At 38.9% G+C, this 121,896-nt stretch overlaps 9 protein-coding genes across 31 annotated transcripts in view; 3 read left to right on the top strand and 6 right to left on the bottom strand.

Moving 5' to 3' along the window:
- Positions 1 to 2,498: 2,498 nt before the first annotated feature.
- Positions 2,499 to 29,691, top strand: c2cd5 (C2 calcium dependent domain containing 5). Of its 20 annotated transcripts, none has more exons than XM_030135834.1 (32): positions 2,499 to 2,819; positions 3,287 to 3,394; positions 3,542 to 3,628; positions 3,785 to 3,956; positions 4,051 to 4,146; positions 4,521 to 4,676; positions 4,774 to 5,011; positions 7,247 to 7,407; positions 10,421 to 10,509; positions 11,729 to 11,764; positions 13,027 to 13,135; positions 15,846 to 15,899; positions 17,667 to 17,781; positions 17,876 to 17,974; positions 19,288 to 19,399; positions 19,517 to 19,596; positions 19,957 to 20,143; positions 20,239 to 20,403; positions 21,247 to 21,291; positions 21,771 to 21,911; positions 21,999 to 22,062; positions 22,206 to 22,267; positions 22,489 to 22,587; positions 22,704 to 22,793; positions 22,887 to 22,965; positions 23,200 to 23,292; positions 23,389 to 23,457; positions 24,060 to 24,092; positions 24,404 to 24,475; positions 26,307 to 26,500; positions 26,593 to 26,739; positions 27,981 to 29,691. In XM_030135834.1, exons 2-32 carry the CDS (start codon positions 3,305 to 3,307, stop codon positions 28,107 to 28,109), a joined length of 3,363 nt encoding a protein of 1,120 aa, XP_029991694.1. In that variant the 5' UTR covers positions 2,499 to 2,819; positions 3,287 to 3,304; the 3' UTR covers positions 28,110 to 29,691. The 20 variants fall into 20 exon arrangements, with proteins under 20 accessions (XP_029991694.1, XP_029991689.1, XP_029991688.1 ...); XM_030135829.1 differs by having other exon boundaries at positions 24,404 to 24,505; XM_030135828.1 differs by having other exon boundaries at positions 24,374 to 24,475.
- A 3,130-nt stretch (positions 29,692 to 32,821) lies between these two features.
- lmf2a (lipase maturation factor 2a) lies at positions 32,822 to 44,523 on the top strand. Of its 2 annotated transcripts, none has more exons than XM_030137198.1 (14): positions 32,822 to 33,005; positions 34,226 to 34,479; positions 34,566 to 34,594; positions 36,142 to 36,335; positions 36,885 to 37,063; positions 37,914 to 38,073; positions 38,160 to 38,288; positions 38,373 to 38,478; positions 38,844 to 38,940; positions 39,936 to 40,118; positions 41,489 to 41,657; positions 42,165 to 42,276; positions 43,310 to 43,418; positions 43,510 to 44,523. In XM_030137198.1, exons 1-14 carry the CDS (start codon positions 32,912 to 32,914, stop codon positions 43,948 to 43,950), a joined length of 2,256 nt encoding a protein of 751 aa, XP_029993058.1. In that variant the 5' UTR covers positions 32,822 to 32,911; the 3' UTR covers positions 43,951 to 44,523. The 2 variants fall into 2 exon arrangements, with proteins under 2 accessions (XP_029993058.1, XP_029993059.1); XM_030137199.1 differs by having other exon boundaries at positions 32,826 to 33,005; positions 37,914 to 38,052.
- On the bottom strand, positions 44,326 to 51,257 carry miox (myo-inositol oxygenase). Its single transcript, XM_030136690.1, has 10 exons — positions 51,240 to 51,257; positions 51,073 to 51,153; positions 50,015 to 50,095; positions 48,386 to 48,548; positions 48,233 to 48,300; positions 47,783 to 47,892; positions 46,585 to 46,652; positions 46,357 to 46,406; positions 44,860 to 44,972; positions 44,326 to 44,769 (listed from the first exon to the last, which is right to left on the bottom strand). Exons 1-10 carry the CDS (start codon positions 51,255 to 51,257, stop codon positions 44,661 to 44,663), a joined length of 861 nt encoding a protein of 286 aa, XP_029992550.1. The 3' UTR covers positions 44,326 to 44,660.
- Positions 51,258 to 55,045: 3,788 nt separating this feature from the next.
- On the bottom strand, positions 55,046 to 62,459 carry adm2b (adrenomedullin 2b). Its single transcript, XM_030137414.1, has 2 exons — positions 62,125 to 62,459; positions 55,046 to 56,968 (listed from the first exon to the last, which is right to left on the bottom strand). Exons 1-2 carry the CDS (start codon positions 62,226 to 62,228, stop codon positions 56,560 to 56,562), a joined length of 513 nt encoding a protein of 170 aa, XP_029993274.1. The 5' UTR covers positions 62,229 to 62,459; the 3' UTR covers positions 55,046 to 56,559.
- A 5,651-nt stretch (positions 62,460 to 68,110) lies between these two features.
- Positions 68,111 to 73,925, bottom strand: LOC115421540 (MOB kinase activator 2). Its single transcript, XM_030137465.1, has 5 exons — positions 72,892 to 73,925; positions 71,138 to 71,277; positions 70,938 to 71,034; positions 68,755 to 68,879; positions 68,111 to 68,667 (listed from the first exon to the last, which is right to left on the bottom strand). Exons 1-5 carry the CDS (start codon positions 72,972 to 72,974, stop codon positions 68,423 to 68,425), a joined length of 690 nt encoding a protein of 229 aa, XP_029993325.1. The 5' UTR covers positions 72,975 to 73,925; the 3' UTR covers positions 68,111 to 68,422.
- A 984-nt stretch (positions 73,926 to 74,909) lies between these two features.
- Positions 74,910 to 89,560, bottom strand: ppp6r2b (protein phosphatase 6, regulatory subunit 2b). The gene is given in 25 exon segments (XM_030137463.1): positions 74,910 to 77,639; positions 78,233 to 78,382; positions 80,101 to 80,299; positions 80,855 to 80,934; positions 81,062 to 81,218; positions 81,307 to 81,473; positions 81,599 to 81,720; positions 82,465 to 82,522; positions 82,606 to 82,703; positions 82,792 to 82,869; positions 82,968 to 83,053; positions 83,172 to 83,287; positions 83,378 to 83,442; positions 83,520 to 83,753; positions 83,843 to 84,004; positions 84,517 to 84,637; positions 84,775 to 84,888; positions 84,973 to 85,085; positions 85,189 to 85,254; positions 85,336 to 85,473; positions 86,566 to 86,752; positions 87,066 to 87,164; positions 87,254 to 87,263; positions 87,266 to 87,408; positions 89,096 to 89,560. Coding segments are annotated over 24 exon segments (2,769 nt in total). The 5' UTR covers positions 87,381 to 87,408; positions 89,096 to 89,560; the 3' UTR covers positions 74,910 to 77,605.
- Positions 89,561 to 90,459: 899 nt separating this feature from the next.
- On the top strand, positions 90,460 to 96,855 carry dnaja2b (DnaJ heat shock protein family (Hsp40) member A2b). Its single transcript, XM_030137464.1, has 9 exons — positions 90,460 to 90,619; positions 91,711 to 91,770; positions 92,186 to 92,412; positions 92,511 to 92,591; positions 92,745 to 92,878; positions 93,011 to 93,207; positions 93,667 to 93,811; positions 94,956 to 95,083; positions 95,171 to 96,855. Exons 1-9 carry the CDS (start codon positions 90,542 to 90,544, stop codon positions 95,357 to 95,359), a joined length of 1,239 nt encoding a protein of 412 aa, XP_029993324.1. The 5' UTR covers positions 90,460 to 90,541; the 3' UTR covers positions 95,360 to 96,855.
- Positions 96,856 to 97,106: 251 nt separating this feature from the next.
- Positions 97,107 to 105,614, bottom strand: LOC115421035 (uncharacterized). Its single transcript, XM_030136689.1, has 18 exons — positions 105,606 to 105,614; positions 105,379 to 105,516; positions 105,192 to 105,284; positions 104,894 to 105,079; positions 104,710 to 104,798; positions 103,349 to 103,518; positions 103,089 to 103,227; positions 101,628 to 101,747; positions 99,682 to 99,781; positions 99,378 to 99,498; positions 99,081 to 99,271; positions 98,685 to 98,982; positions 98,229 to 98,611; positions 97,897 to 98,142; positions 97,641 to 97,811; positions 97,450 to 97,554; positions 97,287 to 97,378; positions 97,107 to 97,206 (listed from the first exon to the last, which is right to left on the bottom strand). The coding sequence occupies exons 1-18, from the start codon at positions 105,612 to 105,614 to the stop codon at positions 97,107 to 97,109; spliced, it is 2,751 nt and encodes a 916-aa protein (XP_029992549.1).
- Positions 105,615 to 107,661: 2,047 nt separating this feature from the next.
- Positions 107,662 to 121,896, bottom strand: part of kcp (kielin cysteine rich BMP regulator) — a 35,586-nt gene continuing 21,351 nt past the window's right edge. For 2 of the 3 annotated variants that reach the window (XM_030136167.1, XM_030136169.1), the window contains 24 exons: positions 121,781 to 121,896; positions 120,760 to 120,933; positions 120,601 to 120,683; positions 120,419 to 120,509; positions 120,263 to 120,345; positions 120,011 to 120,184; positions 118,552 to 118,731; positions 118,168 to 118,429; positions 117,410 to 117,492; positions 116,622 to 116,715; positions 116,376 to 116,549; positions 116,188 to 116,270; positions 114,845 to 114,965; positions 114,675 to 114,757; positions 114,278 to 114,377; positions 113,957 to 114,048; positions 113,433 to 113,535; positions 113,194 to 113,336; positions 112,793 to 112,965; positions 111,403 to 111,514; positions 110,735 to 110,836; positions 110,487 to 110,651; positions 110,096 to 110,396; positions 107,662 to 108,372 (listed from right to left, as the gene is read on the bottom strand). The exon at positions 121,781 to 121,896 is cut by the window's right edge and continues 55 nt beyond it. In XM_030136167.1, the coding sequence (XP_029992027.1) occupies positions 108,152 to 108,372; positions 110,096 to 110,396; positions 110,487 to 110,651; positions 110,735 to 110,836; positions 111,403 to 111,514; positions 112,793 to 112,965; positions 113,194 to 113,336; positions 113,433 to 113,535; positions 113,957 to 114,048; positions 114,278 to 114,377; positions 114,675 to 114,757; positions 114,845 to 114,965; positions 116,188 to 116,270; positions 116,376 to 116,549; positions 116,622 to 116,715; positions 117,410 to 117,492; positions 118,168 to 118,429; positions 118,552 to 118,731; positions 120,011 to 120,184; positions 120,263 to 120,345; positions 120,419 to 120,509; positions 120,601 to 120,683; positions 120,760 to 120,933; positions 121,781 to 121,896 (3,313 nt within the window). In that variant the 3' untranslated portion in view covers positions 107,662 to 108,151. The remainder of the gene's footprint in view (positions 108,373 to 110,095; positions 110,397 to 110,486; positions 110,652 to 110,734; positions 110,837 to 111,402; positions 111,515 to 112,792; positions 112,966 to 113,193; positions 113,337 to 113,432; positions 113,536 to 113,956; positions 114,049 to 114,277; positions 114,378 to 114,674; positions 114,758 to 114,844; positions 114,966 to 116,187; positions 116,271 to 116,375; positions 116,550 to 116,621; positions 116,716 to 117,409; positions 117,493 to 118,167; positions 118,430 to 118,551; positions 118,732 to 120,010; positions 120,185 to 120,262; positions 120,346 to 120,418; positions 120,510 to 120,600; positions 120,684 to 120,759; positions 120,934 to 121,780) is intronic. The other variant, XM_030136170.1, reaches the window with a different exon arrangement.

Here is a 121,896-nt window from a genome sequence, read left to right as displayed (position 1 = left end):
ATGCTGAAGATAAGTTCATCTGAGTCACCAGCCTCAGAAATCGCAAATTAACAGCAGCTCAGATTAGAGACCAGATGAATACCACACAGAGCTCTAGCAGCAGACACATCTCTACAACAACTGTTAAGAGGAGACTGCGTGAATCAGGCCTTCATGGTCAGATAGCTGCTAGGAAACCACTGCTCAGGAGAGGCAACAAACAGAAGAGATTTATTTGGGCCAAGAAACCCAAGGAATGGACATTAGACCAGTGGAAATCTGTGCTTTGGTCTGATGAGTCCAAATTTGAGATCTTTGGATCCAACCGCCGTGTCTTTGTGCGACGCAGAAAAGGTGAACGGATGGATGCTACATGCCTGGTTCCCACCGTGAAGCATGGAGGGGGAGGTGTGATGGTGTGGGGGTGCTTTGCTGGTGACGCTGTTGGGGATTTATTCAAGATTGAAGGCAACCTGAATCAGCATGGCTACCACAGCATCCTGAAGTGACATGCCATTCCATCCGGTTTGGGTTTAGTTGGACCATCATTTATGTTTCAACAGGACAATGACCCCAAACACACCTCCAGGCTGTGTGAGGGATATTTGACCAAGAAGGAGAGTGATGGAGTGCTGCGCCAGATGACCTGGCCTCCACAGTCACCGGACCTGAACCCAATCGAGACGGTTTGGGGTGAGCTGGACCGCAGAGTGAAGGCAAAAGGGCCAACAAGTGCTAAGCATCTCTGGGAACTTCTTCAAGACTGTTAGGAAACCATTTCAGGTGACTACCTCTTGAAGCTCATCAAGAGAATGCCAAGAGTGTGCAAAACAGTCATCAGAGCTAAGGGTGGCTACTTTGAAGAAACTAGAATATAAGAGATGTTTTCAGTTATTTCACACTTTTTTGTTAAAGCTATACCTACCGATGTGGCATTTCTCACAGCACTTAGTAAAAGTTTGAACATGAACAACCCGCCTCCCTCCAAAGCCCCGCCCCCTTCCCTCTGCCTGAGCTCTGAGGCTCCTCCTCCTCCTCATACGCGATGGAAACGGAGGAGGAAGCAGAGGTGGAGATCCGGTCCGTTTTGGTGTGTCCGCGGACCCCTCCCTCAGTAATCAGATGCATCATCCACCTGCCGCGGGCCCGCGGCTCCTGTTCCATCAGTAGACCTGGTCTGTGCAGTACTGGGTCAGTGTCTTCACTGCAGTGCCCAGGGGATGGGCGCGCGCACTGTGAACGCGCAGCCTCCGCAAATTTTCCGTGGACATTTGAGGTTTCATAGTCCATACAATTATCATCCTACATCATCTTACATGTGTGACACCATGTACATGTACCTGTATGAGTCCCACCGTCATAAAAGCTGAGCTTTATGCAGACCTGTTCAGTCCAGTACAGCTGACTTCCGGACTTTTATCTCCATCCTTCATTCATCAGACTCCCGTTTGTGCCCCTCAGTTGTTGTTTCTGTTGATAAATCCGTTTTTTCCCTTCCACATGTGCATGTCAGTTCTATCCAAACACATCCTAGACAGCAGACTGTGGTCAGTGACAGGAGGAGCAGCGCCAGTGAAGCGTCAGATTCAGAGGTACATATATCAGATGTGAGACGGCGATAATGGATCGGATGCTGGACGGCCGTAATGGATGATTGACAGGAGGCTCAGTCAGGTTCCGCCAATTATTTTATTCGGACCGACTAAAATGATTGGTCAGACTTTTATCAGAAATATATGAGAATTAAACATTTTTGAGTTTCAATACCTGGCGGATTTCTTTTATATTTTAGTTTGACACACACTTATTAGGAGCATTTTAAGATGACAAAAGAAAAGTGTAAAAATGCCACATCATACGGTATAGCTTTAAGTACATAATTCCACATGTGTTCATTCATAGTTTTGATGCCTTCAGTGAGAATCTACAATGTAAATAGTCATGAAAATAAAGAAAATGCGAAGAATGAGAAGGTGTGTCCAAACTTTTGGCCTGTACTGTAGATCCAAAATACCACTCATCTGACTCCCCCCATTGTATAAATATGACAACCTTTAAGCTCTTTCATTTAATTCAGGCTCAGCTGGAGCCTATTATCAGAATAAATGGGTCTTTATTCTTGTTTCTTACCACTTCATCGCATAAATGTGACTGTGATCGGATTTGCTAATCACAGAGAGAATTGTTTTAATCAATCGGAGTGACTTCCTCTACCTGCGGGTCGCATCAGATTATTGCGCATGTCCTTGGCAAACCCTGACGTTGCATTTAAGTACTGTGGGAATAAGGTACATACGCACGTAGTTTACATCTTAATTTTCCAAAATAGGGAGCAATAAAACGTATCAAAATATTTTAGGTATTTGGTATATAATTTTTTAAATATTACTTTTTCTGAAGAGCAAGTTTTAATAAAATCTAGTTAGTTTATATTATTTCAAGCCTGTGGGTAATTAGGTGACGGTACTAAACTTAAACACAAATTTCCGTGGTGTCCCGGAAGCTATCACAGTATAACCTATGAAAACTCATTCATCACGAGCTGTGTCTTGAACGTGCTAGCCGTTGACTTTAGGCGCTAACGTGTCCTGTGTGTCATGATTTGATTATTCGGTCGTAGCGGTGCCCATACGGGTACCTTACTCTCCATTTACTCGTAATATTAGCTGGTGAATATATCAAATTTAAACGACACACTCTTGCTTGCTGAACTGGGAACTAAGGTCTCGTGTTATGGGAGAGACACGGAGGTCAGACGAGCGGTGGGCTGTGAACTGTAATGTCCGAGTCCAACAAGCCTGCGATCGCTTTAACAGCTCTCTGTTGATATTGTAGCACTGGTAAGAACGATACTATTTGCAATGGGTGTAGCAAGATAATACTGATGTTACATAGGAGGTGCCATTGCGGTATGATTGTAAAAACATGGCCGATCAGGTAGAGCTTTGGAGACAGACTGCAATGCAGTTAAGTTAACCTAGCCTTAAGTGGCTTTTCTTGCTAGCTTTGCTAACCTAATCTAGCTAACTAACAACGTCACTTGTTCGTCTTGCAGACCACCAACAAGTCGTTAAGTTAATTGTTGCAAATCTAAATACGCTAACGCGCAATTCTTGTTAGTTATTACTCTTAGTTATTTGGTGGGGTATGTTGACGGGAGGGGGCTCTCCACACTGTCAACAACACATGTCGTGTAATTAGGTGACCCCCACTTGACCATTCATGACTATAATGCAGATTGCAGCTGGTGTCGGTTAAAAAGCCAGTCTGTTAAAGAATGAACTGTATGATTGTTACTTATCCACAGATCATTTAAGACTGAATCATGCCTGGAAAGCTTAAGGCCAAAATAGTGGCCGGGCGCCACTTACCCGTGATGGACAGAGCCAGTGACCTCACTGATGCTTTTGTAGAGGTGGGTAAAGATATTTTCAGGATTTGTTGTTGAAATGAACGATTATTCTACATTGTTGATAAGATTTTACCATGGAAGGTACATTGTTTTTAATCAAAACAGTAAATGAAAGCTTTAGGGATGTGACTTTTGCTCTGAATTTTCCAGGTCAAGTTTGGCAACACAACTTTTAAAACGGATGTGTATCACAAATCCCTCAATCCACAGTGGAACTCTGAATGGTTCAAATTTGAGGTAAAACACTTGTGTTTATACATCCCAAGAAGTGGCTGTATAAAATGTATTTATTTCACTTGGATACAATTTGTTAAGCAGCATATTCCCTAATCTCAGCTAAAATCTTATTTTTGCATCCTTTTTTTCCTTCCTTTGTCCTGGCTGGATACCTAGGTTGACGATGAGGACTTGCAGGATGAGCCATTACAGATTACAGTGCTGGACCATGACACTTACAGTGCTAATGATGCCATAGGAAAAGTTTACATTGATATTGACCCGTTGTTGTGCAGTGAGGCTGCCTCTGTCATCTCTGGCTGGTTTCCCATCTATGATACTATTCACGGTAAAATAATGCACTAATGTGATAATGGTAGGCAGACCATTTATGTTATGTTTATGACCATTTTCTAAAAGATTTCTGTAATATTTACTCTTAGGTATCAGAGGAGAGATCAATGTCCTTGTCAAAGTGGAGCTCTTCAATGATTTGAACCGCTTCAGGCAGTCATCCTGCGGGGTCAAGTTCTTCTGCAGTGTGTCCAAGTTTACATTTCTCTTTCAATTTTTTGTTTACACTATAAAATGCATAATGTGATTGCTATGTTTAATGTGCACATTGCCATTTGATTTTTGATAGAGTATAGATTGTCTTTTGTATACAGCAGTAATCTATGACGCAAAGATGTCCTGTATATTTAATTATATTTATATGATAGAAAGAAAAAAATAATTTTTCAAACTTATACTGAATGTGCCAAGTTTATTAATTACAGCATCAACAAAATTACACACAGAACAAATATATATGTATAAACAAGGAATATCACCTAAAATCTTTACAGGATCAGTATACAAAATGAAAAATAATGTTCTTTGTTGTTTTTTCTTTATTTTTTCTGCATGGCAGCCACATCCATTCCGCGGTGCTACCGAGCAGCAATGGTGCATGGCTTTGTGGAGGAACTTGTGGTGAATGAAGATCCAGAGTACCAGTGGATCGACCGTATTAGAACTCCTCGAGCGTCAAATGAGGCTCGGCAGAGGCTCATCTCCCTCATGTCTGGTGAGAAGATGCATACTATTCCACTGTTCTTGTTGGTTATAGAGGGAATTCTTCCCTTTTGCCTTTCTGTCTAACATAGCTGTGTGTTAATGTGTAGGAGAGCTGCAAAGAAAAATTGGTCTTAAAGTACTGGAGATGGGTGGGAATGCAGTGGTGGGCTACTTGCAGTGTTTCGACCTGGAAGGAGAGTCGGGCCTGGTGGTGCGGGCCATAGGTACCGCCTGCACACTGGACAAACTCAGTTCTGGAAGTGCCCCCAGTACCAACACACACATCCACCCTAATACAGCCCCTGCTTCCAATGCCTGCAATTCTCCTTCTAAGGATGGAAAGGAGTGAGTATGACCCCAAAAACACAAGCATGGACCCTTTTACTTCTATGTGCAAGTTTTGATTGACTATGTGTGAGAATGGGGGTAAATGCTTTATGTGTGTATGGACAATGACTGTATGTTAGTCTGTGTATAGTCTTGCAGTTACTCCTGTGTGTGTCTCAGTATCTTTGACTCCCTTTTGTAGCTTGTGTGTCTATTATGTCATGTGTTTTGCTTCATGAAACTAACAACACACAACAAATCCTGAGACACACACATGCACAGTACACACACAGCCACCCCACCCCCCCCCTTTGCTCTTTTAGACTGCTCTTGCATGGCTTTCTGCTCTACCTCTGCGTGTTCTAGTGCTGCATCTTTTAGTATCTAGCACATGTGTGTTCTGAATGTCATCAGCTACAGATGGTTTACTCCCTCTCTTTGTCACCCTATTACTTTGTAAGTTACCCACTTAATGTGAGCATAATCTCAGTTGAATGCATGTATGCCCCATATTACATTTATACAATCTATTTATGCATCAGACCTTGTAGCATTGTCTCTGTCAGGGTTGTATACACCCTTTAAGACTTCAAGGGTGAAACTATGAGAATACTTGGGTTTTATGGTGTTAAATATAGTATTAGGGGTCGACAGATGTGCTTTTTTTAATATGTAATGAGACCAATGACCAAAATGTATTTGCAATAAATATATTTTCTGTAAAAATTTAAATCCTTTTGAATAACATAATCTCCCCAAAAAATCTTTGTTGAAATTAAAGAAAACTTTTCATATTATCAAACGTCCAAGGAGTTCACAGCTACATTTCTTATAAAGAAGAGGGATCAGAGTCAAAGTACTGTTTTTTTAATTAAATGGATATTGGGTCTGATAAAAGTTATACTAATATTTGCAAAAAAAAATGCTGAATGAGATACCCTCATTGACCGTGCTGAGAAATGGTCGACCCCTGATATTATACATTTAATTTTATTTGTAAAAGAGACTCATGAATAAGAAAGAAGATTGCATCCTTCTCTTCCCCATATAATTTTCTCTCTTATTTGTCCTATAAACGTTTTATTCTCATTTTTGAAATGTTATTTATAAACCATTACTGCAAGATGTAATTTAATGGGGCTTGGGGCATTTTTATGTTTTTTTGACATTTCTTGCTACGTGACATCCCTGGATGATATGTCTTTTGATCCCTGATATGTTTGCATCCCTGCTGTGTTTGTCTGTAAAAGACAGAAAGTGAAAGCATGAGTTTCCTGCTGCTTACATGGTACAGCCTTCTCTTTGCTCTTCTTTTTTGTTTGTCTCCCTTTTCCACTCTATTGCACTGTTGTGGTGTTGGTTTTGTGTGCATCTCTTTCTTCCTCTCTGGCTACATTCGGATTGGGACGTTTTTCACTGCGTGTGTCCAAATCGGTCCTCTCTCTTCCTCTCTGCGTGCTGATTGGCCCAGGTCTCCCCTAGCCCACGGATGCCGCTCCACCCACAACAGCCCAGTGCATTCGGCTTGCAGCTCGCAGAGGCTGTCCCAGAACTTCTCTGTCTCTGTTCCCACACTCATCTTCACCGGTACGCAGAAGCAGGGAAGGAAGTGCATACAGGATTATGATAGAGGATAGGTGAAGTAGGTGGGGAAAAGACATTTGCGTTAGTGAAGGGTAGAGTAAAACAATGATTTAGATCAAGACATCTGGGGAAAAAATGCCCTCCATCGACTCGGTTTGTTTATGTCTTTTGGAATAGGCCCCCATTTTCCTGCACTTTCATCACAGAAAGTCCTAATGCTCTCTACTTGCTCCGCAGTCAGGTCCCCACAAAAATGTTCGACATTTGGCTTTAACCCTGAGGAAGAGCCTAAGATCTCTCTACAGTCACCTGACCTTTGCTTTAAACTGCTGGGACACATGCTTCAGCTCGTCATCCTCTGTTGGACCCAACCTTTTGTGTTTGCCATGTTACTTTCTTTAGTTTTGTGTGTCTTTTGTGTTTATTAGTTTTTTAATTTTTGCTTTCCATGCTTGCATTTTGTTCTTCAGCCATCTGCAGCACCTCAAACACACTTCACCCAAAACAAACAATCCACAAATGAATAAGAAGTCACCTTCCCACTTACTGGGAACATTGACCCACTTCCTCATATGCACACAGACACACAGACACACCCTTTACACTCACACGCCGAGGGTGAGGTGGTGACTGACTTGGGTCTGTGTGTGTGTCATGTTCTCCTGGCAGGCCGGTATTTGGTGAGGACCTGCCCTCGTCCTCCGGCCCGCCTACCCCTTTCAGAGCCCTCCCCACCTCCTCTTCCTCTCCTCCCCCCTTCTCTCCCTCCAAGCCATGCAGCCGCCAGTCCTCATCATCAGACACAGACCTCAGTTTGACGCCCAAGACGGGTAAGAACAAATGGTCCCACCCTCCATTTCTTCCCTCTCCTCTCAGACACCTCATTGTGGTGCTATTCTGATGGTGTTTTTTTCCTTTTTCTCGTTGTACAATTTATTTTTCCACATTAATTTATTGTGAGTGGTTTGTCATTGCTGTTCCATTATCCCACTTTGCTCAAGAGCCTGGTGTGTCTTCATTAGGGGCACAGTTTTGTAAAAATGCTACTTTACACTGAAATTAATTTAGATTTTCATGTACAGTATGAAGACACAACAGATCTCTTCATGTTACTTTTGTTACTATAGTTGTTTTTGTCTTTAAGTAGAAGCATTGTGTCTCATGAGGGGCTGTTATGGATCTAAGGTAACTTCTTTATTAGCTACTGTTGAGGTTAATCAGTGAGTGAAAGGTAAGTTTGGTAAAACCGTATTTCAAAAAAGGACAAGTAGAGCACATTATAATACAGCTGATCTATAAACAACGTATAGGCTGAAAAGTCTTCTTAATAATGCTGCTCCTCTGACCCCTCAGGAATGGATGAACCATCTCCCAAGCCTACATCCCTCCTTTGTACCCACTTCACTATTTTTTACCTTGATTACTCTTTTGCTTAATGAGCTTTTTCTCATTTTCTTCCCTTTTTTTCTCCCCTGTCTGTACTTTTGTACCCAGCAACCCACTGTGGTCGTTGGTTTAACTTCACTTACCTTTCTACACATTACACATCCAGTATTGGGATACATCAGTAACAGGAGCATTCTGCAAATTTAAAGACGCATGTAATTTCAATTTGTTACAATTATTGAGAAAATTTTGTAATTAACATTTGCATTATAAATTGTAGTTATTAATCAAAATATTGATGATTACAAAGGGATTATGTTAATAGATTGTAGAATAGTATATATTTTTTGTAATACAAAAACACCATGCTTGTACAAAATAGAATTCACTCTATTCCTTTGCATTTTTTTTCAGTGCAGGAATCTATGCAGTGATTTCACTATCAAAAGTAGGAGGGCGCAACCTACATAGAAACAAGCATAAAAACTGAAGAGGTAAAAACAATATTGTGGGGAGAAAAATTATTATTGCGGACATAAAAAAAGTGAGGGTGCATACAATTTAAAATGCTCACTCACTTTTGCAAAATCACCTCTTACTTTCTGATTTCCACGCTCTTTTGTTCTCCTTGCTCTTGAGTCTTCACTGAGCTACACTTGCTTCCAATTTTACTGGGAATGACGACATGGATTAAAACTCAACTAGACGATCATCGATCACTACCTGGGAATTGGGTTCAACGGCGTGTCTTAGCAAAAATCTACATTTGGAGGATGAGCACTGTATGGAGCCATGGGATCTGGAGAAAACGTGAGGCTTTTAATCAGTCAACTCGCAAATATTGATGCTTATGTGCAACGAATGTGACATAAGGACCCCCTTTTTAACTGATTATTATTTAAATTGACTATCAATATTTGCTAGTTGACAGACTAAAAGCCAAACATTTTCTCAAGATGCCATGACTCCACGTAGTGCTCATCCTCCAAATGTAGATTTTGACTAAGACACGGCGTTGATCCCAGGTACTGATCATTGATCGTCTTATCAAGTCTTAATCTGTAATGTCATTCCAGTGAAATTGGAAGCAAGTGTAGCTCATTGAAGAATCGAGAGCGAGGGGAACAGAAGTGAGCATGGAAATCAGAAAGTGAGAGATGATTTTGGCAAAGTGAGCGAGCATTTTAATTGTGTGCGCCCTCTCAATTCTTTTTAGGTGTCCACAATAATAATTTCCTCCACACAATATTATTATTTTCACTTCTTCAGTTTAAGTTTTTACACTCGTTTCTATGTAAGTTGCGCCCTCTTACTTTTAATGGTGAAATCACTCCGTAGGAATCAGCACTGTTGTGAACAACACTGCTTGGGTTAAATTTATGTTTTTGGGTCTTTTCAGGTTTATTCTGCTGAAACATGCATATCTTAAAAAAGTAATCACAATCACTCTTTTAATAGGGTAATTAGTAGTTTGTAACCTACTGGATAATGATTTCAAATTAACCTTCCCAATACTGAACACATTTTATTTCTGTGCATTCCCATTCTCTTCCCATTTGTAACAGCTTTCTACTTGACCTTGGTTATTTTGCAGTTGCCCACATTCCTCATTACTCTACCTGCTATTTCTTTCTTTCATCATATCTCTGTTTTTCTCTATGCACCTTCCATCTGTGTTTCTGCTATACAGAGGACCCCCACTCAGTGAGACGCAGGCCTGGGATCTTCCTCTGCCCCAGCTCCCCTTCCCTCTCCACAGACATTCTGTCCATTCCTGGTCCTGCCTTACTGGGCAGTGGTCCTGGCTCTGCCCCAAGAGCTACCACCCCACCCCTTCCCTGTACCACCAACTCAGACTCTGCCTTGCTGAGAAAGAGCGTGTCCTTCACTGAGGACCTGCTGTTGGTAGCCTCTGGTATAGTAGGACTGCTGTGTGACATCAAGTAACAGAACCCTTTAACAGCACAGTAATGATATCTCTTGGGTGGATTTGTCACAAGAGATGTGTGTTCTTAGATTAATATAAATAATATAATTGGACCAACACAGATCATCTAACCTGGAGTTTCTGAAACTGCCAAATGCATGGTAAATGCTCGACCTCAGAACTGTGAACACTACTATTGACTGACAGTCCTGTTTGGCATTCTCCACCCACAGCATGCGTTTTAATGTGTTTATCAGACATACTCCTACTCCTACTCCTACTACTACTATCAGACATACCCAGTGATTTTATATGACGATATTGTCAAGAATAGGTTGATGGGGAAATGGTAGATGAAGTTATTGGTCTAAGACTTGTATGTGTTGCCCAGCAACCATTTACCCTTGATATGTCACAGTAACATTACTACTGCAATGTGATGATGATGATGATGATGATGATGACTTCTAGTCCACTTATGTGTCTATTTGAAGTCACAAGACTGAAGCTAGGCTCTCCTCTGTTATTAGGAATGGGCAGTGGGGGCAGCGCCGGGAAGGATGCAGGGCCCCTGAAGACTCTGCTCAGACAACAGACGCAAACAGCTCTTGAACAGAGGGTATGCACACACTCTCTCTTTCTCTCTCTCTCTCTCTCTCTGTCACACACACACACACACACACACACACACACACACACACACACACACACACACTAGGGGTGTAATGGTACAGAAAAATTTCGGTTTGGTATGTTTTCGGTACAGGGGTCTTTGGTTCAGTACAGTGAAGGAGACCAGTGTGTGTGTGTGTGTGTGTGTGTGTGTGTGTGGGGGGGGGGTGCGTTCCGTAACTACTGAACACCAAAAGTGAAAGTAAACATGCTTCGAACGTCCAATCCAGCTTCTGTGGCTGAGAATTCAGCAGTGGTGCGCGCCGCTGCAGAATGTATATAGGGGAAACCCTGCACATGGGTTCTGCTTGCGGCCACCCTGCTTCCCAAGTGTTTCTGTTCTTCACATAGGCTACATGTATTCGTTTGGTACACCTCCATATTGTATCAAAGGCCCCAAACCAAAACGGTTCGGTACAAACAAGTGCACCCTTACACCCCTAACACACCTCTTCATTCTCAAATACAGTACATGCAAACTGTTTGGAGACATTTATAGCTTAAGTGTGGTTTGTTTCCGTATGGGTATTGAAAGTTTGTTGATGTGTAACACAGGTAAAAATATTATTAGGTTTAGTATTGGAGTTTGTGCAGGTCCATGATTGGATTTAGTGCTTGGTTGAAAAGCTTGAAAATAATAAACGTGAAACCTCTGGACTTCATGTAGCAAAGGACTCTAGGAGGACCTTTGGCTGTGAAAGAATGTACAATCTTGTTTTAACATCAAAAGCAACAAAATACTAACATTTTCTATTTATTTAAATTGGCAGTCTAAACAATAGAATGTATTTATTCATAATGCATATCATTTCATTTGACAATAATTATTAACATTTTGTTGTCCTGCTGTTATCATTATTTCAGTTCACACTGACACATTGACTGTCTCTGGCTGTGAACAAGGTCTAGTATTTTTTGATAAGAGGTCTTTTAAAAGTCTGAAATTAAACTGAAACCTGCACAAACTCTCTTGTAAATTGGAAAAGCTAAACTTGTATTCCCTTAGTGTTCATTTTGTGACATCTACACAGTGTCACATGCTAGTTTTTAAACAGCTGCTTTCTTTGTTATACATAGCTGACATACACTGGTGAGGTGTTAAATGTTTTATGAGGATAGTGTTTAAGAACAAGTAATGTTCCTTTCTCTTCGCTTGTGCTACTCAGGGAGCGTCCTCCTCTGGGTTATTGTTAAACGCCCGGGTATGTCCCACAAGTGTGACCCCCTATCCTCTCTCTCTTTCTCCACATCTCCCTTTACAAACACCCTGACAAACTGATGGCCGCCACCCAGTCTGCATCAACTCCTAATGTATCCCTTCTCTGCTGTTTGTAGATCTCAAAGGAGCAGGCTGGGTTGAGCAAAATGTGTATCCGTAATGTTGTGTTTGCTTGGAACCCACTGCACTCTAAAAGATTCACAGACATGAGGAGACCGGGAGTTGAGTTCCCTTCAGCTATGAAGGGCTGTGTGACTGTGTGTGCCTTATTGGTACTTGTGTAAAACACCTCTCTCCTCTTTGACCTTACTTGGTTTTGGTTTCCGGTCTCAACAACTGAAATGAGCACGTTCACCTCATCACCTCATTCTGGCCTTTTTGCTCTAAGTTTAAGAAACTGTTAGATGTGTTTATTCTTGGAGCATTGGACAAGAAAGAAACTAATTGTAATCCCACTTGATTTTCTGGGGGCCTAAGACATTCATCCCATACACATGCATGGTTGGAGAATACGTTATTTTTGGCGGTGGCCATGTTCCGTTTTTTTTTTTTTTTTTTTTCACAAATATGATCATCACTTCCACTTCAAGAAATGCTTAAGGCAGTCCAAGTATATCTAGCTCTTCTTGTGATTAAATGCATGAATTTGCATTGCATCATTTAATTGGAGACAAAGGACCAACTGTCTTGTTAGTACACAAAGAGAAGCATGTAAAACGTTATCCTAATCTTGAACCAGGACCATCTGTGTCTGTCTCTGCCTTTCTTTGACTGTCACTGTCACCTCTAAATGTAACAGATGCATTTATATAGATTTGAAAGGATTGGATTTAGAATCAGAATGTTCTCAATCACTTCCAGATCTATTTAAAATGCTCTTGGGTTTGTGTCCACAAGAAAATCCTTGGTTATACACCTTGCATGGGTGGATCATCTTCCCACACAATCCTTGCTGCATGGTAAATTCTTGTGAAATGTCCAAATGATAAGATGTTAAGTGCACTTGACACATATTTAACATGCCTTGCTAGTGCTTTCTCCACTTATTTTTTTTAAATGGAGGCTCAAACATATATTTGTAGAGTTTAGTTGTATTCTGCAGTGCACATAGAAAATTAGCTAAACTTAAACTTTCATCCGAACACAGACAGAATAGATGGTCACAATACTATCGTTGTTTAAAATGTATTTAACAGAAATTCACTGGAAAAAGTGTGTTTTCATCTAAGGGTTTTGTATCGGCAGGAGTTCCCCTTCTTCACCTTGACATCTTTCCCACCTGGTTTTCTGGTTCATGCGGGTGGAGTGGTTAGTGCCCGCTCTGTCAAACTACTGGACAGAATACATAACCCTGGTGAGTTGACTGCACACAAACACATGATGTCCTAGTGTAACTTGTCCACTGTCCTGTGAAATGATATGAGTGATCTCCTCCACTGACCTATAGTGTGAAGTGTTTGGTCTTGTTGCTACTGGCTGTTAGTAAAATGCTTCCCACTTTACCCTTTTGACTGTCCCAGTCTGTTTGATTGTTTTGAGAAATTAAATACGTCAGTTACGTACACAGCACTGGTCCAAAAGCAGGTGAAAGCTGTTCCTGGTTACATACACGGGCTGCAGATTTGTAGCATTTGGATGGAAAAAGGTTAGGAAAGTCCACCATCATCTGGCCCAAACTGTTTTAAGGATAGGGGCAACTTTCACCTCGTGGTTTGACTGACTGGCTTTGTGTAATATCCAGTTTGTGCAGGTCATGTGATGGCTGTGTGTGTGTATGTGTGTGTGTCTGCTGTGCTGCGGTGCTGCCCCTGGAGGTGAGGTGCAGTAGTGGTGCATGGCTCCAACTTGTTGCCTGCTGCTTCTGTTGTGTGGTGTTGTTGGCTGCAGGTGCGGCTGTGGTGAGGTGTTGTGGTGTTAAATATGCTGTACTTGACTTGTCAAATAGGCCTTTCTCTATGATGATATCCAGATTCAGTAAAGTTCATATGCCTGCCAGCCCCAGAAATCATCTTTATTGCTTGGTATGATGATAGATGCTTACTTTAGCATGTCTGAGGTTTTAGAGAAAGGGAAGTGCTTCTGAATGTGGGCTCGGTTAGGATAAACACCGCTCTTTTCAGTAGTGGACCAGAGAACCTAAATTGGCTACTTTCATGTATAGCTGCTGCCATGATAATGAAATTTAGGGATGTGCCGATGCCAGCATCGGGTATCAGCTCAATACTGAGCGTGTGTACTTCTACTTGTACTAATAAAAGTGCTCCGTTACAACCATACCGATAACACTTTACAGCAGCGTGACATTCACCTCATTGTGCAGCAGGTACGCGGTGGAGGAGTAATGTCAGCTGTGTGGAGATTTTTCAAAAATAAACGGTGACAAAAGTAAAGCTGACTACATGTTATGTTCAGCCAGATTGTCTAGGGGAGGGGCAAAAACTAGCTCATTCAACACTAGCAATCTGATAGTGAAACTGACAGTGAAAGGCTGTTCAGCTCAGTGTGACACATTGTAGATGAAAACAGAAACAGACTCACAGCTGATACTGCAGAGAAGCTTCTTTTCATCAAAAAGAACCTGCCCCTGACTTTTTCAAAACAGACTTAGTCCTTACAGCCAGGCATGATGACATAATGCATCATTTCAGTTGTTCTGCCATGGTTTTATGTTGGCACTGAAATATCTTGTTACATTTAAGTAAAATGTGTGGCAATGCCATGTTTGTTTTTTCAGCTGAACTTTAAAATGTCAGTAATGACAATTTGTTCCGCTTGAGTGTGTTAATTTAGTGAAATGTATGGCAATGCCATGTTTAACGAAAACATATGGTTAAATGTCAGTAGCAGCACTTTGTTACAGTCAGACTGTAATAATGACAATAAAGCACATTTTCAAAAGTAACTAAGAACTGTAATGGTATGTAGTACTCATATCAGTACTCATTACTGGCAAGTAATCAAATAGAAGTACTTGTACTTGGTCTGGAAAAAAGTGTTATCCGTGCATCCCTAATGAAATTATCCTGGCTGTTGGTAGTTATGAGTATTTTAATGGCTTTTTTATTTGTTTTATCCAACTAGTGTAGTATAAGACTAAAAACAGTTCTAATACATACATAATGTGAAAGAAGAACCATTTTGTGTCTAATGTATACATAAAAATTACACTATTGCTTCTTTTTACCCTTTAGACCTTGCAATCAGAATTTGTACTAGCTAGATTCAACGGAAATACTTAATATTCAAAGCATGTTACAGAAATGTAGAAAGACCACTCAATTCAAGACATGGAAATAATGATGAAATATGTTTTCTGTTTTATACTGCCGAAGCAAAATAATTGCAGTTAGCCTAAATTATTTCATTAAGGTCTTTATGAAACAATAATGACAGACCTACATTCACGTTAATCCACTAAAAATGTGCGAGCACAGTTTGCACGTAATGCAACTAATAAGGTTCTCCGAAAGTGCATAATCGCACCATGTCTGGTAATTCGGCCAACCCTCATTTAAAAAATGTGAGTTGGCACAGAAAGTTTTGGATAAATCCAATTAACAGACAGACCAATAGCTGTGAATGATTACCGGAACTGAGCCATCCAGTGTAAATGTATTAATAAATGCTGGTTTTGGTGCAGTTCTAGTGCTTGGATTCAAAATGATGGTTCAACTTGGAAACCATTCTGAAAAGAGTCCTGTTCACAATCACTACACTATAATATCAACTGCAGAGCAACACTAAGTCGGGAGAGTTAGTCCACTTTTCTGCATGCTCCTTTTTCTACTTATAGCTTCTCTTTAATCCTTGTTATATTTGACTCAGGCTTCAGTTTTCTGTGCTCAGTTTTCTCTCATCTCTTGTCTCTCCTTTCTTTGTTATTCTTCTTTTAAAATTGTTTTAGTAGATCTAAATTTAGTGTGTCTTGGCGTGGTGACTGTGGAGTGTTGTCTGTAATTTGTATAGTGACTGTGGAGTGCTGCTATTGTGCTGTGCTTGTTTGTTAGACTGTCTCTTCTTTTCTTTTTCTCTCTTTTCTGTACTAACGGTGTGTTCTGGCCCAGCCTTGGGTAACACGCGCTCTTACAAACTGCTAGACTGGAATAGTGTCACTGCAGGTATTTTCCCCCTTTTACTGCTCTCACCCACAGGAGTGATGGCAGCTCAGTGAAGTGAAAGGCTTCTTTGTACCCTCTCACCATGCACCCAACATTAATATTTAACCAGCTTTGGCCAGCTAGCCCATATATTGACCAACAAATTCAGTTTTAGCCTAATACACATGGATGAATTCAGTGAGCTGCCATTCTCTTAATAATCTGTGTGAGTGTGTGCTGAGCTGAGTTGAGCATGCGCTGTTTCCCCACCCCACCCCATTCAGCCTGGCCTGGCTACCCCCTCCCCCTCACCCAGCTCATCCTGCTGCACAGAAGAACTGCAGCTCTTCCCTAACGTTGTCCCAGCGCTGTTCTTACGCTTCCTGAATCGGCATTGTGGTCAAACCTGTCTAGACCAGAGGAGGTTTAGGAGGTTTACTCTGTGACAAAGAGCCACTGACCGGGCATGTGCATCCCTAACTCACTGGGCCGTATTCATACTGAGAGAGCGAAGGAGGAATGGATGAATGGATGGAAAGCAGGCTGATCAGATGGATAGCATTTTAGGAAAATTACAAAATGGATCTGGCATGTATGATGGGGAAGGAAGGAACGAGGTGAATGTGGGGATTGGAGGAAGTATGACAGTTTTCCCCTATCTTAAAATCTAGACTACATTTGATGGACTCTGGTGAATGAATATGGCCCTTCTCTGCCCATGAGCGTGCACATGGTCATGAGCGTGCACGTTGGTGAGCCTGTGCCTGTGTGACATGCTGCTTCTGGTTTAAAGGAACCCATCTTGTGGGCCTGATGCCTGACCATCAGTCATTGTTATTCATCTCTTCAGTTGATGTCCCATTCTTCTCCCCATTGATCCCTGTCCCTTATTCCACCAAACAGCTGAGTTTCTCTCTCTTTCTTGGGCTCAGAAAGCATGTAGCCCTTCCAGAGAGTCATGAGGTGCGACTCAAATACTCTAATGACACCAACACACAGATTAGAAAAAGATTAAACTGAAAACTGGCAGGAAGATCTTTCGAACAATGTTAATTAAACAGATGGCATTAGATCAAAATTTCACAACACTATCGAAACACATCAGTGGTTTAGCCTAAGTATGATGAAGGCTTTAATTTATAATCTTACACCACCAGAGTTGAAAAACATTCTTCACCTATTGGATAGTGCCCTTTGTGATTTTTCTTTTTTTTTTGTTCAATTATTTTTTTATTTTTTACCAACCAACAAGGTTTTATTTTTTATTATAGACATACCACCACAGCTAAAACATAGCATCCTGGCTCCTTTTTGTCAGTGTTATTGATGAAAAGGAGATAAAACAAAGAGAGAGACAACCAATTTGATGTCGGATAATGTGCACCGAAGGAATGCCAATTAAGACATTAAATACATGGAACTAACCTAACCATTGACTTCACCTTCATCAACGTCAAATTGTAATTAATCATTTTCATTGTCACTTTGTTTTACAACAGTAGTTGGTTTTGGCTTGCTTTGATACACTACTTAACTCACCAATCATTCATCACATAATAAGAAGTGCAGTGTATTTTGTCTATTTTCTGGTAAGTCAAATTAGTCAGAGATACTTGACTAGATATCACTTTCTTGTCAGTGTGTTATCAGGGCAGACATATTTTAATCCAGTTTGAGAACAGCAAGTTGAGGTTAGTTAAGTATTACTCACTATTTTTTCTATAGATAATTGAGCCAATGAGACATCTTTTGTAAACGCTGTCTAATTTAGAATTTTGTGTTTTTCAGATGAACCAGAAACTCGTGATGCCTGGTGGGAAGAGATTCGCCAGGAAATTAAATCTCATGCCAAAGCTCTTGGTTGCCATGCAGTTGTGGGATACAGTGAAAGCACCAGCATCTGGTATGTGCATGGTCATAGTGATGTTTCTCTGACTAAAGTCAGTTTCCTAAATGATGTAAAATCACACTTTTGTTACCTTATTTCCTGTGAACAGTGAGGAGGTGTGTATCTTGTCAGCATCAGGCACAGCAGCTATCCTGAATCCTCGGTACATGCGTGAAGGCTGTCTAGACATCGGAAGCACCGACCACAGGTTGTTTTTGAAAACTGGGCAATAGGGCTGCACGATTAATCGATTTTAAATCGAAATCGGATTTTTTAATTAGGACAATTTTTAAAAAAGGGAAATCGTAAAATCGATTTCATCTCTCTCGTGCCTCCGGGCCGCGCGCCTCCGCGTGCCCGCGGGCTCCCGTAGGCTCTTCCTGTGACAGCGGTCTGTCACAGAAGTCTGTGTAATGACCGGACTTTAAATGTGTTCATGAACCCGCAGTACTTATACCAATATAAGCCGTGGCTTCACGCACGGATCCCGCAATTGAAATATAACTGCAAGCGGATCACTCATCTTCCGTTGTCCCGGATCCGTACCGTACTGTCTTCTTCTGAACCGGGTCCGGGTCTCGGGGTCATCAGCCTCAGCAGAGGAGCCCACACAGCCCTGTGCCCACACACATCCACCAGCTCCACACATAGAATCCCTCCAGCGTGTCCTGGGTCGGTCTGTTCCACGCACGGATCCCCCAGTTTAAACAGAACCACATGTGGATCACTCATATTAACCTGGTCCACATACACACGACTGATGCCTGTCACTGACTGACACTGGTATCACTGCTGTGGACCAGATACCCAGAAAAGAAAGAAAAAAAAACTTTTTTTTTTTTTAATAATTAATTTAGTCCTCTTACTTGCTAAATTTTTCATTCACAAATGTAAGTTCTGTAACACAAAACCAAATATTATTTATGTTTTGTAAGATGTTGAAATTTATTTAAAGCTGTTAGATAAATGTGGAAACAAAAAGGTTGTAACAACTATCAGTATTTGCTCTGATTTGGACATTTTCTTATAGTGTATTCCCCCTGACAAACTTATGTTATTTTCTTGTTGTATACATTGTTTGTATACTCTACTTCATTTTAAAGATTTAATGAAGAGAAAAAACAAACTGTAGGTTCATCACGTGATCCCATCACAGCTTTGAGGTCAGAGCAGTGGCTTGCATTGTGGGCTGCTCACGAAAACGACATGCTGACTGCTGTTGCCTTTTCTAGTTATACCCAAAAATCGAAATCGAAAATCGAGTTTTTAGAGGAAAAAATCGGGATTTTTTTTTTTGCCAAAATCGTGCAGCCCTACTGGGCAAGCTGCATGTTAATCCTCATCATTAAATAGTCTTGTTGGGTTTCTGTAAATTGGCTTAAAATTTGATTTGATTTGATCTATCTCTCCTTTATGTGAAGCACTTTGTAACATGTTGTTTTAAAAAGTGTTATATAAATAAAGCTTTACTTGCTTACTTGTGGAATGGGTTGTGATGAGATGGTGCGTGTTGTTTTCCAGGTTTGAGGAGCCGTCTCCCCCAAGCTGTGGCTTTTGTCACATCCCATATGACGAACTCAACATGCCTTTTCCTGCCCAGCTCACCTACTGTTACCACTGTAGAAGACAGAAGGTCTCAAATATTTTACTTACGATGACATTGATCCTTCAGTAAATAAAACCACTATGATAAAATAAGGATGACATGCTGCTTAAAATTGTTGTGCTCTTGTTTTTTTTGTTTTTTAAGGTTCCTGATGTGCTTTTCACTACAATTGACCTGCCACCAGAAGCTGCTGTCACAGGGAAAGGCTGCCTTATTCAGGCCAGGTACAATGAAGTTTATTAGCAACTGGGATATTTCAAATAAGAAATACTCAACGTTATAGAATAAGTATGATTTACTACAGTGTAATGTTATACATGTAGTCCTCTATATAGAAATCAGGTTACTCTGCCTACTGAGACACTTGTTTGGTGAAGTAACATAAACAAACATAAACATAACATAAACAAATGACCTCTCTGTACTAAACAGACTCCCAACACAATCTTCACCTGCATGCAAACACAAACTTCCATACCCAATTTTTAAGAGTTTGCTTAAGCAGAAATCTTTAACAACAACTGAGTATCACAGACACTTATAAGTAAATTCTGAGCTTTACGGTCCTTTTTGTTTTTGTCCAGGCTATGTCGTTTAAAAAAGAAAGCCCAGGGAGAGGTGAACGCAACAGCCATCTCTAACCTGCTGCCTTTTATGGAATATGAGCTGCACACCCAGCTGATGAACAAACTGAAGCTGCGGAGCATGAATGCTCTGTTCGGCCTTCGCATACAGATCAGTGTGGGCGAGAATATGCTCCTGGGTCTGGCTGTAGGTTAACATTTGACATTGAATGAATTAGACATACAGGCAATAGGTGCAACAATGCCTTTAAGATATATATATGTGTGTGTATGTGTGTTAAGTCTGCCACAGGAGTGTATCTGACAGCCTTGCCTGCATCAGGGGGCATCCAAATTGCAGGGAAGACTCCCGGTGACCTGAGCAATGAGCACCACATCTTGACCATCCAGAAAAGAATCAACGACACCATAGCCAAGAACAAAGAGCTCTATCAGATAAACCCTCCGGTGAGGCACACAACATGAGCATGTACAGTGTTTATGGCAAATAGGACCCCGCAATCATACTGTGACTTTTTATTTTTCCCCCAGCTTGTGACAAGGAAATAAAAAACATAGAATTAGAGATTTTTTATTAATTTTTTTTTTTAGCAAACAGTGAAAAACCATTTAGAATAAGGAACTGTATAACAATGGGGTTTGGTCCTCAAAACAACTTAAAAGTCTTCAAATTTTATCAAATCTTCATGTGTCTTAAAACACAATAAACATATTTGACCTATGATGTTAATGTTAGACTTATAAAATCACATTAATTTTAATCTTGCGCTTAAGCCTGTTTTTAGGGAAAAAATGTATTTCTCACACTATTCAGAAGTGAACAAATAACACCATTAATGCAAAGTGTAGCCTAATTAGAAATGATCAGAACACACCCAGTTAGTGTGTGTAGTTAAACATGATACCTCCTCTCTTCCAAAAATACTGTCTTCTAGAATTAATACTTTACAATTGTTTGAGTACATTCACCTAATTCAGGTAAACAAATTTTCAATTAAATCCAGCTTTACAACAGAAAAGTCTCATGTTGCATTTGTGACACACTTAAAAAGGTCTTAAATAGTCTTTAATTTTAACCTGCAAAAATCCTGAACAGAGAGGAATATCCACAGTATATGGTAGTTAAAGAATATAGATTTATACCTTCAATTTACATAAACAAATTAAATGGTTGTGGTTATTTATGGTAACTATGTTGCACTGTTAACAAGACATAATCTTACATTATACTTAGTCTAATGTACATGACTCATTAAGAACCTACCCCTCTTGTCTCTCTCGTCATTAAAGAAATTATTTACCCTGGACCCTGAGGTGTTCTGCAGCGTAAACATGGTACTGAGCACGCCAACTTTTAGCTGTGAGACACAGCAAAGCATGACAACTATTTCACTTTATTAATCGACACCACCTATACTCTGTTTAACAACTCTTAACCGGGGACGTTTGGGAGTGGGACAATGTATAACCCACTACAGAATCACTACTCAAGGGCAACCCACTGTAGACTCATTGTATCTCACACACACACACACAAACACTCACCTTTTGTATGTTTTTTTTTTTTATGATGTGTGTTTGCCCCACTCCTCACTCCTCCAAATCCATATTCAGATTAACAGCAGCCATGTGTGTTTGGGTATGACTGACTGGGTCCTTGAGTGAGTGTGAGCATGTGGTGTGTTATTAACATACTCAGTGTACTTGCTGTGCAGCTGGACAGATGTGAGACGCAGATGGGGGGGGTTGTTGTGTTGTTCAAGTGTTTATCTCATTGCCCAGTCTGCTTACACATTGCGTGTCTTTGTTTGTAGGAATTGACAGAGGAAGCAGTTGGCTCTCCGATTCCTGAACCTAGACAACGATCCAGACTTTTCCGCTCCCACTCAGAAAGCTCAGATGAACTGTCAGAGCTGGATCTCTCCCATGGCAAGAAGGATGCTTTTGTCCTAGAGGTGTGTATAAATTAAACTCGATGAGATATTCATGTGTAAGTTTTTCCTCCCCACACATATGCAATGGTTTGTTGTGATTTTGAATAGATTGATGACACCGATGCTGTGGAGGACATCCACTCCCTTCTCACTGACACCCCTCCCCCCACAGGTCTGTGCCATCCAATCACCCCACAGCAAGTTCAGCAGATTCACATAGTCATCATCACATATCCGCTCAAATTATGTCATTGCTCTGTTCAAGCTCTTTTTATTTTCTCTTTCTTGCTTTCCTTATCACATCAATTTCTCCAGGTTTCTACAGCTGCAACACAGAGATCATGCCTGGGATTTATAACTGGACTTCAGGAGTACAGGTAATTTTGCTTCCTTCAAAGATTAATACAAAAGCATTACTTTGAGGAATTAGTTATTTTCATACAGGCATTTAGTAGGAAGGAATTTAGCTTGGCAGGGTTATTTTCATCTGTGCACATTTTTGGTATTTTTTTTACCAGAATCTGAAGATTGACATGGCATTTCTAAAGGTATGGTAGTGTTTTGTTTATTTTTTTACACTCTGTTCCTGTTTTTACAGATGTTTACATCGGTGAGGGTCTTCAGGTTAAGTAATGCCAATCTTACTAACCAAGGCTTGAACAAGATCTTCACTGACCTATGTGAGAATCTACTAAAGGTAAGAATCCTCTGTTGTCAGTAAGTAATGACACAATGTATTGGGTGTCATGTTGATATTTGTGGCTTGTTTTGAATGATTAGTTATAAAACTGCAATTTATCCTGTCTGTTACAGAGTTTTTATTTCAAGTTGCGCTCTATGATTCCCTGCTGTCTTTGTCATCTCAACGTCACTGTAGCAGTGCCAGAAGAAGAACTCATTCAGGTGATAAGGAAATTTACATCTAGTAGTAATATAATTGACAAGTCCTGATTAAACGTTGCAGTTTCTCAACTTTTAGCTCCGTTTTCATGTTAGGTTGCAGTGACTGCAGTTGCCATGACGTTTGACAAGGACCAGACTCAGGAGAAGCCTGCAGAGAAAGTCATCCAAAAAGGTCTGTTTGTTTAAGGAGGTCGTTCAGTTTAGTTACTGGATTCTATCCTCATACAGTAACTGGGTTGAACATACTTTAATTCATGCAGAACACAAAAAAGCATTTCTTCTCAGTAGAAGGGAAGTAGCACAGCGAGTTTTCAAGACTATAGAACATGCTATTCAGTTTAAGCTATAGGGGAAACATCCTTTCTGTTGTGTTTGTTTGCTAAAGTGATTGTGTATATTGTTTCAGGGAGCGGTGAGATTGAAGAGCAGCTGCAGTTTCCCCTTGAGCTATGCGCAGACTCATCATCCACCAGCACTCAGCAATCGTCCAAAATCTCAGGTATCACCCATTGTTTATTATTCTTTTTTGCTCCCTGACCTGCTTCTGACCTCCTTCACTAACAGGCACTGCCACTCTCCTCCACTAACGCTTCAGGTACAGTCTCTTTACTCACCCCAGCTGCAAAACTCTGCCATAATCAGCTGGTTATGGTTCGTTCAGCAGGTAAATGCATAGCGGTGTCTCATAGCCTGGTGTGTTTGGTTTTGCTGTAAATTTAGAAGAGGTGTGGTGTTATCTAGATGGGATGCTGTGACTGTTGAGTAGAGTCTCCCCTTTCAGTAAACACAAAAGATGCTCTTGTTACAATAGTCATGGAAAATTAAAACTACTAGAATGAAATGTCTAGATATAGCAGTGAACTGAAATAATTTGAATACAAACTTCAATGGAAATGCAACACTAACTCTAAAAAAAAAACAAAAAACATTGCTGGTAAAAGTGTGTTCTTTTATGCTATCATATTCAGCTTCAGTAACTTAAGGCTTTCGTCATAATATTTGACAACTACATTAAATTCAGTTATGTGAAATAAAAATAGTTAAACCTACTACAAATTAAATAAAACTAAGCTGAAATTAAAAACTATTCTGAATGACTTGATAAAAATAAATGTCATATTATTATACCTCCAGTCCTTGGTAAATACAGATTAGAGATGGAGTATTAAAGTAGACTGAACCAAACTAAAAGCTCAGAAATGCATGCTGGGTTTGTCACACTGTACAAGAGATGGACATTGATACATGTGTGGATGTGTCCAACAGGTGTCCCAGAGACTTCCAACGTCTCATCCAGAGGTAAGCCCCCTTCGCTCATTCAACATCCTCCCTGCCCCACCTCCCTGCTACCAAAACTACAACACTGCTGTTTTGACTTCTCATCCTTTTGTCTCGGACAGAGTTATCTTGCACTGCTCCCAGACCTCATCCACTTTTGTTCTTTTCTGTTCTTCTGTTCGTTTGTTGGTTTTTTTGTGTCCTGTTTTTATTTTATTTTATTTTTTTCGTTTTGTTGTTGTTGTTATTGCGTATGTGTATGTTCGGGTGTGGGTGTGTGTGTTTGTGTGTGTTCTCTCCAGCTGCCTCCGTTGATTACGGTTCCTTTGCAGACAGATGCAGCACCTGGCTAGAGCTGCTTAGGCTGAAAGCTCACACCATAAGACGAGGATCAGTTAAGACAAGTAGGAGGACACAGTCTCTAGCACACTCTGGTGATCATATACACAAATGCAGAACACGGTTTCACAATGCAGTCCCACAAACACACATGAAAGAATGCTTGCATATGTGCACACACACCCCTCCATGCATGCCGCTGGGGGGCGGAGCATTTTTAATCAAGCACCAGCTTTTTAGCTAAAGTGTGGAAGTTGGTGCCCCGCCCCTCAGAGGGATCCACAATCAACAGCTTGGCTTTGAGATGCCTGTAGCCATGGTGACGAAGTAGCAAGAAGTGATTTTTATTTTCATTCCCAGAGGAACTGCTTTAATATGTTTGTTTTCTTTCTTATCTGCTTTTGCAATCTAAGCTGAGAAACACTGCATTTTTCAAAGAATGTACAGAATACTAAATCGTCTTGTATATGATTCCCACAAATCTGAAGATGTAATCATGTGGAAAAGACCAAGGCCGGTATGGATAACCAGCAGGGTCTAATCTGTAAATTATACAGGATTTCATTAAATGTTTTGTATTTATAAATTAAAAATCATAAATTGATAAATGATTTTACAAAAGATTTTTTTTTTAAAATCCATATGATATGCCATATGATAACCATCAGAAGCCCCTTTTACACAGGACTTCTGTTACGGGAGTATATCGCCTTTATTCCGGAATGATGTCTGTGTAAACAAAATGGTGGCATCATTTGGTCCCACCTTTATCGCGGCTTTGTAACACCTCTGGAGGTTGTAACAGCCGTGATAAAGGTAGTAAAGAAATGATAATGTGAAAGCGTTTATTAAAGCAGCAGGTAAATTAGTTCCCCCTTATATACTGTACTACACCTAAAAACATCTCAGTTTTTGAATCCACCTGTTATTTTCTCTATTTTAAACTTGGATTATTCAGTTTATTTTGAAATTCCACTATTTATTTAAGAATGTATTACTACATTTCTTTATTTATGTCTGCTTTCAGTCTTCTTTTCATTGGCCATTACAATATTTAAATTATATTTCATTTTATGGATGTGATAAACCAATTGTAAAATCATTCATTAATTTATTTTAAATTCTGAACTAAATTCTGTATAATTGTTTGTATGACCTCCATAGTCCTTCATAAGGTATTGGGTGGGGGGTGGGGCAATGCTGTTCTGCAAGATCTGGTAACATTTTCAGTCCTGTGCACAGTAAGTGAACTACAATCTAATGTGTGGCTCTAAAGGTTCCTGGTTTGATGGATGTAAGCCACAGGAGGTAAATCTGCAGTAAGATGTCGGAGCATCTCTCACACTCTGGCTCGTGTACATGTGCCCAGCTCAGTTCACAGCTGTTTCTGTCCATCTCCATTTCTCAAGCCTCTTTCACAAATGCAAACAGATATAAATATTCTTTTATTTACTTTACTGTACTGCAAATACTGTATTCACACATGTAAACATACACAGCTGTGCCCAGGTCTGTCCGTCTGTCTGCAGACACTGTCTAACTGTCTTTTGTCTGATTGTCTTAAATGCATGACGTGCATGGCAGCACCTGCTTTTCAAGTGAATGTCTTCACACCAAACCTCCACACACCTGCATGCCAGGTTACAAATATTTGACACAGACACATCAGTGTTGTGTGCACACACACTTTACTACTTCTGTGCACGTGTTCACAGGATTGCAGTTTTTGCACGTACATTCCACAAATACATTTCTGCTTCAGATATTCATATCCGCTTTAACTGGTTCCACTATTTTTGAATGTTTCTGGTGTCTCCATTTCCTTTGTCTTCCTCTACCCCACTTCTTGTTTATCTCCATCCTTTCGGACCTCTCCCTGCTCTCTGAAATGTGCAGTTTCATCTCTGGAGCGCGGCAGTCCGTTACCTGAGGGGCGTTCCCGCTCGCTGCGCTCCAACCGATCATTCGGAGGTAGTTCAGTCACCGTGGTGAAGATGACGCCGTTATCCTTCCTCCCTGGGACACGCATCATTAAATACCTTGGGATCATCAACATGTTCTTTATCAGAGAAACAACATCTCTACGTGAGGTACAAGTTGTGTGACTGCAACAAATGAAACATGCATAGATGATTTGTAGAAAGATGTCCACACGTAGAGCGCCTCTCTTCAATCTCTGCAGGAAGGCGGTGTTAGTGGCTTCCTCCATTCATTTATAGCGGAGGTGTTCGCTATGGTTCGAGCCCATGTAGCAGCCCTTGGTGGCAACGCGGTAGTGTCCTACAGCATGAAAGAGTGTGTGCTGATGGAAAATCCAAACAAGAACCAGGTACTTCACACACACCTGTGCACATTTTATTCCTCTCATGTAACGAAGACCCTGTTTACACTAAATGTGTGTTTATTATCACCAGGACACATTGTGATGCAGTCACTCAAACCACTTGCAGAGGTGGATCAGGATACGTTTAACAAATGTATTTTGTAGATTAAACACTAATTCATTATGATGTGAAAAGGAGGAATCAGTAAAGTTTATCAATATGGAAGATGGTTGTGGTGATGGTGCTTGAAAACACTGAAATGAGACAACAGAAGAAAACTACAATAACTATAAGTAAACAAGTTAAACTATTTCAGTGACCATTTTTCAGTTTTGGGACCTATTTTGTTTTTGCAGTAACATTTTTAAACATGGATATTTGACTACACATACGTTCTTCTTTTATTTTTACTGTATTCAGTGGGTAGATGACAAGACGACAATACACAGAGGTATTTTCATTTAATTATTTGTTCTATGAAATCAGAATGGAGAAAAACAAATACATGTATCTTAAGATTTATTGTGTGATTTTTATTGTCAATTCTATTTTTTGTTAACTTTGGTTTTATTTATACATCTGAATATTTGTTAAAATCAGTTTTCACTTTAGTCATATAGAAGTGTATGATCATCTGTAAACTAAACAACAAATGTACATACAATCAAGGACACAATATGACAGTTAAAGCCAACCCTTTGGATCAGTTCTAATATTATCGACATACAATCAAACACTAATTAGTTTTTGAATCTTTTAACCCTTTTAAATGCCAGAGTATTTGTCACAATGCCACTATGTTTTCAAATGAAAAAACAGAAAATAATCATTTTCAGTACTACATGCAAAGTAATTTTTTTGATGTTGAATTATTACAGCCTGGGATTTTTCAGTGATTTGTCAATGATTTCATGATTCAGTTCAGGACTGATTTTTCTGCATTATTATTTTTTGCATACTGTCAAATGCTCTGAGTTGGGATGGCTCATACTTGTCATACATATTATTTCCTGGTAACATTTTTGTTTTCTTGCCTAAATCTACTGCTTGTCTATGACGGTTATACCTTTGCAAGGCTCTTTGGGAGTAACATAGGCACTACCAGAATCTAAACATGAGAGGTCAGCTGGACACTCAAGATAACAAACATGACAACTGAAATGCTTTTTAAGATCAAGTGTAAACAGGGTCAAAGTGTATTTATTGGTTACAGCCAATTTATTGGTGTTGCTTTGTTGGTCTCTAGGCGCAGTGTCTCATAAATGTGAGTGGTGATGCCGTCATCTGTGTCAGAGAAACCGACCAGGAGCCCGTGTCCTCATCCACAAACATTGGACAATCCTGTAGCAGCGGAACAGACGGGGGGGCTACATGACACTGAAACACAAACCCTCACTCCATCTATAGGACACTTAATTTGAGGAAAGACACTTTTTGGGTCTAGCCGTCCAAATATGAGGTTTGTATATCTGCCTTATAACTTTGTAAAATATCCAAAGGTTTGAGTTGAAGTAATGAAGAACCAGTACTCACACATTTACAAGAACATACAGTCAGCATTAGCAGCAGTTCAGGATGGTGTTTTTGTGTTCAGAGAGCATTTGTGCAGAAGTTACTGACGTGGTTATATGGGAATAACATGAGTATTTTGTAATTTTTTTTTTGGTTAAAACAACAGCCAAATGACCCCTGTGTAACTTTGTCATGAATTACAGCCGTCCATATTGGCTTCAGTATGTTGGCCATCACAGTGTGTGTAGTCGTGGGTGACACTTTAGGCAGCTTCGTCCAGCCATAGTTCACAGGAGTCCTTAAATTGCCACGCCAAAAGGGACAGTTTTATACCAACATATGATTTTAAACAGTCAGATTCTCCCCCCAGTGTTAGGCTCTACTTCATGTAGTGTTGAGATTAAATTCCTACCTATCTCAGATGATCAGAGAATGAGTGTGCCAGTCACAACAAGTATTCGAACTTCGACTTGTCTTGTGCTCGAAATCCAAAAAACTAAAACTAACAGTATATGTTGATTTCTAGGCTTTTTTTTTTTTTTTTTTTTCTAAATATGATTTTCTGTTTATCTGTATGGATATGTTATGCTACTGTCATAGTACTGATCACAGTATCCTATAGATAATGCAGTTACTCAGAAAGTGTCAAATGGTGATTTCACTGATTACGTGGGGTTAATTACACAAATCTAATGTTGCGTACTTCTGTCATCACATTGCAGATATTATATGCACATACTGTTTTTCTAAGTTGAGTCAGGCATTAAAGTGATTTATTAATAAAAACTAACATTTTATATTAATTCATCCTAAAGTGATTAAATTAGAGCAACTTGCCTAAGTGTAAATTTATAAAAACATGCCATCAATCGTAAACTTTTTCACTTTGGGGCCTAGCACAGGGTGTATTTTCATAGGTTATTGTCTTTTTAGATTGTTTTGACTGACTTAAATCTAAGTGTGTTTCTTGTCGTTACTTCTTGCTCTCTGTGTCAAATTTCACATCCAGTTGCCAAGCTTCGTCACTGTCGCTCTGGCATAATAATAATAATGATCCATCTCCTGACCTGTTCTACTCCAAACACACCTGTCCACTGCTGGAAATGAGTATCTTGTGGTGTAGGTGCCACCTAACAAAAATATATATATAAATAAATGGTGTAAATGTTCTCTAGAAAGATATTTTTATAAACTTCAAAACTCATTTTGCCTGTGCAATGAATTCCTGATGTTTTGACTGTTGTCAGAAATGTAATGGTACTCTAATCAGTTTGTGTTATCAGCAGTTTGTACTCTGTTTCCTTTATATGTCTCTAAAACTTGAATGTACATACTTAGGGGCTTTTTTGCTTTCTGACTAGGAGCATGCAGACCCTGTTTTTATTGCCATGAATCTGTATGCTTGCCTGGAAAGTCAAGTTGCACAATAAATTCTGTCAAACCAAGATGTATTTATGTCATGATTAACAATAAGGAGAAGAGGACGTGCATGTCAGACACAATGGAAAAGTATATACACCTGAGTGGTGTTCTGTTTAGTCTATAAAATAGTTGGGGTGACTGTGCTTGAAAAAGTTGAAATGACAAGAAAAATGGGGGGGGAAATGAAAACTACAATTACAAAGTAAGAAGGAAAACTATGACAAATTAAGCAAGATTTCAGTGTTGAAAACTATTTGGTTTTGGTGTAAAGTGCTTTAACATGAATGGACATATACATTTTTTTTTTTTTTTTTTTGGGTTGGTGGACATCAAGAGAACGAGGTATTTTAATTTAAATACCTGTTGTATGAAATCAGAAGGGAGAAAAAGAAATAAATGTATCTTAAGTTTTGTCTGATAGAGGAGATATGTTGTGTGTTTTTTGGCAATTCTGTTTATTTTTGGATTTTAACAATATTATGCCTGTTACTAAATGGTTTGTGCCTTCGTAGATGCACTGCGATCTGTAAGTTGTAATGCACATTTTTAAGTAAGAGATGTAACATTGTTCAAATTGCTCTTATTTTCTTACATTTTTTTAAGGGTAGTTTGTAGATGTAAACATTTTTATGATGTAATTTAATTTTTTTCAATCTACAATATGGAGGAAAGTTTGGACTTGACATTATTTGTAAGTTATATAGGTTATTATTTTACTGGTCCCTCCTTGGTCTGCCCCTGAACTAAAATGACAGCTCTGATCTAATGTGATTGCGACAACAGTAAACTCCATTTCTTTCCTACGGACCTTGAACGCAGCATACTTTTCAAAGGAATAACACTGCCATCTTGAGGCTGTTCGGTAGTGATGGGAGGGTTGGCTTTTTTCAGAAAACAGGTGTAGTGACAAGGTACTTTTCCCCGCTAAGAATTGTATCCCGCGGCCAGGGGAGACAGGGGGAGGTGCGATACCGCATTATAATTCACCTAAATAAAAGGACAGTAATCACATTCGCATTGTTTGAGTCTTTGTTTTAGTGCTCTAGTTTTATCCACGAGGTTTTGCAGAATAAAACATGGTTCTTCAATCAAAGCAAGTGCTTTAAATTGTACGCGTTATTCAATGCGTTATTGACTAAACTACATTGAAATCATGCAGAGATCGGTCTAAAAGTTAGGTAACACACTTAGAATGTAGGGGATCGACGTCCGAATTCCACCGACTGGCCCTAATGTAGCGTTTTGAGTCACAGTAGTGTAAGAAAAAGTGCTATAAATCAGTCCCTCCAGGATTTCGCGGGATTTTTTTTTTAATTGTTGCGGCCTAAAATGCCTGATTTTACGCCAGCTTTTCCAAAAAAATTGCGGTGAAAGTTGCGATGATTTGAAGCTTCTCACAGGAACATGGGCGTTTGCAAATTACCTAGAACAGTCTTTGTTTTTTTTTCTTCAGTTTTTAGCCTTAAAAAGCACCAGGAAGCAATGATTTTAAACAAAACGGGCTTTTTTTCATTCACTCATTTATTTGTTTTGAGCAGCCAATGAGAGCAGAGTGTCACAGAACACCAGCCAATCAGAGCGGAGCATCACAGAACGTCAGCCAATGAGAACGCAGCGTCACAGAACATCAACCAATCAGAGCGGAGCGTCACAGAACGTCAGCCAATAAGAGTGTAGTGTCACAGAATGTCAGCCAATGAGAGCGCAGCGTCACGGAACGCCAGCCAATGACAGCTCAGCGTCACAGAACGCCAGCCAATCAGAGCGTAGCATCACAGAACGTCAGCCAATGAGAGCGCAGCATCACAGAACGCCAGCCAATGAGAGCACAGCGTCACAGAACATCAACCAATCAGAGCGGAGCGTCACAGAACGCCGGCCAGTGAGAGCGCAGCGTCACGGAACGCCAGCCAATAAGAGCGCAGCGTCACGGAACACCAGCCAATGAGAGCGCAGCGTCACAGAACATCAACCAATCAGAGCGGAGCGTCACAGAACGCCAGCCAATAAGAGTGTAGCGTCACAGAACACCAGCCAATAAGAGCACAGCATCACAGAACATCAACCAATGAGAGCACAGCGTCACAGAACATCAACCAATCAGAGCGCAGCGTCACAGAACATCAACCAATCAGAGCGGAGCGTCACAGAACACCAGCCAATGAGAGCGCAGCGTCACAGAACATCAGCTAATCAGAGCGGCGCATCACAGAACATCAGCCAATGAGAGCGGAGCGTCACAGAACACCAGCCAATGAGAGCGGAGCATCACAGAACACCAGCCAATGAGAGCGCAGCGTCACAGAACACCAGCCAATGAGAGCGCAGCGTCACAGAACATCAACCAATCAGAGCGGAGCGTCACAGAACACCAGCCAATGAGAGCGCAGCGTCACAGAACATCAGCCAATCAGAGCGGCTCGTCACAGAACATCAGCCAATGAGAGCGCAGCGTCACAGAACATCAGCCAATGAGAGCGGAGCATCACAGAACGTCAGCCACTGAGAACGCAGTGTCACAGAACATCAACCAATCAGAGCGAAGTGTCACAGAACATCAGGCAATGAGAGCAGAGCGTCATAGAACGCCGGCCAATGAGAGCGCAGCGTCACAGAACGCCAGCCAATGAGAGCTGGATCTACATGATTTCATGTGATGTGATGGACAGGTGAGGCCTGACCATCAAGTGGTTTAATTCTGTGTATAATTCAGACCATACCAAGTAACCACAGTGAATATGGACAACTTTCCTCTTTCATATACTTCGGTACATCGCGGTCACATATTATCTGACACACTCAGCATGATTTCAGTGTAATTTAATCAATAATGCATTGAATAACACGTACAAATTAAAGCATTTGCTTTGCTTTAAGAGCTTTGTTTTCCTCTGCCAAACCTTGTTGATAAAACTAGAGCACTAAAACGGAGACTCAACTATGCAAATGTGTCTAATTTCCTTTTCTTTAGGTGAATTCTAGGGCAGTGTCGAAGTCCCGCCTCCATTGAATGCATGCGCGCTCCCGCGGCCAGGGGAAACACTTCTGTGCTGGGATACGTATCTTTTCACTACACCGGCTCTTCTGATTCACTACAAAGCATCGACTCTCAGATCCGACTCTTACGAGCTCGACCCTGCACGTCAGCTGCATCCTCCCCGCGTCGCTACGTGTCCGCGGGTCAGTTCTGATCCCCAGGCGGCTACACAGAGGGGGCAGAGGCGGAGGCAGCTGGGCTTAGACATGGGGGAGATAGTTCTACCGCGGCGGATGTTCCTGTGGTGCATGGCGGTCATTTATTTGTCCGCTTTTGTTTCCCTTTACGTGCAGATTCCAGGTGAGACTCCACTCCAGGGTTTGTGTCGGAGCTAGCATAGCACTCCCATTTACTGCCTGTGTTTTCTTAGCTTGTAGCCATGAACTTCGCGCCTGCAGGTTTTTATGTGTTAACTTTTCATGTGGACGTTTTACCACCACGCTCGTCCACACCCATGTGCTAAAATAAATGTACTTAAATCAGTTTGGCCGCAATTTACTGAGCTCAGCTTTTCACAATGAAATCTCAGTCCACTGTAAACCACTAAGGCAATATGTTTGGAGTAATGTTGGACTAAATATTCATCTAAGAATACATTCTGATATACAGGCTTCTCACAGTAACTATTAAATAAAATACAAACATATTAACTAGATCATATGAAGATATAATGTTATGGATTTTTCTACCATCCTGCTGGTGAGAGGCATGATCCTGATATCTGATAACATCAAGATTTAAAAAATCCATAAACAATGAGCTGAGAAGCAGAATTGTTACGTATGCAAAAACTGATTTCTGGAACTATATTCTGAAAGATTGGAGTTTATACATCTCATAGAGCAACTTTTTCCAACTCCAGACTCGAAAGTTAGATGTTAAAACAACAAAAACACCCAAAGTTGCATCTTGAACTGAATTATCCACCATTAAAATAAGTACAAATAGGATGATTTTTTCTTTTACTCAATTTTGTTCTTCTTTACAATGTTTTCATGATGTTGTACCATTTACATCATCTTTGAGTGATTGCATTATTTATATAAATAAATAAATAAATGTATGTATGCATGTATGTGTTTTGACAAAAATTACTTTTTTGCCTAAATCCTAAAATTCTACATTTCTGGATAGGTTTTATGTGTTTCCTGAAAAAAATGACTGGCAATAATTTTAGGAAGGTGACGATATAAAAAATGCATGGAGCACCACTGTAAACAATGGCCAAACATGTCTTATTATTATTATTATTATTTTTTTTTTTTTTTAACCTTGCTCGATCTTGAAGCTTCTCCAGGTTGCTCCACATGGCTTTGGTGAGGTCAAAATTTAAGAAATGAACTTGTCACATTATCGTGTATTTTATTCTGATAAAAACAGCCCCATGACCCATTTGCTCAGAAATGCAGCTGTAGAGTGTTACTGAAGCTGTTCTGGAGGCTTGTACTGGCAGAGCACGTTACTAACTTAATTCTGTTTTCGGACATTTACTCATCTCTATGTTGCTGTGCTGTGTTTAGGTCTCTATGGAAACGAGGGCCTGCTGCCTGCCCGTTGGAGGCTCCGATACAGCGGTAAGTCTTTATGGGAACAGCTGGTGTCGTCTCCCACCCTGCTGTGGCTCGGACCTCGGTTCGGCCTGGACACACATACCGCCATGGAGCTGCTGTGTCTCATCGGCGCCGCTCTGAGCCTTGTCGCCACACTCGTAGAGGCATTCAGAGACAGCGTGGTGTTTTTCTGCCTCTGGGCCTTGTACCTGTCCTTGTATGAGGTATGTTTACACTGTTTTTTGTTTTATTCATAGGTTTCTTCTGTAACTGTCATGTCTCAGCTGTCATTTGTCTTTGTCTCCTTCAGGTCGGTCAGGTTTTCCTCTACTTCCAGTGGTGAGTGTTACTGACACACTGAGCCTGTTTATACACTAAAACTCTGGAGTTATCAGATTATTCAAGTGGTCGTGGAAACAGCATAATGTCATTTTCTTTATCACAAGGGTGTCAAACATGTGGCCCGCGGGCTAAAACCAGCCCCCCAAGGAGTCAAATCTGGCCTGTGGGAGGAACTTGTGAAATGCAAAAATTATACTGAAGGTATTAACAGTAAAGGGTGTCAAACTCATTTTAGTTTAGGGGCCACATTTAGCCCAATATGATTTTCAAGTGGATCGGACCAGTAAAATAATTGCATAATAACCTATAAATCAGGGGTGTCCAATCCTGGTCCTTGAGAGCCACTATCCTGCATGTTTCAGATGTGTCCCTCTTCCAGCACACCTGACGGTCGTTATCAGGTTTCTGCAGAGTTTGATGATAGGCTTATCATCTGAATCAGGTGTGTTGGAAGAGGGATACATCTAAAACATGCAGGATAGTAGCTCTGGTGGACCAGGATTGGACACCTCTACTATAAATGATGACAACTCCAAATTGTCCTTTTTTTGTTTTAGTGTGAAAAAAGTTAAATTAGATGATGAAAATGTTAATATTTACAAACTATCCTTTCACAAAAAATGTGAATAATCTGAACCTGAAATTTCTTAAGAGCAACAAGTGCAATTTTAGCAATATGTCTGTTACTAAATGTTTTATGCCTTTGTAGATCCACTGCGATCTCTAAGTTGTAATGAACATGTGTAAATGAGAAACTGAGACATAATATTGTTAAAATTGCATTTTTACTTTTTGCACCAAAAACAAAGAGAACAGTTGAAGTTATTATTTGTAGGTTATTATGCTGTTATTTTACTGGTCTGGCCTACCTGAGATCAAAATAAAAACACAAGCAATAAAACAATGTAATGACTTGATATTTTGCATGTTTTCCAAAGCACTCATCTCAGTTCACTGAACGTATCAGCATTTGCAGCATTTTACAATTATACAATTATACAGGTTGACAATCAGTACATTTATATGCACTTTTTCAGGTGCATGAAGGAACCAAAGATGAGGGCTGATGTTGACAGTGAAACATCTGCAACCAATGCAAAACTTTGAAAAACAGTATTTTTAATGTGGTTTACATGGCTGCATGTGAACAGGAATATTAGAGGAATAGTCAGTGTCACTGGCCGTTTAAAAACAGCTTATTTGGAATATTGTCTTTTTCAGAATTAGGGGGAAAGTAATACTAATGTTCATGTAATTGTAGTCAATGTAATCCAATCAATTGTGCAGCTCAAGGTGACAGTGTTGATCTGTTTATTGTTCTGTGTAATTTGCACACTAGTGTTGTGAATAGCAGGTGGTTGTAGGAGCCCCAGAGGTCGGTGGCAGTTTGCTGATGCGTGTATGTCATCGACAGCCCACTGTTTCTGTATTAGAGTGATGTTTGTCACTGCTGCTGTGCAACAACATTAAACACTGAAGTCATTAGACTGGCACTGACAGGTACCTCGTCACTTCTCTCCACCTCGCTCCTTCATGCTGTCCAGGGACAACCTGCTTCTAGAGACCGGGTTCCTTTGCATCCTCATTGCTCCGCTGACATTAATCCGAGGGTCACGAAGGGTCAGGGAGCATGATCGTGTGACATTCTGGCTCATCCGCTGGCTGCTCTTCAGGCTGATGTTTGCCTCTGGAGTTGTAAAACTCACATCACGTTGTCCTACTTGGTGGGGCCTTACTGGTATGTGTTTGTGTCACGGTCTCATTTACATAAATCTGCCTCATCGTCATCAGTCATGCCGTCTTTACACTCCAAAGCTTACCGTGATACCATTTTAAAAGATAGAAGACTTTCAAGTCACTGTAACTGCTGTTAATGCACTTGATAATCAGTACAGTCTGTTTATTAGTTAATATCAGTATCTCTTCTATTTTTACTGTTTGATGACATTTACAGTAGTGGAAAAAAGTTTTCGGACCCCTGTTAAATTTTACACAATCTTGGATATTATCATGAAATATTTGCAGCAATCTTTTGTGTGTTTCAGAAGGTGAGGATGCATCACATTTTTTGTTTATTGTTAACAAGAAAAAGTAACAAACCTAAAATGTTGACAGTTTCAACATGTCATGCCCTGGATGTGTTTCATTATATTACTGAAACATCCAGTTTTGACCTCGATCAAACAGAGCATGTGCAGAAGGGAGCATGTGGGTTTGGAGAACGGAACAATACTTGGCAAAGTTCAAAGACTTCCTCACCACTGTATTTCCTCTTTGTGTTGAACAGCACTGACCTATCACTATGAGACCCAGTGTATCCCCACCCCTCTGGCTTGGTTCGCCCACCAGCTGCCGGTGTGGTGGCAGAAGATGAGTGTAGCGGGGACCTTTGTCATAGAAATCGCTGTCCCATTCCTTTTCTTCAGTCCACTGCGCAGGCTCAGAATTGGTGCTTTTTATTTACAGGTTGGTAGATATTTCATTTTTGGAATTTTTCAGAATGTGTTTTCAATTTCTTTGAATTTATTCAGAATGTCAGGGTTTTAACTTATGCATAAGTCAGTATATAGCCACTTGCAGTGTCACACCAGTGTTTCAGTCCTTTTAATTCAAAGTGATCTCACTAGCGACCTCATTGGTGACCTGGAAGCTCAATTCTAGAACTGAACATCTTGGGACTCATTTGTGCAAGTGGTGCAGATTTTTCTGGGCAATCACAGAGCCCCAAATGATGCTGATTAATCTAAAATGCTAAAAGCAGATGGGTTGCAGATTGTCACTCAAAACTGATTTCTTCCTCTTGCATCTTGACTGTTTTCCTAATTTGGGTAATGTAAGTGATTATTCTGGTGAACAATTTCATCAAGATGTTTATGAAATGGAAACTAGGCTTTAACCCAAACATAATAGATGATTAATGTTGGTTGCTACTGCAACAAACTGTCACAATCCAAAAGAAGAAACATAATTATTTTAACAATTTTGATCCTAGCTGATTTTATACTTAGGTTAGTCGTAATTGGGCTTCATATTCCTGTCTATTAGTACATTTGACCAATTTATCACAAACACAGTAAAAAGAGTTGGCTCCAGAGTAGAAAACTTGGATTTTTTTTTTTTTTTACATTTTCACAACTCAAAATTCTGACGTACTGAAGAAATTTTGATTTCAGTGTTAAAGATTGGTTGTTGTTTTTTTGTTTTTTGTTTTTTTTTTTTCTTCCAGCAGCTGATAAAAACATGTGTCGCAGTGCTTTCATTCCTCTCAAAGTGTAACTCGGAGAAATAAATTATGTTTGTTTATTATTTTCCCTAGGTTCTTCTGCAGGTGCTTATCATTTTGTCTGGCAACTACAACTTCTTCAACCTGCTGACGCTGACCCTCTGTCTGTCTCTCCTGGATGATCAGCATGTACGATTCTGGCTGCGAAAGACAGACAACACCAGCAACAGCAGTAAAGTCAACCCTAATACATGTGTACATATGCAACAAATTAAGGACAATAAAATCATGGTAGTGGGTTTGCACATCATTAGAAGTTGATGTTTGTGTTGTGGTCAGACTCCAGGTTGTGGTCGTGGCTGTGTTACCATGTGGAGTTGGCTGTCTGGTCTCTCACCATCTTTGGAACTATAAACTGTTTCAACCTGCAGATTGATGCGAAAAAGAACGGCATCTCCTCCAGGACAGGTGTGTATGCTTACATCTGTATATGCCGTAAGGAATCTAAGTATCAACGTGCTGTTAAATATTTGTTATATCATGCCCCTCCAGCTTTCACGTATCACGAGTTTAACCAGTTCCTGAAGACCGTCACTATCCCCTGTATCTGGATTGGAGTCCTCTCTCTTACATGGGAGATGGTCATAGCCATGTTCAGGTAAGAGTCGCACTAGCTGTGTTTCCATAAAATGTCAAATAAATTTAAAGTGAAAAATGAAAATGTGCATAACTGGTTTGGAGCAAATACACTAGGTTGCATTATGTCATCAGCAGGTGGCGCTGAAGCAGAGCTTTCTATGGTTGTTTTTCATCTAAAACAGATGTGATGTCTTTTTTTCACTGGCTGTTGTATCGTCAGATGTTTCCGCATATTATCTGAATATATGGAGCAAACAGCTTTCGCGGTGTAAGGATTTGTTTGAAAAGGTGTTCCTGTGTATGAAAATAGGCAAAAACCACCCCAGATTTTTTTTAAACTTAGCTTTACCCAGTAGAAGTAATATGGATGTATTTTTTTTAAAGGTGTGCATGTGTTCATGGTTTCCTGAAGAGATTTTGGGGAACTCTCCAGTGGACTGTGTTTGGTGCTGCCACTGCTGCGATGTTCACGGTCAGCCTGGTGAGTGCTGTCGAATTTACAGTAGTAGTTAAAGTTCATATTTTAAACATAAACAATGGCAGGTAAATCAAAACCACAATCAAACTATGGATGTTTAATTTTTTTTTTTGCTAGACTTTGACCAAAATAAGTTCTCTTCTGTTGTGTTACTATGTTGATTTATTCAAATTTTTTTAGTTACAGATCATCAGACAAACCAAATCCACAAAAATCATAGATTCATAAGATATTTCTAGATGTTAATGATAGAAATGAGTTATTTATGACAATACAAGCATCTATTCCTGATGAGTCAAAATATTTCACCGAAAAGGAAACAAAATCAGTCTGTTACCCTACTCTATCACATGAAATATTACAATCTAGTCTTGTATGAAAGGTCACTCCACAACATGGCACCAGTATAATAAAAGTAACTTCTGGCTACATAATTCACTTGTGGGATTAAGCGTGAACACACACTAACCATGATCTTGTGTTAATGATTCAAGATTTTTATTTGTCACGTGTAGATGTACAGGTACACTCACAGTGAAGTGGAATTGCAACAAGCACCCCTGTGCAAACTATGCATGGCTTAGAAGATAAAATATACATAAAATGTAATATGAAATACAAAATGTACATATGAATATGTAGTGTAAACAGCAATATATGTGCAATATGTTACAAAATATGCAATATGTGCGTTTTTTTTGTTTGTTTGTGTGCCTGTGGGGGGGCTGAGTGTTATGTTGGGGGTTGAAAGTTCAGCGTCCTGATGGCCTAATGCTGAGTTATCAAGTAGCAAAGAACAAACCCCTCGATAAGTTTGTACATATTGTACTGGCAGCGGCTCAATCCTGATTTCATGAGTAGGGATGCATTTAATAAATGCTTATTATTGTTTTGCAGTTATTATTTTACCCTCACTTTGTACCTACATTTAGCTGTTAAACCCGTGTACCACCCATGACAAAAATGACATTACATCGCCGTCTTTTATTCTCTTCCAGGTGCCGTTCACTTACATAGAGTTTGACTCTAATGCCAGGTTGTGGCCAGCAGTGAGACAGGCCTATGATGTAGTTGATCGCTACCAGCTGGTCAACTCATACGGCCTGTTCAGAAGGATGACCGGTGTTGGCGGGCGGCCCGAGGTGGTCATCGAGGGGAGTAATGATGGAGTCACATGGACGGTGAGAGAAAAAATCAGTGTGACCGATGGATCAAAGATGAGGCAGTACAGGTGTCTCCAGTTATATAATACGTAATATCAAGGCAGGAAATTAACATGCATAATTTAGAGGGTATGTGTCATAGTCATCTATTAAAAAACTCATTCACTTCAGTGGAGGGCGGGGGTATCAAAATGTGAACCCACCTCCATTTAACAACTGTTCCATTATAACATTGGTAAGTTTCTGTTTGTTCTGTGTTTGTCTCTAATACCAATTTCTATCCCCACTTTTATTTAACTGTTTGTCACATCCTGATGAACAGTAACAGTATTCAACAGACAAACAAATAACACCCATTCAACCATAACGTCACCTTTTATTTGACTAAAACTAGCCATTTGTAAACTTAGCTCACAGAGACATTGTTCAGTGGTTTAGATGATGGGGTGCAGGCTTAGGCTCCAATGAACAGGTCGTTTGAAAAAGACCAATCAAGCGAAACTGTGCTTGGCAGATTGACCAAAAATCTGGCTTTAAATGGGGTATTGAAGGAGGTTAGCTGCCCAGAAAAAGATGACTGTTCCAGTTGTGGCTTTTTTTTATGCCTGATTATCAGTGTCTGTTTGTCTTTATCAAGAAATGGCCAATATTGTCAGAAAAAAGCAAGTTCAAGTGTAACTGGAAGTTGGAATTGAGGTATTACTAGCTGTGCACAGAGGCAGAATGTGGGGGTTCATATTTTGAAGGTACTTTCTGTACAGAAGTGACTGAAAAATGCACACAATCATTACCATGCATGTTGCTCTACTGCAGTTTTATTTTCTTAGTCTATAGTCTTTGCCTTGTATATATAACTTAGCGTAATTGTATATGGTTAATAAGGCAGTGATCCTGCATAAACATGAAACCATGTTATTCCTAAATAAATGTTAATGCGACAATAAAATACAACAAATAAAAATTATGATAAAACTATTATATCTACTCCCATCATACTTGCAGTAATCCTGGTTACAGGCTGAATGCACACTGAAAACAAATCATTTTCTATCTGTGAAAAACATTTCCTCAAAGCTTGTTACAAGATAGCAGCAGCTAAGCTTTGTTCCTCAGGCTGCCTTTTGTAGGTTACGCAAATGATCAACAAACCTGGATTAATATACATTTAATAAATACTATGTACTATATTTAATATAGTCTCATTAATGCCAACTAGATTAAATGTAATTTGCATGAGAAATAATAAAGACAAAAAATAATATATGGTAATCATCTGCTTATAAGGATTAATTTGACATTACTACAAACAATTTAATGTAAATTCTATGTAAACCATCTGTCTACTGTGTTAATATTGTTTTATCTGCATGTTTTTTTTCTTTTTGTAGGAGATCGAGTTTATGTACAAACCAGGCAACCTCAGTGCCTCCCCACCTGTAGTAACGCCCCACCAGCCCAGGCTGGACTGGCAGATGTGGTTTGCTGCTCTGGGTTCTCATACACATGCTCCATGGTTCACCAGCCTCATGTACAGACTACTACAGGGCAAAACAGATGGTACGGACCCGCAGAACTCTGCGTTTTTATTCTATACTGGCTGATCGGAATCACTTTATGGATAATGTGGCATAGAGTCGATGAAATATCAATGTAGGAGCTATGTTGAGTTTATGTTTGCACCTCCAACCACCAGGTGAGGCTGTTTTTGTTTTGTTTTATCAATTGAATGTATTTAAGGAAACAAGTGGCATTCTAACCAATGCAACAGCTTCTGTGTATATACTGTACTTGCAAGTGTATTTAATTTTGTTTGCTTTTGAAGAGCAATGTGGTTGGTGAGCTGAATGACTGAAAGTACTTTTATTTAAGAACAAACTGAGCTTTTATTCCACTTTATCAGTTTAAATATTCACCGTAATCACCAAAAACTAATTACACAAAGTTTTAGGTTTGCTGTGATGTCGTAAATTTCAACTCAATAAGAGCAGTAAATATAAAGGGCTCTAAAAATGGCGTCTGCCGAGTACAAGCTAATCTCTGTAAGTTTGATTTTGTGTCCTGCAGTGATAGAGCTGATCCAGACGGATATAAATCGATATCCGTTCCACCAGCAGCCTCCTACCTACCTCCGAGCCCATCGCTACAAATACTGGTTCACAGAACCAAAGGCCGACGGGTCAGTACTCCTCTCTGTTGCTACACGTAGAAATCCTCAACTGCTTTAGTTGTTTATGTATCAATCAACACAACTTGGAAACATATTAAAACTAAACAGATGTTTTTTTATTGGTTTAGGGTTCAAGTAGGTTGTACTTTGTGCAGTTTTATACGCTGTCTGCAATTTTCCAACTTGTCTAGATATTGACATCTGGGCTCATGTAAAGTAGTTTTCATATTTCATAATAATAGTAAATCACTCCTAGCCCACAGTATTCATTACATGACATGACTGGACACATATATACATACATAGCACACAATCTTATCTCTGCATCTCAGTTGGTGTCTGTTTTTGCCTGTTTATATGACCATAAAAATCCAATAACTGGGAGTTATTAGGTTATTGTAACAATCTGATCTGACACATACACATGCACTTCAGAAATGTGATAATCGAAAAACCCTGTTTTCGATGTCTGTCCATAATCAGATTTCTTTCAGATTATGCACTTGTATAGTGACAGCAAACTCAGAATTCCTGTTGCTGTCTTCTGCTCATGTTTTTTTTAATGTTTTTGTTTTATAGATTAGTTTTTTATTAGCAAGCTCTTACAGGATGTTTATGGTGTTTACCGCACATCTACAGTTTGTTACAGTGAGATAAGGCACATTTTACAGAAGGAACATGCATAAATGTATATAAACATACAGACACACCACGCAGGGAGGATTTTTGAAGTCTTTTGCTCATGTTTGTCTACATTATTTCTGTTTTGTGATTTTTATTATTTTTTTTTATTATTATTTTTTTTTTTTATATACATGCTCAGATGTAAAAGAAAAAAATAAATTGTATACATTTATGAAGATATCGGAATATCAGGGAGAAATCCAGGTGCGATTTCTTTTAATCAGATTACTGCAGTTAGCTGATAAATCATATCACATTATGCAGTTTACATGATCACTTGAGTAGTCTGATAGCTCCAGAAATCAGATAATGGAGTTTTGGTTTGTATGTAAATGGCTCTTTGTTTTTTGCTTGACAGATCATACCCACAGCGTTGGTGGAGGAGGGTCTATGATGAAGAATTTTATCCCACAGTGCATCTGGGTCATTCCTTCTTAGAAAACATGCTCAACCACCATGGACTCAAGGTAAATGTATCTTAAAAATGTCAAATACTTCCATGAAAATCTTGATAGAAAAGTTATTTTTCAGGGTGTTAATTGTTGGTGGTGTTTGTAGGACAAATCTGCTCCTCGCCGTATGTCCAACAACACCGTTTCTCGAGCCGTTCGATGGATGCGTTCCCAGGTCAGGGGTGTTCCTGCCCCTCTGCTCATCTGGACACTTATGGCCTGCAGCGCCATCTTCTGTCTGCTGCAGGGACTACGAGACAGAAACAAACAGAAGACGCCACAAGAATTCAAAGCTTCTGTGGTTGAGACTGATCACAAAGAAAACACACATGACATCTCTTCAGACCCTCTAGACAAGTCAGAGGAAAAGGAGGCAGAAGATGAGGAAGAGGAGGAAAAGGAGGAGGATGGAGAAGAGGAAGATGCAGTAGAGGACAGTGAAGGAGAAGAAAAAGGCAGTGATATTGAAGAAGAAATGACAGAGGAGACTGAGCAGGAAGAACAAATGAGAGAAAAAAATGAGATCCTTCGACAGAGGAAGTCTTAAAAAAAGATACTGTAATGTCATCTGATATCACCACCTGCCTTTACTGATTCCAGTGTGATCGAACTATCTGTTCTATGTGTTTATTTCCTGCCAAGATAGTTCTGAAAATAGTCCATTCACCTTGTTTCACCCAAATCTTACTGCCATGCATTTTGTATTTTTGCATCCACATTAGAAACCAGTTGTTGAACCACTCTGGACTTGCTTGAACTGAGCAGTCTTCACAAATGTACTGAATTCACTGAAATCGAAGCAGAAGTGTGGGTCATACTGGATAAAAGCTAAAGAGAAATGTAGGATGTTTACTCTTGTTACTTGATGTGTGTCTGTGCCAGTCTGTCAGTTCTGCATGTATGGCCTGTCCTGTTGTATTTGTTTATAAATACAGGTTTATATTGGTGTGTTTGCACTTGTTACTTTAATTCTGTCACTCTGGACACTTCCCTCTGCTGCTCTTTTGTATGAACAATCACTTGTTTCTGTCATTGTTGTCAGAAATGAGACAAAAATAAATGTACTTTTGAAAGATTTTTAATACATATAAAATAAAAGTTGCTCTTTATTTTAAAATTCCACACGTGTACATAGGTGTTTTTAATTGTCATATAAATGATTCAGTATACTGTACAATATATAAAGTTTTGTACTAAGTACGATCATGAACTTTATTTGATGATTTCTGATAATGTAGTGGTGCTAGTCCGTGCTCGTCACCATTTCAGTACTCCAGGACAGTACTTGTCAATCAGAGACTGATAGTAGGGCTTCAGCATTTCGACATCGGGTAATTCGGTGGTCTTGGTGTACAGGTCAAATTTGCTAGAAACAACAAAAGGTGCAACATCAGATCAGAGCTGCAGATATCATTAGTAGGTAATCGATCAGTGATAATGAGTAGAGGATACCCACTTGAACTCTCGAACCCACGGCAGCATCGTCAGGTCTTTGTCATTGCACAGATGCATGTAGTCTTCATGGGAGTGCCAGGGGTAGAAGGAATGGAAGCGGATCATGTACAGCCCCTAAAGAAAGATGTGTAGATTCATATTAACCCTGGAAACATTACAGGGGTCATATTTTTGCTAAACCCACTTTTATTAGTCTTTGGTACATTTATTTGTGTATATGGGGACCGTAATAGTTTGAATTTGAACCTCTAGGTGCTGCAAAGCTATCTTTATATTCATTTTGGCAAAAATCGAGTGGATTTCTACAACCCGTTTTAATTCCTGTTTAATTTGTTATGTCTGTAACTAGTTACGTCACAATATTTGCACATATATGGTCAACATTTCCGATGAACATTTCTCTGAGTACGGTGAAATGGGACAGAGCAGCATGGTCAACAACCTGGAGGGGGTGGGGTGTGAAGTGGCTTATTTGCATTTAAAGCGCCAGCGCTCAAAACCACCTTTCTGGTGTCATTACTCAGAAATAGGGTTGAAGATGGACCTGTGGAGTTGAATTAATGAAGAATTCAGACCCAAGCAGAGCATTTACAGTTTATGTAGACCACAGGGAAATGTTTTAAATGCATAATTCTGTTTAAAAAAACAAAATATGACCCCTTTAACTGAATCGGAGCAAGGGTAAAAATCTGTTTTTATTTCTATAAAGTTAATCCTTATGAAATGTAACATATGGAATAAATACCCCTATATCAATATAATGTCACATACATACACCATATCCTCTGGATATTTTAAGGTATGAAAAAATGTACAGTACAATGTCTGTATGTACTTATTCTGCATGGTAGATGCATCATTTTATTAAAATGCAAATTGTAGTGTTTCATGTATAGTTTGAAAGCATATGCAAATATTTCTTTTCTCTCCACATGTACAGTATATTGTATATATTTCCTGACCCAGCCCACTAAATGGTCCGATCCATAACAGTCTGGACTCCTCAGACCACATTTTTTCCCCATTGAAATGCATTAGTTAAGGTTAAATATTTTGAGATTTATATGATTGTAGCAGGGGTGTCAAGCAGGGGTTCAGCCCAATTTGATCTCAAATGGGTCAGAACAGTAAAATATTATCATAATAGTCTACAAATGATGACAACTCTTAATATTTCACCCTGTTTTAGAGTAAGAAAATGTATGAAAATATTTACATTTAAAACCTTAACAAATATGAACAACCTAAAATGTCTTGAGAAAAGTAATTACAATTTTAACTATATTATAATAATATAATATAAAGTCCAGACCTGAACCCCACTGAGGATCTTTTGTATGTACTGAAGAAGACTTTATCCAACAGTCTGAATCTCCCCACTTCAATCTTGAAAAATTTATGCAATTATGGACTGAAATAAATGTCCTAACATTTACTGTGACATTGCATAATCATCGTGTGGCATAAACAATGACAGAGCATGAGGCAGTTTACTCACTTCCTCTGGGATGGGGCAGTTGTTGTACTTCATTACACGGTAAAGGTATTCTGTAGAGAACAACGCAGGAGTTTAGTATAATATCATCGGTGAAGATGTCTGTTCACAATTGCTGATGTTTTTTTATTGGAGAATTGGAAACCAGCTTCTTTTATGGTCATATGGAGGTGTGCATGCAATGAGACAATAGAGAAAACTGTTTGTGAGTTGTTAAATGTACTGACTCACCATCATGGCCCCAGGACATGGTGACATTATCAAGACCACAGTTTGGCTCATATATCCCAAATTCAGTGCTAAAGATAGAAAAGGTAATATAGGCAAGGCAAGGCAGGTTTATTTATATAGCATATTTCATGTACAAGACAATTCAAAGTGCTTTACATAAAACATTAAAAGCATTATAGCAGAAGCAATAAAAAGTATAGGCATAAGAAAAACAAACAAATCAAAACAAAATTAGGTAAATAGATAAAACAGATAAAAACTTCAAGCTTAAAAGAATAAAAACTCTACTCAAATGCAGCTGAGAATAGGTGGGTCTTTAACCTGGATTTAAATGAGCTGTTTCAGGTGATCTGAGGTTTTCTGGGAGTTTGTTCCAGACATGTGGAGCATAGAAGCTGAACGCAGCTTCTCCATGTCTGGTTCTGACTCTGGTAACTGAACACAGACCGGCTCCAGATGACCTGACGGGTCTGGGGGGTTCATACTGAGTCAGGAGCTCACTGATGTATTTTGGTCCTAACCCATTCAGAGCTTTATAGACCAGCAACAGAACTTTAAAGTCTATCCTCTGATGGACGGACAGGCAGCCAGTGTAAGGACCTTAAATCTAAAAGGTAATATGCCTCAAAACCTATGGATATACACTACCAGTCAGAAGTTTGGACACACCTTCTCATTTAAATGACATGAGATGGACCGCAGATGGCCAACTAGTGCTCAGCATCACTGAAAACTCCTTCAGGACTGTTGGAAAACATTTCAGGTGACTACCTCATGAAGCTCATCAAGAGAATGCCAAGAATGTGTAAAGCAGCAATTAAAGCAAAGGGTGGCTATTTTGGGGAATCTAAAATACAAAACATGTTTTGAGTTATGTCACACTTTTTTTAACTACATAATTCCATATGTGTTCATTCATAGTTTTGATGTCTTCAGTGAGAATCTACGATGTAAATAGTCATGAAAATAAAGAAAAACATTTTGGTTCTGCCTGTGCCTTTTCAGTCATTAACCTGTTGGTAATGTTTGTAATGTTTGAAGTGTTGTTGTTGACACTGGTTGTATTATTATGTGATGACTGAATAAAGAATTTCATCATCATCATCAAAACCAGGTGTGTCCAAACTTTTGACTGGTAGTGTAATTTCTGATGCAAAAAATATCGTTAAATTAAGAAATGCCACATGAGAAAACCTACTTGTACTCAGGGTTTTTGTCGTCTGGGTTGTCTATGAAGGTGTTGCCTCTGAACACAATGGAGTTTTGAAACTTGCAGCCGACAGGGAAGGTGTCACCTACGACAGCCCACTACACACACACACACACACACACACACACACGCACACACACACACACACACACACACACACACACACACACACACACACACACACACACACACACTCCTATTAGATTCGATTATCTCCACATTTGCACAACTGTAAGTGTATTAGGGTTATTGTTGTTATGAAAGATCACTTATCAAAACAGTCTCATATAAAACTAAAGAATTTAATGCTGGTCATAAAAACAAGAGCAATAAACAAGGAAAGCATGTTTAAGAGATGAAGAAAATATCTGTTATGAATGTGAAGACTAGTACACTGTAAGATTTGTGTAATTGGAAATATGTGTCTTATCTGTTTACCTGAGGTTCGTCCCAAAGAGCCATGATCTTCCCCACATCATGGATCAGACCAACCAAGTGGAACCAGTCTAAGGAGGAATAAGGGAACGTTCACCAGATGTATGTTTGTAGTCAGCCTCTTTGTGTATTTCTGTCTTTGTCTATATGTGATACCTTTGTCTGGATGTTCTTTGCGGATGCCCTCGGCGGTCTGGAAGGCGTGGAATGAGTTAGGGAAGTCCACATCAGGATCAGACTCATCCACCAGCTGGTCCAGAGACATAATAGCGTCCATCATGGCCATCTGAATGTGATTGCAGTTGGTCCAATCAATGTGCTGCAGGAGGGGAAAAGTAAATGGGTGCTTCTATGAAACTAGGTACATTTTGGTACCTGGCACTTTGACAGCTTTTTAGACCCAATAATAAAAGAAAAATTTAGACATATTTTGCATGTAACCCATCGTGTCCACTTGAGTTACAGGGTGGGGAAGCAAAATTTACAATGAACATTTAGTTGTTTTTTCTCAGCGGGCACTACGTCAATTGTTTTGAAACCAAACATATATTGATGTCATAATCATACCTAACACTATTATCCATACCTTTTCAGAAACTTTTGCCCATATGAGTAATCAGGAAAGCAAACGTCAAAGAGTGTGTGATTTGCTGAATGCACTCGTCACACCAAAGGAGATTTCAAAAATAGTTGGAGTGTCCATAAAGACTGTTTATAATGTAAAGAAGAGAATGACTATGAGCAAAACTATTAAGAGAAAGTCTGGAAGATACTATTAAAGAAGAATGGGAGAAGTTGTCACCCGAATATTTGAGGAACACTTGCACAAGTTTCAGGAAGCGTGTGAAGGCAGTTATTGAGAAAGAAGGAGGACACATAGAATAAAAACATTTTCTATCATGTAAATTTTCTTGTAGCAAATAAATTCTCATGACTTTCAATAAACTAATTGGTCATACACTGTCTTTCAATCCCTGCCTCAAAATATTGTAAATTTTGCTTCCCCACCCTGTACATGCAGAACTCGCCAAGTTAAACGCATATAAATCGTAAATGATTTTGCAACAGCGGTCATTTTTGTGAAACACTCTGCCTTGCATAATTAGTTCAATTCTCAAAATGTACCTGTGAGAGAATAAAGAGATATTCAAAAAAATACTAGCATGCAATTTTCAAATCCTTTTGACCATGTTACATGCAGATTTTTGTATTAAGTATAATGTAAAATAATATAAAAATGTATTTTATCTGAAAAATAGTTTCTCTGAAATGTAAATGCAAATATTTATTTTTAAAATAGACCCAAAGTGCTTCCAAACTTGCTTCATAACATTAGTCTACATCCAGTTTGAATTTTTAGCCCCCATGTCCTGTTTTTAGGGACCAGTTTCATAGAAGCACCCAAATAGTTATTGTTTGTTCATCATGTTAATCATTTAAGGTTGTCTTCCTTTTTGTGAGAGAAAACGCAGTTTGGAGAGAAAATAAATGTTTGTTAAGTACTTTTTTTTAAAGTTTGCTCCAGGTCACTCATATAAAGGTCATTCAGACAGTATTTGGTCTGAACTGAACTTTTTCTTGGCTCTTCGCCCTGTGACTTTAACTTCAGAGGGGAAGAAGACATTTGTTTGCTCATTCCAAAATGCTCACACTAACGCAGTCAACCACAGTTCAGAACACGGATAAAGAAGGATCAGGGGGATTCAACCTAAAACATATGCAACATTTAAAAAAAATATGCATTGAATTGTGCAGAATTGTCTGATTTTCTGTAAATTCACCCACCTTCTGCTTTACAAAGTCCAGGGTTTGGTTGGTGTGCATCAGCTTATATGTGTTGAACACACGGTCAATTAAGCTTCCACTCTGAAAAAACACACAGAAACAACACAAATAGGTTTTTATGGTTTTCAGAATAAATTTCCATCTGACCAACCTTCAGTTTTCCTTCAAAAACACATTCAATGCTAATGCAGCACTAAAATGTTTTTATGTGGGGTAAGAAAAACACATATTACAACTGCTCTTTTAACTCTGTTCATTTTCTCTAACCAGTCAATTATATGTGTCGCTGGTGTAATGCATTGTGTTAAATGAGTGCATATAAAGCTAGATTAAACAGTATCAAGAGGCTGTATTTGTAAGACTATATAAGAATGAAGGACAATCAAAAATATGTCATAAAAATGTTGAAATACACAATGAAAAATGGGAAGAATTGTTAATTTCCTCTAAAATAAGTTCTTTCTAAGATTCAAATTTATATTTGCTGCATTTAATACCAGACTTTCAAGTAAATATGCTCTGAAGTTGTAAAAATTTAGTAGATCAGACACATTCAGGGACAGAAAAGGGATGATAATTCTAAGGCCGATGACTGTCAGGAGCCCTAGAAAATAGTAGAACACTTCTTGTTTTTTTGTTTTTTATTAAAACAAAAGTTATTAATGTATCAACATAAAAGAATGACACGCACAATATACTAATAAATATATTTGTTCTTTGCATTAGATTTGTTTTGTTTTTGGCAAAAAAAGAATCAAATCCAGTCATTCTCTTCCATCCAAAAAGTAAATCTATATTTTAATTGTATTTGTACATCAGTAAAATTCTAATACTGTTATCATTAAAAAATATAAAAACTTAAAAGATGGGTAGCATAATTCTCATTTATTTAGCAGAAAGCATTGTAAAATCTATTGTGAGCTGAACAGTGGTCCATGCCTGCACAGTGTTGTATTTTTCACTTGTTTCCCATTTCTCTACTTTTACTGTCTTAAATCACATTAGTCATTTCAATCACTTTTAGCACATATTATCTGTCTATGAAAGATGATGCTTACCTCAAAGTTTCTATATTCTTCCTTCTCCTTAACTTCATTTTTGTCCAAATTTGGACGATAACTCAGAGACGGGTCTGGGCCCTGTATATGGAGACATCAACAGTCAGATTTTACATGTATATAATGTATTATGTAACGCCTCAGAGGTTCAGTAAAACCACACATACCAGGTTGATGACCCTCATGGTTGATGACGAAGTTCTGTGGAGGTTGTGTTGTGTTATATTATGTTGTATGGGTTGAGTGTCCTGTATATATCCCACCCCTGCATCCTGGTAACACTTTAACTAAACCAGACCTAATGGGGTTCACTATAATGAACCTTGGCCTTGTCCACTTGTGTTTGTGTTCCATCCTAGGAAAAGTTTTTCAATAATCAGCAGGTTACGCATTTGGCCTTATGTAGAATGACTCAGTACTTAATTTAGTTGATTATTTCTCTGGCTGAAAAATGACACTTTCTCCTGCAGTTTAGTTTAGTTTAGTTTCCAACATCGACAAAATTGCACATCGCTATTATAACGTACCTGTGACTATACACTGATATTTTTGCAGTTCTATATATTAATCCCACTGTATTAAAGATGTATCAGAATCTGAAGTTTAAATTCTTGGTATCAAGTGCCCTCATTTTTTGGCAAGTCCTGCAAACTCAAATGGACACAAGCAAATGTCAGTCAAGTACCTAATATAGGTACAGCTCAAAAAATTAGAATATCATGAAAAAGTTCAATATTTTTTGTCACTCACTTCAGAAAGTGAAACCCATATATTATATAGACTCATTAGACATAGAGTGAAATATTTCAAGCCTTATTTCTTGAAATTTTGATGTTTATGGCTTACAGATAATGAAAACCCAAAATTCTGTGTCTCAGAAAAATAGAATATTGCACAAAATCAATTAAAAAAGGATATTTTAAACATAAATGTCAGGCTTCTGAAAAGTATGTTCATTTCTATGTACTCAATACTTGTTTGAGCTTCCTTTCACATGAATTACTGCATCGGTGTGTGGTGTCATGGAGGTGATCAGCCTGTGGCACTGCTCAGGTGGAATGGAAGCCCAGGTTGGTTTGATAGTGTCCTTCAGGTCATCTGCATTGGTGGATCTGGTGTCTCTCATCTTCCTCTTGACAATACTCCATAGATTCTTTATGGGGTTCAGGTCAGGTGAGTTTTCTGGCCAATCAAGCACAGAAACACCATGGGCATTGAACCAGCTTTTGGTACCTTTGGCAGTGTGGGCAGGTGCCAAGTCCTGCAGGAATGCAGATGACCTGAAGGACACTATCAAACCAAAGTGGGCTTCCATTCCACCTGAGCAGTGCCACAGGCTGATCACCTCCATGACACCACACACCGATACAGTAATTCATGTGAAAGGAGGCCCAACCAAGTATTGAGTACATAGAAATGAACATACTTTTCAGAAGCCTGACATTTATGTTTAAAATATCCTTTTTTAATTGATTTTATGCAATATTCTATTTTTCTGAGACACAGAATTTTGGGTTTTCATTATCTGTAAGCCATAAACATCAAAATTTCAAGAAATAAGGCTTGAAATATTTCACTCTATGTCTAATGAGTCCATATAATATATGGGTTTCACTTTCTGAAATGAGTGACAAAAAATATTGAACTTTTTCATGATATTCTAATTTTCTGAGCTGCACCTGTACATACAGTTCACGCTGATCCCTGGGACCCATTTGGTATCAGTTCCATCTGGTCACCGCTGTCCCTCTCACTGCCTTGGACTAAATGTCCTCTCTTCCTGCTGTAATGCAGAGCAGAGGATGAATGATGGCTGTCCAGGTGACAAGACATCGCCCATGTCGCTGTAGTTCTTGACAGATCTTTTGCCATACCAGCTGTCTGTTCCTTCTCAGAGAGGTCAATGACTGGATACACAAACATGCCCACAAAGAAACAAGCAAACATTCAGACGCTCTGAGCAATGTGCGTCATTTTGATGTTTAATAACAGCTCTATTTCTGCAGAAGTTGAGAGGCTGTGTAAAATGTAGATAAGAACAGAATGCAGTGATTTGCTAATATAATAAACACATAGTTTTATTGACAATAGAACATAACCAAAAAATGTGTTCTGTCAGACAACAGCACACAATCCAAACAAGCACTTAAATGGGCAAATATCTAAAACAAGCTAACAGTTTGAGACCAGCATATGTCATGAATAATTTAACCCTGTAAAGCCTGAACCATTAAATCATTGGCAAAAAATTCTAGTTCTTTGAAACTGGAGCCTTTATTGGTCCTTCTGAACAACCCCCCAGATGTTTTTTTCAAATATCGATTTCCAAGTTTGAGTTTGAGTTTTGTATCATATTTGATACATCGGAGCTCAGTGCTCTACTTTTATTATTTTTGAACAAACAAAAACATAATATAACACAAACATGTCCAACAAATTGGTAATTCCTTTTCCAAATTGGCAAAGTTCTGCCTCCTTCCTCATTAATGACAATCTTGTAGTGTCACTGGAAAGGCCTCTGGTGAATGAATTCCTCCCCCCTGGTGGATTATCTGTGTATTGCATGTATCTAATTATATATGTCAGGTGTTTCAAGAAAAAATATAACACTGATCATGTAGAGGGCTTCAAAACTCATGTATCAAATATGATACATTCGGCATTATAGGGTTAATAAAGCAACCGACCAGTGAGACAAACTTTGCAGCGCTAAGCTAACACTAAGCAGATCCAATAGTACAAGTTTTATTTCTCTACCGAAAAAACTCACTAAACAAGACAAAGAAGAGCAAATATAACGGTTGCATTATGAAGGAATGGTTATGTATTTCGTCTTACCTTTACTGTTTTCTTATCATAACTTGATTTTATATGAATGAAGCTTGTGCTATCAGCTAATGCATTGTTTTGTGTTATGTTGAAATGATTCCCACTGGAAACAAATGGCCTAGACAGTGACCTCTGGAGGTGTCCCTGAGAGCACACATCTATATCCATTAAACAATCATACCTGGTCTCAATGCAGAGCCACCTGTGCCCCCCCAAAAAACATTTTTGTGAAATTGTTCCATAAATTTTTAGATGCAATTCTTCAGATTGATGAAACTCTGCCTGAGACTCTGCCTCTGTAAGAAATTACTGACTTATTGCCAGTTAACTTAATTATTAGTCACCAGTTACCCCAATTAGTTGCAAAGTGTTCGTCCCACTTCACCTTCATTTTTGTACCACTTGTTCTTTCAATGTTTTGTTGCTCCCATCCTATGTTGCTGTCATCAAATACAAAATTACCTTATTTTTGTTGTATGGTGGTACCTTTTCTCATTTTAAGCAGATCATTTCAGTCTGTTTTATTTACACTGTACAATGTTCCAGCTTTTTTGGAACTGTACTGTTGTATGCCATGTATATGATGGGTCACTGCCCTAGATCCCTAAATAATAACTCAGTAAAGTTTATCTTAATTACATTCCTGAAACATTACAAAGAGAAATTATGCATCTGCAGAGAGTGTAAAATGTAAATTGTGTTAACAACATGAAATTCAAAACCGGTGGCTGACTGAAGTAAGGCACCAGTCAAGACTTGAAACTGGATTGAGACCTCAATTGGAATCTTTAGGTCTTGTTTCTTGACATGTCTAATGTGTAAATCAAATACAATGTCATAAAATGAACAAGGAATATAAAAGTATTATAAAATAAGGATGGTATGGACCTAAGCCTGACACACTATAAAGTGTTTTCATCACCATCTGGACTGGACCAGCTGCTTGATCTGTGATCTTATTCAGGACTTTTGTCTTCTATTATCATTTCAGCTCTGTGTTTGAGTTCAGTAGCTCAGATTTATAATTTGCTATCACAAAAATGACACACACCCTACTTTCCACTCATAAATTATATTGCCATTATTAGACCAAAGGTCACACCTGAGACACCTTATAGTGTTAGAGAGATGAACACAAAACGTGCAGGTTTGATTTGAGTTTTATTACAGAATGCTGCTATTGTAAAAACAATGTATTAGATCACTTACAAAAGGACACTTTAAAAGGGCATGGATATTTAGTAAAGTGATATATTTACAGAAATAACGCTTTCATTAATTTAAAGTTAAATAATACACTTTCTTAAAAATTCAAGTCATACTTAATATAAAGAACAATAAAGTGCTTTCATGCTTTCCTATGAACATTTGACCTGTAGGAACAACTAATGAAACCAGATGAAACAGCAAACACAGAAAAACAGTACACAACAGAGATTGAGATAATACTTTGATAGTGAATATTCACAGTGATACTGATTAATGAATGATCTGAGCAAGAAGAAATATCAGGCATAAGACTATAAGGCCTTAAAACTGAGTACACAAAATTAAGGCTCAATAATGATAAATGAAAGGAAGCATCGTACATGTACAGTTAACAGATAAGAGCACTCTTGGGTGTAGCTGTCTCCTCATAGGTTCACCTGACAGATGGGTACAAGATGTGAAGAACCATGTAGACTGATCATGCATGGATTAGGGTTAGTGGTTATTTTTGCAGAGTGCACACAGCAGGGTTTTGGGTGAAGGGTTAATGGGGTTTGGCTAGAGGTTATTTTTTTTGCACGGAAGTAAAGCTACTTGTTTGCAGAGAGGGGGACAGAGATGAGGGTGCGTTTAAGGAAGAGGATGGATTATCTCTGAGCTCAGACAAGTTCAGATCAGCAGGATCAAAACCAGCGATGACGACAGCAGTCATTAGTCAGGTAGGCCAAACTAAAAGAGGCTTTCTGTACAAATTCAGTGTCTAAATAGTTTAACAAGTATTAGATTAATACCAAATGCATGGAACAGGCTTGAGTAAGACATTTAACACTTTGATATTAAGTTGAAAGACAATTCTTACTCTTGTAGTTTTGTCCATATCTCCTGGAGTAATAGGCTTTTTCACAGCAGCCTTTTCGGCTTGTAAAGCTGTTAATAATGTCTCTATCCTTGTCTCTGATGTCTCAGGATCCCATTCCAGTGAACCAGCGTGCACAATTTCAAGGCTTGAAACTGATATACCTAAATGGGATGCAGCTATTTCACTGACATGAACTTCTACATGCATTTGCTTTAGAAAGTAAAAATCTCTGACATGTGGGAACTGCAGTGTAGGACAAGGCAACATGACTGGTTGTTATGTCATAGGGTTATGTAAAAGTAAAACTCTATTGATCTGTAAATCTACAGTAAGTGTAAACTTTGGTGGAAACCCAAGGTAAAACTTCAACCAAAGCCTCCTAGGATGTTTATATTGGGCTTCAATTTCTCCTCCCTTCTATTTCTACTTTTTATACAAACTTGAAAGATGGTCAAAACTACAACAATAAGACCCATGTTGTGATAAACTGCAATTATCATTTAATGACAAAGCAGATAAGATGAGAAGACACTGACATTCAATGACCTGGGACACTTCCTTGTCTATAAAGGCATCATGGTAGATGGACCTTAGCCGTAGCTGTGAGGACTGCGAGGGTTAATGGGGGAGGAGTCTTCCCTCCCACTCTGTCCAATAAGCTGGTAGAGACGGTGGCTGAGGTTCTGGACCTGACAGGTACCGAGGACACAGCCTACCCTCATCAGATGACCGTGGCCCCTACTGCCTCCATTGTTGGCATGACGACGACCCCGTGACCCACGCTGCCAGACTGGTGCTTCTTGTAGCTCTCCCCTGGTTTGGTCAGACAACGGGTCGGGCCATCGCTGTGGAGGCTCTTTGTGTATCAAAGCCCTCCAGATGATCTGTCTGTTCCCATGGGAGATGCGGTTTTCAAGGGTGAAGGACAGATCAGAGGCAGTAGGCATGATGGGAGTTAATGTAGACTTTGGGTATTTTGAGCTTTTGGGTAAGCTTGACCTGATGTGACAGAGAAACAGAAAAGGAAAGAAAAAAGTTAGGATGAGTTCCAGACACACACACCGCCTATTCACATATGATGCAGAGTGACGCCTGCTCGGGTTTCTGAATGAAACTGGATCGCTTAGACGAGATGAAATGCCTCACAGGAAGTCAGGCTTGTACTGCAAGAATGTCCAGTGCACTCAGTCTGTGGTCTCTTCTTTTTTCAGGAACAAAGAGGGAATGGTAGGATTGAAAGAGAAAGTGAGAAGGAAAGATAGAAGGAGATAGACAGAGGGATGTGAATAAGTATTAGACGATCTCTGTATCTGAGTGTGTCTGTGTGTGTTCACTGTAACACCAGCTTTATCTCATCATTATGTTTTTATCTGTTATTGATCCTTGAGGCAATTCCCTTATTAAGCATAAATACTCACATATCTGCAACTACAGCATAAAACTAGCATCAGTAATATGTAAGAGATAACTGTACTGTGTTCTTTGGCTCTACTTTATTTACAATTAACTGTTGGCATGGGTTCATCTAATTAAAAATGTGGCAATAAAAATCTACATCAGGAATGCTACAATGCAAAATATGCTCTTTAAAAAATGAATGACAACAACAACAACAACAACAACAATAATAATAATAATAATAATAATAATAATAATAATAATAATAATAATAATAATAATAATAATAAAAAGAAAATGCTGTCTAGTGCAATGGACATTCCATAACAAAAAAAAAAGTATCTGAAAAAACTGTTGCACCAGGTGAGGGGGTGCATTTCATCATCACATATATGAAGTTGAAAGACTATAAAATCAGAGCAACAGGCAATTTTCTCAGTTTTTTTGTCCTCAATCCTGATCCAGCCCTGTATAAGATCTTTGGATTCCCTTGAATAATTTAAATGATTATTTATCTAAGTTGAGAGTACTTGCACTGTCCTTTCATGTGGTATTGTCATGAATGATATTAATGTTATGTCTTTGTCTGATTGGTGTTTTGGTTGTTGATTTTCATCATGGTTTAGATCTGTGTTTATTGTTGTCATGTATAATTGGAAAAAATTAATAAAATGCAGGGGAAAAAAAACCAGTGTCAATCAAGACAATGATTTAATGTACAAAAGCCAAACCTTTACTTTCCTGGGTCTTAGGATGATACAGTGAGAAAGACATGAAAATGACCATGGAAAATTTCCTTATCCCTCTTACTCCATTATCCACTTATACTGTGAAGAGAGTTTTCATCTCTTCATGGTGTTAAGTCCATGTCCCCCAAGTGTCATTGCCAATTACAGTAACTGTTTCTGTTATGTCAGGCCTCGAAACAGTCCTTTTTACATGCTGCTTAGTCATCATCATGTGGACCTGCAGAGGGCAGTTAAATACTGAGGAGCTGTTTTTGGTCAATAATTAAAAAATGAAGATCGCAAGCCTTGAAAACCAGCTAGTGACCTCTACAGGTGTTTTCTTAACCAGACTGAAGTGGTTTGAACTGACAAAGTCAAACACCAGCTGACACAATCTCATGCATCTTCATCCTCACCAGCACAGATAAAAAAACAGTAGTCCAGTTCATCAACAACAGTATCTAAACTGGCAAATATTAAAAAAAATAGGAGACGCAGAGAGAAAAACACAGTGACGACTTCAGAGTAAGAGGTAGATGGGTAGTAAAAAGCTCTCAAGCTGCCACTTTTCCCTAAGTGCTTCCTTTCTCCCCTCTCTGCCGTCAAGTCTTAATTCTTTCTCACATCACAACAATGCATTTTTTCCCCTTCCTCATTCACCCCAGTTTTCACTCAGACGTTCAAAAGTTCAGTCGGCTTTGTTGGCTACGTGAATAGTCAGAAATGAGTATGGATAATGTAAAGTAGCAGCAGAATTTTGCCTGTACTTGGCTGACTTACCAGCCACATGACGTACAACTGTCACATAAGAGGACAAAACACTATATCTGTCATTGTATCTGTGTGCTCACACAACATTAAACTATGAATGCAGTACAAAACAAAGAATATAGGAAGAGGGATGTATGAAGAAAGATAATATTTGTGTTTGTTTGGTGTGAAATGTGGGCCAGAAAACCATATGATCTTTATCCTGTAAGTAATCCTGACTGGTATTCTGATCACTCCTCTGGCTGGACACCTTGGCCTCTACGTCTGCCAACACACATACACTACATTCATTCATTCGCTCATTCACTTAGTGTCTCACTCAAAATTGTAAGGCTGTCCCTATTCTATTAGTGCTACTTTTTAAATTGATTCTGAATTCTGGCAGCTCTGGATAAAACACACACATGTACACACACTCTGGAATAGCGATATTTGGCCGGACGTTAATAAGAAACGTGCAAGTGACATGTGAGTGCCTGGCAACAAGTGGTTTACCAACACAAGCACACACATACAGAATATGTTGAGACTTGTCTGCACATTAATGACTGTCAGAAGGAAACTAATAGTGCATTGTCATTACACATGCACATGTATTGAGATACACATGGTTAAAAGGCCACCAGTGGGGAGAGTTAGAACACAGTTGTCTCGGAGAAACAGAACCTGGCACTGAGGTACCTTCTGATAAAAAGGAAATGTAGGACACTGAATAGCTTTCCTGTCTCATTACATGCTGGTTTTATCAGTGACAATGTGCAGCGCTAAACTACTGATTCCTTTGATTTAATGCCAGCAATGATATGATTCACTCTCACTTTTATCAAGACAATTCGCTCTGTGTAAATTGATATAAAACACAAAGTCTCACTGATAGTACTGTCTCCTGAAAGGATAGTCTCATGTGAACAGACTCTACATTAGCAGCAGATACAGCTCTATTTTTTATGACACCATTCACACATTGGAGTTTGCTGTTTGTGGTTTAGACTAGGGCTGAAAGATATATCATCATCGTATCTTTATCTAGATATGAACATTGAAGATATTAATATCGAAAAAGCAAAGATATAAACGATATAGATTTCCCCCGCGCTCACCCTGCATGTACAGCTCTTTCAAAATGTTTGATTTGTAATTTATTTATTCATACTTTATGTTAATCTTGATGACTGGCAGTGAGTTCTTATAAATAAAACTGCACTTTCCACATTCTTTTGTATTATGATGTTTTCGTATTTTTCTGAAAAAATGCTTGGTTTTCACCGAACCCATAGTCATATCGTATCATGTTGATATCGACATATCTGGCATGAATATCGAGATATGAAATTTTGTCCATACCATTTAGCCCTAGTTGAGACAGACAGACAGACAGACAGACAGATGCAGGCAAGTGACAAATTAAAGGAAAAATGAATGGACATGGGCTCTAGAATGGAAAGGCTATAATCTACACATCCGCTGAATGGGGTCATGAGTATGAACTGATGTGAAATAGGAACCAAATAGGAAGGAAGGAATATTTACAGTGTTTCTCACTCTGAATCAGTGTATTAAAACTGTTCCGGCATAATAAGTGTTTTCTCCTTTAATTCATCACCCATATGTATCTATCTCTGTTATGCTACCCACATTTATACATTCCAACTCGAGTAACTTAATATTTTAGTGTTTGAGTTGAGATGAAAGCTCCATAATGTTTTGTACTTTCCATTAAAACTTCTCTCCCACACTTTCTCCCACTTGTGTGTACGTGTTGTATGAGAGTCCTGGTGGATTGGAGAGTTTGAGAACAAGGAGCTTCACCAGCATTCCTCCCAAGTTAGAGCTCAGCATGTGGTTCTTCATTGAAGAACACACACACACACACACACACACACACAGCAAAATCAAAGCTCTTCACAACTCTCTGGAGCAAAGAGAACTTCTGCCCCTATAGTCCCTCCGCTCTTTTTCTCTTTGTTTTGAATTAAACAGTTTGCCGCTTTCTTCTATTTTTTATTTTGTATCTTTTTTTTTTTTTTTGCAAAAGGCCTGAAATAATATAATTTTACATCCAGCAGAGTTGCATTACGCTGACATCCTCTGTCTTCTTTTATGTCTTTGAGCATCTCCTAAACCCTTTAAAAAGCTTCATTGGAATTTTAAAGACAACACAACATGAAACATTAGAAAATATGCTGCTGTGACTGTGTTATTGCAGGGTATGTTCTGTGATTTGTTTGCTGCTTGGCCCCTCATGCACATGTGTTCTCGTCTGTAATCTCTGTAAATCACCCTCACCTCTGTCACACCTCCTGCTGCTGAAACCAACCTCATTCTGCTCTTAGACCTCTTTCTCACATTAATGACTGCCAGGAGGCAACAAACAGGATTTTAATACTCCTTGAAACTGCCCTTTGATTGATCATACTTTAACTTTTTTTTTTTTTTTTTTTTTTTTAAATAAACTAATTAATAATGCAATGTTACTTTTCAGAAAGTAGTTCGCCTTTGGACTTGTCCCCATTATACTGTCCCCATTATACAGTTCTCAGAGTTCACTGTTACTGTCAAATATTTAGTTTTTGGGGTTTTTTTCTGAATTGGTCTAAAATACAAAGAATCCAACAGTAATAAGAAAATTCCTGAAACTTACAAAAAGAAATTATGCATCTGTAGAGAGTGTAAAATGTAAATTGTGTTATCAAGATGAAATTAAAACTGGTGGCTGGCTGAAATAAGGCACTGATCAAGACTTAATACTGAAATGAAACCTAGACTGGAATCTTAATGTCTAGTTTCTTGACATATCTAATGTGAAAATAAAATATAATGTCATAAAATGAACAAGGAATATAAAAGTATTACAAAATAAGGATGTTATAAACCTGAGCCTGACACACTATGTAAAGTTGTAGAATAGTATGACTTAATCAAATTATCTTTACAATTGTGAATGAGATATACTTAAGTTTGTCCTTCTATTTTGATATAAAATGTGTAAATATAGAATGATTTTGCACTTTTTTTTTTTGCATTTAGCTGCATATTTCCAAACTTACCTTAGATACCTACATTTCCTATATCACAAAATTTAGTAGTATAACTAACACTAGCTAATTTTTTTATTTGCACTTGGGAACATTTTTTGATAATAGCTGATTTACAGTATAAAAAGATCACAGATTTATTACAGCTAAAGCATCATTTTTCACACTTTTCCTGCACACATTAAGTCCATTTCTATGTTCATTTTTAGTGAGTTAGTGCTACCTGTGTCTGTGAGTGAAGCTCTGCAGAGTCAAAGCCCGGGACTGGATCTCCAGAGGTAGGAGGCCGAGCAGCAGACACAGCCACGCCGAGACAAGCGCGCACATGGCGGCGCAGCGCAGACGCACAGTCCGGGGGGGGCGGGGGGCAGAGGTGGGTGGATCTCAGGAGACCAAAGTTTGAAAAGTAGTCTCAAAAAGCAAAAATATATACAGAGAATCAAACACTTGGATAGTCTTAACCGAATTTGAAGATACAGATGTAGCTTAAATGGGTGTCATTGTTTGCATCCTCAGTCTAATCCCAGCGCATCACTGTGTTCCATCCTCTGCAAAGTGAAGGAGTAACCAGTCTCCTGAGGTTTCTCATTTATAAAGCCTGATAGAGGGAGGAGGAAGAGGAGAAGGAGGAGGGAGGAGGAAGGCTTAGGCTATTGTCTGTTCCACTCAGCAGCCTAACCTCTAATGTAACCTACAGCCTAATTAAACCTCCACCACTCCAGTCCCTGTGCGTAATCTTGGTTATAAAATTACATTTGAGGGTTCCGTTTTTATTTTTTTTATTTTTTGGGGCAGGTATTGTTTTATATGCGACGACAGGGTGACCTTATAGTCTATGTAGGTGTCCTTCAATTCATTGTATTATTGGATTTAGTTTCCTTTTACACAGAGAACGTCTATTTATGGCTATAGTTGGCTTGACCCACTTAGAAATGGTCTGACAGTGGCGTCATATTTAATATATATAACAAATCCATTGTAAGAATAGTGAGAAAGCTGCAGGTGTCAGTGACTTTAAAATGTGGCAACCTAATAAGGAACTGATAAATACAATTATTAATCACTAATCAGTCCATGGTAAAAGCTCTCAGATGAAGTGAGGAGTTAAAGACTAACAGAGAGGTCAAATGTTTCACCTGAACTTTCTATATACAGTAAAACCTTTGTCAGACTAAATGTATTCCCCTGTGCCCTTTTAAAATGTAATGCAGGAGAGCATCTGGTGACATTTGGAAAGTAAGCTGCAAATACTGACATTTGTCTTTACAGCACAGAGCAATATTTATTAAAAAAAATTAAAAAAAAAAAAAAAAAAAGTTACTCTATAGACTTGTGAATCTGTGAAATAGTTCTACACTGTAAAAAAAATGACTGTAGAATTAACACCAAAAAGTTGTAAAATTGCAACAGAAAAAACTGTAAGTGACAATACAAAGCAAAGTAGTTTATTTGAAAAGATTTTTGTGTTGACGATTGAATCAAATATAGCTATAGTTTTTACAGAAAGAGTATGTGAACAAAACCAGATTTGTATGTAGAAATTATGTATTTCTGTTGTTTTTAGAAAATACAACTGTAAATTGAAAAACAATGTGGTGCCGTTTAAATTGCAAGACTATAATGTTGAAATAACAGCCTATTTCCTTTTTTTTTTTTTTTTTAATAAAATAAAGTTATAAAAAAGTAAACATTTAACAATCTAACATTTTAAATTTGTAAATCAATGGGTTGGTAGGGTTGGTAGAGCGGCTCGTCCAATAACCAAAGGGTTGGTGGTTCGATTCCTGGCTCAGACTGTCCATATGTAAAAAGTGTCCATGGAAGACACTGAACCCTAAATTGACCTGGTGGCTTTGGATACCATGAATGTGTATAAAATGCACTGAATAAGTGCAGTCCATTTACCATTTAAATCTACATGTTTAAAATGTTAAATCTACATGTTACTCCATAAATATATTTACAGTTGGATGTGTTTTTTACAGTATTGTTCTGGAAACCACAGCTGCCAGTTTTTTTCCGTAAAAACAACAGGATTTTTTTTACAGTGTACAGGACAGTACGATTTACACTTGTTCCATTTTAATCAAACAGATTAAGGCTAAGACATCTGAGAACAGCATGATGTGGAGGTTGGGTACCTGCTCTCTGCTGCTTCTGTCTTTTGAGATATGAATTATAAACTTGCAGCTATAGATATTGCAATCATAAGCATTTTAACTTTTTAATCCCTAAAAACCCAAACATCCACCAGCGACCAAAATTATTTACTGGTATAAAATTTTAAACAAGTGGTGCCAGGCACAACAAACCTCGCCCCTGGCACGTATTGTAGCTTATTTTGGCATCAATCCAGCTGATGTCATTATGTCTACATGTGTGCTGATGTCAGCATATCAGTTCCCTCTATATATGTGCCAAGTTTGAAGTAAATTGAAACAAAATTGATGTTTTTATAGACATTTGAAATCTTGCCCATTACAAATAAATGGGGGGAAAAAAGATGTAAAAAAATCATAAAAAATTTTAACTTTGACCTATTTTTCGCAAGAGGTAATGACATTTATTCTGGGTCAATGGCAATCTGTAAACCCAATTTGGTAGGAATTCAAGGAAGAGTTTTGCTGCTACAGAAATTTGAAATTTCGCCGATTATAAGTAAATGGGGAAAAAAAGATTTGAAAATTTCATAAAAACTTTGAACTTTGACCTACTTCTTCCAAGATGTAATGACATTTATTCTGAGTCAATGGCAATCTATAAACCAAATTTGGTATGAATTCAACCAAGACTTTTGCTGTTAGAGTGTTAACAAACAAACAAACAAACAAACAAACAAACTGAACCAAAAATAATACCTCTTGTCTCCCCTTTGTGGGGCAGGGTAATAACTGTTTGATCTACTGCTCCTATCAATACATGTAAATAATTGGTGTAAATTGCAGTTTGTCATCTTTTCATGATCATCACATATGACCCATTTGGACGTTCAGAGGCGTAGTGAATGTGGAGACACCATCATCTTCTACAACACTGATTCACTAGTACAATCCATGGAGTTTAATCAATGGCAGTGGATGAACACACTTGGTTTATGTTCAGTTAATGATAGATTTTACAGAAAAAGATACTTTTTCTTCCATTTTCTCTGTTTTGATATAATAACCTTTGGATTTACTCTAAGCTTTAATAAATATCTACATTATCAGTGAATTAAATACTGGACAATACCCGATGTTCACTTAAAAATGCAAAATACAGAGCATAATATTAGAGTAAATGGTGATAAATCACTGAAGAAAGGTTAAAAATGTAGAGGAAAAAATCATGCCACAAAAGTAGCACTGGGTCTTTATGGGTCAAGGGCAATTTCTTTTAACTTTGCTTCTATTCTTGTGATATTTGGAGCACTTTTAATCATTAACTTTAAATAAACCTACAAATGATCAGAAACCTTACACCTCATATAGACATATCTGACCTATGACTTCCTTCATTTATGGAGGTCTCCTGCTCTGGTTCAGTCGTCAAAGCTGGAACCTGATCTGCAGATGTTGAGACCTTAAACATGTCAAGTGTGTGCAAACAAATTTAAGGTTGCAGAAGGTTGTGTAATTGTGTCAAGGTCAGCAAGTGCATCTTTTTTTGTCATTTGGCTCACAAATGTCCAAAAGGGAAAATACAAAGAGATGTAGCTTACATTTTCCTTGTATAAGAAGAACTTTTTTTCCTTCTTCTTCTGGAGAGGACACAGATGAGAAGCTGAGAGTTTGAACCTGATTAAATGAATGCTCTGTATGTGGAGGTGGCTTCGGGTCTTAATTAAAGGGCTGAGTGTGTGTGTGTGTGTGTGTGTGTGTGTGACTCAGCATTTTGTCGTATTACCTTCTAAGCTCAGTTTCCATCACTGTGAGCCTCAACTCAGTCCAACATGTGCATTAACACATCCCTTGTCCATCACGAGAACAGAGTGTGTATGGGCTTGTGTGTGTGCGTGTCTGGGTGTACGCAGTATTCAGACCGATCCCCTCTCGCTCTGATCTCTTAGTAGGCAAAGATGCTTTGGCTCTGGTCTGACAGGCAGAGTTTCAGTTCGGTCTGAGGTTTGACGAGCCTCTTGGACACCTCAGGCTGAAATCAGAGAGGAAATCAGACGTCTGGCCACATTCATAATCTGTGAGTATAATCTGAATGAGATCTAACTTTACTTTTCACCACACATATTTCACCTTTAGACAATGTCTCCTTTTCCACGACATTCTCTCTTAATCACGGTAAAAGTGCAGTGAGGACAAGCCTGGAAGTGGACTGGAAATTGGGCATTTTTTGGCTCATTAGATACATGGAAAAAACCCCAAAGACATGAAACTGGAAAGTTAAAAAGGACTAATTTTTAAAATTGTGAATGCAGAAGGAATGTTGATGAAAGAGAATAGTTTGTATCTGCACACTATTTGCGTAAGCACAGTGCATTTAATTAATTAAATGCATTAGTGTATGTTTAATCCTCTTCCAAAGAGTGATAGATCCTTAAGATTTACGCTGACAGCTGTTAATAAAAACATAACGGATCATGCTGTGGAAGGCTGATACTAACTTTGAATAATTCCTCCACATAATACAGTTTGAAAGTAGTTTCTAACATTCATTTTCACATTTAATTAAAATGAACCATATGTCTTTTCAGGTGGAGACATAGGTCTGGACTGGACTGATCTCAGGTGGACCAATGCCTCAGTGTGGTGAAATAGGGGGACTGCATCCTCTGGAAAACTGATTAAAACATGTGAAGCAACACTAATACTGTATCTTCCCCCCCCCATAATTACATTTTTATGGTTGCAGAGTGAAGATGTGGAGAAGCTGAAACCTGCTATACTATTATTATCAATAATAAAAAAGTATCCTTAAGGTATGAGTCAGTTTTGTTATTGTAACGTCTAAAATGTTCTGATGGACAGAAATGCCCTTTTCCTCCCCCTCAAAAAGAAGGGGAAACCAGAGATGCCTGCTATACATCGAGCATGCGTTGAACAGTACATTTGTCCTTCTGCTGTCAGCAATCTCATGGCTTCAGTGTCAGTTTCCTTTAAGCCCCACATATTCTTTTCATTTCTGTGAATGAAAGCAAAAAGCAGACAAAAGCAGCCAGTATCTCTTATCAAACTGCCTGCAGTGCTGTTTATGTAAACACAGGTGTCTGCTAGCCTTCTACTGCCACCATTTGTCTGCTGATTCCGTCTGCAAAATGGCCTTGATGCTCAGAAATGCAGATCATATACAGTACGTCTGCTCACTTTGTGTTGTTATTGAAATTGAAGTATGTTATTGCTCTATTTTTGCCTTGGAGACTTTAAGTATGAATTATTTGTCCTCATTCAAAGAGAGATGAAGGACATGGGGTCAGTGACTCACTGATTTAGTGTTTAATTGCAAGGAAAATGAGCCGTGAAGACTTTAAGTGTTGCTTCAATGGTGTACTCAGTGTATGCAAAAATCAAATCAATATAGTTGTAGGCTTTTTGCAGCCCCCTCAGTGTACAGTTCCTTTGTGACTTGAACTCTAAATCCAATGAAATTAATACTTTAAGTCTGCAGTGTAGCCAAAGGTACAGGTAAAATGTGATAAATGAGCTGCCAGTAGATGGAGCTGCTGTTAAACTGGTAAAAATGGTGGTATGACCAACTGTTCACTTAAAATAAAAGAAAAAATAGACAACAATCACAGTTAAACAGAGTATAGAAGACAGTCCGATTAAAAAATAATACAATATCTGTCACAATCACAATACTCATGTCCTAAAAATTTTTCCCACTAGACATGAAAACATTATAAGTGATAAAAAATACTCACGTTTCGTGCAATCTGTTAATCTCTTATTATGGGAGGCGTGGAATTTTTTCTTAAATTTAACACATAATAGACGTTATTTGACACAAATGTTTATTTCTGGCTACATAGTCATACAAACAGATGCAAAGGCAAGCTGTTATATTCCATACAGAGGATAATATAAAGAGCAATGCAGTCACAACAGTATCATTATATTTATGTCAGCACTCATATATGATGGCACGTTGTATTTATGTACATATGTAGCTCATGTTTGTTGGAGAAAGACAAAAAAAAAAGAAGAGTTTAATCTGTTGTAACACTACAGTATGAGGAAGACTTAAAGGACCATGATGATCTTGACCTTATGAAAATATTAAAAAATGCACCTTTATGTTAAAACACACTAACATGCAATATTACAATGACAGAAAAGATCACATTAACTGCAGACGTTCATGTGCACAAAAGAAGCCGGGCACTGTTGTCTTGAATTTTCACTTTTTAAAGCAGAACAGACTTTCCTATGGGTTGTTCAGTATTTCCTTTTACAACTTCCAGATGATTTGATAATAAAATCCACACTATGGTGGTAAGCCTCACTAAAACAGCTTCATAATAAGTTTAAGAAAAGTGATAAAATAATGTGTGCACTGTGCTATACTGTATATGTGTGTGTGGTGGCTCTTTAGGGTCTGTCTTGTTGTCCCAGAGCTGTGATGAGGTCCTGCAGCGGCTCAGTGTCTTCAGGCTCCAGCAGTGAGTGCTGCCGACAGAAGAAGGTGAAGTGTGTGAAGAGTGTGTTGAGGTGCGGATGCAGACCCAGCGCTAGTGTTTCTCTGTAGTGGCACCAGTAAATGTGAGCCAGAGTCCTAAACAACAACAGAAACACCTTCTGGACCAGAAAGATGAAGCCTGACGGAAACACAGAGCCTGGGAGACAGGAACAAAGAGGATGATTCTGCACTGAAATTTTGATGCGAAACACTGCAACATAGATGCCAAGTTTATGCACTTTACCTGCTTTTGTGGGGAAAACATCTTCATCAGTCAGTAGATCCTGAATGTATGACATGGCATAGTCGAAGTAAAGTGGAGCAGAGCATTTCAGCTTCCTGCCGTGGTCGTCTGTCCAAACATAAACCCTAAAAAACACAACACACTGACAATTGAACTATAATTTTCCAGAGAAAAATGTTATCACTTCTATCCAATTTGAAATTCCAAACAGAAGGTTATGAAAGAATTTTATATTGTGAGAAATATCATCGCAATTGTTTTTGTCTTTATTACTCTGCCCCCCGAAGAGAAGGCAAGGGGTTTGTTTTTGGTTTGGTTTGTTTGTTAACACTCTAGCAGCAAAACTATTGGTTGAAATCATACCAAATTTGTTTATAGATTGCCTGTAACCCAGAATAGATCTCATTATATTTTGGGAACAGTAGGTCAAAGTTCAAATTTTTTATGAATTATTAAAATCTTTTTTTCCCCATTTACTTATAATGGGTAAAATTTCAAATGGCTGTAACAGCAAAACTACTGGGTGAATTCATACCAAACTGGGTTTATAGATTGCCAGGGACCTAGAATAGATGTCAGTACATTTTGGGAAAAACAGGTCAAAATTTAAATTTTTTATGAATTTTTTTAAATGTTTTGTTTTTCCTCCCATTTACTTATCATGGGCAAAATTTCACATCAATAAAAACATAAATTTTGTTTCAATTTACTTCAAACTTGGCACATATATAGAGGTAATTGATATGCTGACATCACCACACGCATAGACATGATAACATAAGGTGGATCCATGCCAAAACAAGCGACAATATGTGCGAGGGGTGGGGTTTGTTGTGCCTGGCACCACATGTTTCTTTTTAGGATTCATTTTGTTGCATTATAAAATGCTTCAGAGTTTGTTATTACTTAATTTTACTCAACACCGAATTATTTCATCATTATAATTGTTTTAAAAGTTCTAGATTTATGAAATATTTCACATGTTCTGACCATAAATAAACTGTTTTAAACCACAAGTAATGTCTGATTTCTTCAGGTCTCACTCAGGAAGAAAAATCAGCTTTCAGATTTAGAAAAATTCCCTGTTGCCCATGAAGTTGGAATAAAATATTTTTCTCTCTTCTCATGAAATGATTGTGACAATGTGATTTATTTTTGAAAGATAAAGTGTAACTGGGACTCAGTACGTAATAACTGCACTAGATCAGAGGTGATTACTGATGTGTAGAAATAAGAAGAAAAAGAGGAATTTGTCTTAAAACTAAATTATTCCAACTTTACAGACAACAGTGTAAACACTCATTTGACATTTATCATAATGATTAATGACAACTGATACAAGCATTTTTTAAAATTTAAGTAATACTTCAAAATAATGTCCATATAGTGTATATGTGACTTGTTTTAGTGATTATGCTTTAAAACAGAAACATTTCTAACTTAATTCCATTTGCTTTATAGATACCTTAAGTTTAAACTGTTTTTTTTTTTTTTTTTTTTTTTTTTAGATTTAGGCTTTATTTAAAAAAAAGAATACATTCATTTTTAAGTAAGGAAAAAGTTTCAACGTGACTCATTTTAACAGAATGACTCTGTCAATAATTACTTTATAAAAGAGACCTCCCCAGCTCTGCTCCTGTGTCACATGATCTCAACTGAACTATCTCCATAGTTCAAGCTCCAGTTTATTCTTGAAATTTCTTATTTCAAATTTCTTATTATACTCTTATGCTGGTTTCAAAGGACATCTGCTGCTATTCAGTTATAATGGTGGTAAATGGAATGACATTTTTACTGTGAAAAATACCAAAAACACACACAGTATACAAAATATGTCACTATCATTAAGCATTTAAAGTGAGATCTGTCTGTCACCTTGAGTATGAGTATTTTATGATTTAAAGTGACACTTATAGAATGGGATTTTTAAAAAAATTATTATTATTATTACCTTGCCCCCCCAAAGGAGAGGCAAGGGGTATTGTTTTTGGTTCAGTTTGTTTGTTTGTTAACATTTTAGCAGCAAAACTATTGGTTGAATTCATACCCAATTAGGTTTATAGAGTGCCAGTGACCCAGAATAGATGTAGTTGCCAAAATAAGCTATAATATGTGCAAGAGGCACATTTGTTGTGCCTGGCACCACTTGATAACTTTGTCATTTATTATTTCTATTAACTTACATGTTGCCTGGTCCACAGGCAGTAGGGCAGGTGCTGGGGGTGCAGAACTCAGACAGAGCACTGGAGAACAGGTTTATATGCTTGAAAAATGCCACCGCTGGGGAAAAAAATCAATAGAATGAAAATGAGATCTGTCTACGTCTTCCTGTGCATGTTTTTAAGCTTTGTGTGTGGGACAAAAAGGAAATGGAAATACTCACTGTTGCTGGCCAGCCACTCTGACTGGTCAACACCAGGAGGAAGTGCTGTGAGGGCAAACATGTCGGTGTGTGTAATCCTCTGGCACACATACTGCTGCTGGAGATATGGGCGCTCCTCCAGATTATTGTTATTAATTCCTCTTGGGAAGACAGATCAGAGTTAATGAAGCAGAGACAGACAGAGACAAAAAATATTGCTGTGTTAAACAATCGATAGGTCAGCGGATTAATTACTCCTGCTGCACTCAGTAGATAACACATTTTACAGCCTCAGATGCTTTCTCATCGGTCTTGCCCTCTGTGATTGGCACACACATGCAACACGTATATGCACTGCGGTAGCAGCAGACCTGAACATCCAATAAACCAGCAGTTAATGTAATGAACACAGTCAATTCAGAGCCAGAGTAATTACTGTTAATGAAGCACACTGCTGCGGTGGTCAGTGCCACAAAGCAAATAACCGAAAAGACTGTGGAAGATAACACAGCGCTGAGAGTGAAACCTGCTGGCTTTAACAAACCACTTTCCTCCATCAGTACATATTCCTGCTGATAAGCTACAACTAATGCTTTATAACAAGTAGTGGGCACCTTTGAGACCTGTGATAAAGCAGAGTGTGGATGAAGGAAATAAATGATGTTTGCAAATGTGTACTTGAAGTTCAACCTTGTCAACATCATTTGACTTTATGCAAAGCACAGAGGCCACTTGGATGCAGGTCGTCTGCTGCACTCAGGAGTTTATTTTCTCTTTTTGGTTTGACACATTTTTGTGAAGCTCCGTATTCAAGTGAATAATTCAAAGTGTAATGAAGTCAGGCAGCTGCCATGCAGTTTTTGGGAGTTTAAACAGCAGCTGAGCATTTACTCAGTGTGACCTTGGCCACTGTGATAAGGGAAACACTGTGCTCTCTGTGGGGCTTCACTCCCCCTGGTGTGGCTGTGTAAGTTAGGGCTGGGCAGGGAGAATTAGTGTAATGGACTAAAACAGCAGGTCTTTGTCCAAAGTAAAGGTCAGAAGAGGTAAAGAAGGAAGCACACTGACAGAGGAGAATGTAAACATTAGCTGTACAGAGGTAGTAGTGCAGATCCAAAACATGACATGTTTTTACATCCAAAGGAACTTCTTTTGTTAACATCCTGTCTGTTGTTCCGTTCCAGCTCCGAGATATTAACTCAACTGCTGCCTCTTGGCTACCAGTTGTCAGCACAAAGACACAATCAAGCAGGAGCTCCTTGTACAGTTGTGTTTGTGTGTAAACAAACTCCTGCCCATCTGTTTACCTTTGCCTCTGCTGTGAGGGTGGAATAAACTGTGTTCTCAGAGCAGCCAACTGGCTTAAAAAGATTCGTCCAAGAGCAAACATTTGCATAGTAACGGTGTTAAAATATGTACAAACACACACTGCGTCTTCCCTCCTCTTGGTTCAAGTTTCTTTTTAACATGTGTTCCTGCTGTCGGGGGAATCTACCTTCACTGATGCCATCAGAAAAATATGTAACACACACATGCACTCTCCTATCTGGAGAACATTCCTCAGTAAAGCATATGCAGCCAGCTTTCAAGTCTTCCATCAAAAAATCAATGTTAAAAACTTCATCATCCTTTTTTAAGAATGAATTTGTCTGAGTGACAAACACAGCACAGTGTGAGAGCAAACACAAAGGCAACAGAAAATACAGGTCAGTGCCTTCAGGGAAAAAAAACAGGAGAAATATGGTGAAAAGACTTTAAAGTTAAATAAAACTTACAGTTTTTTATTACTGATGTCAGAAGGTTGAAGAGTTGTGTCGTCTGCTTCCGTAGCTGAGGGGTAACTATGGCAACCCCCCATGGCGTAGAGCTAAGAGCAGAGCTGTTGGTTGTGCCAGCCCCACTTTTCCATCCCAAACATATTAACCCACACACTTTTACACACTACAGGCAGCATAAGGCAACTAAAGGTCCAACACAAACATGTCTCAGCTCACAAACACATCCACATTCTTTCTTTTTTGACAAAGTTTGACAAAACACAAAAAAATGTAGTCCAAGAGTTAAAGCTCGTCTCTTGTGCAAAAGTGAAGCTCTCCAGCTGTGTGTCTGTGCTTTCGCTCCAGTGATCCAGTGTCAGTGTGTATATGTCTCCTTTGTCTAAAGTTCCACACCCCACAGGCTCCTCCTCTCTCTGCTCCAAGCAGACAGGCAGGTTTCTCCACCCCAATAAGTACAAAAACACAACTCCGCCTCTTCCCCTTTCCGCCCACTTCTTACTGCACGCTCAACCCACTGCACACAGGCTCCTGTCTGCACATGAACACACACTTTAATGAGACAGCAGTCAGGTGCAAATGACAAAACTAAAGGTAGCCTTCCTCTGTGTTAGTTGAAGGAGACAGAGATGCTGAGAATAGAGAAGAGAAAGCAGCAGACAGAGGCAGCAGGTGTGTTCATTACCTCGTAAATTACAGAGGAATGTGGTGACATACGTGATGTATCTGAGCCAAAGAATGAGAACACACCCACAGTGATAGATAGCACTGATATATGGGTAGGTAGGCCTGCAGCCTGACAAGTGTTGAGAATATGAGAAGAGCATGAAAGTTAATACAAAAGAAAGTTTTCAGCTCCTCCCAGCTCCTTCCACTATTGCATGAACTCATTTCGACTGCACCTGGAGCATGTCGACTGTGTCAGGTAGGTTTAGATTTGCACTGTAGGCGAAGGAGTGAGGGTGTAGTAATAATAGTTACTGTAGGTGATGTGTAAGAGACAGAAGGATCAGGAAGCGATCTAATCCAGCTGCTCAGCTGCCCTTAAGGTAAATACATTTGTGCTACCGAAGCCCAACTCCGGTTCTCTGTGTTTGTACTGTATGTGTGTGTGTTGACTGTGTGTGAGACAAACACACACTCATTCTTGGTTTAACATACTGTATTTATTAGGGTCATATCTGAATGTACAAGCTAAATTGACAACAGGTAACAGACACTTTACTCTCTAAATGAAAAATAAAATAAAACAAACAAAAAAAGATAAACACCAGCATCAGTCCACTTTACAAAAAAGGCATTTTACAGCATGGCTGTCTTTCACACCACTTCCCTCACACTTCACGTGCACACACAAACACCCAAACATACATAAATGTAATAAGCTATTATGCAGTAAAATGTTACACTTTGAAATGGCCTCAGTGTAAGTAAAAGGCAATGGGATGATGTTAAACTTTAACACCCATTGTCTCTCTGTTGGATTTTTGGGAACACACTGTACAATACAGCACATACCCATGAGGTGAATGTCGCTCATGTGCAAACTTAATGGCACTTAAAAGATGACTGTATTGTACCTCATGCCATTATAAGTTATATCTCACCATACCCGTAGCTACACTGCACACACACACACACACACACACACACACACACACACACACTCGGGGTGAATCACACACACAGACAAAAACCTAACACTAGGGGTCAGATGCAGTGCTTACGTTTGACAGAAGTGTCCTGTACACAACCCTGACAGCAAAAACAGCCCTGTTTTCCTGTTCCAACCCTGACATATGCCAATGCTTGCTCTCTGTGCAGATTAAATAGATCAAAGTGCTCAAAAGTAAAATTAGCTGTGTAAAATGGGATTTTCAAAGCCTTTGTTTGACATGCTATCCCCTCCCACTTCTTGTTGAGAAGGTAAGTCCAGCCCCTTCCACGTTGCCCATGAGACATTAGTGTGGAAACAATGTGCACAGTAGTAATTCGGCAAGAGACAAATCATTTTTTTAATCCTGTTTGAATCATGCCACCAATAATAATAATAATAATAATAATATGATTTTTGGCAATTTACAACAAGCTTCATAGTCACACTTTGTCATAAAACTGTTGATGAGACAGACTGAGTGATTAGAAATGACTAAACACTCAAAAGGTGTTTAAGTAATGTCATCTTTACTTTTTTTCTCCTTGGGCTATTCATCCGCTGAATATATCTCTGACGACTGATTTTTACCTCCTTTTAATACTTTTTTCACTCATTCTCAAAGGTGGAATGTATACAGGTGACATCCATTTTGGTGTCTGTGACTTGTATCATGTGAGAGCGATGCTTTCCACTTAACACAAAACCAAGTTTAAGGATCTTTATGATACACACTGTCTGAGCTTAGCAAACATTATATATGTAACTGATGGCATAATTCAGTGATTTGCCTCTTGGCATATTTTTCCTATAGTGAGGTCTCCTGATACACATGAGAAGGGTCAGGACTTTCCCTCTCTGTGATTCCATCATCTTCAAGTCTACAAAAACATGAAGGAGGGATCAAACCAAGATGGCCTTAGATAAACTGTCACACTTTTACGACCACTGCAAGAAAGGAGGCTACTTCACAGATATGAAACCCAGTTATACACTGGTGACAAGACACACTTTGGCAAAAAGCATCAAAGAGAAAATACTCTAAAGTATCTATATGATTCACTCATTCAAGTCAAACATTCCCGCCTCTTTGAGCAGGGAACAACGGTGGCACTTGGCTCCACCAAATACAAACCAAAAGTGCTTCTTGAAAAAAGTGCTTTTAAAATAAATACAACAATCTATGTAAATCGTTCCATAGGCATATAAGCAATTAAAGTCAACTCCTGCCCTGAGAAAGAGAGAGACGAGGAGGAAGATAAAGTAAAGCATGACTGGCAAACGTAAACCGAAAGGATAATTCCAATTTATTACAACTTGGATTCAATTTAGGCTGTTTTGTCATTATTATCATTTAGCAGTGACACAGACAGAGGTTATAAATAAAGCAAATTAGTTACATAACCTAGAGGTAAAACTCAAAGATGTCAATCTAAATGTGTTTAAGGTCAAGTTGAATGAGAATATCAATTTTTAAACTGTCATCTATCGTTAGGAGACCTTTCTTATCACATCTAAGAAATTTAGGCTCACTTGGAAGTTTGTTCTATTTTTTTCCCCAATGATCAGCACAATGTAACTATTACCGATAAAAATTATGACCAAAATAATTAAAATCAAGACTGTTGTATTGTTTGTTTGTTGTACTAAACCATAATTATCCTTGATGTAAATAATATGGAAGACATACTGCAGACTGGCTTTCATTCACACACACATGCACACTGTTAAACCTCCATGTAGGAAGAATGTAGCAAAGGAACAGGAACTGATGCTGGGCTATTAACTGAAATACAGACATCATTATTGCCTCATTTCAACAGTACAACACACACATACAATACACACATTGCAACCTGCAAAACAACCGCCTTTCCATACATTGGATTTATTCCAAAAATAGATATAATGTTTATATATACTGTTTACATTTATATTACGTTACATGTTACCAAGAATAGCCACAACCTAATACAGGTTCAAATTTCACAATATTACATTTAAACAGCTCTGAGGGTGATATGATTTTATGTGCACATCACTGTGTATTGTGATTGACTTTTTTTGCATGTGTGTATAGATATGGCTGTGTATACATGTGTGTATGAAGCTGTGTGTGTGTGTGTGTGTGTTACACAGGTGTGCTTTCTTTGTATCTGCATACCTCTCCTTTGACCTGAGAATACACTCTGTACCTCAGACAGAGCTCACACACACACACAAGCGCATATCTACACACATAAATACAGCTATGCACACACCTCTAAACTACATGGATCTGTCAGAGGTTTGAAGAGGAAATGGCACACGATACTCCCAAATTTAAAAAAAAAAAAACAAACAAACAAAAAAAAAGCATCCGATTTTCATTTGATCAAAGCAAAGATTCTGAACATATTTTGAGAAATGATTCTGACAGCATGTATGAAAGAAAAGCCAAATTTATATCACTCATACAATATCTGCCTGGCATGTACAGTGTATGGAAATGCTAAAGAACAAATGGCAGCAGGCCTGCAAGCATCTTGGCGATTTTAAACTTGGCTGATTATTTGGATACAGTTGTCTTTACTAAAGTGTAAACAGTCAAATGCTCTGCTAGAAAAACTCACTGGGCTGTGTTTTAATGCCCAAAGAGCAGACATGCTCAAACAATCTAAAAGTGTGATGCAGACTTCAATAAAAGTTTCACTATCTGACTGATGTGGGTGTCTTAGGATTAAAGTGCCTCTAAAATGTGTTTTACTTGTCCTTCAATGAGAAAATTATATTTTGAAAAAGTTAAGAAGGAATACAGTTTGGCTTTTGGGGATTTGGCAATACCAAATTTTCTTTAAAACAGTTTTCTCTTTAAAACAATTCAGCTGAAATTATGCCATGAAGGTGCAGAAGAGATGCTGCTAATGGCTGTCTGACCTCAACGTTGATGATCTTCCATTGCTTACATGTCTTCGGGCACAAAAACGGGCTTAGGAGGACTGGTAATTGGAAGAAGGAAGAAGGTGCCAGTATGTTGAATGGACTGATGATAAGCATGTTGTTTACACCTGTAATGCAGCATTAGGCTGGTCCATTAGCAGAGGGCTGCATCTCCCTGTAAAGACATTAAACAAAATAAAAGAAAAGGGGAAAAAAGGACGTTCACATGCAGATTAGTTTGATGCACCCAAGCAATTTGCATCTGCCTGTAGGTGTCACTATTGTTGCATCTTCAAATCTCTATATGTAGTTATAAAACGTTATCATAACCATTAGGAAGGTTGCTCTGAACTGTGAAATGTGTAAAAATGTAATGGGTGACATTAAGTCTTTATTGTATGTATGTCTCTAGAATACAACAAACTGAAATGCAGTTTGTATATGATATGAGTTACCTGTGTTGTACAAGTCAAAATTATCTATATTGAGCGGACAGATAAAATATTTTATGTGTCCTAATTCTGAAAATGAGAAAATAGCCTGTTTATCAATGTTAATGTTAATCAATATTCCTGTTAACATGCTGCAGTGCAAACTCTGATTGAAAACTGGTCTTTTTCAAAGTTTTTCACTGTTGGCAGATGTTCAACAATGCCCCTCCCTTTTTTCTTTGAATCTCTCACAGAACTCCTCGAACAAGACAGTGTTTTGATATTTTGTGTGTATCCACATTCTTTTACACCCAACAAACACTACATTGATACTTACTGTGTAACTGCAGCTGACTGGTTAGCTGGACTGGTGGTAGCTGAAGTGGGGAAATCTCCAGGTTTCTTTCCCTTTTCACCCTCCTTCTCCTCCTTGCTTTTTCCTTTGTCTTTGATGGAGAGTCCCTCTACGGGCACCTTGTCTGCTTCACTGCAAGAAACATGTTTTGCCAAAGAGAAGAGATAACCCCTCATCATGTCATCACGTCCAAGTGCAAGTATTAGTGACTCCTACCTGCCAGATTTCCATACAGTAACATCATTATTATTAGCTTGTAGACCATCCTACGTATCCTCAGGTCTGTTAAAGGTGGGGTAGGAGATCTTAGAAAAATGGTTCCAGCAAGCTACATTTTGAACATACTCAATTGAAAAGTCCAAACCCCTTTCTTTAGACATCCTCCTGAAGCCACGCCTCCAGATTAGAGACACATGCAATGCTTGTTTCCGAGGGTTCACGAGCGCTGCACGGCAACAATTTGCACGGCCCCGGCTCGGGCTCCGGCCCTGGCTCCAACCCCAATCCATGCATACCTCATTCAGTCTCCTCCAACACCCCCACTCTTACAGAACAGCCCTAATTCATACCTATCTGGCTAACGTTACATTTCCTAGTGATTTATGTTAGTGACAAAACAGTTTGCCGGTGAACTTTACATCCTAATGTGGCTAATATAGCCAAGCTGTGGCTCTGGCTTCATTTCCTGTATAAGTGCTCCAAGCCCTTGAGAAGGCACGACTCATGCACGAAGAGGGGTTTGCGCAGAGGGGGGAGGGACAAATGGAAGTTGAGTTTGATAGACATATCACCATTCAATCATTTTGATTGGGCACTTAAAATGACTGGATTGTGTTTTTTCAGTTCTGTTCGTTCCAAGGGTGACTACATTTTTTTATTTTTGTGTTAGAGCTTTTAATTAATTGGTTGTAATCGGGGTGTGAAGGGGATTTTAAGCAATTTAGTAAAAATTGCTCCAGGAAAACATCTCGCACCCCACCTTTAATGTCAGTACTTGACAAATGGCTCTGCCCAAATCATATACAGTTTTTGTGTGCTGAGGTTGCTATATACCACCAGGTTTGATTTCTTTAGGTGTAGCATGCTTGTTGGGGTACTATCTGTTAGTAACTTGCACTGATTAGTTAGGATGTTGACATGTTGGATAGCAACTGTTGGTCACTGCATGCCATCAGACATATAGTTAGTAGTGTGTGTGCTCTGAGAACAAAACAAAACAAATGGCATTAACTTTGGCTATATGAATCTTCTCAAAAGAAAACTGTCTGCATCATACAAGGGGATTTATAATGGCAACCAGGGCAAGGGGGTTTGTTGTAAATGTGCAAGTATGGTAACTAGCAACCACAAGGAAGGAAATGGTATGTGTGTCACAATATTAGATTGATAACATAAGGTAGATCTAAGGAGGCGTTCTCAGTTGTCCTCATATTACAGTACAAGGGGTTGTTATATTAAATCTGTTAAATGCAATGAGCAAAAAACAAAACAAAACCAAATTGTGGCACATCTGGTTAGGATGGTCTTTAAAAACCTTCATAAAACGAGAGGAAAGCATTCCACACTCCAGAGAAATGAACCTCAAGCACAACATACCGTCTGACTGCTGGTCTGAATATTCTGAAGTCAAGGGGGGATGAGAAAGGAGGGAACAGACAGGAGGAGGGAGGTGTCAGAAGACAAAAACAGAAAAGAAGGAGGGAGCAAAATACGCTGGACAAAGTTTTGAAGGAAATGAAAATGAGGCATCTACTGTATGTGAGCCCTTCAGAGAAACACAGACAGTACAGTGGAAGAGGAGGAACACACTGATGTGGTCAACACAGAGCTGTATGAGGGAGCGGACTGACCTGGAGAAAACCGCTCTCTCGTTTTTGGCGTCCACAGTGAGTCGGATGGTCTCCTTGCCAGCACCAGTGGTGATGGTCTCTGTGGTGGATGATGACTCTGTCTTCCCTTCTTCCTCATCGCTGTCTGAGCTGCTGGAGGAAGAGCTGTCTGATGCCACTAATGGAGCTTTCCTCGCCACACACACGCTCCACCCACAAGCTACAGATGATGGAGAAAAGGAAATCATCTGATTCTAAAATCTTTGTGTACTTTTCATTGTGGTTGATGTCAGTGTATCACGTCCAAGGGGTCAAAACATGACGTCATTATTTTTTTGTTTAGTTTTTATATTTTTATATTTTAATTATTTATTTTTTTGTGAACCTGAATAATAAAGAAAAATATATTATTATTTTAAACCTCAAGTACATGATCATGTCCGGTAGGCTTCGTATTTATTGCAGATCATGGACCATGAGGACTGTTGTGAAATATACTGTATGTTGCACACTAAAAAACTAAAAACTATTTATTTTATTGTATTGGTTTGACAGGTACAATGCACACTAATCAACATTGTTGTAAAGGTGTGAGAATTGACCAAAAAGTTATTTTTTATCTGTTATCCCTGGACAGATTTAACTTTTAAACCATAATATTAAAATTACATTTATGTTGATCATTTATAAGCATGCATAAGCAATAACACTTTGTGTTGTATGATGTGTTTTTTCAAGTGATTCATTTTTTTCTTCATGTAATTAAATAACTTACGATTCTGGTTTGGTTTAGTGCTGTCGGATCCGCTGTGCTCCGAGTCCACAGGAGAGCTGCATCTGGGCCCGGTTTCAGAGCTGGGGACATACAGTATGTCACACTAAAAAGGAAACTTTTCTTTCCTTTACCAAAGAACATAAATTATAAATATCCTTTACATACATATTCATGGGAGCTCAAAGTATGTTTTCAGGCAACACTCACCAACAGAATGGCTGGAAGTCAGTAAACTTGGCCCATCCTTTTTCTTCTGTGTCTGTGGCAGCTGGCTGAGATGCTGGACTGTCCCAGGCAGCGAAACCCACTCCGGGTGCAGGAGCCTTTGAGTTCACTTCCCCAAAGTCGGCTACCCAGCCAGTGTCTGACGAAGCACATGGCATCATACACACTGACATTGGTCCAAACAAAAAAGAAAAAAAATACACTGTCAAAAACTGATTAAGTCTTACTCTTTGCTGCCTCAGACTGGCTTGAGAAAGGATCCAGATCATCTTTAGACTCCTCTCCTTCAGAATCTGAGTCTGTTGCTTTCTCAGAGGTCTCAGTGACAGAACCTGTGGTTATGTCACAGATTTTACTGACTGCTTGGCTCTGAGATGGCCGAGATCCACCAAACCTTAAAACAAAAAAATATTTTATTGTACTTTACGCAAAGGCAAATATATACAATATGGAATATGCATATATAATGAAATACTGGATACACCATTTAAGCTCATAAGTCAAGGAGTGTGCGCTCACCTGTTACGGGACTTAGTTTGTGTTGCATAGTTGATCTCTTTCTCCTCCCAAATGTCTTCCTCATCATCATCAAATGGCTGAATCCTATCCTTGGAACAGGCTTCAAACACAGTCGAATTAGCCTGAATAGACAGGCAGAACACATGAATATACAACATCATTAGGGATACTGATAGAGAAATACAAGGATCACAATATTGCACAGTAAACCAACGGATTAGACAACATTTTTGATGTCAGCACAGAAAAAAAAATGTAATGAAAACTTTTTGCTCACTTAAAACTTCCATGCTATGTCAGTGGCATGAAAGAGTAGTTTCTTAGTTGCTGAAGACCAAATCAGAGCAAAAGGAGATTTGTGAGATCATTTGTCTGTTGTGTATCTCAGCAACAATTTTTTTTTTATTAATATGAGAGCGAAGTTGTGGTTAAGTTATACTGTGACTCTTTAACTGTCAGCTGTTTTTTTAGTTTTTCGGTCTAACCCCCTTTGGTTCATGTTTGGTGTCCTAGGGGCATTATCAACAGGCTCAGATCAAAATGTTTCTGGATGTAATTAGACAGACCTACAGCTAATCAGAGCAATGGTCACAGACAAAAGCCAATGTCATCATTATATCAAACCACATCAGACCAACCCCATATGAGATAAATGGCTGTGATTGGCTCTGCCCAATCTAGGCTCAGTGGAAACCACTTTGAAAGGGAACAGTGCCAGATGAAACATTTGCTTTCAGGCAGATGTGTTTACTTCCCAGGCTACCAAAACTTCATATTAAAGATGTTTAAGGATGTGGTCTGAAGAGAAAAAACAAAATATTTAAACAAGTGTATAAAAACACTAAGAAAAATCTAAATAAACTCACACTGTCATGGCCTGGATCAATGTTGATATTGATCTCTGCAATACGGTCAAAGGTTGCCCTGCAAAGAAAGAATCCTCCCATCAGTACACAGTCGAAATAGAACTCGGACACACACACACAGAGTGAAGTGTATTAGTATACCCAATGCTGTCATCAGGATCAGTAAACTCTTCATCATTGAAGCCAAACTGATCCACAAAGTTTGCTGTCATCTGCTGTATCTGGTAGTCAGAAAAGGCCTAATACAGACATTAAAATTGAATTTAGATCATGATAGTTGATTCTAGGCAGGCTTTATGTTTCATATTTGTACTTATAAATCTGTACCTGCTGTAGGGTGAGTTCTTTAGGGAAGGGGCTCTCCATGTCATCTTCTGATGAAGGACGTGGATTTCCACAGCCAACCTGATCAGGGAAACAACACTACAAATGCTTCATTTAAGGTTTCTATGTGTGTATTATACACAGAACATATTATATCCTGTACATGTGTTTGTGTTTACCAGGTCTATGGTGTTCTTCCTATTGGTCTCAGACAGGGTCTGATCCACAAAAGTTTCCCAGCGCCCTCTGTAGTCATCTGGCAGCTCTACACATTAACATGACCAATAAAGACCAATAAACAAGTGAATGAATTGCTTAATTCATTATAATTGCATGTGTAAGAAAGAAAGAAAGAAAGTAAGAAAGAAAATGTATGGATACACCTGTGATAAGACTACTAATCTGGGTGTGAACCGGGCCTTTCTCCAGGTTGTGGACGACTGTGTTGGCAATCCTGGTTAGATGACCCATGTACCCTCTTCTCATTCCACCTTCAGACCTGAGCACAAAATAACATCACGTATGGAAACCCATAACTTACTGCCACTGACCAAAAACAACACAGACAGATTGTTTTAAGGTTCCTTACTGCATTTTATCATTCTCTTCCCATGCCTCTAAAATCCTCTGGACAAGGTGGCAGTGCTGAAACAACTTGTGAAAGAAAGAGCTGGTCAGCCTATTTCATTCAAGAACAATGTCTTGCTTTAAACACAAGCACAGATACCTACATGAGTCACCATTAAATTATGTGCAGAGTTTTCAGAAGTGACTGAGGGCTCAGAAGTTTGTGTCTCAGTTGAAGCCTGCTCTTGTGATTCATCCTGATGAGGCTTGAATTTTTCCTGGGATTCCAAACCAGGCTGAAGTCTCATTTCGTGGGCACAGGGCCGGAGGATGGCTGCAACACAGAGCTCCACTTGAAGGTGAAGGAAGTTGTTCCATGTGTACTTGAAAAACAAGTCCTGAGAAGTGTTCACAAACATTACACACTTGCCACTTTCCCAATGTGGTACTTTACCCAGGAAAAATGTAGCGTATGTGCTCATCTTACCAGAAGCATGTCCATTGTATTGAGTCGGCAGAGTTCCTGTGCTACTACTGCATGGCTGGCAGAGCTGGTGTACAGCAGAGAGGCCACTAGCCTGGCTACATGCAGCCGCGTGTTCCCCAATGGTTCCTCCAGCACACCCAGAGTAGTCAACATAGGATTTCGCTAAACGGGAACAAAACAAATATACCTGCTTCCTGAGAGTGACCAGGTCAGGGGCAAGACAGACTGGAGATCAAGCACTGTGTTATTGCATAGCTGCAACTACAATACAGAAAAGATATCAAGTAAATACTGTATATGTCAAAAAAATATACCTGCTTAAGAAAAGGCATGAAGGTTACATTCTTTGATGCTTTACAAATGTAATATGATTAGCATTATATAATGTATCTATATAAATGATAAGACCAACTGTTTTTACAATTTTGTGCAATCTCTTTAAGATATAAACTGGCTTTAACTTTTGGACAAATCTCTGTGCATGTGGCATGTAATTACAATCCAAAGCAATTAGAAACATTAATGTTACAGCACTATCCACTGACAATCTGAGATTAAGAACATATCATCCTTAGTTGTTTTCAAAGTTCACTGAACTGTTTTTTGTTCTTGATAAAGTTTCGTCTCTTATCCAAGACACTTCATCAGTTCAATGTTTGCTACATTTTACATACCTTGGGTGGGTCTAGAAGTAGCTGGTGGAAATGTTTCAGGTGTGGTTGGATGGCCAACAAAATACTGCTGTTAACAGTGTAACTTCTTTCAAATCCCTGAGCATCCATTACACCATCCACTCTGTTGTAAATGTAGAGAAAAAAACTAAATGCAAACCATATCCAGAGATAGTTGGATAGAGTTTTATAAAATAATAGGGCCGAGTGGTAAAATAAAAAGAAGCATTTATACACAGTTTGCTTCAATTTCTCACTTACACGGGCCTCCTGATCTCCAGTAATGTGAGGAGAACTTGAATTCCATTGATGATACAGCTCTCACTCCTCTCTCCTGAGAACATATTCTGTAACAACTGCTCCACACACTCTTGCCTGAAGAAACACAATAGTGCATGTTATCACCTCCGTTCGCTGTTAGAATAGGTCAAATAATGTGTGTGTAGCTGTCAGACATACGATTCCAGCACAGTCAGCAAAGGGTCGGGTTGTGACATCTCTTGGAGCTGATTGGCTTGATCTCGGCTCAAACGAATAATGTCGCACAGAGTCTGAGATGCATTGGACTGCCTCTGTGTGAAAAAACACACACACAGACATTCAGCTCTGCCTTTTCAAGCATTGTATTGAAGTAACTTGGTAATGTAGACAGAGATAGAAATACTAAAAATCTACCTCATCATCTCTCTCTGGATGAATGAGCTCTATGAGTCTCTGGGCCAACTTCTCTTCATTTAGCCACTGTTAAGAAAATATCACATTATAGTTTAGCTGCACACAATGTAAGTTCCTTAAGTTTCAAAGAATGAATCTGCCTCATACAGTTAGTGTCTCAAGACGAAGAGGGGGTGGCTCCACACAGCTTATAAGTCTTAAGAGCACATCCATCATGGCTGATGTATCAATATGCTTCAGGACCAAGGAAAGGAATCCCTCCTTCCGTCGTAGGAAACTGATCACCTAAATAAAAAAGAGTGTACAATGAGAACACTCAGGACACAGGCCTACGTTTGAAAAGAAGAAACTTGCTCTCAATGGCCTTCTTTGACATTATAATGCAAATTAAAGGACATATACCTCCCAGAGAGAAAAGGTTAATCACATAATGATGGTAATGACCACTAAAGCAGCATTTATTAAGTGAAGCTGATTTTGAGTAAAGGTGACATGGATTCAAGGGATGGCCAAGGTCAGAGGGACACAAAATGCATAATAAATCAACCCCTATAGAAAACTTAGTTAAATATCACACTTTTCTGGACAGTTTCTAGGACAACTATTACTACTGGCCAACAAGAAGACTTATCATATTATCATGTAAAATAAGCCTGATGACCTCAGGCTGCTGCATGGTAAACTTTGAACCATGTGCATGGTTCAACATTATCTGCCAAGCACCAAATATAATGAAATATAAGTATCAGAATTTGGTTGGACAGAATTTTCAGGTTGAAGTTTTTATGCACAATATGCATGTTATTAAAAAGATTACCAATATTAAATGCTAACACAGGCCTAGGTGAGCAGTATATAATGTAAAAAAAATGTGTACATATTCTTTAGGCAAATCACACTGCAGACTGAGCACATTAATTTTTTTTTTTTATCTGATTTTTGCTATTAAATTACCAATCAAGTGACTGGCATAGCCACACAAAATCACCACAATTCCAAAAGGACTATAACAAACATATGTTTTATTTCTGTTGCTAAAGACCACTTTTCAGACTAAAATCATGAGGTACCAGCAAAAAAAAGAAGGTACCAGTAAATTTTTGGCTGGACCTCGGCCATGTATACGCCAAAGGTCTTATTTTAGTGCTGTTATTCTGAACAATCCTGAAGGAATGGTATTTCATGAGAAATAATAAAACTTGACAGTCATTGTTGTTTGAGGATAATCCCCGGTGTGAGTATTCCCAATTTCCATTATCTTTTTGAACACACTTCTCAACCTTTGTGAATTTAATCATGACACAAAAGCACAACTGTCATCTTTTTAGAGCATGCCCTTTGATTCTGCTATGTGAAAATGTGTGTGTGAGACTCTACCTGCTCAGTCTTCCGTGTGATGAGGTTTCCAATTGTCTTGCTAAAGAAAGACGCTAGGAGGGGGTTAAGCGGTGATGGCTGCTCCAGGAACGAATACAGAGTTTCCAACAGAGGCTCCTCATTACCTAATTTATCATTGATCACTCCCACATCAGATGTCAACACCTCGCATGCTATATTTGGATACCTGTGATGAGTGTAGAAAACACACCTGAAAAGCCACTCATATTATGGTAATTTTCCACCTTCATATGCTTAGTATATTTCTTTCAAACAACAGACAGATTGTACAACTTGTAATTACAAATAATTAATTCATTTTATATCTTATATATAATCAGTGGTTTGTTCAGATAGTTGGATCGTCCCTTACAAATCTGAGCCAAATGAAGCCCTTACTTGACACTACAAAATGGAAGGTAGGAAGCGCAGCACCAGCATAACACATTCTTTCTGGATAGAGTATACTACATCAGCATATTCTACATGACAGCACCTACTTGAATCGCTTGGTCTCCTCTACACCAGCAGGGGGCTCTGTAGTAATCATACAGACCAGCTCCTGCATGCACTGGTCCTGGCATAAAAACAGGAGAAGTCTACAAATTCATAATGAAGAGAACTTAGTTAGTACAATACTCAAATTACACATAAGCTGTTGGCAAATTAATACTAAAAATATAAAGACCTCCTGTTTGGGCTTTGCACTCCTGCAGTACATCCTCTTCATCCAGGAGCTCTGTGAGTGTGACGTCCTCCTTGTCCAGTAAAGCCTCCAGGTGAGAGGACGTGTGCAAGTCAAACTTCCAAAACATGGCTGACGTCACTGGCTGATTCACTTAGCTGTTGACCAAAAGAGTGTGCGGGATGAAGATCAATACAAATGTACAAGTAAATGAAGGACAACGATTGCACCAACCGTGTGCTGAGCAAATCCTACTGTAATGCAGAATATTGCTTTGCATTTCCTGAACATCAGTCATCATCAGCAAATTGACACTATAAGACACACACCCACATCACTCATATGAACACCAGAAATACTACCTTATAGGCTACCCCTCTGCATTGAAGAGAGAAGTGTATTAACTTGGTGATGTTAATTTAAAAAAAAAAAAACAAAACAGAAACACAACAACTCTTAGAGATCCATTTCCAGGAAGATTTACTTTGTCTTCTTTGGAGCCAAATGAAGAATTAGTCAGCGCAATTACAGAGACTAGGCTTGCACTCCTCTCTGCAAAGAGCAGGAAGCAATGTTTCTATAACTGAGTTAGTGCTGCACATCTGTGTATTTACATTACCATGTAGCTTTAAGAATGTCAGCAAACTTCAACAGTTGGATTAGGAAAGCATGTTTGTAGTAAGAGAGATTATAAGCAAAACAAATACTCACTTTATATATTTGTATACCCAAGTGTGTGACATAACTGATGAATAGTTCTAAAAAAAAACCACATTTGTTGGCAAGTGAGTGGGGGTGGGGAGAAAAGTGATTGAAGTGTAGCATTAGTATTACTACAAATAGATAACTGGAGATGACAATTGAACACCAACACTGCATCTATGGTGGTAAACAAATTCAAGGCATGCTGACAGTAATCATCAATTATTTGAGGACATTGATCAGCACCTTTTATCAAATGAAACCACAAGTACAGCAAATAATCCCTCCTCATAAAGCTGATTTATGAGCAGCCGGATATCTGCTAAATGACAGGTGATGAGCTACAGCATGTGTGACACTGGGGATACGTCCACGAATGAAACTGATCTCTTATGTTATGACGTCAATATCCATAATAAATGGGAAATGCACTGTTTTACATCAGAAATAACAGCTGACCGGACTCACTAGTATTCATCAGTGATATTGACTGCATAACATTACTGATCTCGGTATATGCTGCCCTTGTATGCACATCCCTTCAATGGACATTATGAGGCTACACAAACAGGTGTTTAAGAGCTCACACTGTAATCCATCCTGTCCTAATAGCTAGCAAAATGTGTAATAAAAATTTCATACGGCAACATGTCAGCTTTTAGACAGGCCCATCTGACACCCGACTAACATCAGCTGCTAACGTTTACTGCTAGCTACCAGCTGATACTACTTGTAACAGGGTGATCTTAGCACTGGCGCGATTTAGGATTAATTAGCTTATCCACAGAGTTATCGTAACTTCACATTAAGTTGTCTTATCTGTCGTTATAAACCTGCTTTGGTGCGTTTCACTGCTTCATGACGGTGCCATTCACTTACCTTGCATGCAGGTCGTAAAACAGCACATTAGCAAAGCCTGGTTTGTATTGCTAATGATACGAAAATATGACAATAGCTAACAGTGACAACCATGTTTAGATCAAAAGCGAACAGGTCTGTTATTTATCACAAGACTAACGGTCGATGTCCTTATTCAGTCCTAGCGCTGCCTCCTCTGCCCACTTGACAGCGAGGCAACTGGCAACACGGGGCTTTACGCTAGGTTACATATATTTCATCCCGAAAAAAAACAACAACTGTTACCTTTTATCAATCATTTTCGTGTCCTCGTTTACAAGCTGGAAGGAAACTCGGCGACTTTGGCTGTCAGGTCACCAGGAGGCCCATATCTGGCTGTTCATGACTGCGTTGTTAGCTTAACGTTGCTCCCCTTCCCCGGTTGCAATGTCATTTACACTGCCGTTACACGGTGGTTAGCCTACCGAGCGACTGTGTTGACACTGTCCAAATTATACTTCAGTAGGCCAGGCAGGCAACAAAAATCTGTCAGATTTGAGAATCAAAATGGCGGATACATAAAACGTAATCAAAAGTTAAGCTGTCCATCAAATGTGTGTCCACATAAGATCAATTCTTTTCAGGCGTCCCAAAAAACTGCTGTCAAAAGGTTAAATCTGTTGTATACATAGACAACCCTGAAACCAAACATATTCAGACCGAAAAAACTAAACCACGTTTAAGTTTATAAAGTATATTTAGGAAACAAAATACTAAATTAATTCTAACTCATTTTTGCGCATTTCAATAAATGTCTTTAATTTCTAGGGATGATGCTGTTGGTGCGTTGTGTTTAGGGACTGTCGTTCACTTCTTTACCTCAAATTTAGCCGAAAAAAAATTACACATTTACAAAATCTCACAAATAAAAACACATGCTACCAATTCTGAGACAAACTTTAAATATATCCACAATTCACTGGCAACTTGATAAATGCTTAAAACATCAGTTTTTCATTGGTCTACTTCAGTGTTGCTATTGAAGAACTCCTGTGGTTATTTATTATACAGACACTACCGGTACCTATACCTGTGTCTGTACGCAAACTAAACATTTTACATTAATAATTATACACATATTTATGCATTTCTTCACAGTGTCTCAAGGAAAATGCACTGTGATGCTGAATATATGGTCCTCAGGTTCCGTCTAATAGACTGTTTAAAGACTTGGCTTTGAGATTTCTAATTATCAAAGGAAATTGTTAGTTAGTGTTCCTTTGAAGATGGAAAGCACCTTACTTTTAAAATGGTTAAACATCTTTCTACTATCCATAATAGATCACTTTAGATTATGAAACTTAGTCCATAGTTTCAGTTTTTCTACAATTATTTAGGAAGTTACCTACAGTTGGCTAAAGTCCTTTAAATTCCATGTCCGGTACACAGGTACACTGCAGGCACTGTTATAATGTATAATGTTAATATGTGTTAATTTGGAAACACTGTGTATAAAAAACACTACTTTTCAATATCCAACAAATAAACAGGGAATACGTGGAACCGCAGACTGTTTAACGTTTAGACAGGTTTTAAGATAGGTTACTGTTTTGCGGCATCTGTTTCCGAGTAGGTGTTTGTGTCTGTCGTAGCATCCGGCAACGCTCGACAGTCCCAGCCGGTGAATCCTGCGTCGGCTCTTGCCTCAGCTGAACCTCCGTAGAGCGTCTCTCTGTGGTAGCTGATAGCATCATGGCGAACGTTGCGGACACTAAGCTATATGATATCCTTGGAGTTTCACCATCTGCCTCTGAAAATGAACTGAAAAAGGTACGTGTCTTCGTAAACTAAAGGGTAAAATGTATAGATAAGAACAGAATGAAATGATGAGAGGTCACCAGTGGACCATGGCCTGAAAAACAATCTACGTTAAACAACATGAGCTAGTTTACTGAACGTTAGCTAAAGACGCTAAGTAGCAGATGGTTGAGTCGGTTAGCCTAGCCAGTAATGTAAGCTAAGCTTGAGAAGTGTTCTGTAGCTCACAGTACTATGTTATTGGGGATAGTTACACATTTGCGGTGACGAATCTCCGATAGGTCCTACATTAATAGATTGAACGAATTCACCACAGTCTGTACGGAAACTTAAATATGCACGCTGGTGCCCACGAGTGTGCTAGCTTGCCGGCTATTAGATGAAACATTCCAGCAAATAGACTCCGCCAAGTCAGGTAGTAACGGAGCCAAGTAACGTCAGCTAAACGGCTCATCTTATCATCTGGGTTAGAAATTATATTTTTATTGTTTCAGACGTCGGTTGAACATTTCCTGACGGTAGGTATGTTGGTAAAATAACGCATTTCTCTTGAAATATCCTCAGGGTTTACCAAAATGGTGACTAGCTAAGGTTCGTGTCAGCCGTAGCATAGCCAACATGTAGCCTGCCAGGTCGTTATATACGTAAAACTCCTATTCAAACAGCTATCTTATGTATTGTTTATAATTTGGAATGGTCACACCTTTTGCCCTTCATGACTTAGGACAATGTGTTAAATGTTTTGACCCTTTGTTTACTCATCTTTCAACGACTGAAATCAGTCTTATAACTAAGTGTAATGATGATAGATAAGGTTTCCTAGAACTGCACGGCAGTTGTTTCGGAAACTGGGTGCGAAGCTTTGGTGCATTCTCAGTCGGGGTTTTGTTGATTCCGTCTTCACAACTGAGTGTGAGATGTCAAAAGCAGGGATGCTCTTGACCGTGTACCCGATGTTTTTGACAGGCACACTGATGTAAAACGATTAGACAGTGTAGGGCAGTTAGAGTTGAGGACTGGAAGTAGGTGCTATTTACCAGCAGTTGTCAAATAAGCTTAAGGTTTATATATTTGTGTTAACGTCAATTACTGTTTTATTACAGGCCTATCGTAAGTTGGCCAAAGAGTACCATCCAGACAAGAACCCTGATGCTGGAGACAAGGTATGATTTACCAAAACATGTCATGGCGATTACAATATACAAAGCAACAGGACAAATAGCAACTCCATTTCTCAACAATTGGCAGCATGAGATTATGTCCACTAAGTTTAGCATGATCACATAGATGACATGCATTGACAAGTTATTACAATGACTATATTATTACAGTGTATAAAGAGTAAAAATGAATGAACTGGCTTTTCCCCAGAGAGAAAGTGTGTAACTCTTTGATGTGTGTTGTTGTGTTTGACTTGAATCTCCTATTTGTGCACAAATCTGTGTCAAGAAACTAGACTGTGTTCTTACTTGTTTTCCTTTAGAAGAGGACCTCATTGAAAAGAAAACAACTTGGCCTTCATTAGCATGTTTTTGTACCTCACACAGCTGTTTGATTGTTACTGTCTTTTATTTTCAGTTTAAAGAGATCAGTTTTGCATATGAGGTACTGACAAATCCAGAAAAGAAGGAACTTTATGATCGCTATGGAGAACAGGGGCTACGGGAGGGAGGAGGTGGAGGACCTGGCATGGATGATATCTTCTCTCACATTTTTGGCGGAGGCCTGTTTGGGTTCATGGGGGGCCAGGGTAGAGGGCGCAATGGAGGCAGAAGGAGAGGAGATGATATGGTTCATCCACTGAAGTAAGTATTTTCTTTTGATACATTTTTCACATTTTTCAGTGCATGGGTAAAATATGGTGTGATGTTGTACATCTCTGAACTCTTTTATATTATTTTAGAGTTTCTCTTGAAGACCTCTACAATGGAAAAACTACCAAACTGCAGCTCAGTAAGAATGTGCTCTGTGGTGCATGCAATGGGTGAGTTTACCCTAGCTTTCTAAATATTTTGGTTTAGTTACAGAACAAAAAATATTGATCCATAATTTTTAAGGCAGCGACATTGGTGGGTAATTTTGCAATGTATGGATGTAAATTTCTACTATTGCTAATGTTTTGTGATTTGTCTTCTAGTCAGGGGGGCAAAGCTGGAGCAGTGCAGAAGTGTGTGGCTTGCAGAGGACGAGGCATGAGAATCATGATTAGACAGCTGGCCCCTGGGATGGTCCAACAGATGCAGTCAGTCTGCACAGACTGCAATGGAGAGGGTAATAATCTGTCTACACCCACACACCAACCCCCCCCCCCCCCCCCCCCCCCCCCCCCTTAAAAAAAAAAAAAAAAAAAACCCCAATGTGCAGTGATGAATGCAACACCAACACTGTTGTGTATTTTTGCAGGTGAGGTGATTAATGAGAAGGACCGCTGCAGAAAGTGTGAAGGTCATAAGGTGTGTAAGGAGACTAAGCTTCTTGAGGTGCATGTGGATAAAGGCATGAAACATGGACAGAAGATCACATTCTCTGGGGAAGCTGACCAAGCACCAGGCATTGAACCAGGAGATATAGTCCTGGTGCTGCAAGAGAAAGAACACGAGGTACCTCATATGTTTCTTTTAAAGGGAGAAATGATCATGAAGTTGTGGTATTACAGTTAATCCAAAAAAAGAAAGGTGGTACAGCGCCTTTTCCCGTAGATCTTTTGCATAGCACTACTACTACTTCTGATGTTGGACAGAGAACAAACTGAAAACAACAGTGACTTAGAAAACATCTTATTATAGAATATATGACTTGATGACTTACCAGGGCTAGCTTAATGATGTGCTGACTTTAATGGATATCTCACAATATAGTACGTTGACATCTGAGAACTGCTTCTTTCTTCAAACTGTTAGTAATTTTTGAATGTTTTAAACAAGAATTACAAATTGCTACTATAAAGGATATTCTGTATGCCATCTGATTTTGATTGTCCAGATGCATTTGTTTATTTTGTATTGCTACTGAAGATATTTTATTTAATACACATAATTTTGGATTTTTATCTAAATAAGGAATTTCGGCGTGATGGCAGTGACCTTCACATGGTCCAGCGTATTGGCCTGGTTGAGGCTCTATGTGGTTTCCAGATGACAGTTGCACACCTTGATGGACGTCAGTTGCTTGTCAAATACCCACCTGGCAAGGTCATTGAGCCAGGTAAACATATCTTCACACTGCACTGTTTTGTTTTCTTTTCTTTTCATGCTGAATTTTACTCTTAGACCACATGTAAAAAGTGAGACATGTTATAACAATACAAATGCTTTTGATTTTCAGTGGGAGAGTTAGGTTGGCTTTCATTGCCAGTAGTTTATAGTGAGCAAGCCATTGTGAATAAAATGTATGGTTCCCAATCAAAAAATAATCAGATCACTGTAGCACGCCATTCATTGTGATTTGTACACACAATGCCCGGTTATTTACCCTTGACCTTAGGCATGCATCAGAATTTTCATAAATGTTCAAGGTGAAGAAATTAAGGTTGTGCCGATCCGATATTTGGATCAGATATTGACCCAATTATCAACATTTTAGCTGGATTAGGCATTGGTAGAAGCAACCAAGCCATAAGGCCAATCCTTCCCCTTAAAATTTTTGCAACACAGGCTATGTCATCCATCCCAATCATAATTCTGAAAGTAATGTGACGTACCTGTATGTGGAGGATGTGGTGGATTATATTGCTCTGTAGATAAAGCTGTGAGAAAGTGAAAGTGAGCTCCCCTCACCTTATCACTGACTACTGGCTGTCGCGCCCCCCCCCCCCCCGCCCGCGCTCACAGACTGGAATCCATGAGTAGGGGGAGTATGTGCCGAGTGATTCATACTATAGTGGTGTACAACAGTAGTTGCTAATGTGCACGCACAACAATGTCACTCGTGACACCCCCCCCCCCCCCCCCCATTTGCTTGCACCCCCCCGAGAGAGTGTCCCTCTCGTTTGAGAACCTCTGCTCTAAATCAACAACAGTATTGGTATCATGTATTGGCCAATACGCAAGGCCCTAGCATTGGCATCGGCATCAGACCTGAAAAAGTCAGATCGGTGCATCCCTAGAAGAAATAGAGCTAGGTGTTAAGCAGTCTGTACACACTTAAAATCAATCCATATAACTGTGAAATGTTGTCATAACATATAGCAAATGCACTTTAAAAGCTTTCCTTTTGTTGTTTTTGATTGTCACAGCATGTGGTTCACAGCTTGTTAATGTCAAGGTCAAATATATGATTCATAAGATGTAGAGAGAAGCCAAGGCCTCAAAATGTAACATGGAAGATTTATTGTGTGTTTGTATGGCAGGCTGTATCCGCATGGTGAAGGGAGAGGGAATGCCTCAGTACAGAAACCCATTTGAGAAGGGAGACCTTTACATCAAGTTTGATGTCCAGTTCCCTGAGAACAACTGGATTAGCCCTGAAAAACTGAATGTGAGTTGGATTCAATGAACCTTCTGGAAATGCACTCTAATGATTATTGTTTGACCATTTATTGTATGTTTTAACTTAATATTTCAGGAACTGGAGTGCTTGCTGCCTGCTCGTGCTGATAATCCTGTTATTGCAGCAGATGCAGAGGAAGTCGACCTGACAGATTTTGACAGGAGTCAAGGCTCAGGAGGTGGAGCCAGAAGAGAGGCCTACAATGATAGTTCTGATGAGGAAGGGGGTCATCATGGCCCAGGTGTGCAGTGCGCACACCAATAGAAAGACTCATTCATAAAGACACACATATAAATGCATATACATATGAACATCTTTTGAGTCTCATTGCTGACATCATTCAAGACTTGACGCACATACATGCATATTTCTCTCCTTTCATGATTACTGTGAAAGGGAGATACACAAAGATACATACACATCTCTCCACCCTCCTCAGTTCCATGGTGCCCATAATTCAGAGAAATGCTGGACGAGTGATGACCGTTTTATGTTTATGGACAGTAGTGCTCATCAAAGCCTCCAGCAGGAAGGTGGTCCCCTTCTCAGAGGTTCACTGACTGAACGTGACTTGAACCTCCCTGTTTCATCCTAGGCTTTTACCTTTCACTGTGGGAAACACCAGTCTAGTGTATAAAATGCAAATACTGTTGACTATCTTGTATAAGGTGTAGTTTAGTCTATCACACACAAGCGCATGCTGCTTTTGCTGAAGATCTTGCACATGTAGATGCGGAGTCTGGAGGTTAGGACAAAACAGAGAAGTCTGACACCACGTCTCTACTTCTCAGTGTGTTACTACTTACAAAGTGCCCTGCAGTTGTTAGAGCTGACCTGATTACAGAAATAAAAATGTCCTCTGCACAGCAGGCTGAGAATCGCACATTTTAATAACGCACCTCATCCTTTAAGGTAAAGGTTTGAAAATGGGATTTGCAGGTTCTGTTCAGTCGCCAGCTGTCACATTGCTAAAATATTAAAGCCCTCCGTATAGCACCTGTCAGCCTGCACAATGTTTTCATAGTTTTAAATTAAAGCTTTGGTTTTGTCTTTGTTGGTTTGAATGTTAATGTGTTTGAGACCGCAGAACTTGAACTTCAGTTGTATACTCATAATTTGAGTTGTTAACAAACTTGTGTACTTTGTATGTTTGCTTGTAATGCAGTAGCTCACTGTCCCTGAGCTGCTGTGGAATGTTCTGGCCTGTTAGCGTGATAGGTGTTCCTGCTTTGTGTTGGACTGCAGTGTGATTGGACATTATATACAGTCAATCAAAGAGCAATGAAGTGAATGTTTATTTGCAGAGGTCCCCTCCCATGTAGACTTTCACCCTCCACTCGCCAGGGCCAAGAGATCCCCTTCTCTTGCAGGAATACCACTGGGCGCACCCCAACCTCCCTGTATTATACACATCTACCTTTTGTCAAGTTGTTAGCCAAAATGTCCTTTGACATGTTAATAATCCCATTCCCATAGACCTGTAAATACAGCCCTCGTCCATTGGTGCACTCAAATTATACAGCAGTGTCCGTCTTGTAGTCACATGATCAACATGGCCAACAATTCTGATAACGTGAAGGAGAGTTCATGGAAACTCTGTAGACCATTGACACGCACCTTTGTGACTCATTGTGTATGTAATTTAGTCCACAGGGGTATAACGTGTACACAACCAAGGGGATGATTGATAAATTACATTAATGTTAATGCTTTTGTTTGTCAGGATAATTAAAATGTACAATAAACAGTCACCATAAGTTTGCTGATTTGTCTCATTTCATATGCACAACCTTAATTTTTCAGATATTTTTTAGAATGTGGGCTGTGTAACTACAAACAGGAAAGTTACCTGTTCGAATAACCACAAAATATGAAAATGACATCCTTGATCATTAGGAAAGCATATATTTTTATACAGTTTGTGATGGGGAAAAGTAAATGCAACTTGCGTTCAAATATGGTCAACCATTATGAATACATGGGCTGAACTGTGTAACAGATTTTGTGTAATTTAGTTGTCAACTGGTGTAATATCTCTGTCTGTGTCATCTTCTGTTTCTCTGCTCTGTTGGGCTACAGGACCCAGGAGTTCCTTAAATCCCGCAGTGTTCCTAGAAAACAAAACATCATAGAGAAAATGGGTGCAATGATTTGTCAAGAGTTTCCCGCATAATCCAGTGTTTTCACTCACCTGTCTCGTTTAGACTGCATGATATAGGAGCGCTCTCTCCTCAGCTGCTCCAGTCGCTCTTTGACAACTGTCTTCTGCTGGGTTTTATCCTCCTAAAACACAGTAATAATAGTTTAGACAAAAAGACACAATGATTCATAAAGACCCCGTCAGTACATAATACCTGTGGTAGATCTTGTGTGAGATGCTTTAGTCTGTCTGTGTGCTTTAGGCCAAGCAGATCCTCCTCTGCCTTTCTGTTCTGGATGATTGACAGACGTTCCTGAACCTAAGACAAACAGTGTTCAAACAGTGTTGACAGTAATCTGAAAAGTCATGCAATATATTATCCCTCTTTATTCACATTTCCCTTACCCTCAGCAATTGCCTCTTTTTGTCTCTCTGCTGCCTCTGTTCCACCTTTTTTTGCATGTCCACCAGGCAGCGCATGGTCCTCTCTCTCTCCACCGCTGACACTGTTTCTCTTGGTCGTTCTCTCAGTGTGGATTCCCTCATTACATCTCTCTCGGAGGAGCTGCTGTAAAACTTTAAAACAAGACTGTATGATGTAGATGGTGCTAATACTTATGAGTGGTAATATTATACGCTCTGGCATTAACATTTGACTTACTGCAGTGTCTAGTTCGGGCCCACTCAGGTCCCACACCTCAGAATCTGTTACAGTGTCACCTGCCGTTGTGTTAACATCTCCTGTCTCACTGGATGTTCCAGAGCAGAAGTCCTCAGAGCCTATCAGTAAAGCTGGTTGTGTGTCCTGCTGATTATCTACCGCTGAGGCATGCACTGGCACTTCACAGTCAGATACATGTTCTCCTGTGGCTGATTGTTCAGTGACTGGCCTTTCAGTCAGGGTCAGCTAATAAAAACAGAAGAAAAAAGTAACTCATGAGCCAGAGTGATAGTAAATATAGTGATCTGTTTTACATTAGTGCAGTCAAGTACCTGTTTTTCTGAGCTGCATTGCTGGCTTGCTGACTGTGTGTCACCTGCCAAATCAGGCTGGACCAAAGTCTCCTCACCAAGTGTGTGTTCAGCTGTGTCACTGAGGTCGCCGGGCTGAACTTCACTCTTCCTGTCACCTTCATCAAATTGACTTTGTGTTGTGCTTCCAGCTGCAGCCTCTGCACCACAGTTATTGTCATCATCTAGCGGTTTGCTCCAGGCAAGTGTGATCAAAGAGCCCTGTTTTTCGTAGCTCTGGGGGTTCGTTGTTGCACCGACCTCTTCCACCTCCTCAGCTCCCCCCTCCCTCTGAGTATTATGGGTTGCATCTGACACACACAAGATCTCCAAGTAGGGCAGGTCCTCCATGAATACTCCACAACCTTGGGAAATGCAGAGTATATTGTACCTTTGTTATGTACACATTTTTTTTGTACTTGGTCATATTTGTAGTACCTGTACAGACATCCTGTACATCAGCACCATCTGCAGCTTGAACTCTGGCTCCTCTAACTGAATCAGCTGCCTCTGTGTCAGTCGCACTGATGTTTTGGGCTCTGGCTTCTTTAGCGCAGGAGGACTGAGCTGCCATTTGGTCATTATTGCTGTTTTGGGTTGTGTTTGAGTTAGGCATTTGTGTGGAAAATGAACCAAGGGGAGTATCTGAAGTCAGGAGCTGAAACAAGTTGGTTAGATGTTGTCCTTGTAGCTCGGATACACACTCATCTCGCAGAGCCTGGACACGCTGTGTGCTCTAACAAACATAACATTATAATTATTAATGTTTTGGTGCTATTATAAGAGAAAGAGAGAAAATTGCTCGGGTTGAATGCTGTGATTAGCTTCACTCACTTTGTCCATCAGGGCTGGCAGTAAAACTGAAGTTTGGACGTCCTGCAGCTCCATCAGATGTACAAGGAGGAGCTGGGCACAGTCTTCCAACCGGGGATTCTGTGCATCATTGTTTGTTTTCAGGCTGGCATGGATTTGTTGCAGCCTTTTAATACAGCCATTCCTTAACGCAGCATCCTTCGGACTAGTTTCTGTTCAGAAAGCTTGATTTTAATGAAATGAAAAGCAGCCGAATTCTTACAAATAAGCATCTGAAAAAGAAAAAAACTAAACAAAAACTAAAACCCATTTATTTACCTTCCTTTGGAGCCTCTGTGCAACCTGGGTCTTGCAGATTCCCCAGGGAGACCCCATGTACCAGTTTGACCAGGTTTTTCCTCTCTTGCTCCTGAGTCAGCACCAGCAGCTGCAGCACTGTCTGTTGTGACACCGCAGGCAAATACGCTTTATTCTGTGTTAATAATACTGCTGTTATGTTTGTTGTTAGTCAGTAATGGAAGAAATCTGTCCCACATAAATGAAAGAATGCAAACCTCTCAAGATGAATGGTATGTACAGTGTATGTTTCAGAATAGGTGAGCCATAATTAGACCTACTGTACCTGCTTTGGTAACACTGAGATTAACTTCTTGGGCTCTTTGTCTTCACTCTGAAGCCACAAAGCAGCCTGCTCAGCTCTCAGTGGACTATTAACATATGGCCTGAACAAATACATAAATACACAGGCGGTATACAAGAGTTACTGGTCTAAAAGCTGGTGAAACTGTGCACATTAGAATTACATACAGGCGTGAGGAAAAGAAAGTACTTTCTTTTTGATTTCTGCAGTTTTATATATGAGGACATAATGAAACAAGTGGTTCCAGGCACAACAAGCCCTGCCCCTCGCATGTATTTTAGGTTATTTTGGCATCAATCCAGCTGATGTTATTATGTGTATGTGTGTGGTGATGTCAGCATATCAGTTGCCTCTATATATGTGCCAAGTTTGAAGTAAATTGAAACAAAATTGATATTTTCATAGACATTTGAAATTTCACCCATTATAAGTAAGTGGGAGAAAAAAAAATGTAAAAAAATTCATAAAAAATTTAAACTTTGACTGACTTTCCCCAAAATGTAACCACATCTGTTGTAGGTAACTGACAATCTATAAACCCAATTTGGTATAAAGTCAACCAATAGTTTTGCTGCTAGTGTGTTAACAAACAAATAAACGAACCAAACCAAAAACAACAATACTCCTTGCCTCCCCTTCGAAGGGCAGGTAATAAAAATCATCTGATCCTTATCAGGTTCTAAAATGAATTAAATCTGACCCTCAGTGTAAGAAAACAGATTCCAACCACAAAGCAGACATCAGCAACTGTTCCGGTTCATCAATCTGGGGAGGGTTCTACGGTCATTTCCACACAATTTGAAGTCCATCATTCTAAAGTAAGAAAGATTATTCACAAGTGAAAACATTTGACAGCTGCCAGTTTTCTCAGCAGTGAATTCACCCCAATGTCAGACCATGCAATGCTCAGAAAAACAACACAAAAAAACCCAAGAGCTACATTTCAGACTCCACAGGCCTCATGAAGAGTGTGCATGTTGACAATTAAGGTTCATAATAGTAAAATATGAAGTATAATACGATTAGACAGAACAACATGATTACAATTACTGCAGTACAGTTAGATCTTGTTTGGAAGGGAAGCCTATTCTCATTAAAAACAACATGGCTATACAGCTTAGGTTTGCAAAGTTGGATCTGAACAAACCACAAGACCAGTCAAGGCCGAAGTGGAAATGCTTTGCCATAACGCACAGTGTCACATTTGGTACAAAAGAAATGCAGCACGTCAGTACAGAGGGGTGGAGAGGTGATCATTTTGGGCTTGATCTGCCGCCACGGACATGTGCACCGTGAGCTAACTGAGAACCATGAAGTCCTCTGTGCACCAGAGTCAGATGTGAGCCCATCTGTCTGTCAGCTGAAGCTCAGCCATAGGACAATGATCTCTACAACACCAGTAAATCTGTGACAGGACAACTGAAAAAGAAACAAAAATCAAGATACTGCAACTGTCCAGTTCAAGCCCAGACCTCAAACTGTTTGAGATGATGCTAATATGAACAGTACATAGACCACAGTGACGTAAAGCAACTGTGTAAAGACAAGTGGGCATAAATTCTCTGAAAATGACCATAGAGACTGAAAAAGTTGGATAGAAAACGAAGACTTCACATTGTCGTTGCTATAGGTGGTTCCACAGACTGTTGAGCTATGGGGTGTACTTGTTTTTCACACACTGCTTCTCTATTTTGACTTCATTTTTGTTAAATGAATAATGACATGGAAGAATTTGTTGTATGTTATTTTTCACGTAAGGTTAGGTTGACATAATGTTAATACCTGGTAAGGACCAGATGTTTTTATTATGTCCTGAAATGTAAAACCAGAGATTTCAGGTTTCTTTTTCTCATGACAGTATAAGTAATTCAATTTGAGTTATAATTCACATTTAGATCATTATTTTCACTGTTTGTGTTTTGGCTCACCAAGTCTCCCAGGACTGTCGAGCTGCCAGAAGAGCACTGTAGGACAGTTTTTCTCTCTGAGCTTTGAGAGTTGCCAACCTGATATACAGGCAGAGCAGCCTCAGACTCTCCCTATTCAGCCTGGAAGGGGAAAAATAATTCATCCAACCATTCAGGAACTGGGAAAAGCATTAGGTGTTTCAAACTATGAAGTAAAAAGCAATTTCATACCACAGTTAAAAAAAGTAATGAGATATTTTGGTGGATAGTAAATGTTCATGTAATTGTATGAAGTTGTCTTGGTTTTGTGTTGACATGTTGATGGTCTGAGCAAATCAAGATAGGACTGAAAGCATGATGTGTATGTATGTAGTATACCTCTCGCCCAGGGCTGCCAGCGTGTTCTTTTCTTGTCGGCGAAGTGTGTTTAAGTCACACAAGAAAGAAATGGCAGACCAGGACTGTTCCTGGAACCTGTGAGAAGATAATTTATGCCTCAGCACTGCTAATGCTATAGATGGATTAAAAGGCAGAAGGTTGGAATTTGGATGCTTTTATGAAACCGGTACATAAAAGCAGGACAGAGGGGCAAAAATTCAAACAAAATGTAGACTAATGTTATGAAGCAAGTTTGGAAGCACTTTGGGTCTATTTTAAAAATAAATATTTACTGAGATAAAATAAACTATTTTTCAGATAAAACACATTTTGATATTATTTTTATTTTTTTAAAAATCCGTATGTAACATGGTAAAAAGGACATGAAAATACTGCGCTACAATTTTTTGATTATCTTTTTATTCTTTCACAAGTACATTTTGGGAATTGAAGTAAATTTGCAAGGCAGAGTGTTTCACAAAAATGACCGCTGTTGCAAAATCACTTGCAATTTATGTGCGTTTAAATGGGTAGGTTCCACATGTAACGCAAGTGGACACGATGGCTTACACACAAAACCTGGACTGAGACTGCTGATTCATGAAAAACCCACATCTGGATTAGAAAAATGACTAGGATCATCAAATTTAACACAGTCTTTATTTATAGAGGTATACATGAGCATTTCAAGCCATGTTTTCCAGATCAAATGCACTGACACCTAGGTAGATTTTCATGTCCCAATTTTGGTCCTATTTTTGGCCCCAATATTTGATTAAAAATTAATTAATTTTGGGATGGCTCAGAGTAAGAGTATAATTTTTTTTGCATTTATCTGAGGTCATCATTAGGTACATGCTGGGGGGAAATATGCCTAGATTTCTCTTTTATTATTGGATCTAAATAGCTGGAAAAGTGCCAGATACCAAAATAAACCCAGTTTCATGGAAAGACCCATTTATTATGTAAAATAAACAACAAAATAATGCTCTTTCAACTTTTTTTTTTTTTACTATTTTGCTGTATTGTCAGTATGTGATAATTGATTGTTTTAATTTTGATATCACTTTTTAAACCCTAATATTGACACCACATGTATGTTACCTGTATATTTTGAATGCTCCTGGGAGCTCAGCCAATCCAAGCACGTCACCTGACTCCAAAGCCTCTTCTGCAAGATCCCCCAGCCCCTCCTCTGCCTTACGTTGTTGCCATGGTAGCAGGTTTTCCCAGACAGTCAGTGCTATGGAATCAAAATTGCAGGAATGTGAAGCGCCCAGACCAGTTTCTAAAGGTGCTCTTGAATTTATGAGATTGTACACTGTGTTATGCTGTGACAATATATAACAGTAACTTTTCCTTACTGTAGTGCTCCTGAAGCATTTCAGTGTAAAGCAAGTGTGTCACCACATCATACTTCACTTCCACTAAAAGGAGAACATCGGACAAGGAGACAGCACCCCATGCATGACCTCCAACCTCTTGTCCTGGCAAAGGAGAGGGTAATATGCTTTGTATACCCTCTACAACTAGTCTGAAAAGGAACACACACAAATAATTAATAAAATAAAAAACACAAATCTGCTTTGACATCGCACTGTAAGAAAATAATGATAGGTCAAGGTCAAGGTCAAATGTATTTATAGAGTACATTTAACCCATAAAGACCCAGACGTCCACTGTCAACCAAAAGCATCTACTGATCTAAACTGTTGATCGAATAATTCTATCAATCCATGTAAATTATTGGTGTAAAATGTAATTATTCATCTTTTCATGGTCATCAGATATGACCCATTTGGACGTTCAGAGGCTCTGTAGTTAATATGGAAACACCATCTCTTCTACAACATTGATTCACCAGTAAAACCCATGGAGTTGGATCAATGACAGTGTATGGAGACACTTGTTTTTATGTTCAGTTAATGCTATATTTTAGTGAAAAAGGCACCTTTTCTTCTTTTTTTTTTTGTTTTTGTTTTGATACAATAACCTTTCAATTTACTTTGAGCTTTTATGAACATCTACATGATCAGTCAATTAAAAATAGGAAAATAGATGATTTTCACTGGGAAAAAATGCAAAATTCAGAGAATAATATTGTAATAAATGGTGATAAATCCTTTAGAGAAGGTTAAATAGAGAGAAAAAATCATTTGGGAACTGACACAAATGTAGCACTGGGTCCTAATGGGTTAAAATAACGCAAAGTGCCCAAAGTGCTGTACAAATCTGCAGATTCAAATGTAAGATATACCAAAAAATGATAGGTGAACTATTGATAAGATTGCATAAAAATGGTCATTTTGGAGCTGATAAGATAAGATAAGATAAAATGAGATAAGACTATATGGATTTATTATTCAAATTCACTAATTAAGGCAGTGAATGGGATGAAGTGCAAGGAACTCTGCATGCATAAAGATAGTGCAAAAACCAACAATACTAATATTAATAATACAAATAATACAAATAATACTAATACTAATACTAATACTACTAATAATAATAATAATAATAATAGTAATACAACTGTATACATATTTATTGAGAAGTTTTATCCTGTGTTCCTTATACTGTGTTTTGTAGTAATACTTGTGTCTTCAGTCTCTAAACTCTCCTCATACAGTGGTAGCGTACAAGAATTCAGTGATTCTACTGCAAATAATAATACCTTGCAGACAACCTGACTCACTTTTCAAGTTTGTAAATTCCACATGTTTACCTGGCCCAGCACTGCCTATGTGCTCTCTTTAGTCTTTTCACATCCCTCACACTCCATTGCATGCCTTTTTTTGCCAGCCATCGCTCCCACTGTAGGTGGAAATAAAAAAAAAAAAAAAGGACTAAGTGATGAACGGAACAGCTGCCTCCATACAGGGGGGAAGTGCTAAAGTCCAAACACACACCTGTGAGCTCTTTGTGTCGATTGTACGAGACTGTAGGGAACCTGTTTGATTGTGAGCTGCTCTGAAAATATTTAGCTCTGTGTCTTTTTGGTGCAGCATGTGAGGATCAGCGATAAGAGTTGTGTCCATCCTGTGTAGAATGCTGAGATGGTTACCCATATTCAACAGCTGGAGATCCCAGTATTGCTGAAAATAATATTAACTCTTATTAGTTAAAAAAAAGCTTGGATTTTGGTTATCTCATTTATCAAACACTGTCATCTAAAATTCAAACAAGCACATCATTTGATTGAAGTACCTTTTCCTTCTTTTCCCTCTCTCTTGCCATCTCTAGGAGAACATCCAAAACATTTTCACCCACACAAGACCAGCTGTTGTCACTTCCTGCAATCTGAACAACACACTTGGTTCAATGATATGAATGAAGATCAAACAATAGCTGCTTTTATGTAATGTTAGTAATAAACATGACATAAAGTTATTACCTTCATCATGGCCATATGGGCTTCTTCAATATCTGAGGGTACATGAAACACTTTGCAGTAGAGGTGACTCACATCTTCAGTGGAAAACTTTTCTCCGACGGACAAACCCAGAGACTGGTAGACACCGGTGATACAGTCCTGAAAGGAAAATACAAATACTTTCCTTGGTGCATATACATACACATAGAAAACAAATGTTGCTCTCATGCAACATCAAAACAACTTACCTGCTCCATGTTTTCACCACTGTGGGCTGATTAATTATCTATACTATTACTATGGTTACTGCAGTGCTCGGGACAACAGCTGTATCACGTTACCAAGCAACAAAAGTGACAGTGTATCTGTCAGATGGAGACAGAGAGCAGTGAAATGTGAGACATGACCAGGTGACACGTTACACTTGTGAAAAAGATCCTTTAACATTGACCTATTAGTGAAAGTTGATGGATTCCAGATTGTGAATTTGTCACATTTGTCACATATGGATAAAGCCATTATACACAGTAGTATTCCTCATAGGGGCTTAAATATCCTTAGTCAAGCATCATATTTAAGTAGAAATTTTAGATACTTGTACTTTACTTGAATATTTCCATGTTGTGTAACTTTATACAACTATATTACAACTTCTCAGAGGCAAACAAGTGGTTCCAGGCACAATAAACCCCGCCCCTCGCACGTATTGTAGCTTATTTAGGCATCGATCCACCCGATGTCATCATGTCTATGCATGTGCTGATGTCAGCATATCGATTGCCTCTATGTATGTGCCAAGTTTGAAGTAAATTGAAACTAAATTGATGTTTTTATAGACATTTGACATTTTGTCCATTATAAGTCAATGGGAGAAAAAAAAGATATAAAAAATTCATAAAAATTTTGAACTTTGATGTATGTTTCCCAAAATGTAATCACACCTATTCGGGGTCACTGGCAATCTATAAACCCAATTTGGTGTGAATTTAAGTAAATGTTTTGCTGCTACAGACATGTGAATATGAAATTTTCCCTATTATAAGTAAATGGGGGAAAAAAAGATTTTAAAAATGCATAAAAAATTTTAACTTTGACCCACTTTTGCCCAAAATGTAATGACATAAATTCTTGGTCATTGGCAATATATAAACCAAATTTGGTATGAATTCAACCAATAGTTTTGCTGCTAGAGTGTTAACAAAGAAACAAACTGAACCAAAAGCATAACCCTTGCCTCCCCTTTGGGGGCGGGGTAATAATGCCCTTTTTACCCCACTATATTTCCTGACATCTTTAATTACAAAAACTTTCAGGATACAATTTTTCACTATTTCCATCTCCTCATTTCTAAATGCATTGACTTTGAAGGAGTATCTGTGCTGTGTAATGCAGTGCTTGTCAAAAGTTTAGAAACACCCAGTCTTTCATAATTTGACAAACATGTGCACATTCCTTGGTTTATATGCAACAGACTAGGGTAATTTAACAATATGAGGATTTTTTTTTATCCAAGAAAAATGTAAACAGAGATACTGGTATAAAGCATGGCATCTTGGTAGCTAACTTCTACAATACGACTTCTACATTTGGCTGAAATACTTTGGCTTGTCCTTTTTAAAACCTGCCAAAGGCGTTCTTCTCTGGCTGAATTTCAGATCCAGTTCATCCCATCCCCTCCCAGTTCAATCAGATGTAGGTCAAGTGACTGAGCAGGCCATTCCATGATAGATAACACCCCAGCTGACTGTTTTCCTCTCTAAATTATTCTTACAGAGCTTGGATGCATGTTTCAGGCCATTGTTTTGTTGAAAGTGAAGTTGGTGTGGAATGGTAACAATGCCTTACATACTGACCTGCATCAATACTGAATGATCAAACTGTTTTTCACACATCAATGCCCTCAATCTGTGTCTATAGTATATTTAATCTACGTGTATATATAGACTAGTTCTCTGGGTCTACAAACCTACCTAGCTATGTGTATTTCAGTCAAAATCTATCCTCTCCTTTATTGCCTACAGTGACAGTTTGATCAGTATCGAACTTTTCGAACCAATACAGGTAGATCTCTATATTTGATTGGTCAAAAAAAAAAAAAAAAAAAAAAAAAAAAAAAAAAAAAAATCATCATACTGTTTAATTACCAAGTTTGTTGCATATAAATAATAGGAACATGTGTCTTTCACAGATAATAGAAAACAAGATTTTTTTTAATCTAAATAATGGCTCCCAGTGGTCCATCCATGACAGATTATATTAGATTATGACCCTCCAACTAAAATTAGACACCACAAGCACAGTATATAAGGTTATAACAGACATTTGTTTATTAAAAATTGATGATGAAAATGAGTACCTGAGATTATGTGACTTACTGTACATACAGTAATCTGTAATAAACTGACAAAACACAGTGCTGAAATGGAAACTGTACAGTAAACATATGCTCATTTGGTAGCAAATAATACTGGTCAAATGATGAATGTGCGGACAATATTTTGTTAAACAAAACAGGCAATGATCATTTGAGATGTTAACACATTAAAAAGATAACCCTTGTGTGATATAAACATTCAGTGCTACATGTTCATATCTAAAATTGTGTATAAAAGCACCATGTAAAGCAGTATTTCTCTTCAGTCAGTCTGAGGAATCCAACGGTTATTAGGGATATTTTTCTATTTCCATCTTAATCAGTCTTGCAGAGCTTTTATGCTGTCTGTGGGTGGACTGTGGGCTATTGGAGGGTGCAGTGCATGTATGTGTACAAGTGTCCAGTAGAAAGTGAGCAGCATTATGTGGGTTTTCCATGTATGATCCTGGGGCACTTCTCTGGACGTATGCAGTAGTTGTTGTGTAAAACCAGACCAGCCGGACACTGGCAGCCAGGGACGCAGGGTTTAAAGCAGTGGCTCTCGATCACTCCAAGTGGAACATCAACATTAAAACAGGTAATGGGACACGGAGGTCCGCACTCGTCAAATACGAAGCCCCTTTCCACAGGGCAGCCCACAGCTGTGAAAGACAGACAGGAGTCAGACTCAGAACAACAGAGCCTTCAAAGGTGTGATTTCTACTGACCTCTACTGGTGTGAAGAAGAAAGTATAGGGATCTAACAACAATATGGCCAGATTTTTATTTACAAAGAAGTATTGGGCTTTTATCTGTCACCTTCAGAGGCTTAACTAGAGGCCAAGTTAAGACAGTTTTTATTTATACAGCCCTATGTCACAGATCCCACATTTACAAGGTTGTTATGGTGTTGTGCGTCTAGACACTTGCACATATATAATATATAACGATGAATATGTAGAAAAAATAAAAAGTGGTAATGAATTGTCACCACTTTTGATAATTTTTAGTGTCAGAATTAGAGTTTTAAATCTACAAATAAAATTAATTTTAAATTACACTAATAAAACATTACACTTCTAACATATTCACATATATTTTGCATGACACTTATCAGTAATCCTACTTTATTTTACACTCATATGCTGCTTGTTTTTCTTTTTAATTTTCATTTACTAGTTTATTCAACAAGGACAGTGCATATTAACCAATGTTGCTGTAAACATGCCAGAATTAAACAAAAATGCTATTTTTCATGATTTTACTGAGTCCCACTAAAAACAAAAAAGTACAAGATTAAACTTTAGTGGGTCTGCTCCTGTCTACTTAGGTGCACTAATAAAAGCTTATGTCGCCCCACGACCACTCCGCTCGTCTGGGGAACGTAGTCTGGTGGTCCCCAGACCTTGTACAAGACAATCCAGGCTCTTTTCATGGGTCGTTCCACGTTGGTGGAACGCTCTACCAAGTGCTACAAGAACAGAGTCATCCCTGCCTATCTTCAAGAAGCTCCTGAAGACCCAGCTCTTCCGAGAGCACCTCCTATCCTAGCACTTTCAAACATTCCATTTTAAATATTCTAATAAGGTTTTTCCCAGGATAACCACAGATTCTTCCAGGATTATCTCTGGACCTGCTGCGGTGGTCCGGCCTCTTCCCTGCCCTCATCATCACCACTCACTTATCCTCAACCGCCTCCATGTGTCTCCCCCTACTCCCCCCTTCTCCCCCTCTTCCCCAGTCTCTATCTCTATCGCTCTCTCTTTTTCCCCTTCTCTACCCTCTCTCTTTAACCCCAACTGGTCAAGGCAGACGGCCATCCTCCAGGAGTCTGGGTCTGCTTGAGGTTTCTGCTGTTAAAAGGGAAGTTTTTCCTCGCCACTGTCACCAGTCACAAGTGTTTGCTCCTGGAGGATTCTGTTGGGTTTCTGTAAATTGACTTAGAGTCTGGTTTTGACCAACTCTATATATAAAATGTCAAGAGATAACTTTTTTTGTGATCTGGCGCTATATAAATAAAATTTGATTGATTGAGTGACTTAATTGGTTTTTTCCTGTAAGTCGCTTTGGAAAAAAGCATCTGCCAAATGCGTAAACATAAACATAAACATAAACTTACAATTATGTTAGAATACATAAGCAACAATAAAAGAACAATGCTAATGTGAATTAAAAACATTCTCTAAAATACCTCTATACCATATTGTGTTCTATTCATACAGGTACGATTTGAAACATGCAACACAAACTCACGTAACTTAAAACATACAGGAGATAAAAAAAAGAAAAAAGAAAAAAAAAGCTACGTAACCACTATATTCACTATCAGAAATGCACCAAGACACATGAGGACAGACTGCAGTGGTAAGAGCATGTTCAACTCACCACACAGTGATGGGCTCCTCCACTGCAGAACCACCCCAGCCTCCCTGCACTGACTGGCGTAGGCCTCCAGGGTGTCGCACAAACACTCATCAGTATTGGCCCCGCAGGCACAGAGGTCATACACACAGGCTCCATACCATGGTTCAGGAGGCACCACACGATGACAGGGCTTAAACACAGACGACTTCAAGACCTTACAGCGAGCATTAGCTCCCTTTTTGGCCTGATATCCTGCATCCTTACATGGGTCCACATCCTCACCAGGTCGACAGGATGACAGAGAATGGCTGCCATTGGTGACCTGAAATGAAGAGCACTTGTTTCATTTGTTCTTTATCTTCCACTGACAATTTTCAGATATCTTTATTATCTTCTTATTTCTCTAATTTACCCTCCAGCTATTGCCGAAGTCAGACTCGGATTGGCTAATTTTCCCGCTGGGCATGCGAAGGTCATCCTGGTGATAATTATTGAAGTTTCCACAGAGACCACAGGTGTGGTCCCTATAGGACCCTGGTACACTCACTTCCAGGTGTGAGCGACCACTCCACAGCACCTACAGGTGGACAAAAAGGGACTTCAGACTATGATGCATTGGGCAATCAAGGTGAAGAAAGTGAAAAATGAACAAATCTGTACCTTTAACCCAATGTTAGTATTGAGTAAGATGGTGTTGGTTTGGCGCTCTACATAGATGTACGGTTCTCTGAGGAACGGCAAAGTCACAACCTGATCATTGACCTGAAGAACATAAAAACAGCTGAATGTCATGACAGTATAAAAACAGCTGAATGTCATGACAATATATAAACAGCTGAATGTCATGACAGTATAAAAACAGCTGAATGTCATGACAATATATAAACAGCTGAATGTCATGACAGTTTATAAACTGCTGAATGTCATGACAGTATAAAAACAGCTGAATGTCATGACAGTATAAAAACAGCTGAATGTCATGACAATATATAAACAGCTGAATGTCATGACAATATATAAACTGCTGAATGTCATGACAGTATAAAAACTGCTGAATGTCATGACAGTATATAAACAGCTGAATGTCATGACAGTATAAAAACAGCTGAATGTCATGACAGTATAAAAACAGCTGAATGTCATGACAATATATAAACTGCTGAATGTCATGACAGTATAAAAACTGCTGAATGTCATGACAGTATATAAACAGCTGAATGTCATGACAGTATATAAACAGTTGGATGTCATGACATAAAAACAGCTGAATAGATACGTGACACAAACATGGCAGTACAAATAATCTTGAAGTACTTCTGTACACAAACCTTCACAACCCAGTCCTGGAGCAGCTGCACTGTGACATCTCCTATGAACACTGTCACCTCCTTAGTCCAGGAAACACCTTTACGCCCTCGATCATCATTAGTGGCATGGATACTGTAAAAAAAAAAAAAAAACGAAAAAGGAGGATTCACAGAGAAGAGATTTTAGTATGACAGAGTATTAGTAATGAGTTGTTTCTTCTTTCTTTCTCTCATGAAAGGTCACATGAATAGCTTATTTGGTGTAGTTTATTACCACTTTTGCTTTTCAATATGTTGTGGGCAAAAGTTAAAGCTGCTGTACTTGACAGTTTTTTTTAGCTTCATTCATTTTCCAGACTTGATCCACAGCAGGGTCACGGGGCTGCTGTAGCCTGTCCCAGCTACCAACAGGCGAAAGTGCAATAACTATTCACTCTCAAATTCACACCTAGGGGTGATTTAGATTTAGGTGTGAGGAAGCCAGAGAACCCACACAGAACTGAGGAGAACATTCACACTCCTCACAGAAAGGCAAGTGCTGAAATCAAATCCAGTACCTTCTTGCTGTGTACGGTGCTAAACTACTATACCTCCTTATCTAGGGTGCTGTTAGGGGGGTGTAAACATGACAAATTCATGGGGCCCAGCACTCCTGGGGGGCCCATACAGCAGTGGAGTGGGCCCAGAGAGTTAGAGGAATAGTAAAGCGTCTTCAGTTTCAATTCCACTACCCCACCCCCATAGTTCTGACGGATTGTTTCCTGTGACATTCTTGTAACAAGGACCCAACATGATTATGTTTGAGGGAGCCCAAAATTGTTAGCGGCGCCCCAGCTCCTCATCAGTCAGAAGTTATGTGAGAGGACATGAGACTTCTGCATCTACACATTGCCTGTGTTTTAGCCTGTGATACTCAGACAGTTGTATATAGGAAACAATGTCAGGTCATCTACATTTACGTTTAGTAGGAGAAGGAGAAAGCTACAGATGGAAAGGTGTATTTAGCCTGTAAAGTTTTATTATTAGCATTATTTTGCATTGTTTGTTTTTTTGCACTATCTTTAACCTGCATGCGCTTTGTCTTTGCTCTGCACTTTATCCTGTTGCTGCTTTAATCAGTGAACTTCCCCGTTGTGGGATCAATAGTTTATCTCTCTTTTTCTCTTCAAAGTCTGATATTTTCTTCCTTTTGGATACAGAAGATACAAAATGACCTAATTTCTTAAGCTCATTCAAAACAATATGTTTAAATTGTTCTTAGCTGGACTTTAAATATACTTGTTTTGGAAACTGACCCACAAATATCCAGTGCCAGCTTCTTCTCATAAGGAGACGTACAGACTATATACTTGGTCTATTTTGAACACATGTACATCTGTAGTTGCCTGGGTAACCATAGTGACCACCTCACCTAAAGTCTCCGCCTTCACAGTCCTGTGCCAGGATGTAAGTGCATGCTCCCTGAAAGTGCAGCATTCGGCCATCGAAGGTACGGTAATGAGGGTCGCCGAAGGCAATGCAGGTGGCTGGACGAGGAAGGCAATGGGGACAACACAAACCCGGTATCACTGCTGGCATTTCATCCTAGGAGCAGATACATAAATGCACACATTAGTGGCTGTGAATCTACTGTATGATGAAGCTGGGTGAAAAAATGGTGTGCTTGTCAAGATGAGCTCTGAGGAGTCAGAGTGCTAAGTCTGATAAAGAAATGTCACACATTTAATTTGTCTCTGCAGACTGAATTGTTAGAACAATGAGGCGTCAGGGGAACATTTCAGACTATGATGTAACAGTGAGAAATATACTGACTGTCGAACAGGTGAGGGGAGGGCAGCGCTCAATGTGGCAGTGTACGTCTCCTGACAGACATGTACAGCCGGTGCACTCGTCCACATCCCACCGTTCATTTGACTGGTACTCTACTCCCTGGTATAAACAGGACGCTCCTGAGTCTACAAAACACAAAAACACACACACACACAAATTACACTTAACAGGGCCCGATGGAAAACTCCACATATTTGGCTGCTTACTGTCTTTGCTGATACCTTGGCATTCATAGCAGCATTTTCCTGGAATCTTCAGTTGTTTTTGGCCATTTAGACAAATAACAGGTAAACACTCTTCAATGCTGCACTCAATATATCCCAGCTAAGGACAAAACACAGAAAAAAACCCAAATTACCTTAATGTAGATACAAGTATTATGTGGAATTTTTAAGGTGTAATTCAGGGTTAATCTTTCATATCCTCTTGAGACCCAGTAAGTAAATATTTTCACCATTTTACATTAAATAATTGGTTTGATTGGAAACAGCATGATGCAACAGTTTTATTCAGACATTTTTTTATTTTTATTTTACTTTATTTGTTTATATAATGTCCTTTTCAGTGAACTTTTTTTTTTTTAAATAAAGCTGTAAAACTCTTGTCCACTACAGAGGACAAACATGCATTGCTGGGTCTCAAGGGGATATTCTGCCATCTCTAACTTGGATTTAACTGATAAATTCTGATAAAAACAACAGCTGAAGCATCAAATGAGTATTTTAAGAATTAATTTGTCACTTACATTACAGGTACATGTGACACAGTCATCATCACTGTCTGTCCAGCTGCTGCCATTGACCATTCGTCTGTTCTGGCCTTCAATCACACAGTCTGCTTCACAAATACAAGAACATAACGTGCCCGCGCTTGAAAACCCTCGGCCTTCAGTTCACGACAAAGTTTTTCCACATATGGATGGACAGACGGACAACAAACTGATGACAGTTCCCTGCGGTGAGGGCCGAGGGTAAAAATCCATACAGTTACGGATGTTTTAATACCAATAAATCTTTAAAAGCCACACGGAACAGAGATAGTGAGATGAAATATTACATTAGCTCACCTTTACACACAGGACAACATGAATCTGGAGGAAAGAACTGTTCATTAGGAGGGCAAGTAAGTGGAGGGCAGTTTTGGTGTAGGCAGGTCCATGTCAGGTCCTAAGTCACAGACAGAATATCATTGTACTGCAAGTTCCAAAGTAGATTAAACAGTAATGACTGTACAAAGGTTAAGTCTAAGCTTGAAGATATATGTTTGAAGAGCATATCATGAAAATATTCACAATCTGTGGCTAAAACAGTTCAAACACCACTACATAAGATAAGATGAGATGAGATGAGATGAGATGAGATAAGATGAGATGAGATAAGATGAGATAAAATAAGATGAGTTATGCCTTTATATATCCCTTAAAATAATAACAAAAGAGGTGTTTTTCTCTCTACGTTGCGTACCTTGCAGTGGCAGGTAAAACAGGGGTCATCTGTGGCCAAAACCTCATTACCAATCAGTGCAGCTGTGCAGTTACTGAGAGGCTCTAAACAAATACACACATATTGCAGGTTTTATTTTGACTACAGGGCAGTCTAATATTACTTTGTCACAAAATGCAGTTTGTACTAACGTGCACAGACTGGACAGCAGGACTCTGGTCCGGTGAATAGGATGTTACTCTTTGGACAATCGACCAGACTGGGGCACTGCTTACGATAACACCTCAGGTGCTGCTCTCCATCTGGAGTTACCTGGGAAACAACAGGGATTGCATTATGGCTTTTAGCACGGCTATTAATTTTCATATTTTACATGTTTATTGTTCTTCTAAGTGTTATTTAAAAGGTAAGGCCAAGACAAGACTGAGTGGACACAGAATCAGACCTGAAATAGTTAAACAACCATAGGTTCTACGATGTGGCCAAACCAGTTAATTTTCTTACCATAACACTGAAGTAACAACCATCTTTAACCCATAAAGACCCAGTACTAGTTTTGTGATAATTTCCAAATGATTTTTTCCTCATATTTAACCTTTCTTAAGTAATATATCACCATTTTTGGACATAATTTTCTCTGTAATTTGCATGTTTTACTGTAAATTATATATTTTCTTACATTTAATTTCCTGTATTTAATTTAGATGTTCATGAAAACTCAAAGTAAATTCAAAGGTTATTATGTCAACAGAGACAACTGAAGAAAAAGTGACTTTTTCAGTAAAGATATCAATAGGTGAATGCAAAAACAAGCCTCTCCATCCGCTGTCATTTGTCAAACTCCATGGGTTTTACTGGTGAAGGAATGTTGTAGAAGATGACGGTGTTTCCATATTCACTACGGAGCCTCTGAACGTCCAAATGGGTTATATCTGATGACCATGAAAAGATGACAAACTGCATTTTACACCAATTATTTACATGTATTGATAGGATTATTGGATCAACAGGTATTTTAGATCAGTCGATACTTTTGGTCACCACTGGATGTTTGGGTCTTCATGGGTCAACATAATTAAACTTCTCAATTAAAGGTTAGGTCTATACTGAATGAGCCACACAGAAACAACACTCAAAACACACAGGCAGTAGCGTTAATCCAACATCTGTACATTTTTTATTAGATGATGATGTTACAAATGAATGCTTATATTATTACTGATGATTTGGCTGAGACAACCTCCAGCCTTTTCTCTAAAGTGTAAAATTAAGTTACTGGTTGGATTTAAAGGAGGTAATTTTGCACGAAATTGTTGTAATGTTAGTAAATCAAACATCACATGGGTAGGATTATCCCGAAACTATAGTTGAAAACCTATACGATACTAAGATTTTCAAAACGAAATGAAAACTTGAGTCAGACACTAGTTATATTCCAGTAGTGCCAATATTGCTTCATCTTCCTTTCTATTGCTACTTTGGGATTTTGAGAAAACACCCAGATGCTTATATTCAGTCTTTATTTTTATTGTACCTCACAGGTGCAGATCTGACAGGGGTCATCGGCTGGATGGAAACTGTCTCCTGGGCCGTACACTTGCCCCTCAAATATACAGTCTACTCAAAAACAATCAAACAAGAATATCAAACACCAAAAAGTGAATCCTGAAAAATTTATTTGAGACAATTTGAAAGAAGAAGAGAGGTTATACGACCGCTTACCAGCGCAGACAGGGCAGCACTCCCCAGGCACATTAATGAAGTTAGTACAAGGGGAGAGACATCTTACTTCAGAGCATGTTGTTACCCCATCCACACACATACAGGTCATACAGGGGGTGGAATCTGCAAACCAGCTGCTGCCTTCAGTGTGCTCCCCTCCTGCATACATACAACCTAGCGAACAGTATATAAGAGTAATTATTTCCTCTTTCAACCGTTAAACCTCACTGTGTTTTCAGTGTTTACCTCTACATCGAGGACAGCAGGCTCCTGGGTCTGTCACCTGATGCATACAGGGCAGCTTTGGACACTGAGGAGCCGCACACTGGACCTCACCTGCCTGGAATAGGGATTAGATGATTATATGTTTGGATGGTGCGATTATTGTCTGAGAAATAATCACAATATTAGGATTATTGTGAAGCCTGTGTATTAAAAAAAACACAGGCTCATAAGAGAAACTGAAATAAGGGCTGTCCTAAACAATTATTTTAATGTATTATTATACAACATTACTTTTTAAAAAAAATATTTTATTAATTATTTTAATGTATTATTATACAACATTACTTGCATTGTTTCAGGGATCTGTAATATTAGGAAACAGCAATGTTGTCCTTTGATTCTGCTGCATCGATGCAGATTATTCAAGATTTTTACAGGAATTAAATTGACTATCTAAGCGTGTTGTAACAGCTGTAATTGAAATAAATAATCCAAGGCTGTGCAGTCATAAACAGTAACTGCAGTGGCTCATAGTAGCTTCATGTGTGCACCACTTGTGTAAATATATTTTTGCTCCGTGCAAGTGCCACCACTCGGAGACAGGCATATTATATCTTTTTAAAGAATACCATCAAAAACAAATTAAGGGAGCTTTTATGATTAAATAATTGCTAAATTTGTAATCACGATTATTTGTAAAATCGATTAATTGTGTCATCCCTAGCCTGAAATACAGAGATAGATTAGAAATTAAACAAGGAGGGGAGTAAATATAAATAATGGAGGACACTCAGAGTGAGGAGACAGACCTGGCAGGTGCAGGTTGAGCAGGGGTTTGAACTCAGCGTCCATGTTTGGCCTTCGCTGTACTCCTGTTGATCCAACATACATACTGAAAGAGACGAGGGGAAATGTGAGGATGTCTCTTAAAATGGTCAAGAGACATAGAAATAGCACTGGCCTTCAATTTTTTGTGAGGGAAATTATCTGCTTCATAGAAAAAACACATCAAATTACATTTAAATGAATGTTTTTAGTCCAGTCTAATCCAACTTTATTCATAAAACACTTAAAAAAACAACCACAGTAGACCAAAGTGCTGTACAGAAGACTATAGCACAGTGAATAAAATTAATCAAAGCATTAAGAAACTATAAAATCAATCATTTTTTACTGTACAAAAATGTTTCTCAGCATTTTGCATGATATTTTTATACAGTCTGTAACAATGACAAAAAGATCTATTCTATTCTATTCTATTCTATTCTATTCTATTCTATTCTATTCTATTCTATTCTATTCTATTCGATTCTATTCGATTCTATTCGATTTGATTCCACTTATACTGTGTAACTTTTAACCATTTAATATTTTGTACATGTATTTAATTGTGATGTTTTTTGTTACCTGCCTAGGATTATGGATGCAAATTAGCATTTCTGGTATAATCCAGTATTTTTACATTTGATGTCGTTCAATACATATGTTCATTGTCCCTAACAAATAAACTAATAAATATGATAAATAAATAAAATAATGTTGTCAAGGGGAATACTTCATACAGTACCTGAGCACTCTGGACAACACTGGCCTGGCTTGGTAATGGGTCTGCTACATTGCGTGGGTGGGCAGACCAGGGGCACACAGGTGACAGTGCCTCGGACACAGGTGCAGCGTTGGCAGGGGTTCGAAGGCGTGAAAGTGTGACTGTGAGGATGGACGACGCCCTCATACAGACAGGAATCACATACTGGGCAGCAGGTATCAGACGGGATGGGATGGGAACATTGGACTGGACAAGGTCTCCTCTGACAGTTCACCACTTCATTCTGAAACAAGGTTTTTATGGTAAAATGAAAGAGAAAAGGAATTACATAACAGGACTGTGGTGGGCAGGAGAAAGATTAAGCCAAAGAAATATTACAATAATCAAATCGATTATCTAACTGACCAGGCAGGAGCATGAGGAGCAGGGGTCAGACGGTGAAGTAAAAGAGGAGCCGGACTGATACTCTTTCCCGTGATGAAAACAAATGCCGGTGCACACAGGGCAACATTCACCTGGAGGGGTCACCGGACGCACACAGGCCACAGCAGGACAGGACACATGCGAACATACCACAGCACCATTCTGTACACAAACATTTACATTGAGATTTAGTGTACAGTACAATCTCAAAACCTAGAAAAATCCCAATACTTGTGATTGAATAGTGGCTAATGACTGGAAGTTAGAAATAATCGCATGAGTAAATCTACCAAAAATAAGATTAAAGTGGTTGACTATTTACTTCACTGTGATTATAGCTTTTATTTACATATTTACATATTTAATTTGGGACCCTTCAGTGTATTTTTGTGTATTTTTGTCACTTTTCTGTTCTTGATTTGGCGATCATTATGCCTGTGTTACAGCTTAAGGAATGAATTTTGTCAAAAATATATCAATTTTTTGACTTAAAAAAAATCTAATGTCAGTTACACTTACAGGTCAATTATACGCAGCTGATACTTTTTGCACCCTCTGGGGACCCTCCAGCCAAAACTGTTCATGCAAAAAAATGCTATAAAATCATCATATATCAATATTTTTCTCCTTTTTCAGCAAAAAATCTCCTAAAACACTTTAGCGCTGCTTAAAACGACCAAATGTTCAATAATTTCCAGGTATTTAACCCTTTAAATGTCAGTTTGAATATGTGATGCCACAAAATATGAGATACTTTCCATATAATGCATGGTGAAAGGATGTGGCATTGATTTATATCAGAGTCATGGATATATCAATGATTAGCAATAACATTGATTTTTTTTGCATTTTTAGTTTTTGCTATTTCATTAATAAGAGTGACATCATGTAGTTAAACTGGTATTTAAAGGATTAAAATTCTGAAAATGAGCAGCGCTGAAGTGGTTTGAGAGATGAATGCAGAAAAAAACTGAAAAAAAAAAAAATATATAGGTATGGATGATTTATTCAGTTCTAAAAATCTGTAGCATCTGCCTTTGTTCTAGGTTCTGACGGGCTGGATCAGTTTCATACGGATCAGAACAAGGAAATTGTTGAGAAGCTGAACAATGAAACACTGGTTTAGAATATTATGTATCTCCTGCTGTTTCATTTCAGAGAGAATAATTCCACCACCCCCATAACTGATTGAATCCATGTGTTACACTTGGTTTAATACATGAACTAAGTGTAAAAAAAGAAGAAAAAAAAAACATTATACACAAATATTATCAGTCGAATATGCCAGTTGTGTGACCTTCAATTAGGAACAACATCTGGTTTTTCTTTTTATCACTGCAAGACACCGTTTTAGTAAATGTTTTCTGTCTTTGTCTGAATTTCCAGACAGCTTACCGGCCAACAGTTCAATAGTTGTAAAACGTATTTAAAGGTGGAGTACCAGACAGGAGCACAGCTGACAGCGGTCTGAAGGGTGTGGGAATCTTTCTCCATTGTAACAATCCTGTCCGTGGAATTGGCATCCGTCACACACTCCACATGCACAGCCATCAAGAGCAGGATGTGGGCATGACACAGCAGGGCATCGACGCTGTGCACACACCACTTCACCTCTCTATGAATATATAGAAAACATAGAGACCATGTGATGCAGTAAAATCATTGACTTCAACTCATGCCGTCTCATACTCACTGTGCACGTGCATTCCTGACATCTGCCCTTTTCTCCTGGAAGGACCTGTCCGTCAATGTAAGTCACACCTTGGTACAGACAACCTGCACACATACGATGAAACATCATTTATTTACTCAATACACCTGCAGTATTATATATAAGGAGGTGCATTACCGTCACAGATGGGGCATCCACATGAGTCAGGGGCCGGGTGAGGACAAAAGACTGCTGGACATGGTTTGTTCACACATTGTACCGAGCCGCTCTGTAATAAAAAACCATGACACATTTTCTCACAGAGACACAAAGCGATTACCTGGCAGGACAGTGTGTGAATGTCTGTGTGCTGGTTTTACCTGGCAGGTGCACTGAGAACACGGGTTTCCTCGGTCAGTGACAGACTGCCCATTAGTGAGGACAGCACTGTTATAGAAACAACCTGACAAAAAAGATTTATATTTGAATTTTGCAGTTTCGGTAGTGATTAGCAGAACTGTTTATTTTAATATACATACGTTCACATTCTCCACAGCATTGTCTTGGGGGTGTGTAAGGGTGGCTGCAGTCTCCATAACAAGGTATTTTGGTACAAACAACCTCTCCTCCATAGCAGTAACATACATTACAGGGGTCTTTGTCATCACTGAACTCAAAGCCATCTGGATATTCTTTACCATGATACATGCATCCTACAAGAGGAAAATAAAAGATGGTTTAAAGTTATATATGGCATTGTTACATTTACAAATATGCAACTGATGCAATGCATATAGGGCTGTTAATCTGCAGATCTTGGCCCTGGTTAGCTTTTTAAGATTACATTAAAACAAACAAAACTAATAGTATGACAAAACAATATTAAAATCAACAAAAACTAAAATACATACATGTAGACCCAGATCAGGACACATTCAAACAATGCTGCAAGTTTAGGAACAAAAATAACTAATAAAAAACCATCTGAAGAACACATGGATATGATCCATTGTCCACAGATTTGTCTTTCCTACTCTCTGTGAGTGGGAAAGCCTGAACAGATGTCCATTCAAGAAGGCGTGGGTGGTCGATGCTGCGACCATAGCTCATGTTTATTTGTCTTATATTGTATTTATGGACTTTTATTGAATTTCTTTGTACGATATTTCTTGCATTTCTTTGTATTTTTGTTTTTATCTGTAAGGCAAGGCAAGGCAGATTTATTTGTATGGCACAATTCATACACAGGGCAATTCACAGTGCTTTACAAAAACAGAAAAGAGACAGGTTAAAAACACACAATTACAATTAAAACATAATAAATAAAACATAAATAATAATCAATTAAAACAAAGTGAAAGAGAAGAGTGCAGATAGAACCCTTTCAGTTGCTCTATGCACAGTTGAACAGAACTGTTTTCAGCCTGGACTTAAACATAGTCACAGTACAGTGTCAAGAAAGGCGCCCATAAATAAAATATATTGTTATTAATATTATCATTATTAAAACTTAACAGATTGTTCTTTTTCTGAATTATACAGTATTTATCAGCGACTCACCATCACAGGACATGCAGCATTGTCTCTGAACAGGGTATTTACAGTTGGTGGGTGGACAGCGCTTCCTCTCACAGTGGACAGTACCATCGCGGCACATGCACACTGCACACGGGTCT

Source organism: Sphaeramia orbicularis, chromosome 6, assembly GCF_902148855.1.
Source record: "Sphaeramia orbicularis chromosome 6, fSphaOr1.1, whole genome shotgun sequence".
In the NCBI taxonomy this organism is placed as follows: domain Eukaryota; kingdom Metazoa; phylum Chordata; class Actinopteri; order Kurtiformes; family Apogonidae; genus Sphaeramia; species Sphaeramia orbicularis.
This window is presented reverse-complemented; position numbering and strand designations above follow the sequence as displayed.

Excerpts from the sequence above, each read along its gene's own strand:
- c2cd5 (XM_030135827.1), top strand. The coding sequence starts at position 3,305 with ATGCCTGGAAAGCTTAAGGCCAAAATAGTGGCCGGGCGCCACTTACCC. Across the intron at positions 4,147-4,520 it reads CGGGGTCAAGTTCTTCTGCA|CCACATCCATTCCGCGGTGC; the intron begins GTGTGTCCAAGT and ends TCTGCATGGCAG. Across the intron at positions 13,136-15,845 it reads GGACAGAATACATAACCCTG|CCTTGGGTAACACGCGCTCT; the intron begins GTGAGTTGACTG and ends GTTCTGGCCCAG.
- lmf2a (XM_030137198.1), top strand. The coding sequence starts at position 32,912 with ATGGGGGAGATAGTTCTACCGCGGCGGATGTTCCTGTGGTGCATGGCG. Across the intron at positions 34,480-34,565 it reads TGTACCTGTCCTTGTATGAG|GTCGGTCAGGTTTTCCTCTA; the intron begins GTATGTTTACAC and ends TGTCTCCTTCAG. Across the intron at positions 34,595-36,141 it reads GTTTTCCTCTACTTCCAGTG|GGACAACCTGCTTCTAGAGA; the intron begins GTGAGTGTTACT and ends CATGCTGTCCAG.
- miox (XM_030136690.1), bottom strand. Across the intron at positions 50,096-51,072 it reads AAGAATATAGAAACTTTGAG|AGTGGAAGCTTAATTGACCG; the intron begins GTAAGCATCATC and ends GTGTTTTTTCAG. Across the intron at positions 44,973-46,356 it reads ACTGCCCCATCCCAGAGGAA|GGGCTGTACATGATCCGCTT; the intron begins GTGAGTAAACTG and ends ATCTTTCTTTAG.
- adm2b (XM_030137414.1), bottom strand. The coding sequence starts at position 62,228 with ATGTGCGCGCTTGTCTCGGCGTGGCTGTGTCTGCTGCTCGGCCTCCTA. Across the intron at positions 56,969-62,124 it reads AGCTTCACTCACAGACACAG|GTCAAGCTTACCCAAAAGCT; the intron begins GTAGCACTAACT and ends CTGTCACATCAG.
- LOC115421540 (XM_030137465.1), bottom strand. The coding sequence starts at position 72,974 with ATGGGGGGTTGCCATAGTTACCCCTCAGCTACGGAAGCAGACGACACA. Across the intron at positions 71,278-72,891 it reads GACATCAGTAATAAAAAACT|AGGAATTAATAACAATAATC; the intron begins GTAAGTTTTATT and ends TGTCTTCCCAAG. Across the intron at positions 68,880-70,937 it reads GCCTGTGGACCAGGCAACAT|GGTTTATGTTTGGACAGACG; the intron begins GTAAGTTAATAG and ends TGTGTTTTTTAG.
- dnaja2b (XM_030137464.1), top strand. The coding sequence starts at position 90,542 with ATGGCGAACGTTGCGGACACTAAGCTATATGATATCCTTGGAGTTTCA. Across the intron at positions 92,592-92,744 it reads CTCTGTGGTGCATGCAATGG|TCAGGGGGGCAAAGCTGGAG; the intron begins GTGAGTTTACCC and ends TTTGTCTTCTAG. Across the intron at positions 93,812-94,955 it reads TGGCAAGGTCATTGAGCCAG|GCTGTATCCGCATGGTGAAG; the intron begins GTAAACATATCT and ends TTTGTATGGCAG.
- LOC115421035 (XM_030136689.1), bottom strand. Across the intron at positions 105,285-105,378 it reads CCCATATGGCCATGATGAAG|ATTGCAGGAAGTGACAACAG; the intron begins GTAATAACTTTA and ends TGTGTTGTTCAG. Across the intron at positions 97,379-97,449 it reads TCACACAAGATCTACCACAG|GAGGATAAAACCCAGCAGAA; the intron begins GTATTATGTACT and ends ACTGTGTTTTAG.